This window comes from Trichoplax adhaerens, genomic scaffold (assembly GCF_000150275.1).
Source record: "Trichoplax adhaerens TRIADscaffold_5 genomic scaffold, whole genome shotgun sequence".
NCBI classification, from domain to species: domain Eukaryota; kingdom Metazoa; phylum Placozoa; class Uniplacotomia; order Trichoplacea; family Trichoplacidae; genus Trichoplax; species Trichoplax adhaerens.
The window spans coordinates 1,333,431-1,477,609 of record NW_002060947.1 but is presented as its reverse complement, the minus strand read 5'-3'; the positions used below and the strand labels follow the sequence as shown (position 1 = coordinate 1,477,609).

General features: G+C 34.7%; 20 protein-coding genes across 20 annotated transcripts; 5 read left to right on the top strand and 15 right to left on the bottom strand.

Moving 5' to 3' along the window:
* Positions 1–123: 123 nt before the first annotated feature.
* TRIADDRAFT_24800 (uncharacterized protein) lies at positions 124–2,550 on the bottom strand (the record flags this gene model as incomplete). Its single annotated transcript, XM_002112318.1, has 2 exons — positions 124–1,466; positions 2,193–2,550. 2 exons carry the CDS (start codon positions 2,548–2,550, stop codon positions 124–126), a joined length of 1,701 nt encoding a protein of 566 aa, XP_002112354.1.
* Positions 2,551–5,937: 3,387 nt separating this feature from the next.
* On the bottom strand, positions 5,938–11,602 carry TRIADDRAFT_25999 (uncharacterized protein; the record flags this gene model as incomplete). The annotated part of the gene is made up of 11 exons (XM_002112317.1): positions 5,938–6,126; positions 6,284–6,363; positions 6,472–6,537; positions 6,701–6,784; positions 6,877–6,933; positions 7,008–7,092; positions 7,190–7,263; positions 7,484–7,549; positions 8,296–8,361; positions 9,419–9,499; positions 11,500–11,602. 11 exons carry the CDS (start codon positions 11,600–11,602, stop codon positions 5,938–5,940), a joined length of 951 nt encoding a protein of 316 aa, XP_002112353.1.
* A 10,448-nt stretch (positions 11,603–22,050) lies between these two features.
* On the bottom strand, positions 22,051–24,092 carry TRIADDRAFT_13887 (uncharacterized protein; the record flags this gene model as incomplete). Its single annotated transcript, XM_002112316.1, has 8 exons — positions 22,051–22,470; positions 22,543–22,580; positions 22,675–22,834; positions 22,929–23,021; positions 23,125–23,276; positions 23,415–23,579; positions 23,734–23,886; positions 23,966–24,092. Coding segments are annotated over 8 exons (1,308 nt in total), but the record flags the coding sequence as incomplete, so codon positions are not given.
* A 7,827-nt stretch (positions 24,093–31,919) lies between these two features.
* TRIADDRAFT_56270 (uncharacterized protein) lies at positions 31,920–33,199 on the bottom strand (the record flags this gene model as incomplete). Its single annotated transcript, XM_002112315.1, has 2 exons — positions 31,920–31,934; positions 32,756–33,199. The coding sequence occupies 2 exons, from the start codon at positions 33,197–33,199 to the stop codon at positions 31,920–31,922; spliced, it is 459 nt and encodes a 152-aa protein (XP_002112351.1).
* Positions 33,200–37,198: 3,999 nt separating this feature from the next.
* On the bottom strand, positions 37,199–39,806 carry TRIADDRAFT_56269 (uncharacterized protein; the record flags this gene model as incomplete). The annotated part of the gene is made up of 5 exons (XM_002112314.1): positions 37,199–37,293; positions 38,732–38,818; positions 39,090–39,158; positions 39,469–39,601; positions 39,714–39,806. 5 exons carry the CDS (start codon positions 39,804–39,806, stop codon positions 37,199–37,201), a joined length of 477 nt encoding a protein of 158 aa, XP_002112350.1.
* A 2,957-nt stretch (positions 39,807–42,763) lies between these two features.
* On the top strand, positions 42,764–45,324 carry TRIADDRAFT_56268 (uncharacterized protein; the record flags this gene model as incomplete). Its single annotated transcript, XM_002112741.1, has 3 exons — positions 42,764–43,316; positions 44,715–44,878; positions 45,106–45,324. The coding sequence occupies 3 exons, from the start codon at positions 42,764–42,766 to the stop codon at positions 45,322–45,324; spliced, it is 936 nt and encodes a 311-aa protein (XP_002112777.1).
* Positions 45,325–47,279: 1,955 nt separating this feature from the next.
* TRIADDRAFT_24785 (uncharacterized protein) lies at positions 47,280–49,930 on the bottom strand (the record flags this gene model as incomplete). Its single annotated transcript, XM_002112313.1, has 14 exons — positions 47,280–47,342; positions 47,425–47,489; positions 47,602–47,646; positions 48,013–48,078; positions 48,155–48,212; positions 48,329–48,440; positions 48,534–48,599; positions 48,673–48,763; positions 48,858–48,943; positions 49,041–49,106; positions 49,248–49,299; positions 49,392–49,449; positions 49,594–49,686; positions 49,778–49,930. 14 exons carry the CDS (start codon positions 49,928–49,930, stop codon positions 47,280–47,282), a joined length of 1,074 nt encoding a protein of 357 aa, XP_002112349.1.
* A 4,022-nt stretch (positions 49,931–53,952) lies between these two features.
* Positions 53,953–54,927, bottom strand: TRIADDRAFT_56266 (uncharacterized protein; the record flags this gene model as incomplete). The annotated part of the gene is made up of 1 exon (XM_002112312.1): positions 53,953–54,927. The coding sequence occupies one exon, from the start codon at positions 54,925–54,927 to the stop codon at positions 53,953–53,955; it is 975 nt and encodes a 324-aa protein (XP_002112348.1).
* A 3,617-nt stretch (positions 54,928–58,544) lies between these two features.
* TRIADDRAFT_56265 (uncharacterized protein) lies at positions 58,545–65,128 on the top strand (the record flags this gene model as incomplete). Its single annotated transcript, XM_002112740.1, has 20 exons — positions 58,545–58,717; positions 60,188–60,306; positions 60,796–60,929; positions 61,178–61,352; positions 61,482–61,611; positions 61,699–61,745; positions 61,858–62,181; positions 62,342–62,458; positions 62,543–62,790; positions 63,051–63,197; positions 63,284–63,382; positions 63,472–63,543; positions 63,622–63,696; positions 63,783–63,842; positions 63,937–64,011; positions 64,090–64,194; positions 64,255–64,470; positions 64,582–64,665; positions 64,766–64,927; positions 65,015–65,128. 20 exons carry the CDS (start codon positions 58,545–58,547, stop codon positions 65,126–65,128), a joined length of 2,676 nt encoding a protein of 891 aa, XP_002112776.1.
* Positions 65,129–66,539: 1,411 nt separating this feature from the next.
* On the bottom strand, positions 66,540–69,453 carry TRIADDRAFT_25902 (uncharacterized protein; the record flags this gene model as incomplete). Its single annotated transcript, XM_002112311.1, has 11 exons — positions 66,540–66,709; positions 66,828–66,878; positions 67,143–67,315; positions 67,423–67,487; positions 67,707–67,790; positions 67,894–67,929; positions 68,087–68,125; positions 68,198–68,273; positions 68,386–68,522; positions 69,179–69,261; positions 69,348–69,453. The coding sequence occupies 11 exons, from the start codon at positions 69,451–69,453 to the stop codon at positions 66,540–66,542; spliced, it is 1,020 nt and encodes a 339-aa protein (XP_002112347.1).
* A 7,493-nt stretch (positions 69,454–76,946) lies between these two features.
* TRIADDRAFT_25104 (uncharacterized protein) lies at positions 76,947–77,252 on the bottom strand (the record flags this gene model as incomplete). The annotated part of the gene is made up of 1 exon (XM_002112310.1): positions 76,947–77,252. One exon carries the CDS (start codon positions 77,250–77,252, stop codon positions 76,947–76,949), a length of 306 nt encoding a protein of 101 aa, XP_002112346.1.
* A 1,114-nt stretch (positions 77,253–78,366) lies between these two features.
* On the bottom strand, positions 78,367–78,630 carry TRIADDRAFT_25473 (uncharacterized protein; the record flags this gene model as incomplete). The annotated part of the gene is made up of 1 exon (XM_002112309.1): positions 78,367–78,630. A coding segment is annotated over one exon (264 nt), but the record flags the coding sequence as incomplete, so codon positions are not given.
* Positions 78,631–86,347: 7,717 nt separating this feature from the next.
* On the bottom strand, positions 86,348–88,243 carry TRIADDRAFT_56262 (uncharacterized protein; the record flags this gene model as incomplete). The annotated part of the gene is made up of 6 exons (XM_002112308.1): positions 86,348–86,382; positions 86,901–86,994; positions 87,230–87,331; positions 87,644–87,704; positions 87,862–87,959; positions 88,241–88,243. 6 exons carry the CDS (start codon positions 88,241–88,243, stop codon positions 86,348–86,350), a joined length of 393 nt encoding a protein of 130 aa, XP_002112344.1.
* A 1,069-nt stretch (positions 88,244–89,312) lies between these two features.
* Positions 89,313–90,918, top strand: TRIADDRAFT_25500 (uncharacterized protein; the record flags this gene model as incomplete). The annotated part of the gene is made up of 6 exons (XM_002112739.1): positions 89,313–89,390; positions 89,666–89,784; positions 89,986–90,052; positions 90,216–90,314; positions 90,547–90,685; positions 90,833–90,918. 6 exons carry the CDS (start codon positions 89,313–89,315, stop codon positions 90,916–90,918), a joined length of 588 nt encoding a protein of 195 aa, XP_002112775.1.
* A 1,148-nt stretch (positions 90,919–92,066) lies between these two features.
* TRIADDRAFT_56260 (uncharacterized protein) lies at positions 92,067–94,527 on the bottom strand (the record flags this gene model as incomplete). Its single annotated transcript, XM_002112307.1, has 11 exons — positions 92,067–92,219; positions 92,318–92,429; positions 92,518–92,614; positions 92,679–92,756; positions 92,850–92,981; positions 93,066–93,166; positions 93,297–93,394; positions 93,497–93,543; positions 93,765–93,921; positions 94,051–94,123; positions 94,235–94,527. 11 exons carry the CDS (start codon positions 94,525–94,527, stop codon positions 92,067–92,069), a joined length of 1,341 nt encoding a protein of 446 aa, XP_002112343.1.
* A 2,043-nt stretch (positions 94,528–96,570) lies between these two features.
* Positions 96,571–101,131, bottom strand: TRIADDRAFT_56259 (uncharacterized protein; the record flags this gene model as incomplete). The annotated part of the gene is made up of 16 exons (XM_002112306.1): positions 96,571–96,759; positions 96,945–97,028; positions 97,115–97,198; positions 97,300–97,460; positions 97,697–97,748; positions 97,858–97,953; positions 98,084–98,206; positions 98,300–98,425; positions 98,539–98,680; positions 98,861–98,934; positions 99,019–99,081; positions 99,208–99,349; positions 100,382–100,470; positions 100,630–100,675; positions 100,825–100,892; positions 101,054–101,131. The coding sequence occupies 16 exons, from the start codon at positions 101,129–101,131 to the stop codon at positions 96,571–96,573; spliced, it is 1,617 nt and encodes a 538-aa protein (XP_002112342.1).
* A 7,406-nt stretch (positions 101,132–108,537) lies between these two features.
* On the top strand, positions 108,538–110,032 carry TRIADDRAFT_25965 (uncharacterized protein; the record flags this gene model as incomplete). Its single annotated transcript, XM_002112738.1, has 2 exons — positions 108,538–108,840; positions 109,883–110,032. The coding sequence occupies 2 exons, from the start codon at positions 108,538–108,540 to the stop codon at positions 110,030–110,032; spliced, it is 453 nt and encodes a 150-aa protein (XP_002112774.1).
* Positions 110,033–115,224: 5,192 nt separating this feature from the next.
* On the top strand, positions 115,225–116,648 carry TRIADDRAFT_25094 (uncharacterized protein; the record flags this gene model as incomplete). Its single annotated transcript, XM_002112737.1, has 6 exons — positions 115,225–115,304; positions 115,367–115,437; positions 115,516–115,664; positions 115,754–115,925; positions 116,029–116,208; positions 116,314–116,648. Coding segments are annotated over 6 exons (987 nt in total), but the record flags the coding sequence as incomplete, so codon positions are not given.
* Positions 116,649–117,379: 731 nt separating this feature from the next.
* Positions 117,380–123,792, bottom strand: TRIADDRAFT_56257 (uncharacterized protein; the record flags this gene model as incomplete). The annotated part of the gene is made up of 18 exons (XM_002112305.1): positions 117,380–117,553; positions 117,716–118,045; positions 118,169–118,243; positions 118,429–118,571; positions 118,905–119,234; positions 119,310–119,385; positions 120,051–120,251; positions 120,458–120,582; positions 120,703–120,861; positions 120,995–121,153; positions 121,327–121,417; positions 121,554–121,609; positions 121,761–121,851; positions 122,137–122,201; positions 122,529–122,591; positions 122,803–122,895; positions 123,216–123,341; positions 123,765–123,792. 18 exons carry the CDS (start codon positions 123,790–123,792, stop codon positions 117,380–117,382), a joined length of 2,385 nt encoding a protein of 794 aa, XP_002112341.1.
* Positions 123,793–129,197: 5,405 nt separating this feature from the next.
* TRIADDRAFT_25862 (uncharacterized protein) lies at positions 129,198–132,510 on the bottom strand (the record flags this gene model as incomplete). The annotated part of the gene is made up of 15 exons (XM_002112304.1): positions 129,198–129,290; positions 129,396–129,476; positions 129,569–129,680; positions 129,759–129,880; positions 130,070–130,120; positions 130,287–130,442; positions 130,624–130,774; positions 130,875–130,949; positions 131,113–131,261; positions 131,419–131,477; positions 131,597–131,652; positions 131,830–131,898; positions 132,038–132,130; positions 132,211–132,353; positions 132,439–132,510. Coding segments are annotated over 15 exons (1,482 nt in total), but the record flags the coding sequence as incomplete, so codon positions are not given.
* Positions 132,511–144,179: the final 11,669 nt, after the last annotated feature.

The window sequence follows — 144,179 nt, the reverse complement described above, 5'->3', positions numbered from 1 at the left end:
GGATTGTTTTAGTGTATCGGGATAGTTACAACTTCAAAGATGATAATGATGATAGAAATAAGTGCGGAATATAAGTTACTACAAGATAGTAAGTTTCATTAGCCGCAAAAATAATAACGATTTTCAACTTATGACCATTGCTTTCAGGTCACGTCGATAATTTAAAATGCTTAAAACATCTTTTTGTTTGATCACATCTGCCATGGATAGTCGATTTGGTATGCTATCTAAATCTATTCTACGATCAGTTTGCACATAATTTAGCATTTTAACTGCGAATTCAACAGAATCTCGATGTGACTTATATGATGGAAATAACTTAGCGTGCCACAAATCGATTTTGGTTCCATTCGTCCAGATATCTGCAGGATTTAAATTTAAAACATTACGAATAACATGACTTATCTTTCGTCCAGCATAATTCAATGTATCTAGTTGTGATATATTTGATGTATATTTCTTAATATTATCTCCAACAGAGTAGGCAACAGTTACAAAATATTTTTGTGTTCCTTGTTTCACTGCCACACTATGGAGAAAGGAATTTTCTGGAACTGTCAGATTGGATGATAAATGAATATTACTTAAGATGCAATTCGGCTGGATCGTTACGTCATTTTCGATTAAGCAATATTCGACGATGCTTTCACCATACAATTGAACATTTTTGCCAATTTTAGAGTGTATAATGCTACATCGTGAGCCAACTTCAGGACATGATGCATCAGTAAGAGCATTTTTGCCCACAGTCATTACCATCGGGTGACAGCTTAATTCATATTGGAAATCAGTATTATTGCAGTAATGATTGAGATATTCCAACGTTGTGCCAATATGATAAAAAACTGAATTTTTAAACAACAAAACATTCAGTTGAGTGCCTTTTAGCCACTGAAAAATTTCCTTTCTAGTCTGAACGATCGTCTCGGTTACGTCTGTGATATTGCTGGTGTTATGAGTATAGTCATCGTTGGCTTCAGATCCTAGAGCTTGTAAGAAATCACCATAAGCATCGATTTCGCATTGTAAAGGTCGATGATTGAGGTAGTACTTTAGTAGAAGTTTAGCAGTATTCCGGTCCATAAAGTAAGCACTATCAGTAAAGACGGTATCGGCATCAACCACAGCTCCTTCCCGATGCATTACTTCAATACTAGGCTTGTGTAGAAAACGACGACATTTAGCCGATTGAACGCTAAATTCGGAGTCACTTTTATTGTCTTCTGCATTTAACACAAAAACACCGTGAGTAGTACCAATTTTTAACGGAGAAGGATGGCCTAGAGCAGTAAATCCTGGTTGATAAAAATCCCAGTTTCCATCGATAGTAAATAATTCGATGTCATCGGCGCAAGTTACAAAAACTCCAGCTTTCATTCGTGAAGGAAAATCAATGTACATCATCAGTTTTGCTTCAATCATTTGATATAGAGGATTTCCAAATGGTAAAGCCGTAAATATTTTTCCTACAATCAGTTTGAAAAAATAAATTGATTGGTTACTTATACAATATAATTGATTGACTAATTGATCGTCAACTACTGATAGAGTAAACATTTTACTCTTTTCTTGGTTACTGCTGCCAAAGTGTACATCATGGAATATTGAAGAATATCAATTTGATACTCTAGTCAATTGAGCTACTATTTCATTATTAAAATCATGTCGATATCAATGATAACTTGATAACAATAGTGATTTAGGTTTATTTTCACGATGGTTGGCTATTGTTACTTCAGGGTTCATTTTATGATCTTTGGTGTAATGTGTTGTAGCTCTGTTGATTGCACTATTTAATTTTAGACCCTTGGCTGTAAAATACAGCCATTGTCGTTTTATTCAATTCATTTCTAGGCCATACAGTTGTAAGATATAGGAGATGAATTATTCTTCAAGACTTTCGTAAACTATTCAACTTTACTTTCAGTGACTGGCTCTTTAATCAAAAATTATGAAGCATTGCTTGAATGGATCTTGTCCTAGTATCCGGTCAAACAGTTTATTAATAACGATACCCTGTCATTCAATTGAGGTTGTTCATACACTATTTATACAGTATGATTGCAGTCCCTGTTGTTAAATGGCAAGTGATTCTGGTATCCATTGGACTGAAGGAAATTTGGGGGAGACATTGTGGATAAAAGAGAAAGTTTGACTACTATACATGATGCAACTGGTATTACAGTCCTTACCTAACACACTAGCGCTAGGCAATCTTTGACTATAGCCACCAGCATGGATCATCAAGACCTTATAATTATCCAATTCTTTGCCATATATCTGTTCTAGATTATCAAGAGCAGCCATAGTCGATCCACCATTGCCGATCTTTAAACCAACAGGATCAGGGAAGACATGATACTTGACTGATGCCGGTAGTTCACACCCCATTTTCGCCTGCAATTGAGCCATATAAGCCACTTCTTGTTCACTATCAGACGCGGTAATGACGACAATATCCCAGAATGGGATTTCAAGTTCATCATCTTGGCGTACACTTTGGAAAAGATTTCTTTTTCGTAATGTTTCTCTCCTCAGTAGCTCAGACATGGCGGCAAATTGATGATTTCCCTCGGCAGCAAAATTATCCAAAGGGAATGCACCTTGGCTTGGAACTACCCACAGTCAATACACGATTATTATACAGTACACAGTACAGCCAGAGTAGTGATACTCGATCTCGGATTGAGCTTTTCCAAGTCCAGGTACAGTACTATACACTGTACACTGTACACTGTACACTGTAGTACTGGACTACACTCAGGATTAGACCTGAGAAAGGTTCGGGTAGTCCATGATCCAAAGTGAGCGATTTCCTGACCCAATTTCCTGATTTAAACCAAAATAAAATCATAAAAAGGCTCAGAACTGGAACAAATTGCATATCAAACGATAGCAGACGAGTCCATTTACGCGAATCCGTCATTAGAGTTGACGTACGGTGTCCATTTCTTGCACAGATTGCGTTGAAAGTGAAAGCGTTATTCTCCAAATTCGTCGTACACAGAACAGTACATGTCGAAAAGTTCTACTGACTGGATTGCGGATCGACGGATTCGCGCATTTTGAGTTGAAGAAGAAAGCAACAGCTCGGATAGAATCCGCTAGATGATTCTATTCTTTTAATCCGGCTCGAGTTCAATCTGTGAAACACTAGTGCAAGACCTTATTTGTAGCCATGCCATCACTTTTTGATAGTACTGTACGCCATTTAATGCTTTCTTCTTCAACTCAAAATGCGCTAATCCGTCGAACCGCAATCCAGTCATTAGAACTTTTCGACATGCACTCTGTATTGGGTTGAAGAAGAAAGCAACAACTCGGATAGAATCCGCTAGATGATTCTATTCTTTTAATCCGGCTCGAGTTCAATCTGTGAAACACTAGTGCAAGACCTTATTTGTAGCCATGCCATCACTTTTTGATAGTACTGTACGCCATTTAATGCTTTCTTCTTCAACTCAAAATGCGCTAATCCGTCGAACCGCAATCCAGTCATTAGAACTTTTCGACATGCACTCTGTATTGGGTTGAAGAAGAAAGCAACAACTCGGATAGAATCCGCTAGATGATTCTATTCTTTTAATCCGGCTCGAGTTCAATCTGTGAAACACTAATGCAAGACCTTACTTGTAGCCATGCCATCACTTTTTGATGGTACTGTACGCCATTTAATGCTTTCTTCTTCAACTCAAAATGCGCTAATCCGTCGATCCGCAATTCGGTTAGTAGAACATTTCGACATGTACTCTGACGTATTGAGCTGAAGAAAGCAACAACTCGGATAGAATCCACTAGATAATTCTATTCTTTTAATCCGGCTCGAGTTCAATCTGTGAAACACTAGTGCAAGACCTTATTTGTAGCCATGCCATCACTTTTTGACAGTACTGTACGCCATGTTGATTCATTCTGCAGATTGAGAGATGGCAAAGCGTACAGAAATGAATGATTGCTATCTAGTGTAATGAATCAATTTGTAGCCAAGTGGAAACCCGCGCATTTCTCCACAAAACGTATCAATCGATGACTTTAGACATAAATATCGAAATGGCATTTGTACTGTATATACGAGTATGTCAAGGTTGGGGGAGGTTTAGGGTTTAGTTTTAGTCAAGATATGTTAGGGTAGTTTTGGCATTAGAAGTTATTTGCATTTTTCTACATTGCCCGTTTGGCATACATGGCCCCATATCAGATACATAACTGGCGCATTATCGCCCCAATTTGAATGTGGCTTTATAGAGTTTACAGGTTAAAACTTTTTTTATCAAAGATCTTTCACCATTTTAAAGTCGACGGGGACCATCTACGTTTAATGCTGATTCCCGGAGGTATACATACTTTTCCCCTCCTACTGTACTCTCCGCTTGGCCGTAATGATATTACCAAAAAATCGGCTTCTACTTTATCAATCTAGAGTATTGGGTAGAGTTCAGCAAATGGCTAACTGGCTGCGAGATTTTGTTTGCTAGTCAGTGAACTGATTGCATAGTAGATTAGTTGGCTAGTTAATGCATGCAGTACTTATCAAGATATGAAGGTTGTACTTCCACTTGAAAGTCCTAACCATAAAGCGTTTTGCCTATGGTCCTTGCATAGCTATTGGGTGCCTTCAAACTGCACTAATCTTAGCACTTTGGAAAAGGCAGTACCAGCTGTGGTATATGTCTAAAGTCTTGACCATAAAGATGCTTCCCTACGGTCCTAACATGACTATTCTACGTCATAAGTACTGCAGTAATCTTGGCACTTTGCAAATGTTAGTACAAATATCAGTAGAAGTAGTACAGTAGTATCAAACTGGTCGTGGATAAACTAATGGCGGTAGGTAAAAGTTTTTCTTTTACCTGTAAATAGGTACGATATTACTGCCCAAAGCAATCATGAATGCATCAACACAAATTCACTGGATTATAGCTTATGGCGTTGTTGCTCAATAACTGATTCTGTTGATTAGAAATGTCTCTAGTTCGTTGTTTTACGATATTATCACTCATCAATAAGTATAAAGCATTAATTAAAGCAATTTTTGACCATTCATTTTCATCATTGTTAACGTTGGGTACCAATGAAAACTAGGCTGTCTCATACATCGTACATAAACATAATATCAATATTTTGGAATGTGTTTCATGAAAGACACTATATATGTAGTGGAACAACATAAACCTGGCATTAGAAAAGCACTATAAAATAATGTCAGCAATTCAAGAACATAAAATCTGTTTCAGAGAAAATTTATCACAAATTTTTCAATGACATATTAGAAATCAACAGTAATCCTTAATAATAATGTATTAATAGTGAATGCAACCAAGGATAGCATCATTACGTTTGCAGTAGAATCTCACTTATGATGCAACAATAATTAAATTCAGTAAGCTTCAATAAGGTATCTAATATGTTAGACGTCCTTGATAATTGACGCAGTCTCCTTCATTCGAAATAGATTTAGGGCTAGTTACCAAGCCTTAAATAGAGCATTATCACATTTCTAGGTAAGAAAAAGCAATTTGTACTACATCAATTTTGTAAGAAAAAAAAAAAACATTAGCTTGCTTCCGTTCTTAATAAAATCTAATAATATTGCAATGCTAAATAATAAGCTATGTAGCCACATACAATTGTTATTACCTAATGACATGATATTACAGCATGTACATGTTAAACTCATCGGCAGTAGCTATAGAATTTTGACAGTATTTATGTATGCAATTGTAAACTTCATTACAGTGGCCTAATACGTATGATACAAAAATTGTCGATAGTTCATGCTAGCTGGTAACCATTAAATTAAATTAATGATGTTTTGATATTTTTTAAATGATAAATTGAAATTAGCAGTTAAGTGCTTAGTTAAGCCAAATTCAGCGGTCATATTCTTTCTTAGGCTAATACAGTGTCATATCTGTTTAGCAATATCTTTCCGATAAATTAGTTATCAGACGGTTTTACAACATTTTCATTACCGTTGGCTGCTCTTGAACTTCGACATCTTGCCGCTAATGCTTCGTAGGTACCACCATTCAAGAAACATACAATGATTACTGTCATATTATCGCACCCAAGTCCTCCCATAAAGCAATCAGGTGCCAAGCAACGACTTAACAATTCTTCACAAATCTTTAGGAACAAATGTTGAATATATGTTTTTATTTTATACAATATTTTTTACTAATAGCGTCAAAAATGAGTCTAACTCAAAGGCAGTTGTAACATTTAGCATGTAAACCTTAACAACATAGCATTATAGATAACAAGTATTAGTAGTGCCTCTTACTTGCTGCAATGGTTTCTGCTCTGATATCCTATGTCTAACAAAATCAAGAACTTCTTCACTACTCAATACATCCCAAATACCTAAAAGAAAGGAGATTCATATGAATACGATTGTACAAACGTAAGAGATAGAACAGATTTAAACAATTTTAAAATTTTCTACACCGATAAAATATTGTTACTCTTTACCATCACAGGCCAAAACTATAAATTCGTATTTATTGGTTACATCGTGATCAATTACATCGGGAAAAGCTATAGAAAATTTTTGATACAAATTTTATGGATTAAATGTAGAGCAACAAGTCAAAATAAAATATTCACAAATTTTAGAGTGAATACATCCAACAACTTGTATTATTGAGTAATTAAAGTACATTATTATAATATTGATGCAAACGCAGTTTCAAGTGCTTACCAGTAACCATTTGTTCTTTAGCATTCTTGGTCTTATTTCCTTTGAAACTAAAATCACCAAGAGCTCTGGACAGGGCTAAACTACCTATACATGTAACCAAATGTATCTATAATAAGTTAATAAACTACATTTTCATCATTGCCATCAATGTATTATACCATTGAAAAATATCTTACCGTTAACTCTATTAAATTCTATCCATCCTCCAGCGGCAATAATACGTCTTGACTCTCCTACATAGAAAATAAAGTGTTCAATTATTACAGATCAATTCTTGTAAAGAATAAATTATAAGTGAGTTAGTTACCTTCATTGTTTGGTTTATGATCGAAAGAGAGTGGTACCAATTTGCCATCGACACATGCTATAGCCCTGGAGTCACCTACATTTCCCTGCAGAATATACAGTTATTAGGGTGACGATTTAATTGGACTTGTGCCCAATGAATACCATGATCACAAGCATCAGATTTATCATGTCCCAACTTACGCAGTATAGTTTTTCATCTTTAATGAGTACTGTTACAGCAGTAGTGCCAGATACTTCGTCGGTAAAATTGTCATCTAAAATTATCATACATTATGATTATTATACGCTGTTAGTGAAGGTATTCCATATTCATTAGGAGTTGTATACTTTTGAAATGATAATCATGTTACGACCATTTTTTAATACGTTCAATTTTGACGAGGTACAAAGTTACACTAACGATATCATTGGCTTAATTACCCTACCAAGTAATATGCCATCCATATAAATAGACAAGTATTGCATTAATCGTACCTCTCTGCATTAATTCATCTACTTCCAAGAAACCCTTCTTGATAGCTTCAGTAACATTACCACGTCCTTGAAATATATCAATACACAGTCGATATTAATGATACCCTACAACAGCATTAAACTAACAAAGACAGTTCCATTGAGTGAATGTTTAAAGAACAAAAACAGTTAAGATTATGTCAAGTACTGTTGATTTTTAATATTTGTACTTGAATTGAGGCTGTAAGGCGTTGATTTAGGCAGTTGGGCGAATTACGTTCAATATTTACTTGACTACTATTACCAAAGTACTGATGTACGGTGTAATAATATTGTAGTCTAACGTACAAAGTTAATCGCTATTAATTAAGGTATGTGATTGATTGTAATTTTTCAAATTTCATTCTTATTCCTGTATCATTACAATTAATAATTATTACGTTATATAATCTTATTATAGCAATTCTAATATTAAAAACATATTATTGAATTATGATCGTTTCGTTATCCGCTACCTCAACCGTACGATAATTATCCCCTAGACATAGAGTAGTGCAAGGATAGCACATCATGCTACACTTAATGATACAGATAGCAGTAAATAATAGAAGGTAGAAGTAGTATAACATGGAATCAAAATTTGAACATCTACACTACTATGGCATTGAATTGCTTTCATTTTGCTCTAATAATGATTATCCTTCTATTTGTCACGAAACAGAAGCCAAGAATTTAAAAGGATGTATAGTGTTACTTCATGATTGTACAAAATTGAACGCATGAACATAATATTAGAAAAATAACACTATAATAACATTGTATTATTTTCTTACCAAACTCTGGTTGCTTAACAATAACTTTATGGACATGACTTTCTGCATATTTAGCGACACGAGCACCTACAAAGTGATATCAAGATGGAGGATTAATATATTAAAAGTTAAAATATGTTGTTATGACAATTTTTGTTATTACAAAATTCAAGATCGACAGATGATCACCATATGTCTGTTAAAAGAGGGTAATACTGATGGAAGAAGCATTAGGAACTCTACGCCTAGCAGTAAAATCGGATTTATACTTGTATATCTTATTTAATCAAGTGATTCTATTTACATTTTTCAATTCAGCATATGCAATTATTGTGCTCACTCAGCAAATCTACAAAGTTTGTGAAAAATCAATTTCACCTATTTATTGATAAAGGCAGTGCATTGATACTCTATTCTATGGTCAATATATTCTAGGCGGTAACAATAGATTAAGTTGGATAGGGATTATCCATTAGTCAATATCTGTTAATAGTGTTGATGGAAAGTAGGATTCCATTTCATTTATAGTCAATCCATCCATTGGAACTAGGACTACTTTCCACTCATTTTGCATTTGTCATCACCATCGAGATAGGCGGTTTTATATACTATGTAAAACCGATGTATAATTAATTATTACTATTTATCTGATTACACTACAGCGTCCTGCTTTTACTTTACTGTAGAATGAGTTGTTGATAAGAGGAAATTCAGCATCTTCTTTAGTTACTTGCACAGTATCTTTTCGTGGCTTAACGTTTGGAGTAAGAAGAGAACAGCTCAGGAAGGCGTTTCTGTTCTTAGCAATCGTTTAGCCAAAAGGCAATATTTTACATCTTGTAAGGAAGGACAACATTGACGTGGTCGACAAGCACTTTACGCAGACTATCATGGCGTGTATCATTGCTGATCATGAAGAAACTCTTCCATAGCTCAAGGGATCGATTCTATCTACATATCATGTCAGACTTTTGATATATCTAATGTCCTTTTAGACAGACGTGCTTGCTGTATAGAGTCAGTTCATCTCCAAAAGTGGATTCATAATGAAGTTGGAGATTGCTACAGTACTCTAATCGTATCGAATAGTGAAAGACTATCGCAAAATATATTGTTGATTCAATGGTAAACATTAATAACTTACCGCCATGGCCATCATAAACGCCAAAAAATACATCTTGTCCACCATTCAAATTCAGATCAATAGTATGGGCATCTTCCATGTCTATGATTGTTGCATTGAGTTAAGGAGAATTGGGCATTCCAAAACAAGGCAAGATCAAAAAATGCAATACACTAATGGATGTCGCGTAGATTTACTTGCAAATTTTGCTGCCTACGATAGTTGGTAGATGCTACGTAGTAGAAATGATCAGCTAGCGATGGCAAGCGACTTTACAGTCAATAGCAAACAACATTAACGACAGCACTATAAAGCAAGTTTGATGAAATAAAGCGGAAAGAAAAATGAATGCGTTTTTAGGAATAGCATGTCCGTTTTTGGGCTGCAGTCAATTGCAGTCAGCTTGATGGCTGCTATTCTTCAATTACTGTACACAATTGCAACTGGATCAATTCAGTTCAACGAGAAATAAGAAAATAAGCAGCTAGGAATAGCCTTTCCATTTTGGGGGGACTACCATCCATAGTAGCAACTTTGATATACACGTATTATGATGCAATGTTGGATAAAATTGGAGCTTGATAAAGCAAACAAGAAATCAATCAAGGGTCTATTAGGCATGACATATTTGGGCTACAGTAAACTTGATGATTGCATTCTAAGCTGCTATCATACAATTACAAGTTGATGGAGTAAAAGGAATAAGAAAATGATCAGTTCGGGGCGACATCTACATTGGACTATTGCAAATAGTAGAGTCATTTTGATGACCGTATTACAAGTATTAAGCCATATTTGATAAAATAGGGGCTTGATGAAGCAAAAAGAAACTAGTTCATCATGCTTTAGGGATAGCATCTATAGTAGCAACCTTGATGTATTATTAAGCTAGTTTAGCAAAATGAACACTTTATGAAAGCAATAGGAAATACAGTAGAATAAGCATTTATTGGGGATGGTATCGAGCTTGGACTACAGGGAGGTTTAGACTGCAACCCATTTGTAGTAAGGCTTGATGATGGCCGTCTTATGAAACGATCATTGATAGGGAATGGCTTGTACTTTACAACTTCGTAGGACTTGGATTCCATTTCACATGTATTCCATACCGTAATTTTCAAATCATTGCAAAGGTATTGATAGAGAATCGTTCTCTATCGATAGGAGGTATTTGAGCCAATTTTATTAATTTACCATCGACCAGTCGGCTGCATTAATATCTAGTATGGCAAGATGTTGGAGGGCTTGCTTTGCAAAATGGCCGTATGATGGCTACGTGGTAATGAAGGAAGGTGTAGTCTATTTTAATTTACTTTCTATTCATTTCAATCATCATCGTTATTCATTTTTACTCTATAATAGAAAAGTCTTTCCATGTGGAATTTATTCTACTGCAATGGCTTTACAGTATTGCTATTTCCCCATTGATTGAATTAAATTGAAAGTCGAGAATGGATCAGTATGTCAATAGGACTGATGGCTATCCTTCATCTTTGGCTGACTACGCGGATATTATTCTCGTATTAAGGTTCACAATTATTAATTCGAACTATCGCAAGGTACTAGACAAATTCAATGACGATTGAGTTGATGGATTATTCTGATAGAATAACAAGCCATAGCAATCGAAATGACACTGCAATCACGCTACAACGAGGCTATTTCCCCTCCAATTATTTCCTCCAAAGTAGAGCATTGGTCGGCGGTAATGGCACGGCAATAAAATGAATCACTCTCGTTCATCGATGGTCGACTACGTGGACAGTTATGAGCAATCATCAAGAAAAATTATCCATCCATAAGGTACTAGTATGGAATGAAATAACTATTGAACTGGTTCATTGGATAAGAGTTTTATCGTATCCTTGATAGAAATGAGAAAAAACATGATCCAATGCGTGGAGGTAATCACGCTGTTTGAACACATTTTCAACGCAATGCAATGAACTGTGGGTCAAGTAGGTTAGACCTTTTTTTTTTCAACCAACAACATAAATACGATGACTACGATCAGAACAAGGAGAATATATAATACAGGAATAAGGTTAAAAACTAAATTACTTGTATCATGCTGTTGTTGACTATTGGAAATGAAAGGATACGTACTCGCCATCCTTGCATACAAGATGATGCAACTTGGTAGTTTGCGTTATAGGATATCGTCGTTGTTTTTTCGGTTATTGGCTCGGATAATGTTTGACCCATTTTGTTCTTTCCAATAAAATGGCTGGCTTTCAACGCTGTAATACTGGACATAGAATGAAAATAAAAATAAATCAAAAAAATTCATTTTCTTGACTGTATGAAGGACGACGACTGTTCTATCAAGACAGAGCAAGACATGAAGTTATGGCCACTACAGTAAATCGGTTGCCGATGTAGACAGACAACATTGAATGAAAGTACGAGATTAGTCAAGATAGGCAGCGCATGGATTAACATGAGAAAGAAAGAAAAAAATTCATTTCTCATCCTGATGGTTAAGCTAAGGCGAAACGTTATCGTGATGGATAGCCATGTCCTCGCTACATGGCATGCATAGAAATCCATTTGAAATGCAATCCACAATTATGCTTATTATCCAATTATCATTTGTAAGCTTGTTGACACTTTACATCTTCGTTGTCATTGCTGCAGTGATTTTGATTGATGGTAGAAAGTGACTTTCAGTCCTTCATGATGGTTATCCTTGCCGCTACCGACGGCTATGTTATTTTATTTCAAGATGGAAATTGAAAACAAATACAACATCATGGCCGCAATGATGGATTATGAGTACTACGCCGCCCTGTGCAATGATTGCAAACTTATAACGAGTCTGATCAATGCCGTGATTGTCAAGGTTAGGAAAATAAATCACTTTCTCGGCCCTTTCTTCTTGATCTATCGTGACTGACAGCGATCTTTTGGCGATCAAGTGTGGAAATGGATTTGCAATACTCATGCTCATCTTCAACTGCTATGGTTGGTTCTTTCTACCCCGATTAGACTCGTCATCATTATTGGCTAGTCTAACATCCCATCGTATCGTTGTTAGGATAAGCAAGAAAAATAAATTTCAAGCTAGGGAATGGACTTTCTATCCAATCGAAAGTAATGTCATCGTCTGCTTACAGTCATTTCATCCAACGCCATGATCGACTACAAGATTAGTAGCGGTAAGAGAGAAAAATTCATTTCTCCTCTTGATGATTACTACTGTTAGGGACTTGTTGTAGTAGACAATTTCTCTTCCAAGTCCCTACTGGTGAATTATCCAAGGTAGGACTGAATGCAGTCGATGGCAGCGGAAAGAAAAAAAAAAAAATAATGTAAAATCGATTTCTCCTCTTGCTTGCTAGCATCGTTGCCGCCGTCGCTACCGACAACAATGTTGTTGGTGATGATGGCCTTGCAAGCTTGGCAATGGACTAATCCATTGCCAAAATCATGCCATCATCCAACTGAATGGATATACCATGTTGAATAATTAATGGTGGCATCGGTAAAATGCCAGTTGCGGGTAAACTGATTTGTCTTTGGTCAATGGTATCCAACTCGATTGGCTATGATAGCCATTCTCAATTCATCGTATGTCGTAGTCAGCGATAGGAAATCCAACTCTATTTCTCCTTTTGATGGAAATGGATTGTACTTGCAATTGGAATCCAATATTACGACATCGTCCAACCTGCTCCTGTGATGGCCATAAGTTGGCCCATCACAACAGATTCCTATCGTCTGTTCTTGTCAGCGTTAAGAAATCCCCCCCCCCCCAAAAAAAAAACTCCACCTCTCGATTATTGCCATCGCTGCCAACAACGATCTCATTTGCGATGGGCTTGCAAGCTTACCAGTGGATTGTCATGGCTATCCACTGGTAATAGGTAAAGTGCCGCCATCTTCATCCAAGCGCCACGGTGCCTTCTGCTTAGGGTACCGTGGCAAAAAGTAAATGGATGCGATCGATGGGGTAATGATCAGCGGTAAAGAAGGAGAAAACAAAAAAAAATGAATGCTTGTACATGATTGCATCTTAAGCATGGAAATACCTTGCACTCCATTGAAATACAACATGAATCAAAGCGCCATAACTGTACGATGCGAGACTAGACTACAATTTGTCGACATTATTACATTGTTGTTGGACAAACAGGAACAAAATGATGTAGCAAAAATCATCAAAAGATTGAATAATCATTCTATTGTTAGCAAAATGGGGGATAATGTTGTATTAATTAAATACAAGTTGTCATGTTAACTACTTTTGCTGCTGCTGCTGTACTTTGGATAACAATGCAGTTATTGTAGACAAGAAGAGATGAAAATACAATGTATTCTCCACCAGTTGATCCATTTGCGATGGCTATCGCCACTTGACATGGATGAGGATGGAGGAAACGACAACAACTACGACGATTGCTTTTGGTTTGGCATTTTTGAGTAGACTCGATTTGAGCAAGGTGCTTGATGGACTGTGCAATCGATGAAAATCCATCTTAGCAGGCGAGAGGAAAGTCCTTCTTGAGTAGCAATGTCCCAACGATTGCTTTTGGCTGTTTCAGCCATTTTTGAGTAGACGCTATTTGAGCAAGGTGATGGATGGACTGTGCAATCGATGAAAATCCATCTTAGCAGGCGAGAGGAAAGTCCTTCTTGAGTAGTAATGTCCAACGATTGCCGTACCCATCGCTCGACAACAGCGATGACGGAAAGGTACAATTATGCCTCCCCCCCACCCCAAAAAAAATATCAAGATAAAATACTATCCATGACATGACTGTGATTCAAATAGTGCAATATCTTGTCCCAATAATTCCACCACAAAGGGTAGACAAGGATTGAAATGGACTGAAATTGATTCCTACTCTATTTCAAAGGCTAGCGTATCTTGACGGGACAGTAAAACCATGTCGTCTTTGCTTAACGTTGGCATCCATTGTACCCATGGGTCATGAAAATGATTCCTACGCTATTTTCACAGGCTATCTTGACAGGATAGTAAAACTATTTCATCTTTGCTTAACGTTGGATTGTCATCGAATGGACCTGTAGGTCATGAAATGGCTATTTCAATCGCCGTGTTTGGATGAGATAGGCGACATGGTTGAGGAAACCCCTTCGGACTGGGTGTTAGAAACGATCAACCATTTCAATCAATCTTTAGGCAATGGCATGCAGAACTTTCTCTCACTTTATTGCAACCCATGTCTTGACGAGATGGGCAAGAATAGTTCAATCCAATCATGGTCATGTCATGCTACAGTAGTTTAGCAACTTCTTTTCTGACGTTGCTTATGGATGATTGAAAAAAAAAAAAAAAAAGGAAAAAAAATGAAATGGTAATCTTTGTACAAGAGGATCGATGCTTGCAATGACAAAACCTTCAACCAAGTCTGTTTTTCCACTTGCACTAATGACTCGTTGAATACCCATGATTAAGGCTATTAATTAGTCCCACTCTTGATCCGATAGAATAAGGAGGGAGGGAGGGAGGGAGAGAGAGTGGAAGAAGGATTTTTTTCCTTCAGCCAATGGTCAACATGATGATTATCCATCTTAACTTGCTAGAAATCAAGCTGTACATGCCTAAGCGATGCTGTCTACCGGGGGCCCTAGTCTACGCGTTGACTTTCTTTCCATCATGCCGATATTGTAACATCCACTATTTCAATGGAATGATAGCAAATCAAGATGGCATACCGTTTGTTAAGAAGAATTGATCAAGGCCATGCAAATAATCCCCCAATTGCAATGAGTACAACAGTATAGTCAATCAAGTTAGCTACAATATTGTCCTATTGACATACTAGAATATTGAAAAAGTGGGCACAGTTTGAATTAATCCCCAAGCAAAATGCTGATCCACACTTGGGAGCCGAGACTATACCATCGTCCAAAGATGCCATGGATATTTGTTCAAGGTGGCGATTTTGGGCTACAAACAAGTGGAGCAAGCCTCTTGTTATCCTCCATTGCCTTGGCGATGAGGGTTGGAGTGGAAATTGTGATTTACTACGCATAGGATTGCATAGACGAATGATTGATTGTTTCTCGTCTTGTTGATCTACCATGTTGCTGTAGCGGATCGGCAAAGAGTCTCGTCTACCTTTCAAGGCGATTGGGATTCTTTTTTTCCCCTACTCTATTCGAGTATCCAGCATGGCGTAGGATGATGATCCATCCTGCCTAGTTTTGTGTTGGCGTAGGCTATTCCATTTTTTTCTCTAGTTGAAGCCAGTTGTTTTCCTACCTCATTCAATCTGTCTCTATTTCATCCTACGCCAAAGTTGCGCTAATCTAGCTGGCAGCAACTTGATGATGACGATGAGTGTAGGTTGCAACGATGGGGTAAAATCGGACCTTTGGCCATCTTTTCTAATCTTGTATGAGTATAGGTGTACTTTACGTTAATTTGCGAGAGATTTTGCCTTCCATCGTCTACTCTATAGGCATGGATCGAAAGTGGCTTTCAGATGACAATGTTTGATCCACCAGTACGCCAGGGATTTGTCCAAATTTCCCCTTGAAAAGTCGCTGAGTATGGCGATACTAAACTAGCCACAACTTGTCATCGTCGATTCCACTCCATCACCACCATCAACGTATTAGCAATGGCATCCAAGAAGATTTTTGCAGTCATCCTTTGTAGTCTAGTATACGTATGTCCACTTGTATTTTGGGGAGAATTTTGCTTTCCATCGGCCAGTCCATCGCCATTGACCTAATTTCCCTTTTGGGGGCCGATTGTGGATGGAGTATATTGGATTGTCCATGACAACAACTTGTCACCATTGATTGTAAGCGATCAGGGTATTAACGATTGGCATCCAATAGGACCCTTTTAGTCTTGTAGTTGTGTCCAATTTGTGGTAAAGTATCCATGCGTTGATTATTGGCATGGTTTTGCCTTTTCATGATCCATTACCAAGCGCTACCATAGCCAATGATCTGCCATCGCTTTTGATCATCCAATATGGATACGTCAAATTGGCTAACAACAACTTGTTATCGTTGATTCAACTGGATCAGCCTATCCACGATGGTATCCACTAAGGACCCTTTAGCCATCCTTTTACCATGGTTTTTCCATGTGTTTGTGTATCTATTTTGGGGAAGGGGTTTTCTTTCGCTTTCCATCGTCCTCGATCTAATGTACCTTTCAAACTAGCTGACAACAACTTGCCATTCAACTGAACTCCATGATGGGATCGACGATGGCCATACAATAGGAACCCTTTGGTTATCCCTTTCTAGTTTTCTATATGTGTATGGGTATGTATATCGGAGGATTTTACCTTGCATTGCCTACCCTAGCCATGGATCGAATAGACCTTTCAAGGCGATTGTATGCGTCCATCATGGAGACGCTCCACTTGTTGACAACAACTTGCCATCATTGATTCAACATCAACGATAGCATGCAAGTGGACCCTTTACCCCCCCCGTCATCCTTTTCCTAGCCTTATCCGACTGTATGCGAGTGTATTTTTACTATTTTGATATTCTTTTTTCTATGTGCCTTTTATCGCCTACTCTAGCCATGGAAAGAACATGGAAGGCGATTCCTCTTGGTCTACTCCAATCCATCGCCATAGCATCCACCTCCAGCATGCGGAGGTGATAAACAAGTTGTCGGCACCCTCGATCAACGACGATTTCCTCCTGTTCACGATCAAATAACCAAATGCATGCAATCGACATTGACTTCTTACCTTAATGTCCGTAGTCGATGAAATGGAAACAACGACTTGAAGTTGTGGATAGCAGTGGAAACCGTTGTTGCTGATGGATACGATCAACAAGAAGACAAGAACAACGACAAGAGTGATTTTACTAGCGCTATTTTCCAACTTGTTATGCCTGAAAATCAACAGTATGGGGAAAGGAAGGAAAGAGGGCGATGCCGCAGAATGCTTAGCAGTCGGTGTCCAGACGTCCGAGGCCGCTGACCAGGCACATCTGCTTGGAGGGCAAGGCTAGCACCACCTTGCCTCGGCCTCCACTTGTTTGCAAATGATAGGCTTTAGTATACGCTAGCCAGTAGTGTTAAAGATAGTAGAGTGCTGGTCCTTTCCCCCCCCCCCCCCCCTGTCCAACACCGGTTAGATTGAGGGAATCTGGTGTCTTCCCACCATGCCCACTTGGATCTATAGTGAAAGGTAATGAATAGATTCATGTTTCCAACACAATACTACTATCACTATAGGGCAAAGTTGGATCGACGATTGCTTGTGGAACAGCCTTTGCCTTATGTGCAACAAGATGGCCTGTCCAATCTCATCAGGTTATTTTGAATGGCCATTTTGCCTTATTTTACAGCTAGCAATGGCCATTTCATGCTTGGTGAAGACAGTCGTAGTAGGAATGCATCATTCACAGATCAAAGTGTTGTTAGTCAGGTGTAGTTGTACAAGGGTAGAGAGAAAGAAGGGGCAAAAAAAAATTTCCCCTTGCAATGGTCGACAATTTCCCTGCAGCTTATGCCGGACACATTGGAATAGCATGGAGCATCTGTCAGTGGCAATCAACATCATTATGGATCGCTTAATGGATCAACAATGCTCCACGATACACGTAAGGGGGGAGGGGGGGAGAGACTGCTGTTGACCACCAGTAGCTCATATATAGGTATATGGATAGACATGGACATGCAACTCCATCTTCTACTGGACATTTTGCTCCGCTTTGCCAAGGACGACAGTATTCTCTCTCTCTCTCTCTCTTCTGGCTAGCAGCTCCTGGCCTGCAGCCTGGACTAGTCTTGATGCCATTTTACTGTGGAGGATAGAAATACAACAATAATGGAGAGTGCTATAAATCATTCATTGATTCCGTATTGACGCCAGCATAACTGAGCACAGTAGGAAAGACCATCTGCAATCGTAATCGAGCCATGTTTAGATAGGATGAGACATGATTCCATCCAATCCACAGACTACCAATAAAAGATCTCTTGCCAGGAGTAGTCTGAATGGACGGGTTGTAAGCAATGTCATCCATCCAATCATTTTATAGCATGACTATGACGGACAATATCCAACGATAGCCACAAGTTATGACCAACGATTTATCAAATTATGGTAGACCTACTGTAGTCAATAGACGACAGTAGGCATGCAACAACCAATCTTCCATAGTTGTCCTAATCGTGGCATGACAGTGCTAGGGTAAAAGGTAAAAAATCATGACACATATTGTAGCCTCCCCCCACACACACATCAGATCAACATTCGTAATCCACTATCATAGTGATAGTCCATGATGGAGAGCGCATTTCCCCAATGATGCTGCCTGATAGAGTGATTGGTTGCTAAATTGGAGACTTGGCCACCTAGCAATGGAGTTCCATTAGCTCACATCAAGCATAGAAAAACAGGCTGTACAGGCTAAACGAGTGGTCATCACAAACAACGATTATATCATTATGCAACAAAAATGGAAACAACGTGGATGCTCGATCCATCTATATTACACACTAGACTCCAAGTATGCTAATTTGACATCAATTTATTGTAGACAGTCATCCATTAAATTACTTGATACTTGATATTACAAAAAGGCTGATATCTTTCTACTTGCTCCACACAAATGTACCAAATGGACATCAATCTAGTAAACTACTTTACTTGATACCTGATATTACAAAAAGGGTGATATCTTTCTACTTGCTCCACACAAATGTACCAAATGGACATCAATCTAGTAAACTACTTTACTTGATACCTGATATTACAAAAAGGGTGATATCTTTCTACTTGCTCCACTCAAATATACCAAATGGGCATCAATCTAGTAAACTACTTTACTTGATACCTGATATTACAAAAAGGGTGATATCTTTCTACTTGCTCCACTCAAATATACCAAATGGGCATCAATCTAGTAAACTACTTTACTTGATACCTGATATTACAAAAAGGCTGATATCTTTCTACTTGCTCCACACAAATGTACCAAATGGACATCAATCTAGTAAACTACTTTACTTGATACTTGATATTACAAAAAGGGTGGTATCTTTCTACTTGCTCCACACAAATGTACCAAATGGACATCAATCTAGTAAACTACTTTACTTGATACTTGATATTACAAAAAGGGTGATATCTTTCTACTTGCTCCACTCAAGTATACCAAATGGACATCAATCTAGTAAACTACTTTACCACAGTGTTTGATATCTTCCTTCTTATTGACTCCAAAACACTGCTTCAAGAGTATACCTTATCCCCCAAAAATGGAATCTACCAGTAAATGTCACAAGAAAATGGCAAATATTTTTGACTATACTGTACAGTAGTGCACTCAAGTAGGCTAACAGAGCATCAATCCGTTGCACACCATCATCAATGCTATTACTTGATACCTGATTTACAAATAAATATAAATCTACGTACAAGATGGCAGCATTTTACGACTAGACTGTACTTGAGTCAAGTGCGCTCAATTTTTTGACAGCAATCCATGGCATACCATCTAGCATCGATTGTTGAATTATCTTATACCTGATATGACACAAGATGTGATGGATGAAGGAAAATGGCACTATTTTGAACTACATTGCACTCAAATAGGCTAATATGACATCAATCCATGATACGCTATCATCTATTGAATTATATTTTATGACTACACTGTACTCAAGATGCTAATTTAACATCAATCCATTGCACATCATCATTTATTAGTTATTGAAGTAATTTATAACTGATCTTAAACAGAGGCAATCTCCATACTGTATATATACCAGCAAGACAAAAAACGGCAATATGTTTGTCTACACTCTACTCCCGTCTGCTAATTGGGCATCAATCCATTGCACAACCATCATCTATTGAACTACTAACAAAAATGGTAAATGCTTTGACTACACTATGCTCAAGTATGCTAATATCATATTTATCCACTGTCCACCATCATCGATTCCATTACTTCATTAAAATAGCTGATATTAAAATAATGTAATCCATCTACAGTGTATACGAGTAGATACAAATGATGGCAGTGTATTTGACTAAATTATATTCAAGTACGAGCGTATACTAATTTTACGACATCAATAATGCACATCATCAATTAAATTACTTTCGAACTGATCGTAATCTATATATACGAGTATAGATAAAAAAAAAAATGGCAACTTTAATAACTACAGTGTGCTCAAGTGTGCTAATTTTTTCATCAGTCCATTGTACAATGTACAACATCATCAATTGAACTAATTGACGGGTATACCTGATATTAAAAATGGAATCTATAAACAAAAAATGGCAATACTTTTGACTACACTATACTCTAGTACTCTACGGGCATACTCATTTTACATCAGTCCATCGCACACCACCCTCTATTAAATTATGTTACACTTGATATTTAAAAAAAAAATGGAATCTACACGTATATATACAAAAACAGCAACGTTTTTAGATTACAGTGTCTTCAAGTACAGTAATTCAACATCAATCAATCAATTAATACCAGAAAAAAAAAATCTATGTACAAGACAAATAGGAGTACGACTATATTCAAACAATGGCGAAAGGCTTTTTGACTACATTGTACTCAAGCATGCTAACTTAACATCAATTTATTCCACACCATCAGTTTTGAACCACTTTACGCATATACTAGATATATGAAAAATAAATGTTGTCTATATAGAAACAAAATATAGTAATGCTTTCTTGCAACTTAGAACTCTCGTCATGTTGGATATTAAATTACATATTTATTGAAATTCATTTAAATAGTTATAAAGTAATCCATTTCGTGCACAAGTCCTATCAGCTGTATCATAATAATATAGAATAGAAAGCAATCATATCCTTACTGTTTCCATTCACAGCCAATTCGACGTAGGTACGAAAGTGCGACACTTTAACTAGTGCAATATACTGTACAACGTGTAGTAGTATATCTGCTAACAACATTTGACTTGGTGTAGACGTCTAACGTACAATATACGGTATAGCAAACTTTATACTCCTTTCTAAATTAATTATACTCTAATAACATCATCTTCTGTTTTAGAACAATACCATTATTACTAGAACTACAATATAATCCTATAATAAGCTACATCAGCTAGTAGTTCAAGTTCTACTCTCAACATATACGAATGTGTTCGACGATAAGTGCTGTGGAACAAATGATGTCATATGTCGTCATTATTGATCAATGATAAACATTCAAACTAACAATCGCTTTACAAAATTGCATATGGCACGATAACAACCTAACAACAAGGATAGGTCATTGGTACTTATTGATAACTACGGTAAAGTACTGGGTACTCGACCGTCAATGAATTAATCACTATAATAAACAGATTATTTGGTAATAATATCACAATAGAATGGCAAATGACCCAATAATTACTTGTTAATATAGTAACCAATTCGAAATTAGAATCATAGTCTGTGTCGTTTGCTTGCGGTCATTCATTAACAATACTTAAATTTTTTTTTCCTTTTATATTTGCAATAAATTTGACATCAAGATTATTCTATATCAATATCAACAACCTGATCATCATCATCATCATCTTTCGTACTTAATTCAAGCAATGAGTCTTGATTACTAATTTCACTACCATTGCTGTCGCGGCACATTTCATCGAGAGAATCTGTTGAGCCTTTACTATGAGCCATAAGTTGCTGTATAGCGCTGTCTCTCTCTTCTTGAAGTTCTTGGATTCTTGATATTAATTTAACTTCATTGACTTTCATCAGTTCTATCGTTTCATCGAATTTATTAATTTTACTACGCGCATTGGCTAATTTATCAACTAATTCAATATTTTGCCGCTTGAGATGTTGATTTAAACTCTCTAATTGTGAAATTCGGCTGTCAGCACTATCACTCGGAATTAATTCAGGAGCGCTTAGCATTTCTTCATGCAAAACGTGATACTCAATTTCAAATGACTTAAGCTGATTACTAATCTCCAATGATGCTGCTCCTTCAAGAATAGCATCAAGGTGGTCTTGCACCATTGACGGCAAATGTTGTTTTAGTACATCTATCGTGGATTCAAAGCTGCCAGCAGCTAAGATAGGTTTAGCAAAGTGCTTTATCAACATTAACGAGATCTATATCCATAGACAATTTATCATCAAGTTACTAAAAAAATATCATGCATTTCATTCTCAACTGAGTCATACCTTATAGATAGCTTCTATGCCATCCAAAAATAACAGATCTAAAATATTCATATCATCAAAAACAAAAATTAACTACGAGTAATAACTTCGATCACAAATTACGCCATTAAATAATTAATATAATGGGATAACCTAAAACCCGGACTACAAATCCTAATGGAAATTGCGATGCGAATAAAGTTAGAAACCAGGGAGCAGCATACAAGGAAGGGCCAATTTCATTTTGATCAAGATTTTGATAGACATCTCGCTGATAATCGTATATTAATCTGGATAGATTATACATTTGGATCTAAAAAATATTAAAATATTGATAAGATCTATAAATATTACTATTCGGAAATAAACTTTGTAACCATTGCTCTTCTTCCATCAATTATACTAACATGCAAAGCCGCCATATCCGGCTTGTATTGGTCACGTAAATGTAAATCATATAAAATATATTTGAAACATTCAAATGCATCGTTTTCATCCATCTAAAATGAAGTACCCAGAAAAAAATTCACATCTTCTATATCCTAGAATGATATTACTAATAACTCAACAAACAATAGAAATAGTAACATAAAAATTACTTACATGCATAATTAGTATCGCCGCTACAAAACTCAGTCCTTGACAGTATCCAACTTCAGAATCCAATAATGCATAGGCTTTCAAGACATTTCTTAACGCAACTTGGCCGTTACCAACTTGTGAAAGAAAATATTTGTGCGTAGGAAATGTCCGGCCTAGTTATAATAAAATTGTTGGTACAGTTTTAACTTTGATTTCATAAATTGATCGATACTATTGTACCGGGTTAGATATAGTATACGGTATGCATTACTAGTATGCTTTCATAAATAATGCTCTGATATTGTGAGTACCTAGATCTAGCGCAATAGCGTGGTGATGATTCGTAGTTTCCTTTTCTAATAATTTAGTTAAGGAATTTTCTTCACTATTTTCACATGTAGATTGCCTTTTGTCACGAGCGTAATATTGCCTGCGTAGAAAATTCCATATTTCTCCTCGTAATGTTTTTGGTATACCTAATATATTTTGCAAAATTACTTACGGTTATTATGCTATCGAACAGCCAAGAATAGAAATACTGACAGATTTTATTTCAGCAATTTCATGCATAATTGTTTTTTAAAGATTAATAGAAAGGTTGCGTAAGTAAGATAAATGCTTTACTTTTACCTGCTTTAACAGCTGCCACCAATGTATGATAAGGCAACGGTCCTTCACTCTCTTTAGCCATAATATCATTCCACATCTGATACATTTCTTGAGTGCAAATCGGGATTTCTTCGTAATCCAATTTACCATCATCATCATCATCACACGGATGGCCTAAAAAGTAAATTTTTATCAAGTGAAAATCATGAGTTAGGCGAATTATGCTATCTGACATTAATTGATCCAAGTATACCATTGTATTTATTCTTTTTTTGAATTCGTATAATTGCAATTTGTTGTTGAATAGCTTTGCGCCAAAGTAATCGTAGTTCTTCACGGTCTCTTGGTTTTCTTGGTCTAGTATCACTGTCACTGGGTAAAGATTCATCTAATTCGTAAAGTATAAATGTCGAATCGTTATATCCCTAAAGTTGCACAATACTGTACTGACATGCTGTAAGATAAATAAGGCTACTATCTAAATTTAGTATTAGATACATGTTCCGTTATACTAGTCACGTATGATACCTTCATTTCCTTCAATAGATGTCGCTATAGGAGTATTTGAATATACGCGTTTGAATAAGGCCTAAATACCATGAAAATATATCATGCTGTGAGTAGTCTTAACTCAGAATAGTTGATATTTTATGGCAAAAGTACAAATAAAATCAGAGCTACTGATAAATGCGTAGTGAACCTGTCGCCAAGATACTCGTCGCTGATAAGATGGTTTTGAATTAACAGACTTTGATTTGACAGAATTTGTGTCTTTTAACTGCGAAAAGAAACTGTCTACATTCTCAGATATAGCTGCCGGAGATACAGGCTTGCTACCTTCACTTGATGAAGTGACAGATGGTCTATTTGATTTCTGATTTATAAAAGAGATATTGAAGTAGTATTAATTTTACTCTAATTTGACGTTATTATACATTATTGATATCATTCTTTCTCTCAAGTTCTTCTACAGTTTCGATAGCATTTTAGGTTACCGTATTAATTTCATCTCCAAAGCTATTTCTTAGCCTATCTTTATGATACCTTGATGGCTAAAATTACAGCAATAGACAAATTTGATCAATTTTATAAATTAAAAAGTAGGATGAATATGATAATAATAGCCTGTAAGCTAGGTGGCCCTAAAGTTACCGATCCTATAGTATGGCTTCGTGGCCTGTACTCCTAAATAAAAATAGATATAATAGAAAAGTTACCTAATTAAATATAAAAACGATTAAGTACTTCAATAAAATTGCTGACAGAAATTGTTAAAAAAAACCAACTATACTATTAATGCAGGCACAAAGTTTACTATAACGCGCGTTGTTAGCGCTCATTTACTTCTGATTGGACTTCTAATCCTTTCGATTTCGGAACCGCTTCTTCTCCCTTTGATTTAGAACGACCCTATGATAACAAAATAGAGTATTTGCTTAACATGATTACTTTTACACTATAGATCAAAGCGATTTTAATTCTAATTATAAAAGTATCGTTAGTGCCGACAAAGTGTAGATTAGACTGATTGAAGTATAGAAAAATTGCTACATTATCCAAGTGTTTTAGTACTAGGGCCTACTCGGAGCAAATATTCGAACGATGCTGCAAGTGATTTGAAAGTCCCAAGCTTAGCAGGTTCTTTGGTATTGACATTTTCCGGTATTATTGCATTTAGATTTTTGGCTTCGTTACTAGTAGAATTGGGCGTACTAGTATAATGTGTATGAGTTTTTTGTTTCGTTTCTAAGACCGCTCGTACAGCAATCATCGATAATTCTACGCGATCTTGATCGTCCCGAATACTTGATTTTTGAGGTACTAAATCCTACCGAATCCAAATTTGAACAGAGTTATCATTACGCTTAGGAATTTTATCGTATACCCAATATGGTAGGATAGAAGAGACGACGTGAAAAGATGATGAAAAATGCATTCTTGCTACTTTTACACAGTAAAATTTTATTATGACCCATTTCTGACATATTACTCTATCGAATTGGCCTCTTCTGATAGATTTTCTACATCTTAACTCGAATAAACTACTTCAATACCTTAAATTTAGTGTGTACTTCTGCTCGGTCATCGTCATCTAGTGTTGATATAAATTTTTCTACCGTTACCAATGCTAGATAGCCGGATAAACCTAAAAATTAAATAGCACAGCGATACTAGATAAGATTGAATGGAATTTAAAAAGCTTACAGTCACAGTATATTCACTTTTTACAACATGATTTGGTATCATTCGAAAATGCATAATAAAAATTGCTAAAAATGGAAACTATAAGGTTATTGTATTTCGATAAATAATTAAAACAATCAAAAATCCAAACATTAAGCGGCTTTTATCATTGTCAATAATTACAATATCAGCTGCGGTAGACCGAATAAGGACAATGAAACAAGATAAAGACAAAAACGTTGACTATACCTTCTAATTGTAAACAAAGTCGGTGAAAATAATTTAGTGGACATGTTTCGCAAAATAAATTGGATGGTAGTTGTAATAACGCTTGAAATCCTTGTTTAAATGCATCCATAATAGAAGAAGTCTAATCGCATAGAGAAAATTGTTGAAATTGGTTTATTCCAAGACGGTATAACGGTGCAAAACATTTTAAAAATTTACAAGATTGAATATAAAATTTTTATCCTCCCAAATGTAAATAAGGACTAAATAAGGAGCATAATAATCTTCCTTTATAGTTATTAGGATAATACACTGACATTAAGGTATCTGTCTAGATACAAGGGCTAATAAATAATACGTTGCTTTTTCGAATATAATAATATGTCATCAGCCATCAGATAAGCTAACAGTATTGTATTACACGATATTCGCTATTTTTTTTTTCTCTTTTCATCTAGAGTCGCAACGCCTACATCCTATACTTTATTGTATGCCATTGATACAAGCTATATTAAGAATCGTAGGAAGTTGTCGCGATCTAATTTACGCATTTCAGTGGACTGTTACTTTTTCTTGAAGAGATTATTACGAAAGCAACATTATTATCGTATTATAGAGTACAATCACCGCTAGTAAAATAGTAAATAACGATGATACTATTTTGATGGTTACAGTAGTTGTCATCATGATTTCTTCTACTCTTACCTTTGTTGCTGATTCACATTCGAAGACGTATAACTGATAATTACCAGAGGCAGCTTCGCGACAAACGAAAGCAAAATAATTATCTTCTTTCTCGCCCTAGAAATTAATTGTATAACATTGTTATGTTGACATAACTAAGACAGATAGTTAGCCGCTAAGCTTCAATTAAAAGTTACAGATCCCCTTCCTAATTAATTATAATGAATGGTGATTAAGCAAACGATCATTTTATTTCTAATTTTGTACTTGCTACTGTAAAATAACATTCTTTACCTTACAACAATAGGAGATATCTTTCATTCTTCGTTCTAACATTTTCCCTCCGCTTTCACAATTTTTTAATACTACTGATGCATTTTTTAGATATAGATTCATTTTACGATTGGTCTCGGAAAATGGTCTAATGTCAAGCTTGCTATTATCGCAATCGGTTAGAACATGATCGTTAAGTGGATCACTAGACCGACCGATGGCGTAATCTTTCTTATTATCATCTGTTCCTTCGATAATTATCTCAGTTAATTGCGGAGATTTGCCTATTGATGGTGGTAATGAATCTAGCGATTTAATTAACGGAGGGCGCAAAAACTCAAGAACTTTTTCCTCTTCTACTTGCTCATGTGTACGATTGTCAGCCCATTTACTGTCGCCATCTGTATCATCATCAGGACCTGGTCCAATGGACGATGCACTACGATGTCGAACTCTCTTACCATGAGGTGGATCATTGGCAGCCTCACTGGACGAGGATAATGATGGGCGCGATGCTTCACGGGCTGAATGAGTTCTCCGGCGAGTTTTGTTCTTGTAATTTTCTAACCAATGCTTTCGAAACTTATCGATTGTGTCATCTAATAATTGTGGTGGGATTTGTCGATGGGATATAGCTACCTTACCAACGTATTTGAGTTGAAATGTAAAATTAGTAGTAGCGATATTACCATGGCTACTACTTCGACTTTTACGCCGTTCAGTTTTGGATTCGTCGACTGTTACAGCAGTATTGGTTCTTTTGGCTGCTTCTTGGAGGCATCTTAGCAGATGAGGAATCTATCACACAATCAACAAAGCACTTATCATTATGATCAAATTCGTCTATACCAATGTTATTGACGCTAATCCGTGAATTAAAGCAGTACGTTGGTAAGGGAAATGTTAGTCTTATTCAAAAATTTTGGGGGTTATCGTCAACTGATTAAGAACCAAGGTCGTTTTTAGTTGAAATGGTTTTCTTTTTGAATTTTCATTTTTACGTATATTATTTCAAAGATATTTTTGAGTAATAAAATAACTCTTCTCTCTCACGCTTCAACATAAAATTAAAAATGGCCACATCCATACTGTATTCAATGTTAATCAACAACAGTTGTTCAATTCACGACTACATCGTTACTATATCTGTATACCTACATGGGTCCATCATCGATTGGTCTCTCATTTTCATTAGGCCTATTTCCTATAATCTTATTGATACTTTTTCATATAGTATTTTACCCCTTCTGATTCTTACTATTGAATACTTTTACCAATTGTATAAATGATCTGTTTGCAATGAATTTCCTGCAATCAAATCTTGTCATGTTGTCTCACACTGTGGAAAAGCATCGCCAAATTCTGTAAGTCTATTTTTAAAGATTGAATAACAAGTGCTGCAGATGTATTTTATGCTATGTTCAATGATTACAATTTATGATGCATGTTGATTGAATGCGGTTCACGAGACTTTAAAAATGTCATGTATGCTGGCTATGATTTTAAAATATCTCTTTACTATTACTCATATCACGCAAACGTGATGACATCTTGTTTACATCCGATATACACTCATTCGCGCTTTCATATTATCTGCTATGTAAAAATTTGAAAAATTGAGCTTTCGCTTTGTGCAGTATAGACTATTTGCACATGTTACAACATACTAAACGACTACGACAGCATTATCTGATTCAAAGGCAAAAAAATAATACAGCCCTCAAGATGATATTACGATATCTAACATGACCGAGAACTACTGTATTGACTATTTCGCGTTATTTTGGCCATTCCTTATGGGTAATGTTATTGCCGTAAATACTGTAGAACAGAAAAAAGGATGAGGTAAATAGGATAGGATTTAAGATGTGTTTATTAGTTTTTCAGACATTAGGATGGCAAAGTATATAGCAATTATGACTATGCGCTTTGACAGTCGGGGTACAGTTTAGCAACTAATGTCCGTCAAGCTACAGTAGTCATGGGTTTCAAATGCCATTGCTATCCCATGAATGGAGAATATTAGAGAAAGTAAAGCGGCACTTCTTTATTATCGTTTATACCAAGTATAAAATACGTCATATCATCTTGAAATTGTGTTCCATTATTGTTTTAAACTACATGTTTTCAAGAGTAGAGAAATCAGGGAAACAGATGCAAAGTCTAAGCTATTCCTTTTAACGATAGAACTCAATAGTTTGGGGGAATAATAAGGGCTCCTATTGCTATACATCCTAAATGCGTATGGCCACATACAAACTCTTTTTCTTTTTAATGGATATCCTGGAATATAGGGTAAACATGGTTCAATATGTTGTATTAATTAATTAAACCTTCAAATAAAGATTAGAAACACCAGATATACAATTATATCAAACATGGTAGAAATAGGAAACATTGCCTTTTCATATTGTCTGCAAGATAGATTGATCATGTCTTTAACAGTAATTCGGTATGATTGGAACTAGACAGTAATAGATTCTCGTTTGTCATAACCTGCTAAACCCAATTTTAGCACGAGACAAAGACAGTATGACCCAATTCTTTCTTTTGCAGATAAATAAATAAGTTATTGTGAAAGGTTAGGCTTGCAATATCATGAAAGAAGAATAAAATAGAGGAATCTAATTTGATTAAAAGGGTTACAATAATTCTTTAAGCATGCTAATGCTTTGTTTTGTAAATTTGAGTCGGTATTGTTGCTGTATAATCAGTCTATTTGTGTGAGATCCTTAGTCCTGCCATGGATTTAAAATATTGATCATGGTGGTCATTATGCTCGCATGTATATTGAAGATTATTTGTGTCAGGATTTATGATTATAATTAATTAATTCATTAATTTGCACTCATTCTGCATGATGTTGAAATAATCATAAGCTATAAAGTGAAGTATTCTACAGCATTATAGAACTGTTGCCAGCAGGATTTACAAAAGAGTATCATTTCAGTTGCTATTTGCTCCGAAATGAGGACTTGGAAGGTGTATCAACATCTGCTAATGCCAGTAAATGTTAAAAACGTAAAATAAAGATAAACAGCAAGCTTGATCAGAGCATTGGAGATGATCGACGCTAACAACTTCTATTTTACTAACCAAATTCACTCCTGTATATGCAGCTTGTACTTGTTATGTTGGTTCAGTTTGTTGCAAAATAATTTGATTGCAATTGTAAAATTGCATTGCGACCGGCCATGGATAAAAATTAAACAGTATGACAACAATAATATCCAATTTCAAGACAAGTTTACTCATCATTCATCGATGTTCAGCATATTTTAGAGTCATACGATGTAAGATGTTATTGTTGAAATAAAATTCAACTCCTGGTTGGTATTTTTTGATCATCTTCTGACTGAAATATACAATCTACTAGTAGGATACTGGTACTGTAGTGATTGATTGCTGCTGTTCTATTCGGCTTTCCATATTCAAAATACGCGTCTTCATGGCCATGGCCTATAATCCTACTCATTAGCTTACTGTAATAATACATTTCAATATTTAATTATTTAATGATTAATTAATGACTACATGGGCGATCTATCAAGGATGAATGTAATAAATACACCGAGCAATGTGGACAACTAGGATTTCAAGCAAGCTGGAAGTGAGATGTTCAACTTTGATACTATGTGTTGGAGATTATTTTGTAGCCTTGTAGACAGAGTGTGTGTGTGTGTACAAAATAGGGCAACTGAGGGATAATGATGATCATCAGTCAGTCAGTCATTTAATCTACTAATAATTCCTTTGGCTGTCAAGTCTACAACTGACAGTTCTCGAATTGGATCAAATGATCCAATTCGAGAGTGTCATTACCATAGCATTCTCGCGGCACGCCGTCTATTTTCCTCTATTCTGTGGACATTTTTTTTGTCGGGTCGATGCCATGGCGAGTTCAAGACGGTTTCAATTAATCTGCATAATTGTATTATTTGAATTACTGCCCTATTTATGGTTTACAGTACGAGTAACTATTGGATTAATGACAAAGAGATTGTAAGGCAAATGAGAATGCAAATGATTGCGTAATATTAAGGTGTTTGCCAATAAAATGGCCAGCAGATTCAAGTCCGAAACAAGCACATCCATTGAAGGGAATCACCATGGCCTACTTACACTTAGTAATCAACCAACCCACTCAGAAAGTGCTCTCAAAGAAAGTAACAATAAATCATTCTCCAATAACTCACCAGGTAGTCCATATACTCGTATGTACTGCATTAAACGTGAAACTATATGCTATAGTGGAGAAGAAATTCATTTGAAGAATAATGATAACATTAAAAATAAATAAATAATAATAAAAACAATCTTGAACATGAAGTAAATTGATCATTTTTCATTCTAAAATCATGTAGTATTTGACAAATTCATTTCTACTGCTGTTGTGCTAAGCAGTGTATCATCGTGTGAAATAGTAAAGTTTTTTCCTGCTTTACTTAAGCTAACAGTTGGATCTTGCATTCACTGGATCATATTAAGGATTGTATCAAAAGAGTACAATCCTTTTGCTTGATGGAGGTCAACAAAAAGAAGGCTGCTGATGTCCACACTTGTATGTGTGGTCCAGTTATAGGAGTAATATTTCACAAGTTGACAATCCATCAATATGGCTAGTGATAATCGCTCAAGTAAGATGATGTTTACTGTCGATATCCCCTGACAGCACAAGGATGCTGTTGTGAGCAACTATTCTAGTTCTACAATATCATGTCGTTATAGTGTAAGTTCATCATACGTAGGAAAGGCGAAGTAAAAATTAGCCTTTGCTCATTTTCTTCAACTCCTTAACATAAGATTGGCTTCCAGTTTTATTTCTAACGTCATACGAATCAACTAACCATTTTCTAATCAAGAAAATAGATTCCTCGAATTTGTTACGATATTGAACTAACTGCGGCCATTTCCATTGCGCTGTGAAAACACGACTGCGGACAGCACTTTGGAAAGCGGGATGTTGTAGGGTTAGAGGTAGGATACATGCCACACAATGCTGGCCATTAATTCTAGTGGAGTATCGATTTAATGTTGAACATACAGTATCGTTAATTAGCGACTATTACTACTCAAAATGGCTCCACGACCATTTTAATGACATATTGGTATTTGACATTTACTCTTGCTATTGATGCTTCAAGTTTTTGCCATTTTGGAAATTGTAGGGGTAGCCATGCTAGCGACGGTGTTCAAGTCGCTGTACAGTAGTTAACGAATCCGTTCTAGTGTTGATTGGCGATGTTGCTTGGCCATTTTTGGTAAGCGTATAACAACAGCCGTCAACATGGAGCCCAACCCATGTACAAGTATGTATTAATGATCATTATGACAGCAGCAGCCAATCTTAATATTATGATGTTTACTGTTGATAAAAAAAAAATTAGGAACGTATCAAGTCCGTTATTCATTTTGCTACTTCTTGCGCGGAATGGCATCGCTCGTAAAGGGCTGCAATCTTAGTCTTTTGGATACATTGAATTATGTCTTGAAAATTGTCCAAACTTAATTTGAATGCATGCATAGTTTTAATGGATAAAATAATTACCTGTTCAAGTTGTCATTGTAAATGTATTCTTCAAGTAGAAAACTGACTTTTTGATCATTATTTTAAGCTAACGTTATGTTATGATGGTACGGCAAGTTAGCGAGGATAGATTAGATATTGACTTACATTGGTAAGATCAGAAGCTTCAAAAACATGACAATAACAGGGCAAATTTTCAGATGGGCTACGAGTAACGTAGGCGAAGCTAGTTTGATCTTTATTTCGTGCGAAACGAGTAATACCAGATATTTGATGCTCGAAGGCTAATTTCTCCGTTTCAATGTCTAAACCTTTCAAGGTACTCTTGGTCACCGTTAAGACAACTTCTTGGCGTATCCGTTTACGCTTTGTTTCAACAACAACCCAAAATAGGATTTGTTGTGTATAACGACGATCGATCGGTGTATAACCTAAATAGGTCAAATTAAAGCTATGTTCAATAAATTCTTCTTGATTATTACCACTGTGCTGTTGAGCTTGATTGTTGATGGTTTGGCTTGAAGATTGGCTGATGGCATGGGCCGTGGTGATGATTTTAGGGTTTGATTGGACCACGTTAGTTTGATTCATTCTTTTTCGATGTCTCTCTTTACTCGTTTAGCCAGTCTTGATGTCGACAATCATCGATCGAATGCAGTGAAGTAGATTGCAGTTGGTAGATCCAATGATGACCAACGATCGTCTACAACATGAGTAGCTAATAACAAGGCATTTTTCTCCTCGTTTTACTCTTCCTCATACGCAATACATGAAGACGATGACAAGTAGGAAAGGAGGATGAAATCAAGGAAAGAAAAAAAACAATAATCCACTTTTTTTTTCTTTTTTTTTCACCTTGTAATCGATCAGATCAATCCAACCGTGGAGTCAATACGTTCTGCCTTTGCAATGACACCAAAGTCTAATCCTTGTACTCCAAATCAACAGATGATGCAACGTATTGCCATGGATTTGTCATAATGAACGGTGTTCTCGATGAGGACTTGTATTGGAGCAAGAGACGAAAATGAAATTCGACTCGATCACTATCTACTACAAACTAGTTTCAATCAATCCAACTGGATATCCAGTGCAATATCAACTAGCATGGCAGTCGCCTTCCGCGTTCTTCACCTTGCAATCAATTATTCTATACGTTGTAAGAATAAGAATCAATCCTTTTACATAAGCAATGGATGTCCAAATACGTATTGTATCCTGCAAATTATTATTGACTAGAATACGTATTGCCAATCGATTCTTAATGCTTTTAGTACGTAAAATCTTGATTAATAAACAATAGATATGATAATATAATATGATTGTTTCTGCAATGTACACAAGGGCACAATGATATTGCATCTTTTCAAAAGCATTGTTAACTTTATTTTTTTTTTTTATTGGGGGGCATGATGGCGGCGGCATAGCAAGAATTACTTTCTTGCTGTCAATATGAGCCTGATGAGCAAAAGGAGGTAGAGATTGGCCATCATGAGAAGCATGATTTGTGTTGGATTAGGTTGAGCAGGCCATCATGGCTTGTTGCACTTGGTAGAGGATGTCATGTTGTCCTTGCATCTGTTGCAACGGTGGAGATTAGTGGATTATTGTCAAGATGGCTTGGTTTACCATAGACTCCACTGGGCAAGGATAGTCTTCCTTTCATCAGCGACTAGCTCAATATTGGATCAATTTTATACCATTTCTATTGTACTATGGCTCACACTATTCAATTCAAGTTAATTGAATTAATCACTTGGATAATATGAGTATTCCTCATTGATGCATCAGTTGATTATAGAATGATGGTAATAATTATTTTATCTGCATAATGAGAGAGGGAAGGTTTCCAGGCTTGGACCATACTGTACACTGGACACTCATTGATAAATTGACAATGCTTATTCTCCACTATTTCATACAAGACTATACGGTGTAGTTTTATATGCTATGAAATACTTGTCCATGAGAGATGTTGAAATCATTTCATCCAAGTTCAATTGCTCATGCAAGTATCGCTTTTTTCAACATGGTGCATGTATATACATTAATAATATACAGTATATTACTGTATCATAGGACTGAATATATATATACGTAGAAATACTGGTCGATATACAGTATATTTGAATACTACTGCATATCGCACAGCACACCAGTAAGGATTCCTCACACACAAAAAAAGTCCTTCATGTTAGTATCCAGTACTTTAAATTCGGACTCCATGAGATCAATAATGAACAGGAGGCAAGGTCCGAAAACATCAACAGACGACAGACCCTTCAACAGAACTGTCCACTCGTATCAAGGACAGGCAAAGTTGAAGGAAAGAAACAACAAATAGGTCATGCAACTTCTACAATATAGGCACTAAAACAAATAGAGCACATCATGATTACCACAATATGTCATTATGCATGCACCATCCTATTCTCCAGGTGCTCAAGGCCAGCAGTAGACCGATGAATCTTCCTCCATGGTTAGCAAGACAAAATGTGTAAAATAGATGTCGTAGCAATTTCTTTGTTGGACTCTTATGACTGACTTAGCTTACGACATCTATTTTACACAAGAGCTGTCAAATGTAGTTCTACTTCGCAATGGACTGACTGCCAATTGGATAGCAACCATAAATTTCGCAGGTTTTTAAATAGCAATAATAAGCAATCGATCAAGTGATGGACGATAGATATACACGAGCAGTATCTTTTCTACAATTGTACATTCAACGGTAAGACATCTATTTTACACAAGAGCTGTCAAATGTAGTTCTACTTCGCAATGGACTGACTGCCAATTGGATAGCAACCATGAATCTCCAAGGTTTTTAACGGTACGACATCTATTTTACACAAGAGCTGTCAAATGTAGTTCTACTGCGCAATGGACTGACTGCCAATTGGATAGCAACCATAAATTTCGCAGGTTTTAAATAGCAATAATAAGCAATCGATCAAGTGATGGACGATAGATATACACGAGCAGTATCTTTTCTACAATTGTATATTCAACGGTACGACATCTATTTGACACAAGAGCTGTCAAATGTAGTTCTACTGCGCAATGGACTGACTGCCAATTGGATAGCAACCATAAATCGCGCTGGTTTTTAAATAGCAATAATAAGCAATCGATCAAGTAAGAATGGTAAACTAGATGGATTAATTTAGAGCAATTTCAGCAGACGCCAATTTACTGTAATACATACTGTACTGTATACAAAATTGTCAGGATAATTGGACCTTTTTTAGAGTTAGCGTTTAACTGTCACGTTCCATACGAGTATTCAATATTGTTCATGTTGTCAGATCTATCTGCATACTTTCAATAAATAAAATCAACGACATGCAATATGATTGTGTGAGTTTTAGCTGTGGATTTCGATGAAATTGATAGTGTTACGTCTGTTATTTCGAGATCTTGACGGAACAATGATAAAGTCAACACAATCAATCCTAATTAAAGTACAGTAGTGCTGTAGTCTAAACTTGAACTTGTTTTCAAATAATAGACATAAAATCGCCAATAAATTCAAATGCGCTCAAACAGTGTCCATCGACGTTGAAAGTATATCTACGTACACTACAAGCTAGATAGCTTGTAGAGAGCAATAAGTGATGAATGACCGCACTATCATTTTGAAAGTCAATAATATAGGTAATATGGCTACTGTAATTTGCTATACCAATGCTCATATAGATAGTCGATTTCCTGCTTATTAATTTAATTTATCTTCTCTTCTTGTGTGATGCGTCAGTAGAGAGCGTAAAGAAAGTGTTAAAGTTAGAGAGAAAGCTTTACCTTATCATTGATGCCCTTGACTTTTACAATTTATCTTAATCATTCCTGGTGTTTACTTAAACGGGTTTATTTTTTGGTGGCCTTTATCCTTTTGCAAGACCGTATTTTATTAATTAATTATTAGTTGATTATAACAATTAATTAATTAAAATAATAATAAAAGTTCAGATGAAATAGGGCTGAACCCCAAGTTAATCGTATCCATTGCTCAGTGTACACTACAATAAATAAGAACTTGATTTCTTAATGATAGGTAGTTATTTCCAATTAATTATTAATCAATTAATTCATTACTAGCCGATGTCATATACCACTTAGCTGTGCATTGCTACCAAGACATGATGTTATTTAATATACGCGTATTCTGTTGAGTGATTAACTTCTTTCAATTCCATTCTCAGAGCATTAATACGGTAGCCGATATTTTAAAATGCCTGCCTACCCATCAATTTACTCCTCTCATAGATGATCTTGTAAAGAGGAATACCACAGATGTGCTTAGATACAAAGCAAAGCTTATAATTTACTGAAGTTAGTAACAGAGTAGAGGGTGCAGTAGGTTATCCATTGAAATTATTCTAGTTCACTAGCTAAAAATGGTTTCGGCAATACCGTCAAATCGAATAGATATACGACGTCGTATGACTGATAAATTTTTGGGGGGGGGCGTAGATATGAGCTGTTTCGCCAATTTATATTGTATCATTGGACAGTATATTCATGAAAAGTAATCAAATTCTAAAATCATTCCATTATTTTATTCACGTCGATGGGATGATTATTTCTCCATCAAATATTAAAAGCTTTCCAAGCATAATGAAAACAAAAATACTTGGCCATAAATACTAAAGGATTTGTTATCTGCTTCTCAATATTCATGAAACCTACAAGATATGAAAGTATACGACAAAAGGTAAGTAATATACTTACAATGCAAATATGACCTTTATTGAACAACGTGTGCTCTTCTGTTTATGTTGTTCAAGTACTGCGTCTATTTCGGATTATTTTGGTATGCTGTGGGGTGAATATGCTATAGAAATTACTGACTAGGCTATGTTATTCGTCTCCGTAAATTTAATTAAATTTTGATGACCTATAAATAGGTTTATATCGCCTTCATGACAACCTTTATTCATTTCTTTTATGCAAGGCGTAGTTTACCGAGCTAGAGGGAAATATTTTACTTGTTTCCAATGATAAATTGGTGCCGTAAGTATTGAATATTACAAAATTTGAACTCTGCTCAATTAATACCATGAGATCATGGATGTAGCGTAATGTTATAGGGCGACAGAGAAAAACAATCATTCCGCATCGCTACTTAGAGGCAAATCAGTAGAAAATAATAATTGCTATTGGAAATGATCTCTTGTGACATTGATGGATTGCTTAAAAGTTCGTAAACGGCATAGCAGCAATCGATCAACAACACACAGCATCTTGCAATGCTGCGTTATAGCATTGTACCGTGTACAGTATTATAAGGGCATTGGTATCTTATTAGCGTGGTGTTTCTATCTAAAATCCAAGTTGTACTTGAATTTTGATACTTTAAACTGGGTTTTTGGTCAATCACAACGTATATAATGCATAGGATTAAGCAAGATCCACGTTCCCACGTATGAATCTTGCAATCTTTATGAGACACAAGAGAAACAAATGTAAGCTGTAAATTGGGCCGCCAAGTCTCCCTCAAGGCTGCAAGCAAGAAGATTTTTGTTGCTTACATCGTATATGGAATTATCAGTTAACTAAGGATTAGCTTATAAGAATATCAATTTTAAAAATTGTTACCCATTTTTAGTCCATTATAGAGTACTTGAATGTCTTATGAAACGGACAACAGTATTTCAATTAGTAATTTATATATATATACACGTAAAAACATGAAATGAATAAATTGTTAAAAAAATTAATTGTAAAATATACTCCATAGAAATTCATCATAATATGCGTCCATACTTATATACAACGTGTATCATAATAAAATCATGCAGTCTATTGGTATTGTAATAGATTGCACACATTACTCAGATTGAATATAACAAACATTATATTCTCAAATATTACGATTTTCCATCACTAGAAATTCTTACAAGTTAGCAAGCTATATAACAGCTAATAATACAATAAAAGTGCATACAGAACATAATTAGGTTTGTAAGTCCAACTCGGGATAAATGCATACTTTACCAAATGCAATTCAACTGGGGTTTTACCCATTGCGATTCTTAGCAGATCTTTAAACTGGGCAATTGTCGCCGTCACTGTCGTTTATGACAGAATATAAAACTCTAACAGCTAAAGTACAAGTCGTACATGGAGCAATATCGATGCCAGCTTCCAAGTTATTTTCCGATATAATGTAACACCCTCCACATCTACAATCATAGGAATAATTGCCATCTGGGGTAAAGACATAACATTATCAACATACGATCAGTGAGTGTCAATAAGTTTTCAAGCCAATTACATGAACTACAATACTGAAAGCATTCATTACATCAAACTCATTTTAAAAAAGGTATTGGATAGACGATCACAGTAAATATGACATCACTATCAGTCAGTGGATGACGCTATCCGTTCTCGGAAATTGTTAGATAGCCAATGATTACAATAAAAGCTATTACAATCAATAGAATGATATTATTAGTGATTTTAATATGTTGATTACCTTCATGATATTCCATATCATCGATATCGATATCGTCATTAATGGGGTATTCCTGCCTTACTTTTACTTCTATCAACAAACAATCAAACAAACGCATGTGACTTGAGGATGGTAATTTATTTGGAATTAGCCGATGTCCTAATTACATGTTAGTTCATGTACTTTAAAATCCTAGACTGTATTTCTAAGCAGTTTGTAGTTTAGATAACGTCGAGTCATATAAAGATGACTCTCTATTATTCTAGTCAAAATTAAGCGCAAGTTAATTCCTTCATCAGATGTGCGGATTTTTTTTTTTCAGAAAGCGTTCCATGCGACAGTCTAGTTATTGGCATGAAAGCAAGCAGTCGAGTTTGATATAAGGATATAGAATGAATACCTCTCCTTTGTTGATCGTACTTTTTGCGTAATTCGTCCTTACTTAGAGTCTGCCATGCTTTATCGATTCTGTCATATATAGCGGAGGCTACATCATTCTCTGCTGAATTACAGTCGAGTTTATCAGGATGCCACTAATACCGTTGTGAACAAGAACGCATGTTTAGTTTGTCATGAAAGTGTCAAGTTGTCACAGTGTCATCGTTAGCAATAGCGTACTAAGTACAAATAGTATGACTTGCTTACTTGCTTGACTAAGGAATGGTAACTGCGCTTGATTTCTTCCAATGATGCCGTAGGATTGACTTTCAAGACTTCGTATAGGTCATATTCACTCATCGTTGCAGCATTCAACAGCTCAAATGAAGGCAGTTGGTGATTGAATAGGGTCCATTAGCCATTTAGCGACAATTGCATTTCCTACATAATAAGCCAAGCATTCATGTTGTTTAGCAGTGAATCAATGAATTGCTTTCTACTCTATTTGAATTGGCGCATGGAATAGCTGCATGTATGGCACGTCGTATGCATCTAGGATGGAGCTATCCTATTATCATGGCATAAACGTATACTGCAGTAGATACTGTAATGCTGGTTTTTGCCATCCATTGCTATCCATTTGAAAAAAAAACTCTAGTACAGAAGCCTGGCATTGATACAGTCTGTGAGTATGAGTATGCTAGTTGAATGGATAACAATTTGATAGACTATTGACTTTACGCAAGTGGCCAGTCATGCCAAGTGAGAGGAGAAGCAATGCACATTGCACGTTGCACAGCGAGACATAGAGTCATTGTAATGCTCATCTTCATGACTCCTTCCTTGACTTTGCAAGGACGTCCTACTACTTCTCAGTTATGCCAACTTTAAGGAAACATACTCTACCTGGAGAGAGCGAAGAGAGTCCGAGTTGAGTTGGGTGTGATGAATTTTAGACGACCATGGACAACATCGTCTAATTCATTCCGTCCTACCCTATGGGTCGATGGCTTCGGAAGGCTTCGGATGCCCTTTCGGATGGCCTTTGAGGGCCGTTGACAAATCAGCAATAGCTTGACCTGGAAATGAATGATTGTACAATGTACAGTACATTATACTGTACTGTAGTTGACAATCGGTGTACAGTACAGTACACTACAGTAGCCCCGTCACCTTACTAGTACTGTCAGCCGTCGGTGGGTTTTCACCGTTCGTACTGTCAGCCGTCGGTGGGTTTCACCGTTCGTATTGTCAGCCGTCGGTGGGTTTCACCGCTCGTACTGTCAGCCGTCGGTGGGCTTTCACCGTTCGTACTGTCAGCCGTCGGTGGGTTTTCACCGCTCGTACTGTCAGCCGTTGGTGGGTTTTCACTGCTCGTACTGTCAGCCGTCGGTGGGTTTCACCGCTCGTACTATCAGCCGTCCGTGGGTTTCACCGCTCGTACTGTCAGCCGTACGGTATGCAGTGCTCCATACAATCCTAGTGCACTCACACTGTCTAGCGTCCATCGGTCATGGGCTTGTTGAAGATAGTCTTCTTCTAGCAGTGGATGCAGTCATAGCGTACTGTCTTGTGTTGATTAGAACAACTTTACAGTTTATTCAACTCTTGTGACAGTGATAAGAGTACAGCAGTTTTCTTAGTCCTAGCTGATTGATCAAGTGATTCTACACGACGGTACCTTGATCATCAATCTGTTTGACATCAATAAGGAACAGACGAATTGGACTACTGTTCTCATCTTGTTGATCCTCCTGCAGTATCTTGAAGTGGATTTACTCGTTCATCTGGATGAAATCGCTTGATCATGCATGAGTGTACTGTGCGTCAGCCTGATTCGATTGACTCGACAGAATGAATCAACCATGGTTGAAACAAACCGCTTGATCGTACAAGACTCGACAGAATGAATCAACCATGGTTGAAACAAATCGCTTGATCGTGTATGAGTGTACGTCAGCCTGATTCGATTGACTCGACAGAATGAATCAACCATGGTTGAAACAAATCGCTTGATCGTGTATGAGTGTACGTCAGCCTGATTCGATTGACTCGACAGAATGAATCAACCATGGTTGAAACAAATCGCTTGATCGTGTATGAGTGTACGTCAGCCTGATTCGATTGACTCGACAGAATGAATCAACCATGGTTGAAACAAATCGCTTGATCTTGCATGAGTGTACGTCAGCCTGATTCGATTGACTCGACAGAATGAATCAACCATGGTTGAAACAAAGACCAGTTGATGCGTTGACGTCAATAATTGCATGAATCAACTGTGACGTACCACGGCCAAGAAAAAAACCAACCAATCATAGTACGATACTGTTGTGGACTAGTCGAAAGCACTTTGGAATTTCGACGAGTCGGTAGTACAGTACAGTACAGTACTGAGTACTGTACCAGTCGGTGGGCGGTGGACAAAAAAAAAATTGCATCAGAATTTTGAATGGGGCAAAAAGTTTCTCGTCAGATGTATAGTCTCGACTGGATCGACACTGTATACACTCCGAGAATAAAGCATCATTGTTGAAGCTATTGACGCTGAGTAGCTGATTAATGGGGGTTATGATGCCTGGCCCTACTGTACAGTGTACAGTGTACAGTACAGCACTACACAAGCAAAGTTCGACCCAAATGGCATTGCGTCGTGCCTACGTACCGTAGAGTACCACGATCTGATCAAGAGGTCAATGAAAGCGTTGTTGCTCCCGCGCTGGAATGAACCACTCGATCGAACGTGGTCCACTGTACTGCTGACTCTACAGTACAGTACACTGTTTAGAAGCCAATAAGCTGACCTGTAGCGAGTGACATCGCCTACGTTACACCTCTTCAAGCGTCAACCACTCCGGTCAAATCAACACAAAGCGATAGTGATACTGTCGTGGGCGCTGGCATCGGTCAGTATCATGTCCATCCGTCAGTACATCGGTTAGTATCCACTAGGCAGACTAGTATCAACATACTCGACGGCAGTGCAGTAACGTTGGGGTGGCTGTTTGCGCAAAGAAGGGGAAAAAAAAATGATGGCCAACCGACTTGGTTCAACGCATCCATCTAATTAATGAAATCGATGGTCGTCGTCTATTAGAGAGGAAAGCAATCTTGTTGAATAGAATCAAGATCTGTTGTAGTGGATAATCGATTGAGTCATTGGATGACAAGATGATGAAATTCTATTAGCGTAGTGTGATAGTTTTGGATGAAGATTTGTAAAATGGCAAAGTTACAATAAGACGAGTAGAGGAGTAGAAGTCGTTGGAAGGAAACGTCTTGATGATTGAAGCAATCTTGCCAAAAGTAGGACAATCATGCAGGATAATCGTCAATTTATTATCAATCTTGTGGCTGGCGGTCTTGGCGGTACTTTAGGCGCTGTAGCAACCATGCCTTTGGAAGTATTGAAAACACGCGGCCAATCGTCGACAGCCAGTATTCGTTCACTCCATCTGCCATCCAATATGGTGACCGCTACCGCGACATTACCAACATCGACTACTTTAGTTGGCTGGATACGGTATATNTTAGCCACAGAAGGACCTACTGCTTTTTTTAAAGGTTTAATACCTACGTTAGCTGGTGTTGCACCAACTCGTGCGTTATATTTAGCTTCCTATGATGCTTCCAAAAGTTTTTTCTCCAATGACTTGCCTAAAGATGCTTCCATAACCCATGGCTTATCCGCTGCCACTGGCACTTTCTTGACATGTACTATCATGAGTCCACTTTGGGTGGTCAAGACACGAATGCAATTGCATATCGATACTAAAAATCAAATTTTACCCGTCAAAACTTGCTGCCAACAAATTTATCAATCTGATGGATGGCGTGGCTTTTATCGTGGCCTGACTGCTTCTTATATAGGTAACAATCGCCATTTTACTTCAAAAGGGACAATTGTACGCTCCATATTCAACTGAGGTAGAGCAGTCTACGCGTAGTTACTGTAGCCACAACCACTTAGGGATTGCGACATACTACTAATCAATCGCTCTTGATTGAAATAGAATCCAAAGATCGCTCAACTTGATATAGTAATGATCGTTATGATGAGCTTTAAATAGGGTACACGTAAGATAGCGTCTAAAATTGACAAATGATTCAATTGAATCATTGATTTCCATGACTGAATTCCGCGATTATTTCTTGTTTACAACGAAAGTACACGTACAAACAGTTATCCCAAGTTGTACACAGGATTGGCTAAGGTGTAGTCAGTTGTAAAGTAGTTGCACCAGCGCCAAGTTATCCAGATGCACGCACCATAGCTAGTCAAACCATTCGTCTGTGTCAAAGATTATTCCAAAGAAATCTTGTAGTAGTCTATGCTTTGCATAAAGTGATATTATACTGCCAGTACAATCGCCTTATTCATCAAAAAATTCAATCAGGTAATGCTTTGAAAAGCTAAAGTGGATACTGTAAGATGAACGATGACCAGATTGCTATCAATCCTATCCTAACCATACTGAGATTGTCAAGAAAACACCGTGAAAGACAGCGCCTCATGGTGTCCAGAAATCGCTTACACTCCCTTTTAATGAACTCTATTGCAGTACACAAGGATAGTTTACATGATACCACGATGGTAAACTAGCTAAATCGACTTACTACAGTAGTAGCTATAGTAAGATTGAAGTTTTTCTAATTCACATTAACAGAAATTGCCGCTAGAGATTGGTGCGACTGTCACAAAACAGCTTTCGTGATCGAACCCAAAGGAAACTATCTACTCTGACGGTTCCCCGACTAACTCTGCTCATTCTCACCAAAGGAAAACTTACTTATTCCTATACTATAGAGATCGAGTCCAACCATAGGTTTAGGTTCATAAATAGAGTTATTACTAACTATTACAATTGACTACCAGTGTACTCTAGCGTAGCCTCAGTGGAACTGAGATTAAAAATGAATAATCAGACTTACGTAAATACAATCTCCAATGTCACACAAATACCCCGGTGCTAATCGATCACATTAAATTATATAGTACGCATTACCATTACCACTCTACTACTAGCCTCTTAACAAGGACCATCAAGCTCCGTAACAGCAATTTATTTGGATTAATAAATTATTTATTGACGTTTTGAAGGCTACAATACCCTATACTGTAGACAACATTCTACAAATAATATCGTTTCCATTATTTTTAATATTCTCCAACCTATTACTTTGTTAACAACAATAAATGATACAACATTATATCTATCAAGTATAGCGAATACATAATAATTTGGACATACTATCGTTAAATCATAGGCATATCAGAGAGTATGGTTTATTTTGTAATCTATGAATGGCTAAAAAAGATAATTTCTCGAAAACGCGGTGATCAATCCATTTCAGCAAGTACATTTGGTAATTACACCGTTGCCGCTGCAATAAGCAAGGCTGTAGCATCAATTTCGACCTATCCGTATGAGGTAATCATGTTATAGATCACATACAGTATTATACTCCGCTTCGTGCTTGATGCTTCATCAATTTTACAAGTTGGCTATGATACTTTTAATATTGTATATAGCAACTATACTGAGAGTATTTCTGTGTTGCTGAAGTCAGTCAATTAGTATGGATTCGTCTTTTGCTAGCTAGCAAAACCGATATGAATAAATTCTTATTTTTACAAACACTATCGATAATATTGTAGGTTGTCCGAACCAGACTACGAGAAAAAGGTAGTCGTGGTAGATATAACACATTCTATCAAACTTTAACAAAAATTGCTCGAGAAGAAGGTAGAATTGGACTATACGGTGGACTCTCACTGCAACTAATTCGTTCAGTGCCAAATACGGCTATTATATTTGCGACTTATGAATATGTCAAGTTCCACTTGGAGAAGAACCTTAAAATAGTTGCTAATTAAATGATATTAAATTAATATCGCCCATACTGATTCTTGTTATAAACTCTAAATTTTTAATATATACGAGTACCTGTTCTGTTGAGTAGCTTGAAAGTGAACTTAAGAATAACTTAATTGGACAACAGATATACACATGTAACAAACTTCAAATACAGTTCTTTAAAGTGGTGCATATTGTCTTATCTAAAACTTTGAAAAGATTTTTCTTGCCTTGACCTACAGTCATTTGCCAATTTTACGTTTGATCATGCTGATAAAATAGTTACTCCTCCTACGGTTTAAATGCTGGATTTGTTTTTGTTACGTATCTGTTATTTATGGAACGCCTGGGGTGTGAGTCTAATGTACTATATAGTTTATAGTATCATCCTAGGGTTCAAGTTAATAGTAATGAGGAAACCATCGAAATTATATTTATAACGATGTGGACACCAATGACTCCGCAATGTCCTATATAGGAAGTAGAGAAGATTGGGGTAAAAATAATTGCAATATCACTATTGCTGTAAGAATATTCTGAGATCATTGTACTATCTATGGGTGTAAAGCGATTACATTCTTTGCATACAAGTAATTCATTGATCTCAGGTAGCTGACTGTAAATTAAAATGTTACTTTTACGCAGTGACGTTATCTTCTGAAGAGTTTACGTGAACAGAAACTTATGACTAAAATGAATAGTGCACTGATTTGTTATCTGATATATTTTATTTCGTAAAGTTAAATTATCATTTAAAATATTATCTGTTCAATGTGTATTACAATATACCTTCATAAATGTGAAAAAATTAAAAATACAAATTATAGATAATTAATGATCGACTTTCAAGAAAATTTTTAAAATCTTCTACATCGGTTGTTGTATTATAATTATCGTCATGCAGATTAAAGTCAACCATAACTATTTCACGTTATCATTATTGATTTTGTGAGTATACAAGTGTTTCCTGCATGTCTGACCTCCTTACGTTGCAAGAGAATTAAAATAATCAATTTTAGTTATTTCATCGAAAAGAACCGCAGTTAGTAATTATGATCATTACGAATAGAAAAGTCTAGCAATGAGGCAATTGCTGAAATACGGGAAAATACTGTACAGTAGTAAATCACTCGTGTCAAATTTGTATTCCAGTCTACCGTACGAGACTACCAGTAATCCGCCGATGGAAATCGAAATCACAATATGCCAACAATTGGTAGCCTGTTGTGCTCAATCGTTCGTTATTAAGCCTAGGCGTTAGATCGATAAACAATTATCAAAATTTATTGCATAATCCAATTTAACTTTTAACAAATTAGTACTACAGCATGATATCACAATATGTCATACCAGTTATTACTACACAGTATCTTATTAAGCTAGCAAAAGGATGACGTATACATTAAAAATGAAGCTAAGGAATTTGCTTATGTGCTAAAGTAATTTACAATTGTACAAAGCTAACTCAAAGCTGTAATACCATAGTTTGAAATAAGCTTGCAGCTCAATTCCATGAACCACATTTTAATAGACGAAAATCGACAATCATTTCAAGTAATCACAGCTAGGCATCAGATAGGAAGGTTGGTACATTTAATTTTTCTTTCAAGCAGTCAGTATACTTTTGACATACTTATAAATATTTGACCAGCTATCGATCGTTTAGGTCATTATAAGTTACAAGTTCAACTAGATAGTTTTATAACTAGTGAAAATATTCTACGATAGACGAGAAAGAGGGTTGAGGTATTTTTCACTATATCATAGTTTTTTAGAATATTCCCGGCAATATCAGATAGTGTATCGTGTAATGGCTACAAACGTAATAGCATGCCATAAATAAAACAATCTGTAAATCATTGCATGACATTCCGACCACTTTGTTTACCACGGAAATTTTACATTTTCCCAAGGTACTCAATCTATTTATTTTCCAATGTGATCACACATTATTCATGTCTACGATTCTTTCTCTTCACTTATTGTTTGTGTTTATAATTCTATTTCTTATTAGGAAACTGTGAAGGGCATTCGCAACCTAGAAGAGCAGTTATTATAGACGTCAATAACTTATGCTAAACGTAGAATTTGAAAGAGCCGCTTTCAAGTCAATAATTTACCTTATCAGGAACATCTTCTTGCATTAAATGGCCACACTGTGATAATACTTGCATTTGAAATTTTCCTAAGTGATGCAATGGTCACGATAGTAAAGATGTTAAGAGTAATTATTAACCTATTAATACGGTATCAGAACCTTCGCACGCCAGTAAATGACAGTTTCTTTAACTACAAACCTTGCATTTGGGCTATAGTCAGATTTTTATCCAGTCTATCAACACCTACGCATGAAGACAAAATACATACTTTCACTTGTGGGTATAACACAATATGATAAATATCTAGGGTCCATCATGATTATTATATTTTATTTACATTATCGTCTCTTAAATTACATATCCAGATAAGTCTAGTGCAAAGCTAGGTAAAAATTTCATAAGTGGAACAGTTTTTATTAATCTCCTAATTCTTTGAATTTATGAAAGGATATTTTTCTCGCTAGTAGTCTATAGTTATAAACCATAAAGGTATTGTGGGCTACTGTATGGTATTCTTGAATAATTACTTCTTTACTGTATTATCTTATATTCATTTATGAAGAGTGTGTACACGCTTTTAATGTTGTTATTATGATATACGTTTCGTACCAGCTAATAGGAGAAGTTTGGGGCCTGGACAGGCAAGGAATTTAGAAGACAATTCTTCAAACCATTCTATGTAGGATTATTAGTTTGTTAACAAAAAATTTTCAGGCATAGACGAAGATAGTCTAACAGCATAATTACTTACCTCTCCAGTAGCATTCGGTTTTACATAAATCGATTACCCAAGTGTATTTTACAGTATTCTAAATACGTTAATTGATTAGTATGTAAGGAGTGTTTCGAGATTAACGGTACTATTAGCATTTTTAGTTTAAGTACAAAAACTCTGAAAATCTTAAATTAAAGGAGTTGGCATTACATCACTACGACTGCTGGTAGGTTGAGAAGCATCTTCTAGATCGGCATCTTCGTTCTCTTCTACGATGGTATTTGAATCTTTTACTTCCGTTGTGATATTACAATTGTCGCAGCTTTTCAATTTAATAAATCATTGATCAATCCACAACCGTGACATAGCCTCAGATCTATTATTCTAAGCAATTGTTATAGGTAAAATACAGTACATTTTCAATTGAGCTGGAACGGATACTCTGGCTGATTCCAAGTTATGTGTTTGCCCACTGCGGAAACTATAATATACCGATGTATTGAGTGAGATATTTAAATAGTCATTATGATTAGCAATATTAAGTCCAGACGTACTTCCATTCGATTGCGCTTTCTATAGAATTAAAATAAGACGGACGATTTCTGAGAACATTTTGCATAGCTGATAGGGCATCAAGAGCGGTACCTAGAGAATATGATTAGAATACAAATCATTCATGTATCTTCATGGTCCGATACTATTGATTGAATTGAAAGGCAGCTATTGGCACCTTATTTACCTTCAACAACATCAATAACAACTAAGCCAACTAATGATGGAATCAATCTTTTATATGCGGTATGGACTGCTAGAGCGCCACCCATACTAAGACAAAAATTATTGTGAGTGAAAATTGAATCGCTAGTTCGGTAGCTAACATCTAAAATTTTCATTTAGTCATCAAACTTATTAAGTCTCATACCTATGACCAACCAGCACAGTCGGAGGTTGATCATCAAATAATTCTTTATGCACGCCAGCTATGTCACTAATAATCGTTATAGCAAATAAGAGGGTATTTAGTTTTCATGGCATAGAAGTCAGATTGTGTAGTAAATTATTAAATGCCTCAAGGATATCTGAAAGTAATGATGATTTCAACTTTACAATAAGTATGTTTATCTTGTACCTTATTTGTGTTTCAGTTGATAAATTATAATCATCATCGGTCCTTGTCATACCTGAAAAATTAGCTAATTAGATCGGAATTGTATATGCATATGTGTAATGACAAAATGAATTACTAGCTATAAAAATTGTTACGAAATCAAACCGTGTCCTCTCAAGTCCACCGCGACAATTCTTACTTTACATTTTTGAACCAGTGCTTTCTAATGCGAAATGTATAGAATTATGCTATTAAATAACAACAGTTAAGAGCTATGATACATATAGCAAATCTATTCCTATGTTAGGGTTACTGTTATTGCGTACCGTATGTTTCAATAAATAAGCGATAGAATTAGCTAACTTACTGCTAGTAATGCCCAAGAAAGAGCTGAGTGGCCTCCTCCATGAAGGAAATATAAGACAGGCCCGCGAGTGCCCAACTTATAGACGCGAAATACCTGCAAGAAAATGCAATTAACATTAATAATGACTGCTTCTAGGATCATTTAGTATTAGGTAAGCTAAGGTGAAAGTATACGTTTACTTTACATTTTGTGAGTTATCTAAGGTTACGTCTTTGTATTGATCGAAGTAGTCACTCCATTGAAGAGGTGAATAATCGCGACGTCTTTTCTTTATAGCACCAGAGTTAGAACTAGGCGTATTTCTATCAACAGATTTATGATATGTCGTTGGTACCATCTGACTAAGAAATTATCATTTAAAATACCAATTTCGATGTTCTTTGAATTTAATCGTTCTATTTGGATAATGCTAAATTTATTGGTGACTGCCGGTAATCCCTCAGGGTGTGAAGAGAATTATACTGGAATGAGCAGTATTTATAATATCGCGGGCCATAGCTAACGTATTCCTACTGAGTAAAGTAATGCTATACTCTACTGACACGGCTACACGTATAAAGTGCCTTCAATGAAAATCAATCAATCGCAGGATATCATTGCATATTATAACAAATAAACTGGCAAGTTTTCATATTTAGAAATACAGATTCTAGACTTGGATTATGCACATACGAGTATATAGTGTTCTATATTGTGTAGTTGCGTAAATACTAATTTCCTTCATTCATTCATTGATTCTTTGAATACGATTAGTGCACTATTAATGTATTCTATATATACTTGTAATTGCATGTTATGTCTTTCCATGTTCAAAGCAGTAGTCGTATTGTCGATAAATTTAAATTAGTCTATTTACTGTATTGTATATCTCTACATGATTAATTATAAGATAGGCTGATACCGACAGTGCACGAGCAGAATATCATATCACAAACAGCCTCCCTCGTATTATGCTGTACTGTACATCGCAATATACACGTATGGCATCGATAGCGTCCATTTGGATCAGGATTAAGATTCAGATATTGGAGATTTATTTACTGTAGCATACACTATAATCTCGTATTTTAAGGACAAGTACTAAGTAACTTTCTAGTTCAATATAATCTATTTTATGGAGTTGACAAAATAAGATTACCTAGGCATCGGTCTAGGAGGCAATGCTCCTCCAGTCGCGGAATTGAAGACCTGTTTCCTGAGATCTTCCATTGATACCAACGACTCCAACTACTGTACAGTACTCGTGTATATTATTACTGATTAGCAGTACTATTTGAAAATAGACGATAAAGCCTATAAAGTTAATCTACCGTAAAGATCGAGTCAATAACCGCTGCTATAATCTATTTCTCAAAGTGATGGCCAGCCAGGTATCGATGCTCGCTGCGGTGATCTTCTTCGACTGCAGCAGTAGAAGATAAAGCGAGAGAAATACACAGTGTACAGTACAATGCTTACAGTATATATACTGTAAATTGAACTCGATGGATCGTAAAGCCTTTGCAATACACTACGTCATTCTCGGATGACGAGTGCAGCACTACCACAGTAATGCGCAGACGCACAGGACGGTGCAACCTGATTCATTATTTATTTATTTTCGACAGCACCCCTTGGTTAAAAAATGAAAGTTATATTCCGTTGAAATTCCTATGCAATATTGATATACCTGTAGAAGACTATCTCCACAGATAGATTATCATGATAGCGTGAATGTACTATGTCAATAAATAGTAAAAAACTCGTTTTAATGGCGGACCGTATATCGTCTATATCCTGCTTTTACAGCTACTCTACTGTACAGTCTGAGGTCCTGCAAGATCAGTCATTCGCTTTCGTTCATTCATTCATGATTCATGCAGATATTAGCAGTAGGAATATTAAACCCATTCCAGGTTTGACTGAGGTCTTCATATATTAGTAACTATCATTCCTTCATTCAGGACATAATTCATGCAGTAATCAGCAATACCAGACCTATTCAACAGATAGTAAAAAAACTCGTTTTAATAGCAGACCGTATATCGTATATATTGTGCTCTTACGGCTACTGTACTGTATTGTACTTGCTGGGGCCTTGCAAGATCAGTCATTCGCTTTCGTTCATTCATTCATGATTCATGCAGATATTAGCAGTAGACCCATTTCAAGGTTTTACTGAGGTCTTGACATATTAGCGACGATCATTCGTTCATTCAGGACATAGCTTATGCAGTAATCAGCAATACCAGACCTATGCAAGGTTTTACTGAGATCTTACCATACCAACAATTCGCTTTCGTTCATGATTCAAAGGATTTCGTACGATCTTACTATACTTGTGGTGGAAATTCCAATAATAGAAATGACACAGAGACTTCAATGGCAAAGCTTATTCTTACTTTTATCGATTTCGATGTTACGTGCAGTGACTACTGTTCATGGTTGATTGCTCTAGACAACCTGTATTAATGTGTACTTAATTAAGCCATTCATAGTTTGATGTTCATCCAAAGATTTAGAGTGTACTGGTACATTGTTTCATAGCCTTATGACCACCAGTTCGTACAGGACTTTGTTTGAAGGCATTGGGTTGAAGATGTCATTCGTTTTATTTATATATGTACGGCATACAGGCAGGCGAGAAAATTGTTGATGAATAATTAATGAATAAGCCATATACTTTCTAAATTTGAATTAAAATAATTACAAAGTACGGATAAAACATACGCCGAAACGCAATAGTAATGCTGACCAAATGTTGAAAGTCTTACAAAATGCGCAATATTTGATGTTACATACCTACTTGCAGTATATTGTCTACTAGTACTCGTATAATAGCGCACAGAACTGCATTTAATAGGTGTTAAATTGAAAATGACACTTAATATACAACGAGCACACCATTGTTAACGGCCTCAAAGATCTCTTCATAAACTATGATATCATTAGCGTCTACAGAACAAATTATCAAGCTAAACTTAGCAGCGTTTAATATTTAGAACATCGTAAACCTTCTCACGAGTGTTAACATCAATGACGGACTCAATATCCTAACGTGAGCACACAGCAAAGATGAATACGATCTCGAAGTCATGCTGGTACTGGATTGCTCAGGATCCGCTTAGATCAATTTATACGCATATATATGATATATTATGGTAACTGCTTTCATAGCTGTAAACCTACAATACGAATCGTCTTGATTAACATGCTATTACATCTACAAATTTTCACTCTATAAACTGAGTGACTCTATGAATTTAATTAATCTTGCGCTATATGTACCAAGTGATACTATAGTGTCATTTGTAAACATACAGATTGAATTTTTTTACCAATAAGTAAAACCAGCCTTCAAGGGACAGGCAGAAACAGAGAAAGACAGAAGAAAAGAATAATGAAGAAAATAGAATAACAATGATATCGGGATATCAGATACTGTAACAGTCTGCGATTTGATCAATTTTGAGAAGATGAATACTTTAGATTAAATCTGATATATTACAAGGACACTGAATTTGCGGGTGTTATCTAGCCAAGCGAATATCCATGTTATTTCGTGTATTTCCTTCTTGTTATCGCGATTTTAAATGATTATAGATTGCATATGTAATATAAGAATATACTCAGCCATAGCTTAAATGAATATGGATTGTATTATTGAGTAATGTATTCTGTACATCATTCGACTGATCTTGGGCCTTTAAGTAAGTACAATAAACTTTTAATATCCAGTTCGTTGCCTTTAATGCGTTCGGTAGATAGTAATCCTTGTAGCGATGATGTATCAGCCTTACAAAGGCAGGTAGGACATATGTGTAGGGAAATTACAGATCGGTCAAGTACAATTTCTTGTTATCTCACGACTAGTGCATTATATCAGTCAATGACTGACTGATCAATTATGATTAATTATAACTTATTAAATAGCTACTTAGCCATAAAGATAGACAGTTGAAGAAATAGTATTACATCTTGGCTATTTTACTGGAGATAATATTATCGGAAGCGAAAACATAAATAAACAAAATATACAAGCAGTCAATATTTTATAGTATTTAATAGTACAGAAATAAAATTTAAAATTTGAAACAAAATATTAAACGCCATCGATATCTACTGTATTCTGATTTATTATAAATAAAAGTTATCCTATGCAGCAACTGTAGTAGAATAGATTGTTGTCTGTTCTGCCATACAATATAATATCATTTAGCATATTGATAAAACAGCGCAGTTAACAAGACTGCACTTAAGTTCTGGTTTTAGCTTAGGAATTGAATGTCGGACTGGCCCCATCCAATTTTCTGTATTAAAGTTGTTTAAAATATCCTTGCATAATAATCGTTCAAATGATTACATACAATTTCTATTCTATCAACAGACGACAGAATTAGATAGCTTGGTAATTCTTTTATTGATCTTTAGGCGCACTGAATCTGATAATTCTGGATCCATGACTAACTTTTTAAACTCGTTACACTTTCTTGCGCCTTCCAGAAACTTGCTATGAACCGGGGTATGTTGCAACTTGTTTGCCATGTAGCCAATAAATATATCACTTTTTGCTTTTTTGGGTGTATGCCCAATTGTTAGAAACAACTGAACTATTTCACTAACAACGTCGCGCGATAGGATATAACCTAAATCGGTGCAATACTGGACTGTACTATAAGACGTCACAAGAGCTCCAACATCAATAGCACCTGCTTTAACGTTGCCAATATAAACGGAATCGATAATGTTACCTCCACTACCACCTTTATCTGCCATATTACGTACCTTTGAGGTTTTTGCTACTGTAACGGTATCAGTTGTCCGATGATCATGTTCAAGCTGTTTCAGTAATCTTACGGCGGCGTTAACATTAACGTAAGATATATCTGTAGTAACTAGCAAGTAATCGAATGTAGTATGATCTAATAGCCATTTCATCCCACTCACTAATTTAGCTGCGTCGATAGATTTACTTTCGACATCATCCAAGATAAGGCAGTCCTTCTTTTTTTCTGCTTCGTCAGTAATAATTCTATTAATAGTCGAATTTTTGTGCTTAGCATAAATAAAAAAGACATCCCATGCTTTTTTAGATGAAGTAGACTTTGAATTGCCCCACGAACGCCTAATTCCTGAACGGTATGCCACGTTCTGGGGTTTAGAATCGACTAAGATGGCCAGATGGAAGTTTTCACCACTCATAGGACGACTAATATCATCAGACCAAGAATCGATAATTTGATATCCGCCCGGTCCAGGATGCGGAGTATAACTTTTGATTAAAATATAGCAATCGACGATAACTCCAATTAAGAAAAATATATATACACATGGCATCAAAGTACGAATATTCATGTTTAAATCATTGAGATTTCCAATTGGACAACTTGTTTGCTACACGATACTAATACGTAGTTACTACGGTATTATTTTAATTGTAAGTAAACTTTAAATACGGTAATCGATTAAGATGTAATAATAAAATAGTTTATTCTGTTGGAGTGTAACGGTGAGTGCAATAGAAAGAGATGGTTAAAAGTTAAATTTTATTCAAATTCATACAGAACGCTAAAGATTATAATTTGACTGTCTGGCACAATTTTTATCGAAGGTGTAGTAATTTAACTGTAAATACTGGATGGCTATATCGAGTTGAATACGGTACGCGTTTAATGTTGAATTTAGTATGTCATGTTTTCGTCTAGTAATCCCTGTTTCCGTCTATTGATATATTAGCTGTAATCAGACCATTTAGAGCATACTAATTATAGAACGGAGGTGTAAGCAAAAGGTATTCAGTTTTTTTTGTTGTTATTACTACATTGCTGCTTCTGCAATTTAGTATTACTTTACGTATATTCATTACTTTATTATTAAGCAAACAGTACCATCCATCATACGCGCATTCGTATAGTAATGTAAAGAGAGCTTACACGTACGCGTATGTTAAAAACTAGTACATATTTTATCTGCCATATGTTCGACCTGAATAAATAGATATTATACGCGTAATATTAATTAGCCATAAACCAGTCATGGATCATCATTATCACCCCCTACTTACTGTATCTTGGTGTACGTACAGTATATGCGAATTGCATGCTGGAAAATAATGTACTCAATTATGTACGTACTCGTATGTAATTATGGCTAACGAATCATATTTGTGACTGCCATATCGATATTATTAGGCGCTGTACTCGTGCATAATCCGATAGCAAGCGGCCATAGGCACAAATGATTAAAATCAGTGCTAGCGTGCTAGCCAATACGCATCCTAGTACTGTACAATATTTCCCTGTGAGACATTTAGAAATACCGCTGAAACGGCTCTTTATACGTATACCTTCATTATACTTTGTCCAAGCAAATCTGCCAAGTTTTAACGAAATGAGCAAAGATTTTATCTTGATTGATTTTGCTAAGAAATGGCAGATATATTTTGGATAAATACATTGAAGATATATAGCCGCATTTCTGGATACATCATAGGGAAATGACTGGATCTACTGTACATTAATGGATAGTTATGGACGCTTTCTTTCATACTTTCCCTCTCAACAAATATGCACTCAATTTACAGTATCGACACAAAACTAGATATTTATTAAATGTCAGTGTTACAGTATTAATGATACAATGTAGAAAAATGTTAGGTTGTAAGTGTTATGCGAAGATATTCATACTTGTTGTATTATTATCTCTTAATTACTGTCTTTAACTTGATCGAAAATTCAAATTACAGTACTGCATATTGCGGTATGCTGAACGCGATTCTCGACGAGCTATTACATGCGTTTACTTTCAAATACAGTGCTGCTGCATCACTACAACATCTATCTAATGGTAGTCAGGTACCAGCAAGTAGTAAATCCCTAAAACGTGCATTGAGTATAACATTAATTAATTCATATTACAGTATCAAAACTCTCATTGGCACGCAATGGTGTGCGATTTCAGTTAGTGTAGTCAATTCCAGTAATCAATCCATGGTGCAAAAGTGCTATAAGCAGCAGAAAAGTAGTCGAGTACTACAGCTAATCTGGCTGGCACAATACACAATGCATTGTGGCAGTCTTCATTGTCTATGTCATTGTGCAATATTTTTACATATTTTATTAACTGTCAATCGAACTAAAATAGCATGAGTTCCAATTTTCTGCCAAACTAGCGATGATTTCATCCTTAGGCAGTAGTCCAGGCACGACATTATTTATTTTTAACGTTAAAAGCGATTGGTGTTGCTTGTTAGGATTCTATGAAATCCTCCAAACGACGAGAAATCCATTACCAATCCAATCAGATGAAAAAGTCAGTCAGTCGGAGTTGTAGGTTGTACGCATGTATTCACTATCCAGTCAGTAATCATTGCTCACATCCACTACATTATGGCCAGGCCAAGTGGTGTACAGACGTGCTACAGGAGCACGATTTCTCCACACCTAGTGCGACTTTTGTACGGGAGTATGATTTTCTCCATAGGAATGTGGTATTTGTATAGGAGAGCGCTCGTTTCTTGACAGAGAAATCCTTTTGGCCCTTTTGTGCCACCGTAAATACTGACATGGACCACTGCAACGGTTTTCTTGGTCCATCGGCACATTGGGCAGAGCAGGTCGCTCGCAAAATATTATGTCACCATGATTACTCTACTAACAGAGTATTGGGACATTACTGTAGTCTATACAGTAATCTGTGCCATCGCGTTCAAATACAGTCCTGCTAGGGACTACTAAACGTTTTCTCTCTTCAGTAGTCCCTGGTACTGTATAACAAGCTGGGTCTTGATGGTTGTATTTAGCTAAGTTAGTTTTAGTATTATTTATTGAATTCACCTGCATGATTTTAAAGGAAGGTTCGCAACTTCCCATTGCAAAGAAATTTCAGTACGGTCCAGTAGAGAAAGTTGAAGGGATCTAATTGGATGCACACTACAGTGTACAGTGTACAGTATGTACTGTAGACAAGAACTCCAAAGTACTGTACTAGTCTTTACCACAGTTTTGCAAAAGGATGACGCTACAGATAACTTGCATCAAAAATAATGACTTGACATCGGCTTGGCCCTAGTAAACGTATTGTCGGGTTGTGTACCAATAAAATCCTTGATGTGCAATTCAAATTTCACCCAAGGTTGATTTTTGGTTTGTGTGAGTGGAATTTTTCTATAAGACTCTCTGTTTTCTTTGCGTTTTTTGCTGAATATTGACGTTTTATGAGTGAGATTTTCCAGTTGGAGTTTGTCCAAAATGAAGACAGTGTCATATTGTACTACGTCATGGTACTGTACGTATAGTGTGTGCATTGTGCAAGCACTGTCAAAACATTGTCAGTCCTACAGTACACAGTACTGTACACTGTACAGTACTGTACTGTACAGCACGATAGAAACTAGAACAGTGAGGTGGTTAGAAGAAAATGCTCTACAGGGAAAAAGGTCTACAGTACAGTCTTCTCAATAGTAGATTATACTGTTGAGTGTACAGCTTGTCTCAGGCCATTTTGCCCAAAAACTTTGAAAATAAAATAATGAAATTTCAGTCGATTTTCAATAAAATACAAGTCAATCGATAGAGGAAGAGTTCAATTACAAGAATCTGTACACTACAGTCTGATACTCCAATGGTGTCGTCATTCTCTTGCCATACTGTACACTGTACATTACAGTACAGTATCGTAGTTGGTGGAGATGTAGACACTGTTCGTTCATTTTGCTGTCGTCTGTATGACGGTGCACTGTAGCATGGACTACTGTACTAGAAGAAAATATTTCTGCTGCTCCATGACTGTAGCGTACTGTAGCCAGAGAGAACTGCACCCAGACAGAAAAGCCGAGTCAGCTGTACTATACTGACCCTACGTAGCGCTACGCACCTCAAGGGTGAAATGCACGCGCAGCTGACCTACTTTACAGTGTACAGTACTGTACAGTAAGGCCAAACCGTCAATCCAAAAGCTTTGTACTGTACTGGATGCCACTAGTGCCTGCCTGGCTCATATCCACTGCCAGTGTATCATCGTTAGGTCGGACATCGTGTGCTTCTTCTTTTGGCAAAGAAGCAAGTCAACGAGACGTTGAGGAACAAATGCATATCGAAGATTTTGATGCGCTTAAAGTGTGGCTAACAAATCGTTTACAACCTATGTATGTATTGTAAATCTAGTTTATCTTTTTCAACGCTTGTGTATGTGGATTGTCATTGGCAATCTTGCACTTTTCTCTTTGACGACATGACTGTTCTCGTTGTACGCTACGCACTGTAGCCAAAGGGAAGGTACAGACAGTAGATTTGCTTTTGATACAGTATGTCCGCGTGGTCAAATCCTGGTTGGCTACTTGATGCAATCACTCACTATCCAACTTTTCAATCGTGGACAACACGTTAATGTTCTGTTAGCATTCTATTGACAGAGAAAGGTTAGATTGAGAGCTTGTTATCAAGCAGTCATACTGGAAGAAAGAACAAAATTAATTACTCATTGCACTATGTCAATCTCGACATCGTGACAGCTTCTACTACTGTACTCTTAGCTCGCCAAACCAAACAAAATCTCATCTTTAAACCATGATTACGATATCCCTCGTCGTATGGATCAATAGTTTAATGGCGTACGTGCCATGTCTGCATCATGATCCATAATTACTACAGTTTTTCTATTTTTTTCTTTTATCCAGGATGATAGTTCAAGTCCATGGACACATTTTTATTCCATTTAGACAGATAATTAGCGTTGAGCAATGGAGAGTACAACACTGACCCCGACGTAATTGCCTGACAAGGTAGCAATGTCAAGTCCGGTCTTGATGCATTATACAGTGTTTACGTAAGGTCGATAGGTCCTATCGTTTGCGTACAATGTTGAGGAGAGAGATTGACTAACCGGTGTAGAAATGATTACTAAACATTATCAAAATGGTTCTTCCGTGATAATACAGCTGAAAGAGTGTGTTATGTAATTGCCTTACATTAGAATTTCCCCTCGTTCAATGCACAACTGTTTCAAAATACTGATGCGCTTGATAGTATGATTTAGTATCGAAATGTTAACATACACGTAGCGGGTGATTTCCAAAATAGTCGGTGTTGATGGTAAGGGATAGAATGATTGATGATCACCATAGAGGACTTTCCAAAGACTAATGATCATCATACATTGAACGCAACAGCGATTGATCGTCTACCAAATACTTGTAGGCAATGCACCTTGTAAACGTCAATGAAAGCTAGTAATGGGTTGATGCATTTTTCCTGACATGATCAATCGTGATGGCTATTGCCATTGATTGTATGCAATGAACGCTTTTGGACGTATAATCATGCACTCCATGATAAGAGTATGCCTAGAATGCTACATTATGGACATACTGTATAAAGTAGTAAAATAGTAGGATGGAATGGTAAAGACTATTTATACCAACCGCTATCGATGACAAGTCTTCTTTTCCCTGCATACCAACGAATCGATACGTTGACGTACAGTATATTATTCTTGTTTATTCGATAAAGTTGGAAGCATAGATTAGACAATTGGCCATCTTCATGGCTACCGAGCAATTATCCCTATCTATTGACCGGGTGTATTTATTGTGTTGCTTTTTCTCTTCATTTTTTAGTTGCGATGCTGATCCTAACGCCTTGGCTAAGTATGTAATAGCTTTAGTTAAAAAAGAAAAACCAAATAACGAGGTCAAGAATATCTGTCTAAATCAGTTAGAAGTTTTTCTTGCTTCAGGTAAAAAATTAACTTTTCATCACAGTCGTATGAATTCTTAAACTAGAGTGTATATTGTGTCAAAATCAATACGTATTAGCTTATAAATACTGTCATTAATAAAATACTATCCTTAACAATGATATTGTCTTGCGATAACTGCTACAATGATACTGTACAATGTATATACGAGTAGATCATTGATACGATAACATTCTATTTAGTAACGGTAAAAATATCATCTTTTCATTTATCATTGACTCATTGGTTCAATACGAGTAGTATAAATGTTAGTTCTCCACGGTGTAGCGTAAAGATGGATGTTTCTACGGCTAATGTTCATTGTCTAAATAGGCTGTATTGCAATTGAGTACATGGAATAACGAATTAGCTACGATAATATTGATCTGCTATACGATAAATTATAAAATAAAAACAAAATTGTACAGATGCTTTGTCTACTATCCATGCCGGATACTATTAGTCTAATTTTAATTATTCAATTTGTAGAAACTACCAACTTCGTCAATGAATTATTTGATGCCTTGAAAAAGAAAGCATATTTATCAGTAGATGATACTACGACTGATGCTCCAGGCATCGACAATGCACCCAATGTTGATAGAAGAATATCACACTACGAGGTAGAAATGTTAATACTTTTGTTGTTGACTCAATCGGTATACTTATGTGTACAAATATTACAAGTGGTTTTATTCTTGCACATAGTAATATTCATTATTGGTAAAAATAATCATAATATCTCTTAGAGAATGTTGGCATGACAGTTACTTTTGTCTGTGTTACTTGTAGCGGCTATTTTAAGTGGAATATATATATTAATTTTCTATTGATTATTCTATTCTCCTCATTCTCTCTTATCTTTACCTAGACCCTTGATGATGATGAGAGAGATTTTAGGAGGGCACCACGGTCGCGTAACGACGAAGACAGAATCGAAGAGTCTGTCGAACATAATAATAATAATGAGCCAACTGGCATTCATGTTGTAGTCTCCACTAGCAATAGAAGATCTAAGCGTCGACCGGAAGATGATGGACGAATAGGTACGTATCCATGGCATGATTCTAATTATCCTATAAAGGATGCTTTAATCATTGAATATTATAGCTAGCACCTTTGATTAAATAGATTTTACTCGAAATGTATTGATATTTGGTAATTATTCTTAATAGGACAACATGATAGAATTAATCGCGGCAGACAGCGAACCGATAGACGGTCAGATCGTGGAAAAAATGAGATGAAAAATTTAGCGGATGTTGGTGATAGGGAAGCACCGGGCACGGTCAACGCTAATAATAGGTTAGATGTATGATCATAATGATTAGCTGTTAATACAAGTCGGTCATATTCTATTTTAATCAATAGATTTAATGGTTTAAATTTTAGGGTACGCTTCCCTCCGAAAATTCAACAACGATGCCGTGATTACGATGGTATATCATTAATAGCCATTCATTACTTAAGCAATAATTACTTACCACGAGTACGGATATGCTTATAAAAGTGGTATTTGTAGTAATTTGTACTATTCAACAATTTCAACAGAAAAGGGATTTTGTGTGCGCGGTGAAACTTGTCCGTATGACCATGGCAATGACGCGGTTGTAGTTGAAGACACACAACAATTAAGATTACCAGCATCTGATATACTTGTAGTTGATAATGGTAATAGACCTCCATTTCGCGTTGGACCTGGAAGGATGCAACATCATAACCCTCCGCCTAATATGATGCCCATTGTACGTCCAGTTCCACCTGGATTAAGATCTTCTATGCCTCCACCACCGCCAATGCAAGCATCAAGAATGTCTATGCCGCCACCTAGACAACCAGGAGGTCCTATTCGCGGTAAAAGATTACCCTTCTCGGGTATGCAAACACACTTACTATTATTGGTATTGTTGTCAATAAATCATCACCCTGTAGTTATGGATCTGCAGATTGAATCATGCCTTATAAAAATATTGTACTAGTTTTCCTAATTCTTGTACATTAATATATGGATATATATTATTTTCACTATTTAAAGGGAATGATGCCTATAACCCTGAACAGCCTTCGTTTGAAGGTAGAGCTATGATGCCGCCACCGGTATGGCCACTTAGAACGCCTACGTCAGAAATGAATTCCGGTAAACCTATGTCAGGTAAATATGAAATTTTTCCCTTACATGATAAAGTACTTTTTTTCCATGACATTGATAATATTTCTTGAATATAATTTTATACAGATTTACCCAGGTTTAAACCGCCCATGTCGGATGTTAATAATGAAATGAATAAAAAACGAGTTGCTGAAATGGATGATACTGGACCTCCCCAAAAACGTCGCTTCGATTATAATCGTCTTGGCTTTAAAAGCAAGGCCAGAATTAGAGATTCAGTTACTCTAGAAATTAGAAAAATTCCACAGGAATTAAACACTATAACGAAGTTGAACGAACATTTTGGAAAATTTGGTAATATTATGAATATTCAGGTATGTTGCCTTAACTTGCTATCCATTTTTCGGCACAGTTCACAGGGTAAAAAATCGCATATCCATGATTTTGTTACCAAAATATTGTGCAAAATTAATCTCTTTTTGCAACCCATGGCTAGTTAACTAAGCAACTAGTTGTGTTACTTAAAACTGAGGACATGAATAAAAATTGATCATTAACTGGCATTGATTATGCCTTTATAAATCTTAGTTGTCAGATTTAATTGTCTTATTGTGTTAATACTTACTTCCATTAGATTGGCGTCGAAGGGGATAAACAAGCTGCATTAATTCAGTTTTCAACTCACGCTGAAGCTAAAAGTGCTCATGATAGCCCAGAAGCTGTTCTAAATAATAGATTTATTAAAGTTTTTTGGAAAATTGACCCAATACCGGAAACTGAGGTAGTTATCAGTGTATTCTTATTTCTATTATCATGGAAATATTAACGTTATCAGAGCATAAATTTTTATTGTTGCATTATGCACAGCAAAAACCGGATGATGATAAAGATTCTCAGCCCAGTAATGCTACAGAGCTTGCGAATGTTGGTGATAATTCTTCAAAACCATCAGTTGTGCCAAACAAGGTGAGCTTACGGTTAATGAAACAAAATATAATTTATAGGACATACGAAAATAGAAATATGATGATGATTTTACACATTCTATGACATAGTTTCATAATCCTGAGGCGTTTAAGATGTCTCGTAGCGCAGCAGCAACGCCCACTGCTGGAAATAGTAGTAAGGTAAGCTTACGCTTATTACATTTGGCTAGTATAGCTCCTACTCATCCGTGTATATCTTATTATTGATAATTTTTTCAGGATATCGTACAAAAAAGATTAGAAATACAAAAACAGTCTCAAGATTTATATCAGAAATTAATTACGCAGTATAAGGTAACATATTAAGAAATGAATTTCTGAGAAGTTGTTACTATATACAAAAGTAGATTAGGATTTTGATTAGTTAATGTTCATTTCAGATTCTTGCTAAGAAATTGAATGATACAAAAAATCCGAAAGAACGTGATTTTATACTTCAGGTCATCATTATGTTACCATTTAATGAATGATCATATAATTAGTGTTACAATTATAGATCATTGGACTAATTGATAACTATACTTGTTCCTACAGTCACTTAAAAAATTAAACGAAGATATCGATTCGGTTAAAAATAGGCTAGTTTCAGTTCCAAAATCTCGAAAAGATGTAAGTGTAATACAAAAATGGTTCATAGAACATTATATTTCTTTGATTGTACGGATAAGATATTAATTCCGTTAATAGGCCCAAAAGGAGCTATTAGATAAAGAATTAGAGCTGCTGTCAAAGCAAAATAGCGGTGAAGACACTGCAGAGTTAGAAAAAAGGGTTGAACTATTAAAGAAAGAGGTATTGATCACTGACATTATTTGATTTATCCTGTATATTTATTGTTATATTTTTTGAAAGGCGACAGATCTTGGATTAATTGAAAGCCCGAACAAACCATTTCATGGAAGGATTCGCCGAAAGCAACTACGTGGTAGATGGAGCACGAGATTTAGAGGTCGTGGTAGAGGACACGCTGCTGTTTCAAGTAGATCTGTTTTAGATAAGAGGACATCACAATTAAGCGTCCAAGGCCTATCAATGGACGATAAAGACGACATTATTACACATTTTACTGTAAGGGATTTGTTAATTTCTCTTCCTTGTTCATAGCTACTTTGATTGAATGGCATTGATAATGATTTCATTGGTAAATAATTATAGTATAATTTTCTTTAAATATTGCAGCAATTTGGTAACGTTACTGGAGTTGACGTTGGCGAAAATGATCACGTAATCGTTAAATTCTCAACTAGGAAAGAGGCGGAAATTGTTAGTATAAGATTTTGTTGTTTAGTTTGAGTAACAATGTTATATTTATATAACATTAACATCACACTATATCCTTTTTTCTGCACTATGTGTTAATTAGGCCGCTGTAAAAGGAGTCATCTACAAAACGAAATCTTTAGTATTTTCATGGTATAATCCTAAGCCCCAATCGGAGCCACAAAAAATGGTAACAGAGGAGAAACAGGAACTAGACTTAGAATCTGCTCTATTAGCTGATGACATGACAGAAGATAGTAATAAGGTTGATAAACTTTCTTTCTTATATTGTTTACCGTAAAAAGATGATAAAGAAGAAGGTAAAAATTAAACAATTACTTTATCACATTAGGAACCGGAAGGTTCTATGAACGTATCAGATAATGAAGGTTTGTCGTCCAGTGAGGATAGTTTGTTACTGGATGAAGAGGATGAAGCTGATGAAGATAGGCCGTGGAGGCGATAGAGTTTAAATTTTTATTTTCTTATTGGACATTGCTTCAATGAATGAATTTCTTATTAGTATAATTTAATGTACTGTAAATTAAGCTATGCAACATGTACGAAAGAAAGATTTCTTGTTTATAACTATTTGTTACTTTTCGATGTCCTTTAATGTTCTTTGCTATATAGATCATTTGCAATTAAGTAAATTGTTATCAGGAGTTGTAATATCCAATCCAAATTATGGTTATGCGATTGTTCTGGCTATTGACTTTAGATGGCAAAATTCTATGGTGTATAGTACAGCCAGTTGTGTATAACAGAATCTATAGAAGATTCTTTTGTACAATTTTTATTGCTTAATATTCGTATATCTACCGTAATGTTATGTAGAATTTATATCCATCCTTAACCTTATCGATTGGTTAAAAATTCATATCAAATAATACTATTAATGGTCCACATTCGTTACCTTTTGCGATAAAATTGTTGTAAACTTAGTAATGGAAATGTACTTGCCTAAGCTAGAAAAACCGATTACATTTGTATAGAGCTAATGACTTATCTCGCAAACAAAAGTCGTTACAGATTATCATGAAAGTTTTTTTGTAATTGATTTGAATTGTAATGTGTTTACATAATTCATTAATTCGCACTTCCTAATCATTAACTACCTAAGAACCACTTTTAATAGTGAAAGTTTACTCTTTGTATAATATTATATTGACCATCATCTGATGAACTCGGCCGAAGTTCAGGAACTGTAACGTCAAATCAGTTATTCAAGTATCGCAAAAATGGTATTGATCTCAAGCATCTTGCCTAACGAAGTTGTAGCTACGAAAAGACTACGGTTGATATCATTATATTGTATTACAAATGAATGCTTTAAAACCATTTTAATTCAGATAACGATCTTTCCCAGTAAAGGTATTATGACTTCATTTGTCCGTTACTTATGAAGATAATACTTCCACATTTATGCATTCTCTTGTGATATAAACATTAGCGATGCACTAGTAAAACACGAACGAATTTACTTATATATGTATTCAATAACTGCTACTACAAATAAATGACCCAATTAATTTAGCTCATAATGTTATTATATCTCATGTACAAAAGGCGACAGATCTATTGGTTATTTATGCGAATAACAAAAATTTGCAGTAATAGATTTCGAGCGTAACTAACTGTTCATGGCTTGTAGCTGAATACATACGATAAATTTTCCACGAAAATTAGTCTTAAATTTAATGAAATATTGCAAGAAGTTTTATTAATAATTGATACACCATTTTAGTTTAACAGACTCTAGATAATATGTGTAAGTATACACTGAATATATACTTGCGAGTATATATGTAACATTTGGAAAAATTTTCAAAGTATGTACCGGACGATAGCCAATTTTATCTAGTATGCAGTATTAATTAAACCGACTCTAAATTTTCCGCATCCTGATGTTGCGATAACCATTTTTGAACGGTTGGAACTAATAAACCACCAAATAAGATTTGCAAAGGATGGTAGATCAAAAGAGGAATAGATAACAATGATAATTGGCTGTAGCCACCGAAGACAATTTTAAGTACTGGCATACCTAGTTTCGTAACCATAACCATACGTAAGATAGATGAAAGTTGTCGAAATGACGATCAATAAATCCAGTATTAGCATCAATTAATTAATTAAATTAAAATACAAGTAAGAGTTTTAACTACCTAGAGTCAGAGACTTATGAGTGCCACAAAAGACGGCCGCCACGACATCTTTCGATTTGAATCTCAGCCTACAGATAATACGAAAAGGACAGTACATCGTTAATTTGTCGTTAATTGATACTAAGGGAATACTTGGTGTTGAATTTAATTTATTTTAACCTCGTCGATGCTTGAAAGAGGAAAGCCATGAAGACTACCTGACATAAAAATACTTATAAAAGCAATAGCAAGATCGTAAAGATTATATTTGTAGAACATGAAATAACAATAATTAATTTTTCACGCTACCTAAAAGAACAATAGCCAAGAAACTGCCCATTGGAATACTACTTGCGGCATCACCTGCAACAACGGTAATCGTTTGCATGTTTGTGTTATTTATATTTGTAAATTGTGGGATTACAATGGATAGTGGAATGAAGATGTCATAGTTACCACTGAAGGTGTCACAGAATGTGGTATAAATTATGATTAGGAGGATACAACTATAAGCCAAAATATGGAAATGAATCATTTCTTAGTCTTATACGTATGAAAATAAGTACCATACGTATTCCTTTAATAATTAATTCTAATCCGAATCTGAATTAACCTTCCAATTGTCCCAATGGGCGGTTTAGTAGTCTCTAACCAGTTTTTAACATACATTCTAACAATCTAGTAAAACATATTGTATATCAATCAGATTTATTATTAATAATAAAGATTATAATTCTACTTTGACAACATAATCTAGGGCATCATAATCTATATTCACAGTATAATACAACACAGAAAGGAAGACTCTTTTGCTCTAGCATCAAGGTAATTGTAACAAGCTACATCAAATTTTGTAGTCACTACAGAATTGGGTTACTGCAGAAAGATAGGACTTACCTGGCCTAATACCAATGGTAAAACTACAGTTAATCCTAATTTAGTAAATACCGACAGAAATGGAACAGTAGCGGCAGATCCAAGCTGTTTTAAAAGTTACGATTAATTAATGATCGTAGGCAATATTAGTACTGCTGTATAGTGATTTAGGTGAAATTGGCGCAATCTTTCAAAATTAGTGACTTACAGTTGCAAGTAGCAATAACGGTGTTACAATGACACCCTATGACATAGAATAAAAACATTGATAATATTAATTGCTACAAGAATTGATGTAATCATGATATGATAAAGTTATCCTATGTCATAGAATAGAAATAAAATGTTAATCGCTATAAAAAATTAATCTAGACATGACATGATAACTTTGCTTATCTTACCAGAAAGCTACCAAATGCTGAATTAAAGATGGCACCAGCCTGGAAGTTGTATAAATTCAATAATGGAATAGATGATAAAGCCTATATCTAATAACTATAATCGATAGTTACCTCGTTACCACCAGATGCTTTAGTGAGTATTACAGCAGAAGAGACAGGAGGAGGCATACAGCTTACAACGATCAATCTGTGATTTATAGTCAATAAATAGAGGACAATGTAGTACACGAATCAATATAATTGTTGTACAGAGTCGACATGATGACAGCAATGTTTTTCAATTGTATTCTTTAGCTTACCCTTTCAATAACCATTCATCAATCGCTAAGTGCTTCAGCATTGCCACTAAAATATTAACAAATATTGGCACGACAATAAAGGTAAATCCTTGAATAAGCGCGTGCAGACGATAGTTGGTAAAGGATTTGAGTAATTCCTATTCGAAGCCAGAGAAATGTATAGAATTGATTGTAGCTTTTCAATGATGCTTACAACAGTACTGTACTGTAAATGAAGTTTTATATGGGAATAGTGACTGTAAAATGCAGGTATTTCAAAATGAAGAACATAAATACTAATTTACTACAGTATCTCTACTTTTATGGCATGATGCAGTAAAGAGGAAGCTTCTTATTAAGAATTAGTTTGCTACAATGTAATCCATGCTCGAAACTGAAAACCATCGCAGTAGAATCACTGTATAGTATGCGTATTACGCAAGATACTCGTTTGTTCTAACCATCATTATCATTGCTTTTACTGGAGCTTATTTATTGTCAACTTTGTGATTAGAAAAGAGTTTTATCTACGGTTATGTAATAGTTTATGTAATGCTATAGCAAGGAATAACTTCCGAAAATAAAAAAATAAAAAATCTACAGTGGAGCTCCAGCTAAAATTCTTCGATGATCGATGATCAATACTATGACTAGTAATAAATCAGATGATAAGACGAAATTGTAATACGTGGTGATACTCGTTGTTGGTCGCTTTGATAGTCATGACTGTGGCAATCAGACTCTAATCAAATAGTGTAATGGATTTCAAATAGGAGGCATAAATTTCAGCCTACCGACATCAAAATTGACTTACTTCACTGCGTAAAGATATACCGCTGTTAAAGAAGATGATGGAAACAGCAAAGTATTTAATAGTAATTTCAGGTTTGAGCAGACCTTGAGGTGAGGATTAATCAAGCGCAACAGTGTCAGCAAGTTTGTATAAGATGAACAAGATCTACTCAAGTTCATTTCCTTCTTACCTCCAGTCTTGCCAATAGTGGGTTGCAATTTAGCCAATAAGATGGATAATACAATTCCAAGTAAGAACCATTCTTTTCTTAATTTACTTGCAACACTAGCAATCATTTTGATTTACTGGATCACCTACGAAATACACACGACATTGATGAAAACGAGTAGGATATCATCGACTAGATCATGGCGTCTAAACACTAGTATATTGTGCAATCTTTAATCTGATTACTTGTAGATTAACAGCGAGCAAAGATATTCACGGTAAGTATGATGAAGATTTATTTAATCTTGTTGATAATTTCAATCAATAAATCAATGGAAGGACAATACAATGGTTGATCTTGTCCCATCACCACGTCAACGTGGCTATCTTTTACATCTCAATTCTCTAACTCACCTATCGTCTAACTTTCTCAACAAGATGCTTTAAAAACAGATTGACTATAACCCTATAATATCCTCAACTTAAATCAGTTGATTCGTATCAATGATGAAAGTGATCGCTAGCCATAGTGGAAGTTTGCAGCAGCAAGATTGCGATTACTTTCTAGCCAAATTGATTCACTTCCTTAAAAGTACGATTGCGCATGACCGTGTGGTAAGTCGCTTTTACTATGACATTAAGCTGGTGCGCTACAGAGGTGCCAGACCGCCGGACGTACCAATTAGAATCACTACAAATCATCAACTGAATGGCGATTGGATTGGACAATGGACGGTCGGACACATCGAGGCATCCTAAAACTCTATACTTGAAAGGCGAAATGGACATCCTTTTCTGTCCGTCCGTGATCTGGGATTTCTCTTTCTTCTATCCTGATACCTCGATCATAATGTCCTAAGCTAATCACTTTTAAAATAGCTAGCTTTAAAATAACTGCAGGAACTTATGGATAATAATTCTATTTCTCTTATTCTATCGAGAATTTCCCGCTCTATCATGGACTACTACAAATTTTAAGTAGGAATTTCAAGTATTCCACGCGCCTATGTAACAGTAATGTACAACGCGTTGCAACGATAGACGTCATTAACCGAGTTGTAGGACAGATTGTAGGGGAAGATTTCAATTTGCCCAATGTTATAACCAAATTGGTTGTAATACCCTCAAAAATAAGCTAGAGAAGTTCAAACTAGAGACATTCATTTCCTCAAAAATGCTACAATAAAAAAACCTAAAGTTGGTTTAAAATTCCAATTTACATTTTGCATCATAGCATATTTTATGTCCATATTTACTACTGTAGCAGGGTAAAATCTACCTTATGTGGTAGTATCTACACCCGGCATTTGCCAAGTAGCGTGCTTTAAAACTAGATATTATTAACTGATAGATATTGTTGTAATATTAAATGTTTATATTTTTTAGAAGTCAAAGCTAACTGCAGCTATCAAAACTGTCTGACTCGCTAGTACCGTATGTGCAAGCTAAGGTCGAGAGAAGAACGTGAATAAGGGCGTTCAGTACAAGAAAGGAAAAAAATTGCGCAAATTGATTCATTTTTCTGGTCTTTCTACTATACTCTATTACTCTATTGATCCGCATACTTCCTCTACCTGCCTCCTCACTCGACCACTAACGCTAAGCATATCGAAATGGTTTAAAATGACTGACCGATTTCAAAAAAATTAAAACCTGACCGTCCCATCCATAGACTTGTTCCCGAACTACTTAGATCAATCTGATTAAGCGCATTTAACTTCAACCTGTTTCTACATATGCAATAATATAGAAAATAAAGTGAGCAATTCTCTTCCTGAAACTTGTACCTGACTGACTTAGGGTAACAAAGTTCTCTTCTCTAAAACAGCTATCTCTCTCTCGTCTACAGTCTATAACAAGAAAGGCATATTATTACATGGACTACCGATGGACTACCCAATACCCAAGCCGTGATCGAGAATTGTGTTGTACTCCATTTTATCCCCTATCGTGCCATGGGATCGGATAGGTATGGAGTAGTCCATGATTAGACAATTGCATTATGACAGTGAGGTTGTACTAGAAACAGCTTCAATGAGGAATATTTTGGAGTCTCCAATTAACCCCACAAACTATGTGTCTGGTGAAAAATTGTATTTATTTTGAAGGGCATTTGTACTATTGTACATCGACCAACTGTTTCCAGTGGGCACGCGATTACTGTCTGCGTGCATATGATAGAGTCCGAATGACCATAGCCATGTAATTCATATTGTATACTGGCTGCAAACTAGTTTATTTCTTACTGACTTTAGTGTCTGATAACTATGTCTACAACGTGTAGCTTATTGGATATCACAGGTCTTGTCTTGACTTTGCATATATCTTTTAAACTCTTAGGTGACAGAAGCGATTAAGAAATGTTGACAAAACTAGCAATAGTCTATAGCATAGACTGGTACTAAATCAGCAGACGTACCGATCATATTAATTATTGCTGCTATCTAAAAAGAGATATGAAGAATAGCTTAATACCTGAACTTTATCCATTTTCACTATACTTTATTCAACTTGAAGGAATGCTTCCATATTGGAAGTTTCAATGCAAGAATAAGACGTTTTATATTTCATAACATTACAGTGAATATAAAGGCAATATTAACAATCATATTGAACAATTATATAATAAAATCTAAAGGTCAACAACCCATCAAACTATACGAAACTGCAGTAGATAAGTATTTTCTATTCTTGGATTTCTTAACGAAAATACTTGATTCAATCAAGACAAGAATAAATTTGTTACCAAAACAACCCCCCTCCCAATCCCTAGGCCAGAATCAGTAGTTTTCAGATATACAGTAGAAGAGTATAGAGTCAATGAGATTAAAGTAGAAATGCTTCTGTACAGTAGAACTACCATAATGGCCTAGTTGCAAAATAAAATTGTTAAAGCTATCATTTGTTCTAAGGAAAACTTGCTATATAATATAATATTTGCATAAAAAAGAAACAAATTAAAATAACTTTGAAGCGTGGATAAACATCCCTTCTTATGTGTCCATTAGCATATTGAAGCGTATGCAATTTTATAACTTAAAGTATGCAGTTTACATTTATACAGCATGAAATTGTTCCTATCATGACGAACGACTTGCATGTATTTCAATTTCTCTGACCGATTTATCGAGAGGTATTGAAATACCATTTTGAGCCAAAATAGGTACAATCATCAAGTTGATGCAGCCATGGACCACTAGAACAAGGCCTTATTCAATTGGCTTATTTTAGTCGTCCACACTACATCTTAGTAATACTAATTAAAAAATTCTACATAGATTAGCTATCCACCATAACAAATAAAACAAACTGCAAAAGATTAAACTTCCATTTCCCAGACTAATTTATAGGAATGTGCTAGCGCACCTTTGCAAGCTAGGATGGTCACTATCATCAAGTTGGTACACTTCAGCAACCTTAATTTCGCGTAATTTGGCTACAATTGCTTGAAATGTTATTCGTTCCGCTAGTTTTGATTTCCAACATGCCAACATGATATCATATCTATACAACATAGAGCCCAAACTGTCAATTTCCGCCGTCTCTTGGTCACAATAACAACAACTCAATTCGGCTATAAGCACTTACATTGAATCAGGGCAATGATTGGGTTGGCTAAGTCGATAGCCGCTACTAACATAATGCAATAATACATCGACATCGTCGGCAATGTTATAATAAGGCAATTCCCCTTGAAAAAAATAGAAATGACAAGATGAATTAATCCTAACAAAGTAAAATGCAACATCATACTGGACATGATCGCTACCAATCACCTTTATTATACTTACCTAATGTATATAATTCCCACAAAACAATGCCATAAGACCAACTAATGAAAAAATAAATTACAAATTATATTTTGCATAATCATCTCGTGCTATTAAACCTTCTAGTGACAATAATTTTAAAGCAATTTTATTGGCGTACACATCGTTTTCAACAGTTAAAATCCCATCGCTTAAAGTTTGCATAGACATCCATCGGATTGGAAGTTGAACCTAAATTATTCAAAATTGGACTGTGGTCAAGATTGGTACTTGCACAGATTCTACTGCTCTAGATGAACTTGGATACGATCATGCAAGAATTTCCTACTGTATTTCTCTCGCTACCTTATTTGCAGCGGTAGTCTCCGAATCTTCTTCTCCTTGCATCTCATTCGTATTAGTTTGGACTCCATAATCAGCTACTTTTAGTACCATGTTAGAGCAAACTAATACGGTCGCTGCTCGTAGGTTACCATGAATTGTCTAGAAAGAAATCATGTTGATCAATGCACGTATATAGATGTTGATTTCTCATTACTCTTTAATCTAATTTTCTACAGAATATTGGTCGATATAAACCAATGTTGATGCGTTCTAGTTCTCTACTGCTATTATTGCTTTTAGCCAAGTTTCTAAAAATCATGCTATCGAATAGAATCAAAGCCCAACCTCCATTCGTGATAAATGGTGCATTCCTTTCGCTATTTGGCATGCAAAATCTCCAAGAGTAGCAAGATTGAATCCTGCTTCATTATAATCAAAACTTGGTTCAAATTCTTCTCTCTTGTACCGTAGAAATGACTCTAAGTCTCCATAGCTGGCATATTCTAATATCAGTAGTAAACTCTCTAATGAAAACAGAGAAATGAAATAGCAAGTAAGGTAATACTCTATGTATCGTGTAAACGAGATAGAATACGGCTGATATATTCTAATAGCAGTAATAAACTCTCGAATTAAATAAGTATATGAAATTGCAAGGTAGTTTTATGGTCTACAAATTGTGTAAAATAAGGAAGAATGCTGTTGATAGATTCTAGTAATAGCGAAAAGCTCTTCTACTAAATTAGAGAAAAAAAAATTTTGAATTAATGCACTACATATTGCGTAGAATGAGATAGAATACTGTAGCGATACTTTCTTTACTTGAGAATCAATTTGAAATTACAGGCTTTAATCGTGTTAAAGTAATACTATTTTTTCCCCGGTAACTAGAGTAATTTCTATTTATCTTACAATTATATACCTATTGAAGGCCTAAAAAGTTTATAAGTTTTCTTTAAATTATTATAACCTAGAATTAGCTGTGTCAGTAGACTTAATCGATTAAATATTTAGTATAAAGTGATATAACACAAATTATTTGCAATAGTATCTTACGTAATCTCGCCTGTATTATGTTAAATTAGCATGCAAGTTCGACGAAATAATGCAATTTTCATGACATGAGAGATGACAACTGTTCTTATTTGTAAATATATGAAAAATAAATTTCAATCAATCGGCCAATATTACCTTTGCTATGTTTAGATTCAAAGCTGGCTCCAAGTAACGACAATAAATTTTTATGCGCTCCAATTTTCAATAGCATATTTAGTTCATCATAGAAAGCACTGTGTTGCTGAATTGTACAACCGTCTATAAAAAATGATTAGCATGAAGATCATTAACCAACTATATGACACTTTATGTTGGCTGTCTATTGCAGAGGCAAACTTTACGAATAGCAAAATACTCTAAATCTAATTCATTTTTAATGCAATTTTATATGTAACCTTAGAGCAATCTGTTTTTACCTGATAATTGCTTTACAAGAACGGTAGATTTCCATTCATGTGGTACAATTTTATATACGGATCCACGATGAATAGAACCATGCATCGTACTTTCAAACAATCTTTCACCAATTGCTATCCGACCTCTAGATACATGCATATGTTTAGGATAAGGTAAGTTAGAAGTAATGCTAGCATAAATGCTACTGGCTCTTTCTGATGGTCGACGAAAAGAGGATACGCTCGATGATTGATCAATATCTGTGAATTCTGTATGAGCTCGAATGCCTGCCATTTCATCATCGTTCCTTACACTACGAAAATGGGCCCCGTTTCGCTCTATTCGAACATTTTTGCGCAATAAAACACGATAGGCAAACACGAAACATGATATCGCAATAATTAGCAAGACCAATAAGGTAGTTATACCTAAAGACCGTGAAATAGGACAGAATGAGTTACAAATTAATCTCCTGTTATTTTATTAGGTGAATTATTAGAATTGTAAATATTTCTATATCCACCTATTCATAAAATAATATTAGGTCCTGATTAAAATAGTTCGATCAGAATGAAATTTAGTATTGACTTGTTATTTTAGACATGACTGATCGAAATCGAAATGTTATTTATTTATCTGGAAATGGTGCTAAAATATCTTACTTATAATAGTTGAATTAATGCAGTCAATAAATCACGAAACTAATTTATCATATTATTGATAGTATACCTAAAGGTAAAATGATGTTTATTATTGTATTATCCTCAGGATGAATAGTTTGAATATCTTGTGATGTTGCTGACGTTGTCATGGGCTTAGATGCTGGAATATAGGCAGAAGATATCAAGCTTTAGTAAATTCAATTTTAATATAATCATCATAGAATAACCTTTGCTTGACTGCATGAGTAATTCAATTAATTGTAACTTTTTCAAATTGTAAATATTGTCGATATCTGATTAAATTTCTATCTTATTCAGATTATAGATTACTTGGTTGATACTTTGGAATAACAACATCAATAGTAATTGAATCTCTTCCGGCCACATTTTGCGCTATACATCGTAGTTGCGCTTTCCCATCTTGAATTCGAGAATCCAATATGTAACAACCACGTTGAGTTGGCAGCATTAAGTTATTCTCACCACTATTTACTGTCCACCATGTTATGTTTGGTGTGGGTAATCCATCAGCTTGACAGCAGACACTCCAAGGTTTACTAGCGTTAGGCAATATTTCATTTTGTGATTTAGCCAATTCTCGATTAATTACGGGTGGAGCTGCGGGTTATAATAAAGTGCTGTTAACAAATAAATAATACTATCCTGACCTACATCGAATACTAAAATGTTCTTTATATCAAAAATAACATAGCACGAGGATTCTGATAGCAGTTATATTGATTATAGAGTACAATAATAGTCTTACAAAAATTAATATATGCTACGCTTACACGAAAATATATCCTTTGGTTCTGGAGAAAAACTTAGATTACGTATATCGAGTATCCAAATCGGACATACTTTAGCATTATAAACGTGATGATTTATACAGTATTGGGCAAGAAATCTATTTTGCTATTTTCATCAAAGATGCGCATATAGTGGAATTGAAAGAGCTGTATATTAATTAAGATTAAGGATGTCGGCGAATTGATGCTACCAATTTAAATCGAATGAAAGGATATGGAAAATGATAATATACCGTAGTGATTATGTAAGTGCATACCTATTTAGAGAAATGAAATATTGTAAGGTATGCATAAGATTCAAATCGTAGCAAATTGACGCTATAAACTTAAATTTGATAATGAGTATGAAAACGATGGTATACTGGTTATATATTATCAGGGTACATCCTAGGTTTAAGCGGAAGAGAATGCATTGGTCGCTCATTGAATGTACATGTAGTTAGATACTTCGAACGTAATAAGTCGATGTACATGCATTTATCTAAATAAGAGCTCATCAACTTGAAATATCAATTCCACTTATTCAGTTAGACTGTTGCATATCAAAATAGATGTAAGGTTGCATAAATCATGCAAGTTATGATATAGGAAATTATAGAACAATTTAAAAAATTAAGGTCTTACCACAACGGGGAACGCTACATGCTTCTGAACGTCTGCTAATTGATGAAGTAAAGCACCAAGGTCCATCATTTGAATTATCTGGATTACGGCAGTAATTATGATCACCAAGGCCAAATTCAGGATAAGCTGCTGGTGTAAATGAATGCCGATGTGGATATTGTGACAACCAGTTCTGACAAATTAGTCCTGATTTTGTACGATCTTGTCCGCCACGATAGGTTGTACCTTTACCTAGCATACATTCCCTAGTGATAGGATAGAATTGGATACTTTCCTCGGTAGGCATCGTGTTGATCGTTTTATTGACTAACAATATAATCACAACAGGTTTTAAATTAGTTTAGTTCAAATGCTTAACAATTTCCGTATTTCTATCATAAATTAATATTTTTTCCCAAAGAAATCGATCAAGTATCAACTTACTACAACTGCACTTATTATATATTTATAACATGTGGTCTTATGTTATAAGCAATAAAGCATTCTTAGCTAGACATTAATGTAACGATGTAATTTGCAAGCAGATACGAGATATCGAATACAAAAGTCTAAGCAGATTCGTCTACGCTAAAGTATGATCCCGCAGCATAGTATTTCGATATTTACCTAAGTTACTGATTTCTAAACAGATTATCTATGGTAATTTAAGGCTTGGCTTTGTAATATAATATCTGCCTATTGGCATTGGTTGCTATAATTTTGAATAGCTCCTTTTAGAGACAACCTCTAACGAATAGAATTGCCTTGATATCAGTGTTATCAAAATTATGAATTCCAATTCGTAAACGATATTTTATAGACTAGAATGCCTTTTAAATTTAAGTTTATTTTATGAAAGCAAAATTCAGCTTGTATGTATAGTTTGACAGCTTAGGGTGCTTACCAACTTTACAGTTGTCTACTCTGCAATATTCCCAGCGTTTTGATTCTTGAGATATATAGCAGTAAGGTTTTCTTTTAGTGCCACCGGGGTTACGGCAGTAATTATGCCTTGCATTGGGTGATTCGTCGGAACTTAATTGATTATCTTGCCATGCTTGACATTTTTGACCACTTTGTGTTATGGCTGCTGTGCCTTGATAATTAGCACCATCACCGATGTAACAATCCTCATCTAATCAAGAATGGGACATGTATCATATAGCAATCAAACAAGCGACAGTCTAATACATAAGTAAATCTAGTGATGCTGTAATTCTAATAATATTTCTATTGCAGTATTTCACATAGTTATTGCATGATAATCTAATGGGAAATACTAAAAGCGTAACAAGTGGTTTGCATTTTTAATATTTTAATGACAGAATATTAGTTTAGTAATTTACTTGAAAAAATAATTTAACTTCCGTAGCCGAACCGGTAGAACAGAGAATAGCTAAGTGATATATATCAATGTAATACTATAGTGTGGTAAACTTACTGCACTTTTCCACTTGGCAATAATCCCAAGAAATATTTTTAGACACTGTATAGCACCATGGTCTATTACGATCAGAACTGCTTGGATTACGGCAGTAATTGCTAATTAATCCGGCATTAGGGTTACTTTCAGGGCCATAAGGATGTGAATGAGGCATTTGAAGCTTCCAAGCTTGGCAAGGAATTCCATTTCTCGTTTTATTATGATATCCACGATAGGATTTGCCTTGGCGTATATAACATTCTAAATTCGATAATGTTTGTTGACTATAACCTACAATTACAGAAGAAGAGCCAAATTAGCTGCATTGTAGGATTAGCTGACAACTTTATTAGGATAAAGGTCATATATTAAAGCGTGATAACTTTTCAGCTGACTTTATAGTTGCCCGTATAATTTATTAATACATTGTGCAAAACTGATCGATATTGTAAAATGTGAGCCGAAACTAAGGAGCTTTACGTTACTTGTTAATTTTGAACATAATTTTAAATTCCTTTTTGATGTAAGTGTATTTTACTATAAATGTCGATAGAAAACTCTTAATACTTATGATTGATTCCGTGTTGCAAATTTTTAAAGATCAAATTAGATCAGCAGCTTTACATCAATAGTTAGTTTCGAACATGATTTTAATTCCTTTAGATATACGCGTATATTATTGTAAATATCAATAGAGAACTTTTATACTTATACCTAATTTCCTACTGTAAATTTTTAAACACCGAATTAGCTAAGCAGCTTTACATTACCATTTAGTTTCGAACGTAATTTTATATTCCTTTTTGATATACGGGTATATTATAGTCAATATCAGTTAAAAACTCTTTATACTTATACTTAATTTCCTCTTGTAAATTTTTAAACACCGAATTTTCTAGAAAAGTGTTGTCTAAATTAAGAAAACTGAATCGTGAAAATCTTACTGAAGGATATATTCTAAACTTTGAACTAAACACAGCATATATTTTTCAACTCTTGCCAAGTTAAAGGGAAGAAAGAATGATCTTTAGTTTGATGGGAAATAAATATTAAGATATCAAATGAAACATTTTAATTTTCAATATTAGTAGTTTGCCTTCCTATGATTATTTTCCTTTTCATGACCACTAAAACTTGCGATTATGTGCAAAATCGTAAATCCTTACTAGTTTCTGAAGCTTATATAGCATATATTGAAATGTCACCCACAAAATCAAGATTTTATTGCAGTAATTGTGCCGCTGTGCGGAATAAAATTGAATGGATCTGAAAAAATGGTTCGTATCACTAATTTAATTTACACATCTAACATGATCAAGTGGTGAATTAAGCATGATTTGAAGTAGTAAATTTCTTTTAGCTTAGAAGTCTGTTTATATTCGGTATATTACTTCTCCCCTTCAAGGAAGACAGCTCTGGCTTACGGTCAATAAGGGATATTAAATTACTACCTTTCCTGCTAATTAGGGCTTAAGATGGATAAAATGATACCCCTCAAGCCTCTTGCTGGGAAGAAGGCTTAGCTTCGAGAACTAGAAATAAAATGCCTTCACTGCTCAACACTTCTTTCTTCTATATATTCAATGATGGATTAAGCTAGTCGAATACAAGTATGCACTGTATCTTCGTATAATGTCTTAAATATTTCAAAAATGTCCATTGCAGGTACGGTTTACGCATAGATACATATAGAGCTGAAAAGCTGCTACTGGAATAATTTTAGCTCTCGTATGAACAATAAGAACCCATAATAGATCTGCAGATAGCAATCATTTAAGTAATTTAAATAAAAAAATCTACAACTATTTGAATATAACATCTCGCAACATCAAAGACATAGTCTGAATGTTCATTTTAAATAATCTAGTTATATTACCCGAAATACAAGGTCAAAGATTTGTGCTTACTTTACGCTCATAATTTTTGTTTACTTAATAGAGAAATTCATGGCATGATTCTCAGGTTGATGGCTATAATACCATAGTCTGGATTCGATATAATTAAATTTTATAGTATTTCATGTTACTCAGATGACTATTTACGTACTTAACGCCTTTAATTACTTATTTATATAAAAATTAAACTAAGGATAAAGGTCGCATTGCGTAGAGAATGATGAGAAAAATTTAAAAATCGATCAAACTGTTCCTAGATAATACGATAGAATTTCGATATCGTTAGTCTCACGATAAATTACTTGGTACTTTATGGAGTGAATTGTATATAAATTACTGCAGTATTATCTGCAAATGCTATCCATTAGGTCGATACGATTTTACGTACAAGAAATATTTTTTACTGAAAGGATTCAGAAATTAAATGAGTTATCTATCTTAAATTGCTAATAGTAGCAGATAATTGCACTCTATTTCACGAAAAATTCCTTTAATTCAATATTGCATCAAAATGTCTAGTTTAAAATCAAAATTATTTTGCCATATAAGCCTTAATTGTCTACAATGTGTATTACATAACTGGAAAATTTTGTTATTTTACATATGGAGGGGTATAAATCTATTGCCATGCTCGTAGACAGTACTGTTATCAATTCACATGAGTGCAAAATTTTTCTTTTCGCATCTTTTTAATAAATGCTCTTAAATTTGGATGTTATATTGTAAATAATTTTACAGTTTTACTATATTACGAAAGGAGTAGAAGGACTGTAAAAATAATTATCGGAAAAATGTAAAAAGAATTGATGAAGAAATGTAAGCAATGATAACATTCCATTAGAAATAGCTGACATTCAAAGAACACCATGAATAATATGTAATAGCAAATATCCGTAAATCTCTAACCTAAACTAGGTAGCAGCAATATCCATCCAAGATTGACTAGCAACTGCCATAGGCTTAATCTTGATAGCGCCATAGAGAAGCAGTCTAGATAAAAAAGTTTACAATATATTGGACCCTATTGAACTAATAGTGGTACTCGAATGAGAATGAAATGACGAAATTATTCAATTTTAATAAAATTAGAATGAGCCTCTTGATAAGAGAATACTTGCCTGGCTGTTGTACTGCAAGTGTAGAAAAATGGGACTGAAATTCTCATTAGCTATAAAGCAGTATAGTATAATTCTTTTCTTAAACATCGTCCTGTAGCGTTATTTTCTTTGAATTGTGATCAATAACCACCTGCCGAAGGATAAAATGATTTATTTATATTTTTATGTAAGATTTGACGATTTGGATTGGCTGTTGATTTTATTATCTCAGACCACTAGGGTCAAAATTTATTGAATGTTTATATATATATAATTCGATTTTAGTTCATAACGAGGTATGAAATACCTCTGACAACTAAGTAACAGGTATTCAGACAGGTCGGCGTATACGTGCATCTAGTAATAATATAAATATACAATTCTACTTTTTGATTTTGTTTGTAATGACTAAAACATCCAATGCTCAGTCGTCATAACAAGATGCAGTAAAAAACAATCAAAATAACGACACCACGCTGTTTTATAGCGTCGATGTCTTTGTCTGATGCTAGATTTGCATTAAAGGAAGGATATTGCTACGACAAATGATCATGCTGTTAGGACGAAAATATCGTAAAATATGTCGCAACTTTAATTGCCGTGTACTCTCATAATAATTACCTATACAAGATATTTGGACAACATGGATTAATAAAAAGGATAAAATCATGATCATTAGTATGATACAAGATAAATTGCCACTATAATCTATTATTTTTATAATAGATTCAAGTATTGAATAAATTATAATTAAACGTAAATGTTACACAAGTTATTTTTGAGGATTGATGTTGTCTAGTGGTTTCAACATCTATCCCAGTTGAGAAATTGTGCAATAATGGAAGAGTACGCCAAAGCCTAAATGAATTAATAATTTATGATTAATATATGACGTAAAATTACACAAGAACATCATATGGTTACGTATCGTAAATAAAGTAACCCCGTGAAAAATTAAGATGTTTGTAATATCATTCTTTGCTAAAGCAAGCAAATTTGCATGATATGCTAATGTGTAATATTTAGAGTCGCATTATATCCATGTCTATAACCCAAAAGCGTCTTTTGATTAAGTTAATAAATGCGATATGTGAAATCGCACTGCCTATTATAAAAATGGTCATTGAATATTTTAAGCATCAATAAAAATATGGTAAAGATTTAATGAAAATTAAGGATATCAATCATTTTAGTTTGTAGAAATGATGATAGAAATAGGATATTTTACCTAGCAGTAACCGGAACAAACGTATAGGGAATTAAGTAACATTAGTACAATGGCAATAGCAAACTGATTGCTCCCGAATGTTGTGCTATTCTGCGTTTACCTACATTACCACATTTATAACATACATATGCTAAGTTGCTGATCGAGTTAATTAATTTAACATTATCAGCCTGTTACTAGAGTATCCGTGAATGCTGACTAAATACATTAAATTAAATAGTAGAAATGATTGGAGGCATAAAATGTGCAAGTTATTTACAGAAGAATAACATAGGAATCGATGAAAAGTTTAATAATATTGGTATAGAAGATATGAATAAATTCATTGTTTCTTTATGCTAGTGAAAGCTGCTTATCGTCCTCTCATTTCATTATGAAATCGTTATCATACTTAATGGAGGTATTTTGTGCATTATTTATAATAACATATCTGATTGAATTGGAGAATTACACTTTGTGCAACACACGAATGAAAGAATTTAACAAAGTATTTATGCCTTAAACGAACTAGGATATATATAGCTCATAATCAGTACAAGCTCAATAAATAGCTTACTCAATTACATAAGTAGATGCTAGGAAAGGAGTTAAGGTAACATTGCTGTTCTGTTATGATAGAACAATCATTTGATCACATATATATATCTACCAATTGAAATTTAGGTTGGTGGTATAGGATTATTCAGAGTTGGAAATACACACAGCGTTATTTTCAAGTAGTAAACAGAAAATTATAATTACAGAAAAAGCATGTCATACACATAAACAAAGATGATGAAATAAAAAGAAGCTATTGTAACTAGAACGGCATTAAGAATGAACTGTTACAGCAGTAAGTTCTCAATTATGTGTCAATAGATATTAGAAGTTTCACAAATAATAATATTAAGTTTCAAAATTTTGGAATTATTTCTTTTATTCAGATACTGTCAGTAACAAGCAAAATAATTTATTATTCGTTACTACCAGTTATAGCACTCATGACAGAAATATTGATGATTTTTCGGAACTTTATATACCATTAATATCAGGTTTTCTTCTCTTTTGACATTGAAATGCTATGCTTTAGATTTGCACGCTAGCATTTATTTTATAGACGAAATTCGATATGGCATTAGCTTGTTAATCTAAACTTCTATTCTTAGCGTAACTATACAGCTTTGTCTAAATTTTTATTGATAAAACAAGCCCTTTTTGTGGCTGAATAAATAAATTAGCGGCTAATTTTTGGAATACAAGACATTCAACTCATTTTGGGGGTTAATTTAGTAGTCCAGTAATAAAACTTAGAAGGTAAGAATATCTTTATAACACTAGTACGAATAGCTGGATAATGTATGGATGATGTTGATTCATTCTCGCCATGTTTAGCAGAAGCATCACACATTCATGGCTAAGATACAGTTGTTATTATCATCTATCTAAATTAACTATTTGAGGCATAAGAGCGATCACCAGTAAGTTCTCATACGATTATTTGTAAAAGAGTGATGCGTTGTTGCTGTTGGCTTTATAGTGTTATTTCGCATTTTTTGAATAAAGGAAGAGGAAATATAAATTTAGTAAGCTTATAGTCACGATTATGTAATAATTGGTACGATTTCTTAATATTCGATCCAATGGAAAATAACAAGGCTACAAAAGACTGTCTTAAAATGGAAATAATATTCCAAATATTGTAGTAAAGATAGGAGACAATAGGGACATCTTGATGTTGAATTATCAGGGGTATCGATGTCAGAGAAAAGATTTTATTTATAAATAAACAAATTAAGAGCAGTATTTGATATAACTTAATTTTCAGTGAGTGGACTATAGGCGTATAATTATCAGATCCTAATAAAGTTTGATCGAATAAACAATGTATAGACGACAAAGACTTGTTTGTTAATAAAAAATTGCGGCTGGCGATTACGAAGGAGCTTTTCGTGTTTCATAACAGGAAATATGCATACGAGTATGTTAAGCCCTTACAACGATTGCACAATACACACCATCTATCAAATTTAATCTTGCTTAAAATTAGTTCCTGCTTCAGCCTTGGTTGGATGGTATTGATGAGATATTTATTTCTTTCGAAATAGGAGTTCTTCTGAATCTCTAAACTCCAATTTTTTTAAGTACTGTAACCAATAAAGAAAATTAAAACATTGCAGGCTACTCAGTATGGGGTCGTAGTAGAACACGATTTGAATATTTAGAGCTGTCTCGTCTTGTTTGAATACATTTCAGGGTTGATAATTAGTTTATACTCTTCTATACTTCTTTACTATAAAATATGCGACTCCCGATGATTTTAAATCATTTTATTTTATTCCGATTGAATAAAATTGAATATGGAGTGCTCATATGCATATGCTGATATTGGTGATGATAAAGCAAGCCATCGGTAGTAAATATTATTAATTACTTAATTTTAAACAAAATCTTGACTGGAAGTAATACCGGTTTGAAATTGTTCTTTAATTACATATTCTTTAAGGTAGCTTATTTAGAATAAGATTCTTTCTTGGTAGTCTCCCATATTTCTTTTTAATACTGTTAGCTGCAATTTAGGATGAGCAAGGTTTGACTTAATTGAAAATTTGACAGCAAGGCACGTATGGTATCAGCCATAGGAGATTATGATAAAAGGGAATAAAATCGTGTATACCCTCTATATTGCGAAATCAGGACAATTTCATCGATCAATAACGGTGTAAGAAACTGGAGTATTTTACTGAGAGTACTTGCAAGAAATATGGACAGACAATTAAGTGAATTAAGGTCATCGTGTAATTTTGGGTAATATTAGTTCTCTATTCTATTATCATTATATATTGGTGATTTAACGAATTTGCAAAGGTACAACCTGATAAATTTAACTTGATACTATGCTTTGGATTATAATTAGCCAGATAAAGATATCAGTCTGATTACTGTATAAATGTGTGATCTTCAGACATAGGATCACTTTATGTTCCATCGTAACGTGTAAGTAAGGTTTTAGTATGTAATAAATGGTAATACTTTGAGCTCATTTTGTAAAATTATAATCGATTTAATATATAAATACATTAATTATATATTATGCATAGCTATCGTACAGTATTTCAAGTCTGTGCAAATGAGTCCCAATACTTCAGTGTGAGAAGAAAGTAAAGGAATTTAACATAGGCATGGACTACTAAGTATATTTCTAATGGTCCATAACGTAGGTTACTAGGTACGGCTATCGATATGCTTGTATCACTTGTTCCAGCTAGAGAATCTTGTCTTGTAGCCTGCACTATATTACTTTTGTAATTTAAATCATTAATAAAAGTAGAAATTTTTAACCGAGAGAAGACAAATATTATTTGTATTACAGTAATTAATCTATAAAATTACTGATTCTTACCGGATGTCGTTAAGTACTGTATATGCTTTATTCATAATCGATCACTAATGAATTAAAAAATTCGCCTAGTTGACACTAGGAAGTGTGTTTAAGCTGTAAGGATATCCCTCGCGGGATACCTTTTACAATATTGGATACATGCATACTACAGCAAGTAAGTAGTAACAAATTAAATTTGATTACCATTGCTTCGTAACGACATACGAGTTAGGTGTATGTTTGTAACGCCGTAGAAAAGACTAATTAATCTTGAGAAATACTTAATGTAGTAGACACAAGTTGTCTTTAAAACGAGCAGGTTAGTATCTCAATAACGAATAAGAGAAACATTTATTGATGATAGCATGAGAATTAAGACTGCAGCATTGTGAAAATGACTCTTAGTAATGAGTTCTGATCATAGTTGCAAATCGTCCTACGTATTTGTATACAATACAGAATATCAAGCCAATATACACAGAGATTATAGTACGATAGTTTAGTTAACCACAAGAGTAAATTATTCTATGACGCATGAGAGTGGGAACATAATTATATAGAAGTTCTACACTGGCTATTAACGGTTAGTCAAAGTACCCTTCCGATATTGTAAAATAAGTATAATGTCCAATGTCCATATTAGCAATTGGCTGTATCCAGACAGAAAAATGGAACAGTTTCTTCAATGGTTAGACAGTCTTCCTTCAAGTCGTAGATTAATGATCATTTGAAAGCAGAAAGTAATGACCTAGATAGAATTTACACACGAAGCTAACTCAATCATTTAGTACTTCGCCTCCATGGTAGCATGGATGTCAACTTGTGTTTCGGAGTCTTTAGCATCTATGTACAATGAGATGTAATCAGCGTTACAATTATGGATGATTGGTAACAGAATAACTGCGTACGGTAGCATATACACGTCTAAATCGATCGATATATGTTGTAGCAGACCTCCTAGGAAATCTTCAAAATCGATGGTTTCATCTGTCCCCATTAAACAGTCTAAGGCAACCATGTGACTGTGCATACCGGGTAATCTATGCATCTACAAAGGTAAAGTGTGGGAACGATTAAGCATTTCATACTGAATAATTTGACGTATATTACTTTTCTACTTTGGATTTTTGATCTAATTATGGTATCATTCCAACGAAACCAAGTTGGTGGATTATAACTATTACTAGGAGAGATGTATCCTTTATTTTATATTCATTCAATGACGACTAGTGACTAGTTAACAATCGATATTACTATTGGTGTAATTACAGCACATTGCTTACTTTCGATGCTACAGAACGTTCCATGTGTAATTTGAAAGGACCGTGTGCGCCTTGTACACGTTTCATTAATGACAGATTCATTTCTTCCGCATTTTTGGCATGCTACGAGTATGAAGAGTTGAATTTAGATTGCGCTACAATTTGTTAAGCAATACCACTGCAAAATAGTTGGATCCTCAACCTATGTACGTTACAGTAGTCTCTTCGATTGATCAAACCGATGTCACATTTATCAATAAAGACTGACTGGCAAGATAGCCGAATGCGCTAGATTGATAGTATCATGTATTGAGAGTGCTACATTTCTATGGATAAGATTGCATCAATCTTCCTAAAATGATTACTAAACATGGTTGCTAAGGCATACAATAGGCATCTGCTGCCTAAGGATAAAACTACCTCATTCCTACATACCTGTAGCTCCGATTGATATAAGGGATGATTAGGTCCTGTTGTAGTTCTAACTTTAGCAGGTCTAAAAGATCATTGAGTATAATTACTTGGTTGCTGTAAGTTGGAGGACAATTAGTCATCAACAGACATAATTATCCAACAAGAAAGTCAAGTCGCTAAGTGAAAGTGAATCATGGTTATGCTAGCTTCACTACGTCTCATCCATCTTGATTACATACCCGAATCTCATGGCATCATGTACACCAAAGGCATTGGTATTGGGGTTGATGACCATATTTGTTTGTGGATTAGCATGTGTTGGGTCTATTCGGCTTTCCTAAGTGGATAGTACAATACAAGAAGAAGAATGAAGATGAAGAAGTAACCAACACAATTACAACTGATGAGTTGTCTAAGTCATCAGTGGAATCGACAATACTGAATTGAAATTTTCAAACAGTATTGACACGCGTTACTCGACTACAATCGTGTCCAAATCCACTGCAACAACATGATTCGTATTTAATTTGCAACTAATTCAACAGTAAGGCACTACTACTTGCTAAATAAGCAATTGTTGGAAGATTTTACGAGTTGCCATTGCCACTGCTTACTCACCATGATGGCGTCTTTTCCTTTGACAAATGGCGATTAGGCTCGAACTTGCAGCTACATCAGGCTTGCAGCGGAGTCCAGTACGGTACGGTACAGTCCAGTTGTGTCCACGACAGTCGACTAGCGCATGCGCAATGTACTGTACCCTACAGTATCAGGGAATTGTTAGACTACAGTACTGTAATACAGTATTACAGTACTGTACAGTGTACAGTACAGTGCAAATTGGTACAGTACATACAGTACAGTACAGTATACTGTACAGTACTGTAGGTACAGTTACAGTACAGTCCACTTCTGTCCACGACAGGAAATTAGCGCATGCGCAACGTACTGTACCCTACAGTATCAGGGAATTGTAAGACTACTGTACACTGTGTACAGTACAGTAATATTACAGTACTGTACAGTGCAAATTGGTACAGTACTGTACTGTAGCCAAAGCGGTCCGGTTACTGTAGACTTAGACCACTAAAGACCAGCTAGATAGAAGCGAGAAATTGAGCAATGACGGTATAAATTTCGAAAGAATTTTTCTTCTTAGTATAGTCAGCGACTATTAAAGACTGTAGAGTGTTAGTTTGACAAGTCCCTGACGGAATCATACAGGTATAAGCTTGCCTGTATGGGACTATCCGTGATGGAACAACGTTGCTGTACAGAAGAGTAATTCTATAATGATTTTCTATCTTGTACAAGTCTGTCTGATGTTCCACAACACGAATGAGTCCAAAACAGCGTCGTCCATCGCTCGCAGTCGACTACTATCATGCTTGAATCACCCTTGATACACCATACTGTACAGTATCAACTTTGAGCTGGTGTAACCTTAACTATCATGCACTACGGTACTAGTAGTGGACTGGACCACAAGGTCCGGGTAGTCCAACTGGTGCACCGTGCTACAGTACGCACGCGCAACCGAAGGCAGCCGATTGTACAGTGACTGAAAGCACAGTACAGACTACATGCTTGTGTATTACGTAGTCTATGATTGGAGTGAGTTGTTTTCTGACTGACGGATAGTGGATTCCGCCATACTATAGCCAGTGTGCAACTTCAGTCTGACTCCAACATGGCCGCCGCTGCTACTGCAGAGTCTTCTGTTCAACCTGAAAATAAACATTATGGCATACCGAAAGCTACTTTCATGGTAAGCTGATACACTTATAGTGGAATGGAATAGGGTAACAGTCTACAGTAATGTTAGAAATGACGAGAGAGTAATAGGGAATCATGATCATGCTGTTAGAAATCCCAACATTGCTTAGAATTAGATAGGATAGAGTTGGATTTTCCAACCAACCTATTCTGCAGCAATGGATTGATTTTTAGGCATGAAGATACAATGGATAAGTTTGAAGTGATGTCCTTGTTCATAGACAATCATTGATGGCTAAAAATAATGGATGTTATAACAATTTGTAGGAGGATGTCGATGAATACATGTCTGGTGATAGAACCGCAGAGTCTGTTTTGAAGGATTTGGACGAACAGCATCAAAAATATAAATTTATGGAATTGAACTTGTTGCAGAAAAAGAAAAAGTATGATTTGATCAGTTCGAAATGAAGGATGTTGTATGTTATTCGATATCTTACTATACAATTCGATACCTAGTCAATCATGGGTGCACGATACTTTACCAATCTGTACTCAAGCGTTGAATGGAGGCGTTACAGAATACCTTGTAGATACAGTATTGCCTTTCTAGACTGAAAGATGTGATATTTACTTGAATCAACTAGGCTACGCGAGCAAGCTCCTGATATTAAAAAGACATTGGATACAGTGAAATTTTTGAAAACTAGAAAGGTAACATCGACAATCGATGCTTTCAAAGGCATTTTTATCCCTTTACCATTTTCATTTAATCCATTTTAAAAGGGATTAATTGAACTATGATTGAACAGACGTACAGTAACAGGACTGACTGGAAAATTCGTTTTTTATCGCAATTCTATATTTTATATATCAGGAGTCTGATAGTACCATTGAATCGAAATTTTTACTATCGGATCAAGTCTATGCCAAAGCTACTGTTCCTCCAACGGATAATGTTTATTTGTGGCTTGGGGTAAGATAGGACTAATGTCGGATTAATAAACAATTACTTGTGCATTTATAGAGAAGATAAATGACTGTTGCAACTGAGCCATTGGATCAATCCCCTTATTAGCTTTCGTTGATACTCTTGATCGATATAAAAATGCGTTACATTATCCCTAGCTTTTATCTATCATCCAAGTATAATAAAATAATGCATTGAACATATCCACTCTATTAAGCTCTCTGCTACATTGTTACAGGCTAATGTCATGCTTGAATATGAGATCGACGATGCTATAGAATTGCTCGCCAAAAATTTAACTTCAGCTGAACAAAGTTTAGCCAAGATGGAAGAGGACTTAAATTTTCTAAGAAATCAGTATACGACTGTGGAAGTCAGTATCTTTTCATTCGTTATTGCTACGATTAATTTGAGGATTCTGTAGGTTATATTCTTGCTTACTTGAAATGATGCTTGCATATTTTTTGCTGATAGTTGCATCTATCTTGATTACGATAAATATGGAACTTAACAGATTATTTTAGATATGGCTAGGATATATAACTGGGATGTTAGACAACGTATGGATACCGGTAAAGCGTCAGAAAAGAAGGTCGCCACGTCTAGTTAGACTTCCTTTAACAATCATTCTTCTACCTATTACTTAAACACTGCAAGTTGCAATCGTATCGTTGATTAGCAAATTATTGAATGTGGACTTTTATTCACTGAAGACAGAAACAAGTATTGTAGTGTATAATATAAGTTATAACTCAATATACCACTAGTAGCATACGCATGGTAGGCGCTATACCCATCGTTTTAATGTAAGGTTTTTTTTCTACAAAACTGAGAATGATGCTTATATTGTAGCATCAATGTAACGATATCCTACATCACATGCGGGAGCAATTCCATCATTGCCATCATCCATTATGTTAAAAATATTTGATAACTTTCTTATACATGTTTTATTATCGAAATTGTTTGAAATTGACCATAAACAGATTCAATTGCATGGGCATTTTGCACTTTGTGTTGGCAATTTGATTTCTCAATGAAAATGTAGCATGAACTTATTACTAAATGTCGCTTTATTAGAATAATTCAATTTGATCGTGATTTTCTTCCATTTCCAAGCTACAAAAAATCGCGGAAGCTGGAATTGCATTAGAATCTGCTAGATGATTGTCGGGTCGAATTTCTTGTACCCTTGATGAAGTAATATGCGTTATACTGGATAAAGCAATTAAATTATGTTTACAATGATGTTTATTAGCATTACCTTGTACTGCTTTCAGCTATGCTTGTGTTAGTGTAATCGTCTGATAGATCATGATAATTACTATAGAGACATAACATTGAATATATCATACATCACAATACTTCTTCATTTTAAGAGTAGTGTTCATTTTCCCAATACTTACGTTTCAGCGCGTCGGTCATCCATCTCATCATCTGGGGTACCTGCAATGCATGAATTAGGGAGAGAAATATATTGAAAAATGTAATACTCTTGGCGATGGGCATTCAATTCTGGCTTTATAATTTCTTGCATGGAATAGAATATTGTACAGTACGATACCTTCCGTGACAGTTGCATCAGATAAGAGTTCCGATTCATGAAGAATAGTTCCAATAGGCATTAGACTCCATCTGAGGTTACTTTCTGATTTGAATATAAATTATAAAAATTAGTAACTATATTAAAACACAGCAAGGAAGTAAATAAATGCATAAAGGTCATATCTCGTATTGATGACAATTATAATCGATTCGTCAATTTGAACTAAGTTGAGGTGACGTATAATTGCCTTCGCATCGTTTCCATGAACGAAAATGAGAACATTCGTTATTCAATAACTTGTTTGTATTAGTCTTCCATATATCCGTTAATTGGTTTGGAGTGTACTCCTCTTTATCCGTATGAATCTTATATGTATTCAAAATCACAGTTTACAGTGAGTTAGCTACAATAATGGCACAAGTTAAATTTTTTGTACAGTATCTAAGTTGGATAGAATGAAAACCTGATTATCTTCAGTTGTATCAGTTTGTCGAGTTCTTAGGTAAATGCTAATTAAATTGACAATTTGCTGCTTAAATTTTTCGTTCGGTTCTGGATTTAACAGTTGGAATAATCTAGGAAATACATTTAGTATAAAATTAGGGCAATAATCGTCTTCAACGGTATCTGCAACGAAGACTATAACTCAAAGGTAATGCTTACCTTTTAGTAATCTCTAAAGACAAAAGGTCTGGAAATCGTAAGATTGTTTTTAAAACTGTCCACCAAATTGGGAGACTGCCATTGATAATGAATTTACCTATGCAAATTATTGCCATTTTGTCACATTTACTGTCAGCATAATGATGCCAAGAATGTTATACCTTCAGATATTTGATTAAAAATATAACGTATCCATGCAGTGATGATAAAAGCTCTTGATGGATTGCCATCCTCATTTTCTAAAACAAATTACAGAAATTTTAATCACTAGCTATCACTTTTTACGTTGAGTTTCGATTGTATATGTACGCGAATGGTGATTCATTGCTAACCTTCATCAAGTTGAGTTAAGATTTCTGTTATTAAATGAGGCAAAAACATTTGAAAAGCGGTTTGCAGTTCAAGTAGCATGGGTTCCCAAACATAAATAAGTTCATCTGGTAACGTGGACTCCTTATGGGTAGCTGGAATATATGCATTGTGCAAGTTAGTATAATGACATCATTCTTATATAGCGTAATGTGAGAATAGTTGCAAGTAATGCAAACCTTTGCAATTCAATCTTGTGTGATCCAGATTCAGTCGCTTAAGATTAGCAAGCGTCGGTATGAAAAAATCCGATTTCGTAAGCATGGGTATCATCGTTTCACTACAGTTACACGGATTATTGAAATTATAATCTTAAACATTGGTAAGATGTATATTACTGTAGGCAAAGTCGACTTCCCTTGCAATCAAAGTTCACAATAGAATATGTAAACAACACTTAATTCACTTACATAATGTCATCACATGTTACACGCTTTTTAATTTTGTTAATAAGCGATATTGCAGTAGGAGATGTACGCTTCTTTTTTTTGCTTTTACTTATTACAACCTTATGATATCCAATAAGACATATAAGTACAGAAGAGAGAGAGAGATCCTTCGAGGAAGTCTGTGTCACAATAATATAATTTAGCATTACTATAGTGCTTACTTCGACTTGTTCCAGCCAATACTTTTCTAGGGATTGTGCTATAAAATCTGTAAAACAAAGATAGTTGTCCACAAACGGTATTTAAGAGATACAAATTAAATATTTTTGTGCTATTGGCAGGCTAAATTGAGCAAACCGAATTGTACGCGAATCTTAATAGATCTACTACCCACTGAAATGATTTAAGACTAAACCAAACCAGTTGACATATCATTATAAACGAAAGTCGATTGCTTATGCTGAGAGATTGTCCTATTCATCAAAATACCTTCAGTTTCTTGAAATGATACTAACTGACTCTCCCAGTACTGAGTACGGAGCCAATCTAATGCAACATTGCATGCAGTTCTCAAAACGTCGAGTGATGGTAGACCAGCGTGAGTCGCTTCATGTCGTACATCTACTAACCAGTCTGGTAAACCAATCTGTAAAAGAAATATTGAAAAAGGAGAACATAGTGCAATAAATTACTGCAATTATTATTCAGGTAAAGATAGAGAGAAATAGTGGATGTTATACAAAGTTAAAATAGCACTGAGGTATCAACCACTAACCGTGTTTGCCAGATAACTAATAGGTCTTGCGTATAATTTATTTTGCATGAGGTCAGTCATGGAATTAATAAATCTGTTCATATATACGAAGTATATACAATTTGTATCATATTAGTACAGTAGATGGATATTTCATGACATCTATAATATTTCTTAGGTAATATTCCTGTACAAGTAAAATTACCGAACTAAGGACATGGAATAGGTTAATCTTGCTGACAATGGATCAACCAGTTGGTAAACATCATTAAGATAAGCTCGAATTAACATTATTGTGCATTCAATTGCAAGAGGTAATTTTTCATTGCGTTTGCTTTTCCAAGCTGCGACACGTTCAATGCCTCTCTCTTGCAACGACCATTCATTGCTGAATAACCAGTTAAACACTTGTAACCATTCTTGTTTATCCCTCCAGCCAACTAAACGGTCATTTGGAAATGTTAGGCGGACTGTCGCTGCCGTCTGCTGGGCCTCCATATCGTCTTCTACACAGTTTGACGTTAAGATTCACTGCAACAGAGAGGACTATATGGCTTATGCTTCAAAAATGCCCAGAGTACAGTATTTGAGGATATTGGATAATAACAGCGGTAACCAAACGTGATAAAAGGGATCCTAGCGAAGTACAAGTAGACGCGTAGTACAGTATATCCACTTCCTGTATACTTTTTGTCGTTGTTGGATTGCAGCTTTAGCAGAATTTCAAGCGATCCCTAGGCTACGTATATATGTCACGGTATATGCAGTATATTAGTGCACTCAAGCCAGTAAGTACTAAGTAGCACTAAACTACAAATCAAACTTTACGATCTGTATCTACAACGACGTAGTTTCAACTTTGTAATTTCCATCCAAGGGAAATATAATCCTTTAGCAACGATTATACTATAAGCCTTGCTCTTATTTGACGATTTCAGCGTTTGATGGTGGACTAATATAAAGTACTTGATCGTGGAGAAGGTGGATATCACTGTTAACATACAGTAGAGCAACTTTTCTGACTACTATCCGTATCAGTATAGCATTAGGACCTGACCAAAGGGTTTATATAGAAAGCTGTACGGAAGTACGGAACGCAAGAGATGCTGGAGGGGCCGGTTGAAAGTGTTAAGTAGAATAGTTCTATTTACGAGAAATGCATGAAATACTACTAAATGCTACTGATACATTTAAAGAAATTCTCGTTTCTCAAGCACTAGGTCAGATCAACAATTGGATCATTTCATTAAGAAATAATATTACTTAAAGGGAGCCGAATAGACTTGTAATCCGTACCTCCCGACGTCCAAATAAGCCGGGCTGGAATGGCGTTATTGCTTGTGATCATTTCCTCGGAATGAGAAGATCCGCTGTACATTAATTATTAACAAAGTATTTAATAGAGGGCATGCAAGGGCATGCTAGCTTATATTATTTGTTATAGAACTTGGAAATTCTACAGTAAATGAATGATTAAATATACAGTAGTACAGCTGGTTGCAATTTAACTGTAGTTTGATTGCCAAAAAAATGAAACCAAATTTTCGACTGCATATCCACTCAACCAAGTTTAAATATGCAATATAAATTGTAGCAGTTTAAATTTGATCATAGTATTTAGGAAGATTAATTGTGTTGAAATTAATTTCTTTATCTAGGGGTATGACATTTTGACGAAATTTTATTTCATAGAAATAGTGCTATAAAGGATATTACTAAATACAGTTCAGTATTATTCAATTAAGTAGATAACATTGGCTGATATTAGCTAGCATAACATGAACTTTCGAAGAGATAGATGGTAGAGGATGTCAATTAACATGAAATTATAAAATATCTGATTTAAGTAAGTTGCAATCTAGCTGCTTAATTATCGAGATTTTCTGTCACATCGATAATGATAATGATCGGATTTAAAATAAGCGATTAACAACATTGTACTTTACGAGCAACATAAGTAAGGACTATCAAGAAATCGTTAGGTACATATAAATGCGAAAGAAGGGTATGATCCAATAAAGACAAAATATATCAATTTATTATAGGAATAGGAAAAGCCATTTTTTCTTCGCGTAGTCAACTCATCCTATAAAGCATTAAGCTGCAAGTAGTTCATAAACTTGTAAAGGTCACTGCGATATTTATAATTTGTTAATTGATGAGAATGATCACTTTCCAACTTTATAAGTCACGTTGCAGCCCCGTTCCGAAGCGAAATAGATGCATAGTAAGGGAATAGAGTACATATACACAGTAAATTATGAGCAAAACTGATAATGATTTAAGTTGACGGCCTTAAAACCTACTCTGACACTGTGAAAAACTGAATTTCTAACGCAAACACAACCAAAAACAATCTTATTGCTGCAGTACTAATAATACTACAAAACTTAACTTAATTACGATGGCAGCACAAGGGGTTATTTTACTTTCTTTAACTTTGAAAGAATGATAGAGACAATATCGAATTGTGATTCCCAATTAGAAAGCATTATCGACAAGCGCCATCTTCGAGGCGATGAATTTATTGATTGTTTTAAATCAATGTTTGCGAGGAAGCTGTAAAGTCAAGCTTGTATTGGCTGATTGTGCTCTATTTCTATATGTTCCTTGTTTCTTGGGTCTTAAACTATCATAGGCCCCTAAGGAAGAACGACGGTAGTCTGTTTCCGTATTAACAGCAGTTAGTAACGACGATGACCAAGCAGTTGGCATCAAATCGCGTGTATCCTAATTGAGATAATTGCGTTAGTTTGTATAAATTTTTAGACGATACCAAATAAAATATTCCTGTATCATAAGTTTAAGTATAAGAGCAATATAAAATACGAGTATGCATGAGAAGGACGTATATCTGAGTTTGCAGATACTTGCGATGTGAACATTTTAAAGCGGGTATACATCAGCTTCTATACCTTGGCATCGGATTTCGCCGTCTCAAGATCCCATGATAGATACTGCTCTGGTACAAATCCGATTTGACCTTGTTTGGATTCAACCTAAATCGTGTATTTGAAATTACTACAGATTGCAATGATGAAATTACACTAACAGAAATAGTTATTTATCAAAGCATATAAGATACCTTACACCAGCCATTCTCATTTCCTTCCATAAATACATCAACATACTCTCCAGTCTTGACCGTTAATTCACCTTTACCTTGAGCCTGCAAAATTTTATGTTGTTAACCATACAGATGCTGTATTATAATGATATTAGTTATCCAAATTTAAGCAATGTTTCCATACTATTTACTGCTCTAATTACCTCATGATCATATAACACCTTAGCTTGCATGACCGATGGTGTCGAGAATGTTTCACTTACAGATGTGTCCATGCTGTCACGTCGATCTTCATCACTAAAGCTGTCTTCTCCCGAATCGCGACTACAATCGCGAACTGTAGGATAGCCTTTGGCGTCAAGATCTGATTGGAATGATTGAGTAATAATTAGCAAGGTTAATAAAACATTAATATATTGTTAAACGATATTAAATCATCCACATTGATGGCAATACGTCAATTCTGATTGCATTATCGACAATAATTTTCAGAATTTGTTGTTCTGTATTCGTCCGATGCTTATGATACAGCTACTAATAGTAAATAGTTTTATTTTTATTATATACTCTATCAATTCCCCATGAAGGACACTAGCTTACCGCCGTTCTCTTTCTCGAATTCTTCAAATGTTACATTTCCAAACTTATTTTTCTATAACGATATTATAGTAATTGATATATAAAAGTACATATTTACAATGAAGAGTCTATGATTTAATAAACAAATTTTAGAAATGGACCGGATTATAATCAACATATACTTCTGGTTGGTATTCTATAGCACTTGATGTAATAGGCTCTGTGTAAAGTGTACCAGTCTCGCACAAGAACAAGTCTAAATTTCGTTCTTGTGTGACCTAATATTTTCAAAGGCAAATGTTACACTTTGACTTAAAATGGAAAATAACTTATTTATACCAGCTAGAATAAACCATAGAATCTCCAAAACTGGAATTGCAACCCAATCTGTTATGTATGTTAACATACCATTTCTGAAAATTCGACTAGTTTCTTCATTCTATTTTCTGAATCTTGTAAAGTCTTGATCTGTTCATTGGCTACTGTATTAAAATTTACTGGCATATCTGAGTACAGACCTTGATCTATGCTCTTTCAGATAAATTTTTTATTTATTAATAATCATCCACTTTTCTATTGCGAATTATGTTTAAAATAAATTAAGCTTCGTTTAATCAAAAAAACCTTGAATAATTCCGGTAGCTTGTTTTGATATTTCACGAAATATTCATTGAGCTCGTTTACTTTTCGTTGATATTCTTTAAGAGCTGCTTCAGATTGTTTTTCGGCTTCAGTAGTGCCACTGTTAAACTATTTAATGAGAGAGGTTATTATTTAGTTGTACCGAGGATAAATTTGCTAATGCAAATATTACCATATCCGTACATAGGGGTATTATAGTATTGTATACTACATGTATTTACCTTAAATTTGGGTAGTGATACAGTCTTTTGCATGCTAGGAAATGTGAATCGGCTTGTTTGATTAGCTCTAGACATGGTGTTACAAATTGAAATTAATTCTACTTTGGTCGATTGATCATTATCATCGATGCAAACAGTCAATCTATTTTATCAACATATCAAGATTGTTAAAAATTAATTTCAGAAAAGTTAAGCGATCCCCATGTTAAAAAATTAGCCGCATAACGCTATAGGTAGTATTGAAATCGTTCATATTGGTCTACTATAACTTCTTAATGTCACAGCTGAGTAAAAAAGGGCAACATTTTCTGTATTTAAATACTTCTCTCCCGCTTTAGAAGCCTTTTTCTTTTTAGAAACTAGCTTTTTCTGGCAAGAAATGTAAATGCGTTGAGCCTGCAAAAGGACATAAAAGGTAAAAAGAGATAAACATAGTACTAACAGCATAACATATGTTTTCGAAATGTTATACCGTCTTACTTTTATCATTTTGCTATGTAGGTTACGAATTTCTCCATGTGAAGTTGTCATCGTAGCGATAGCCTACAATATCAGAAGCAATTGATTTAGTAATAGGAGAAGAAGACAAATGTTGCCAATTATAATAATTATGCATAAATAGACATCAACTCCTACAGAATTGAACTGCGAGAAACTCATTAATCTTACGTTTCGCAATTGAGTTTCTTCTGACGTTCTGGCAGCATTAATGGTATCTGCATATTCATCTAAGGATGTTGCCCAATTATTGTGTAGCTTACCTTCTTCGTTGAAGTAAGTCAGAAATTTTATCCATAGCGATTTTATGGTACTGTAAAGAAATTTAAGAATATCTAATGATTCAACTTACAATAATTTAATAGTTTATCTGCACAGTATAGATCTTCTATTTAGTAGATGGATATGAAAGTTGAAATTTTTTAACAGAGTTTATGATCTGTCTCAGTACTTTAGCTATGTAGATATTTACGGAGTTAATTGATGGTAAAACATTGGAGCAGCAAAATTGATTTTCATTCACTTTAGAGTTTGTAATTTGAAACAATCGAAGCTACAATTACTCATTAATTCTCAAGTGTTCTTGGTGATGGTGTTATTAGAAAGTCCCTGGGCAGAGGTATACGTTTCTTAAGGTATAAGAGCTTGGCAAATGGTATTGATGTATTACTGCTGGTATTTGTTTGCATTTGTATTTTATTACTGTTGAGGGTAGTTGCAATATTGAGTAATAAAAATGAGTGTAAATCCAACAATCAGGTCATTGATGAAGAAAATTTGATATGGAGAGATTAAGTAAAAGCACCGTAGATTTAAGATTGAGTAACGATCATCATGAGTGTACTCCAGTCTATAATGGTATATTAATTATTTCATCAAAAATGCTAAAGATAGAAAATCGCCCTATCTTTCTATAGGAAAGGTTAATATAAATTACGCTCTTATTCGTTCTTCTCCAATTCTAATTTGCAGTTTTATAAATATGTTAATACTGAATTTTAAAACTTATAATCTACACGAGCAGTTTCAAATTAGTGGAACTGAAGAAATATAAACAGTGTCATCGTGTTGAAATAAGGCCGATAATCAGTTCGAAATATAATAATGAATGATAAAAGAAAACTACGCTAGAAGTTATTTAAATTTAAAATCACATTGCTTGAGATTGCCTATTTGGTCTATTGGGAATAGAAAACAAGTTGAAATTATGATGATAAAAAACGATCTATTCTTGAATAAGGCTAGCAATACCGCGGTGGGTACGATTTTTATATTAAAGACAGGTTTTGTTATATGAAAAATACGTACAAAATGGACACATAAGATGGTTTTAGAGTTCACTTACTATTCTTCTAGGTCATCATGATTTTCCAGGTCATCTGTAGATTGCGATTCGCAATTCTTCAAATACTGATTTGCTAATTTTGTTAGTCTCTAATTGTTTAAAGAAATTAGATAGCTAAGCAAAAGAATTTAACGTAGGGAATAAGATTAAAGTATTGAAATAAGATTGACTACTTTTAGCTATTAGACTGTAAAATCGTTTTTCTTGACTCTGAATGATTTGTTTGTGATGATAAAATACATGCATACCTCAGCATATTTTTTTTCGGCCGATGCTATTTTATTGATAAATGTCCTGTAAGATAAAAAATTTTAAGTAAAAAGTTCGAAAGAGAACACGTAGTGAAATATTATACCATGTTATGCTGAGCATTACAACTAGAGGTATATTATAAAGTGATCATCAAACTATGCTAGTAAAGTAGAATTGTTGTAAGAGAGAACCTCATATCATTCAAGATGTTGGTATCATCGTATGCTTTATTCTTGATTTTCCTAACTTGTTCATTCAACTACAAACGTATATGGCCAATTGGTCATGATCATGTTTTCAGATTAATGGAGGGTACAAGTTAAAATTATAGGTATTGACATTTAATTAAAGATAAATTTTATCATTGTATGAAAGTGATGAATAAGAAAAATTTATTTGAAAATTACTCTTTATTTTTACTTTTGGCTCATAATCCAGTGAAAATGACTGCTTTTTGCCTAGCTCATCTTTGGTATCAGTTGGTGTATAATTATTCATTATTATTCTATTGAAAAGATAGTCTTGAATGAAATCGAAGCAAAGATTGTCCTTGAGTTATTGCAATTGGCCAGAAAGTGGTCGTTGGTAGATTGGATTGTTGATGAAGAGTTACAGTCACGAAATGGAATGGATAATCTACTGTATTTTATTTGTTGTACAGTATATGGAAAGAAAGGTATTGCTATAGCTATTCCTGAAAATAGGAGAGAATAAGTTGATAAGATGTTACAAAACGCCGTGAAAGTAGGGAAAACGTCGCAGAATGCAATTTCTTGCCAAGTTATGCGAAAGTTCTCAAGGATTATTGCGTGTCCATAACAAGGATCTTCTAGCGTTACTTACCAGGTATGGATAGCTATGACTGTAAGTGCAGTGGAAAATATTTTAACCTTGTGATATATCTCATTATCTTAACTTCTATTGGGTAAACATAGAACCTGATTAAATATGGTGAATAAAATTTCAAAATTAGGACATGATACAGTCACGAGTTATCAACAGGAAAAATGTACGAATTTTACATTAGATTTCTAAGCTCAGTAAAGTACCTTCCTTGTTATCATTACATAATAATAAAATAGAAGGCTTTAGCAATCATCCTTTTTTCAGTGCTATTTATTTGGTATAATTTATTATAAGAAAATGGTTTGGTCCGTAATATTGTATAGTATATTTCTTCCTATGGATAAATCAATCTTGAATGTTTAAACGCGATTTAAGTGCAAAAATATAAATGTACCTTGTAGAGGTGATTTTGTTTCTTTGCAAGGAATTTGATATTTCTAGATTAATTGGGTTGCCGCCCTGCGATGTGGCGTTGCAATCTAACTTAGTAATATTGGGTTGCTTGATAAGATTGATATCATTGCTTGACTACGCGAATGTCAAATGCAGAAAGACGCTTAATATGCGTAAACGTGATATCCTCAATTTAAGCGATATTAAAAAGTGGAATTTCATTTCGAATTTTTTTAATTGAAGTCGTCGAAACTGGAAAACTATGAAAGTGTAGTTGCACGATAGGAATGTCAATACCTATAGTAATTAAATATTTTGCTAAGCAAATTTAAAAAGTTATTCCGGCCTTAAGTATCCTGTTGTCAGAGCGTATAATTTCGCCATTTATTTTTTTGCTGGGAACTTACTACTTCAATCTTACTCTTCATTTATCATTCATTCTACATATATCAATACTCTCTAATCGACTATCATCATGATTATAGATATAAGTGTATTGTTATTTGATATTAGCACGGAAACTGGTCTAATATACATACTAGGATATCGTATGACTTAAGTCTAATCAACATATTGCATAACGTTCGTATTTGCTTTCATTTCCTTTTTCTTATAACTTATATGCATACTTAATTTAGCCCTTGTTGATCGTTAATTCACAATCGTTAATTCACGTACTCTGTGGTTACCTATTCATCATGGCTGTAGGATACGGTAGCCGATTGATATTCGCCTAGACATAGGCTTTGTTGTTTATTACTACTGCTATAACCTTTCCTCTTTAATATTCTGTAATTTGTTCATCATATCAATTAATCACCCAACTCAACATATAACTTGCGATAATTGCTTTCATTTCATTTCTTTCAAAAATTTTAGCGAACTCGATTGACATATCGCCTGCATATTTCATGTTTACCGTTAATAGAGTATTTTTAATAAATAGAAAGATATTTGCAATTTGCTGCAAAATAGTGGATGGAATAGGTCAATTTCTAGTTACTGAACTGCGCTATTTTAGTGGAACTTGGTACATGACTACGAAAGATCAACTGATTTTGACAATTATATATAGTAAATTAATTGTCGGCTTTAAAGGATATACTGCATCGTCGCCATTTCTACAATTACAGTTAGTATTAATAAGCTCGTACTTTCTTACTGGCGATATGATTCTAATCTGTCTTAAGATTAGCTTAATGCCTTCAACTAGCTGTTCCATCTCAAATTGCCTCGATTCTAATCAAGAATTCGCCTTGTGAAGCAATGTGATTATCATTGCCAATTTATTAGATGAGTACTATGTCAGCGCAGTTTACGAATAGGAAAGAATAATGTTGATAGGTATTAAGCATTATATTGCTTATTACTGATGACTAATTCTCAACTTTAAGCATATTTGGTGTGAAAAATCGCATGAGATTAAAAGGAGGTAAAACTCCTCATACAGCACGCGTATAACTAGAGCAGTAAACTGTTATCAATATTTTAGGAATACGGTAACTTTTAATTTATCCAATTGAATGAACTCTTTTTACTAGTTTACGCATATTATCTCTGTACGCGCTGAAAAGCTCACTGTTCAAATTTTGGGCAGATCACCTGTATAATAATTTGTTTATTTTAAAATCGTATCGTTTTGTAGGCTATTTGTAGCAAAATCGGCCGTTTTATCGTATTTGAAGGCGTAAATAGATGGGGTTTATTTGGAATTCAGAGAGACTTGACGAAGTTCATTACGAACATATCTTTATTTACTTTATGGCTTGTATTTACTTCCAAGTCTGTGAAATTAAGTCAACTGTATTACAAAATAGAGATTGTTTCATTGGTGCACAATTTTGCCATGCATTCTATTCTGTTATACAATCAAGCTGTTATAAAAGGGTCATTTCAAAGCGAATATCTTTAGCGAGTGATTTTAGCCATCTTTTCATTAAAGAGGGGCGATTGTATTTACAGTCTGGCCTGCAGATAGGCCCAATCTAAGGTTCACAATAGCGATAATACAGTGGATCGTTACTGTCCGTATGGATTCTTCAGTAGAGTAGGATTAAGCCCTTGTGAGTTTTGTAGAAGGGTTGAAGAATTTAAGGGGAAAGAATGGGATGCCAAGTCTCGATTGATCTTCCACTCTGTAATATGCGTATTTGCATAGTAGGCGTAGCGGTCTTTGGATTAGTAAATGATCAAGCATTGTTAGATTCGATAGTGCATAAGCAATTCAAGCTTCATCTCCATGCTACTGTGCTGTTGTAGTTTGTGTTATGCGAATGATCCATTTTCATCCAATACGTGTACGCAATCATGCTATAAGGTGGCAGTATCTTCTGTGGTTCTACTATTTTCCTTGACATTATTTTCTTTCATGATCACGGATAATGGTCCTACTCACTGTTTACTCATGCTACGAGTCCTCGCTTTACTATCACACTCGTTGACGATTATTGATTTATTTATTTTCAGATCGAACAAAAGAGGATCCACTCGATTCTACGGTGGAATTGATTTGAGAAAGAGTATTATTGAAGCTTTTATTCTGCTTGTTGAGATTTCCTGAGAATAAAAATACATAATACAGGCGTGAGAAAATAATATTCATATTATTGATTATTGCTTTCGTCCATTTGTGGGCTGCCTGCAACAGTGTGTAATGACTTCAAGTCAGTAGTAAGTTAAGCTTCAAACAAACGACTTCATGGCTGCTGCAGCCATTCAATGAATACCTATAGTTTGCAATAGTGTCCTGCTGTTCCTCTAAAGCTACCCTATTGACCAAGTCCGTATTGCTCATTTTGCCAATGGGCATTTTGAAGGTTAACCGTAGTCGTTGAGCCCAATAAGAAACTATAGTAAAGTGTTTGCAAATTGCAATAGTGTCCTGCTGCCCCTCTAAGCTACCCTATTGACCAAGTCCACATTGCTCATTTTACCAATGGGCATTTTGAAGGTTAACCGTAGTCGTTGAGCCCAATAAGAAACTATAGTAAAATGTTTGCAAATTGCAATAGTGTCCTGCTGCCCCTCTATAAGCTACCCTATTGACCAAGTCCATATTGCTCATTTTACCAGTGGCCATTTTGAAGGTTAACCGTAGTCGTTGAGGTTGTTGAGTCCAATAAGAAACTATAGTAAAGTGTTTGCAAGTTGCAATAGTGTCCTGCTGCCCCTCTATAAGCTACCCTATTGACCAAGTCCATATTGCTCATTTTACCAGTGGCCATTTTGAAGGTTAACCGTAGTCGTTGAGGCTGTTAAGCCCAATAAGAAACTAGAGTAAAGTGTTTGCAATAGTGTCCTGCTGCCCCTCTAAGCTACCCTATTGACCAAGTCCACATTGCTCATTTTACCAATGGGTATTTTGAAGGTTAACCGTAGTCGTTGAGGCTGTTAAGCTTAATAAGAAACTAGAGTAAAGTGTTTGCAATAGTGTCCTGCTGCCCCTCTAAGCAACCCTATTGACCAAGTCCGCATTGCTCATTTTACCAATGGCCATTTTGAAGGTTAACCGTAGTCGTTGAGGCCAATAAGAAACTACAGTAGAGTATTTCACTGTCCTATTCACTACTGTACTGTACAGTACTGTACTGTACAGTAAGATAGAAGCAAGCTTGGATCCATTCTCGAAGCCTCAACGGACCAACCACGTTGAAGCGTTTCAGTTTAAAATTTGCGCAAGTGCAGAAAGCGCTAGCAGTGTCATTAGTACTAAAATCGAATATCGGTCAGGTGGACTGTAACCTGTCAATCACAGGATGATTGAGGGTAATCAGGGTCACCCGCAACAAAGACAGCCCAGTTGTACTATGCTCCACTGGGCAGTCAGACAAGCATACTGTAGCGTATTGTTGAGTTGACCATGGTGTCCCAGGTAGGGTACCGTATCGAGTGGAGTAGGCGTTCACGACTTTGCAACGATACTATACCGGATAATAGACTGATTATTGTCTTTCAATTGTACAGTATTGACACAGTGGAGAGGGTGAAAGACACTAGAGTGACATCTTTCCACTAAATTAGCTTGCCACCAAATTGTTGGATTGCATCTGTTCTCTGCCAATTAATTCTACCATCGACCAACGCTTGGAAAAGGAAGAAAAAGGAGGAGAAAAAAAAAATACGACAACCAAGGCTCAGCAGGTATCGATGTTGATATATTGGTTATGAAGCATTTGATCTTGTTAGTTTGGATGGTTGTTGACGTTTGAAAGGGGAAAGGATGATCATCGGCAACTACTGTAGAATGGACAAGGTAATATTATCCACTGGAAAGGATAGTAGAGGAGATGAAATATGTCGGTGGCCAAGTGTATTCTTGAGTGGAATAGTTTTTCAAAGTATCGTAGTTCGTTCAGAAACGGGTGGGGAAGAATTACTAATCGATTCCAGCTGAAAGAGCGTAATGGAATCGTTGTGATGAGTCGATTTTCTTTTTTGGCCCATCATTCGACATTGAGTAACATAATCAAAGTCTTGTTACCCATTGCTCTAGTCTACCTTGTAAACTAAGGATAGTACGGTAGGTGTGTGTCTGTCAATGGAGAGTGTGTTATGGATCATCATCATCATTAGCTACGATCGATGCAAGATGCTCCTGCTTAATGATGTCTATCTTGACCACTCCATGATGGATAAGATTGCATCATAACAAGATGAGTAATTGATGACAATATGCTCTATCCGATCAATTGAAGAAATAGCTTCAATCCATGCCTAATGTTATCCCCATCCATGATCAAGGACAACCACATTCGATCTTACTCAATAATCCACATCCTGTTAAGATACAGTATAACAACCAACATTCATGTTGGCATCGCAACAACCATGCTATTGGTTACAGTGACTACTTCAATGTTACAACAGCCATACTCATAGCCATACGTACATCATTCATCGCATGTTAGCAAGTATTGCCCAAGGTGAATTGATTTAGACAATTTTATCGCGATCGCATTCAATTTTTAAAATTATCTTAATATACGTCAATGTTATCAGTGTTGGATGCTTTCGTCTTATTCTTCAATTCTACCAAAGTCCTTTCTTTACTAGCAGTAAATCGTAGTGGATAGGATAATGCCGTTGAATATCCAATCGATAGAATAGATCGACGCGTATATCGATCATCATTCATCGCATGTTAGCAAGTATTGCCCAAGGTGAATTGATTTAGACAATTTTATCGCGATCGCATTCAATTTTTAAAATTATCTTAATATGCGTCAATGTTATCAGTGTTGCGATGCTTTCGTCTTATCCTTCAATTCTACCAAAGTCCTTTCTTTAGTAGCAGTAAATCGTAGTGGATAGGATAATGGCGTTGAATATCCAATCGATAGAATAGATCGACGGGTATATCGATCATTTCTACATACAATCCATGTCGATGGTATCCATCGAGTTTTAACTGTATTTACCTTCTCAACATTATATTATCGTCATGTTTTCTATTCTTGCCTTTACCTTGATTAACGATGATCCATCAGTCATACCTTTATAAACTCCAATTGATATATTACCCTCATACTACAGTATATCGCTATCGATCCAGATTTTTTTCCTCTACATTTTTGTATTACTCCAAGAGTACACACATTTCTATCGACTGCACAATATGAACATGGACCCAAACATATCTTTGTAGATGAAGAGACGATATCAGTAGCACAATCGTATAGTCCTCATCACTGCTATCGACTGAATACTTGGTCATCAAGTCTACATAAATAAATTCTATCCAATAACAAACTCGAATTAGACGCGTATTGACTACGTTCTTAATATCAATCGTTTTCATTTTTATCGTTAGAATACATCATCTTTGGTCTAGCGATCATGCAATGACGACATATTACCTACAGTGTTGTAGATCGACGAGTCATACTATAATTGGAGTGGATTTGTTGTCATCTTCTAAAGTAAGGTTATCTACTGTAGACTGTAGTTCCTACATATCAAAATTGATATACTGTATGTTATTGATGAATACTATAAATTCATCATCTTGGTACAAAGTAGATAAATATATTTGTTAAGTATTGTCTATAATAAATCGCCTATAGTCATGATCATCTTCGATCAACATTTACCTATACACTACAGTAGACGACAATGAACCCTATTGAGTCAATTTAGATCGCATTCTTGCTATCTGCCATATCTTTCTTTTTACTATGTTGACGATTTTACCGTCAACTTAAGGGATTCTATCTGTAATCAGGCTCTGTACTGATGTTTTTAAAATAACTGCTTAAGGTACAGACAGTATTTAATTCCATGTCTTGCTTATTCTACACATTCTTTAAGGCTTATTTTAGTACGAAAATACTGCATCATGTTCAACTAAACTAAAACGAGCACTCTCAATGGTGCAGAAAATCCGAAATAAAATAACGTACAACAACGCACTGTTGATAAAATAAGCATAAACTTATACAAATTTTTTTCTGATTCTTTTATAAACAGTAAATATTTTTACGGAAAGATAACCAATTGTAACAGTAAGCATAAAGCAACTGAAATAAGAACTGGACTATTGGTCGCTCAATACCCAAAACGAGTGATTTTTAAAAGATTCAAGATTGCTTTAATTGAGATTTCTTTGCATCGGCAGTGATCAATCATTGCCATTAAATTGCTTATCAAACTACTTCGAAGACGACGATATGCTATCGGAGACCGTATATAGCTCTGACGTTAGCGATGATCCGCGAAGTGCAGGCTTATCGCCTAGGGTTGCCGCCTTAGCTACTAATTTTTTCGACGAATTACAAGTGTTGATCAACGCATACGGCAATGAAGCTGTTGATCGTTTAACGCCAATGATCGTATCAGTATTAGAGAATCTTGATAACGCTTTTAGTGAAAGTCATGATTATTTGATTAAGTTGGAAGAAGTAGATGAAGATAAACAGCAATTGTTAGCCCAATATGAGCGTGAAAAACAACTCCGTAAAATTGCTGAAGAGGTAAGGCCATGGTCCTTAATTAGAATTAGTTAATGTTGTTTTGCTATAAAGATTGCTTTATAAAGGACTTCTTATGAGATTCTTGATTTTACTTTGACAATATGAATCCATCGTCAAAAAGTTCATTAAGAATTATAATAGTTCACTGTCCAAGAAGATATAATGAATGCAAAGCGATTGTTAGATTACATTGTGTGAAATTACGCGTAGTACTGCAATATTGTACAAAGGTTATCCTACCCGTAAAGGGAAATGTTATCGTAGATGATTAGATAATAACAATTATTATTTACCGGCAAATAAATACGTGAGCTGTAGTCTTAGTATAAGCGAGCGAATATTGGAAATAGAACTTAAAATCTCATAGTTTACGATAGTGTTGTATCGTGACCCTGATCAGTTTTTAACTTAAAAAATGGAAAAAAAATAGTCATTACACAGAGTTTATAGTTTGCAAAAGTGTTGTCTAAAAACGTAAATAAATGCGCAATAGTTTCAAATTAAGATTTTTCATCTCAACTTATTTACAGAATCTTTTCATTCTTTAAACATCAATAGTGCAGGGATCAAATTTAACAGACTAATGAATTATATTAAATCTCTTTTTTTTTGGATGAACTTTTTATATCCAAAAGTTAAAAACCACAATAAGAATATAATAACATCATCCGAAATAGAATTCAAGTTGCAGTTCTTATTGAACTTTAGTTAGCTGTAAAAGAGATGCCATGCTATCATTTATTCCTAGAATGAAGTTTAGTAATCATGATGTATATGAAGCTTTTATGGAACTAGATAGATTTTCTGTGTTATACCGTAAATATTATCTACAATGTCATCTCGTACGTCTGTGCACCTAGAGTTAAAACGAATTATCTTTTGCGTGCATCATGGCTTTAAATGCTTTATCTTAAATACCCATAAAATAACCTATACTATGATTATTTCAGTGAAGTGATCAGTAATACCTTAGATAGGATCGTATTTAGATCTACATTAGATTGTAAGTATTGATTAGCATGAATTTCATTTCTTTTTTTAGAAATATTTAGCCGTTGAAGATAACTTGGAAGAAGATAAAAGAGAGTTAGAAAATCAGCTAGAAAGCAATAATAAACAAAGTCGGCAGTTGGATGGTAAATGCAAAGCTTTAATACAGCAAGGTAATTCACTCATCGAAATATCTCTTTAATATTACTTTTGTACTTACAGTAAAGCCTACTTAGATTTTGTAAGTGTCGTAATATTTTAATTTGTTCCATGTTACTATTAATTTAGTATCGCTATATGTTATACGTGTCTTGTAAGTTATTATGTTGTACAACACGAGGAAATAAATCTTGATTCCATGTTACTTCTGTCAGGCAACATTAATTAGTATTAAAAATATAAATATTTATTTTCATGTTACCATTTTGGGGATAAAATAAAAGCCAAGTAGATTTGTAGAGTTCCCATGTTCGTTTTAAGCTAGTATTACTTGAAGTTATGCATGTATTGTACCTATATCAGGTAATATAAATTGCAATGGCAATTTTATCTCGATAAAAATTTAAAAATTCTTTTTAGTTGAACGATTAGAGGAAAGATTATCAGAATTAAGAAAAGAAAATTTAACTCTGAAGAAACACAATGTAAGTTTAACTGATTATGCTATTATCTCGGTTATACCATATATTCTACCAAGTGTAAATTTCTTATTATCGTCACGCCGGAAGTGTTTGCATTTGGCTAGCAAAACGTTATTTCTCGTTCAGCGATTCATAAATGAATGGAATGTTATAGGTCCTAATTTTTAAATAAAGATGAGATTAGCGGCAATACTATCAAGTTATAGTTTGAGCGTTTGTACAGTATCCTAGATCTTCGTGGCCTTAGTAGTTTGCTATTACTTAGGGTAATTTAATATAGCGACTGTTATTAATACTATTATTAGTACGATATACTATAAAGCAGTACTTCTATTGAAGTAGCTGTTTTTTGGGATTAGTTAAATTTTAAGTAAATTTTTATCTCCTAAGAATTGTGTATTAATTACATTATATCTTTAGTATGCAATAATTATATCCTTGTCTACAGCATCAAGTTATATACAAACTATCAACAAAATGTAGTTATGACTTGCTTGTTTAGTCAGCGTGTAGTATTACACTCAAGTTTAAATCATACTGTACTTCTTCTTCAACTATATTTAATATGTTGGTTGATGTCAAGATTAAAATTAGTACTGATTCAGGTGCTCCATAATAATACGAGTACGTATTTAGAGACTCTTTAATTTCAAATATGTTGATATTGTTTTAGCTAGTAATACATTTACTTTACATTATATGTAGGAATGACTTAGTAAACACATAGATCGCTAACTACAAAGCATGATATTTGTACCCTTTGTTATAAATCAATATATAGTAATTTACGCATCAGCTACTAAGGTAACCGTAACATATTACATAACTTGAGATCGTTATATAACTCGTTTAAATAGCTCGTACATGACTTCCTGGGAAAAACCCGCAAAACTGGAGCTAGTAATAGGTGAGTTAAGCAGTTTATTCTATATTTATGATGCTATCGACTATAAGATTAGTAGGAATTGATAGGCAACTGTAAGCTTTCTGCCGAAGGGATACAGTGAAAGAAATAGAAAGTTAATACATCAGTAATATCAATTAACGTAGTATTATCGATGGGAAGTCTACATTTTTATATCGTATTTAATGTTGTCTAACATGACATAAAAAAACCTATGGATTAATTACTTACGAAATCAACTTAATGATGTAAGTGTACTTAGTCTAGACATTCTTATATTTGCTTGATAGGCCGAGAGTCCATTCATTAGATAGAGCAAGTGGAAGTCCGTCACCAATGCGGTCAACATCACCGCCGCCTTCAGTAAAATCACTTGGCTCTGATAAACCAAATCAAAGTAGTTTAGTTGCAACTCCACAGAAAGGAAATTCTGATGAAGAGTACGATGATTTTTCTGATTTGGACCAAGAAACTGAACATGACGATAGTCAAATAGTTGTCCCGGATATTTCATCTCAAAATTCAAGACAATTGAGCGTTGATGAAGATACGAGCTCTCAAAGCCCGCGAGATCTACCACAATCGCCCATCAATGATGTATCCTTAGCTGATGAATTGGCGCAACACCAACGGCGACGGCAAAGCGATATCTCTGAAGATGATGAAGAAGAGCAGGAGGGAGATAATGATAAGGAAACCGAAAACGAACAAAGGTGTGTTAAGTTAGTTGTTAATATTTATCATTGACAATACTCTACGCGCGATTAATTTGCATAATTTTTTCCTATTCTATAATTCACTAGCGAGGCTAATATTAGTGATTTAGCTAACTCTCAACAGACGCAAGATGCTAGCGCAAATGATGCAGAAAATGATGGCAATTTAAGTAGTAATGATCCTTCTGACAGGGACTTGGTTGTCTCTTATGAATTAGAAATTAATGTTGAACCAATACGACGAAGGGCGAGATCCAATAATCGCACACCTCACAAAGGAGTTGGCAGGCGACCCAACCTGCTTGATGTACCTCGAAAGTCTATGACAGTTGATATCGATAATGATTCTGAAATTTCGGACAGCCACTCCGATAATAATACAGATTCAATTGTGCTTTCTGATGGTGGTATAAAACAATCGATAAGCCTAGGAAGTGTTAAAAAGGATTCTCTTCCCAATAGTATGTGCTGTCTAATTATTGGAATTACATCATGAAGCAGTAGTTTATTTAGTTGTAAATGCATTGAAATTTTAAATTTTTATCATTTCTGTTATGATGCTAATTGCACGTTTATGGCTTAATTGATTTTGTATATTTTTGCAATAATAGGCTTGCGTAATCAAATTGAACATTTAGTAGTAGAGAATAGGAGTCTAGTAGAAGAAAAGCATGATTTACAGGCTAGTAAGGATGATTTATCCTCTCGGGTTAAAGAATTGCAAAGGCAAGTCTATAAGATTTTCTTAGCTTGAAACGATATGTATATATTGATCAAGATGCTAAGATTATTTCAATTGAATGGAATTTAGCGAAAAGGAACAGTTACAGGAAGATATGCAGCGTGTTAGTGCTACCAAGTCTAAACTCTCTGTAAGGATTAACGAAATGAAACAAGAATTACGAAGGTACAGTATATGCTCTTTGATTACCTGCAATGAAGGAGCCAAGATGACACTTTCACGTGATATTATATGGTCTAGGAACTATATTAGTAAATTGTGAGGTTTTTTATACATTTGGTATTAAATACTATTTGCTATTTTATAGAATTAAGGAGGAATCTGTCCGTAGTGGAACATTTGAGATTGATGAAGAATTCGAAGTAGGCATTACTGTATACGCTATAAGTAATTGCTCGTAGTTTTCAGATACATAAGTCTTTTACTTCTAATATAACAGGAATTTGGTGTAACAACTATGAAGAAAAAAATCGTTACTCGGGAAGAAATAGCTCGAGTTATATCAGAACGTAACCAATACAAAGAAAAAGTTATTGAATTGCAAGAGATATTACGTTGGACAGAAATGATTCGGTAACATAGCATCCTTGTTGCATTGGATGTGCTACTGCTTGTACTAATTAATATCATGTGAATGTATCAAATTATGTAATATAGGGCGACCAAAGAGTCGGCGATCGCTGCGACACCGAAAAAGAAATCTCAAGGCGTATGGAAAATGTACGTAATGTTGCTATAAATTTATGCTAGGACTTTTTAGAGTAAGAAAAGTATTTATTAGTACAGCCATTACGTACAAATGTAAACATAAAATATTATCTATAATCTCTTACATATTTTCAAATCATATATGTAATATTTAATGTGGAAATAAAGTAAATGTTTTTGAAATTTTGGCAATTTCCTACAGATTTAGTGGCTTATTTACATCCAAAAAGGCTACTAGTCAAACTGTTCGGAAACCTGAACCTGCGGTAATTGTTGAAGCAACGCAAGATCACGTTTTGCCTGCCAGAAAAAGTAGTCATCATCATCGTCCACACAAGCTACAAATACCAGATGTTCGATTGAGCAGGTAAGTTTTGCCAAGATAACAATTCTTAGTATTTATTCTATGCATCACAATTCTTCATAACATTACTATCTGTTATTATTTCATTTTTTCAATTTCTGTAATATATAGTAGCGACGATGGTGACTCTTCGTCACCCCCACCACTCACTCCTGAAGATAGTTTACGTTTGCAGAAGAGATTATGTAAGTATATGTCTTTTATCTAACAGTCACTTTAAGAGTTTAATTATACTCTGTAATTGCAATTTGCTACCTTAGAGTATCTATTGTCTGTTATACTGTCTATAACTTTCATAATAATTATTTCATAGCTGATATATCATTATCATGCGGATGGAGTCGTCCAGCGCATATGTATGTTGGTAAAAGCAGTGAAAATATTGATCTCGCTAAAGATCAAACTGATTCTCCGCGTAACTTGAAGGTGCCTATACCTATTTGTTGCCATCCGTTAACTGTAGCTGAAAGCAGATTGAAGGTATGTAAATACGATTATTGTCAGTAGTTATATAATTATGATTATCAGTAAAATATAAAATTATTTTTTTATCGTCCTCAAATAATATTTTTATAATAGGTATGGTGTGGTACAGTGGTGAATTTATCTGGCTACGATCAACAGTAAGTCCAAGTTGAAGATTAACTTATAATTAAAAATTCAGTTACAGAGTTTTAACAACATTAATCTTTTTTTCTTCAAACCCCAGTGTAAAGGCTAGTGGTCTCTCGTCACTAGCTTGGATTTGTGCTGCATCTCATGCCATGAGTCAAGTTGTTATCATTGATGCTAATTCTCCATCAGATATGTTGGATACTTTCACTGTTTGTGCTTCTCATGTATTCGGTATTGTTTCTGTGCCGTCGTCAAGTTCCGACGACTATCATGCAGATATAGGTTCGCAAATGGACTTAACTGAAGGTTAGGATGCTATCTGTTGCATTCAATGTTGAATAGTTTGTGGTATAATTTCTGTTTACTGTCTTAATCCATTCTTGCATTTTTCAGGGAGTAGTAGCGGTGAGAATGAACAAAGTTCGTTGTCTGGCGATTCTGTCAGTCAATCTCGTGCTTCACTTAATGGCTTTGAATTTGATACTACTAAATTAAAATTACGTACCATTCATACTGATGGTGGTAACGGTAATGCAACACCTGATAATGATGAAGAAGCTGACCGAAAATGCAGTGTTATGCCAACAATATGGATGGGCGATCAGGCTGGCTAGTAAGTTTTATGAAATAGTTGATATCGAAGATCACTCTATTATTTTATTTATTATGGTTAAAAGCATAACTGATCATTTCTTCTTTCAAGCATTTATGTCCACTCTGCAGTTGCTTCATGGAAAAAATGTCTGCATTCCGTTAAATTACCTGATTCTATCTTGAGTATGGTGTAAGTATCTAGTAAGTTCTTATGCTTAAATAAAAATAGATAATGTACTGCTTTTATTGTAGACATATCAGAGGAAGAGTGGTGATTGCATTGTCAAATGGTAATCTCGCTATTTTTCATCGAAATCGAAGAGGTATGGATTAGTGCAAATGTCATCGATTGTTAAATTTGTAGACGGCCAAATAACTGAGTGAATCTGTAATCCTTGCAGGTGGTTATTGGGAAACGGGCGAGTATCACTTATTGCGAGTATCTAGATCTAATCATTCCGTTCGTTGTATGACGATTGTTGATGAAACGCTATGGTGCGGCTACCAAAATCAAGTTCTCATTTTCGATCCAAGAAATATGCAGTTACTGGTAATTTTTAGGAATTTTATTTAATTTCGGGTAATACACTGTACAATGAGGATTACTGTATAGCTCCAACTAAGTTATACGTATTGCAGACTGGAATTACTGTCCATCCAAGGAAAGAAAGTCAAGTTCGTCAAATGTCTTGCTATCGAGATGGTGTCTGGCTTTCAATTAGACTTGATAGCAAATTGCGGTTATATCATTCGCGAACTCATGAATGCCTGCAGGAAATTAATATTGAACCCTTTGTAACGCAAATGCTTGGTGTGTTGAATATATATTTTACATAAGTGAAGTTATAGCCGCGTATTAATTTTAATAATTTTAACACAACTTTATGTTAATAACTGTTATTTAATTATTACAGGCTCCAGTAATCGCAACTTCAATATAGTTCGGATTACTTCAATCCTTGCTACTAGTGATAGGCTGTGGGTTGGTACTGGCAGTGGGGTAATTTTAATAGTCCCGCGATCAACGCATTATAATGATATCAATACACCAGATGACGAGAAAGGCGTTCCGATTGGATCTAGCACTCCAACTGGTATAATAGTATCTTAGAGTCACAGTTTGATTGTAAATAAATATAATTGAGGGATGTAATAACTATTTGCTAATCGTTATAAAATACGAATCTTTTTTGTTATAGCTGAAAATATTTTATATTGTTCCTTGGCTCATGCCCAATTATCTTTTCATGGACACCGTGACTCTGTCAAGTTTATATTGCCTTTATCCACTTCTATTTTGCATACTACTAACGATGACTCGACAAAATCAGGAGCTATTGCAAAGGCAAAAAGAATTACCGAAGAAGATACGAAGGCTTTAGTTGTTACAGGAGGTGAAGGCTATATAGATTTTCGATTAAGTGCAGCGGAATTATCAAAATCCAATGCCAAGAATAGGACTCCTACATTACTTATTAGGAAGTCTGCCAGTGCTTCAAGTGATCGTAATCATTTATTGATGTGGCAGATTTAAAAGTATACCTATTGTTATAACGATTCTAAAGTTTATATCCATACTACCGTAATATGGAATTAATTTATATTATAATATTAGACTTTTTTCATTTTTGTGACGCATTTTAACTCCGTCGTTTTTAGCGGTATTTCCAATTCTTTCATGTACAAAATTGATAATTATGTCTCAGCTTTCACAATAGTTGTTTGTTACATTTTATAAAAGAAAGTGTGTTGAGACGCTTTGCTTAGTCGTAAGATTTGAAATTTTAAGGCTAAAAAATTTTACTTTGCTGAAATAATCATAATAGCTAGGATGCTTCAATAATGAACTATCGATTATGAACTTTAATAGTATTCTATGTAATCGATAATGGAACGTCAATCAAATGCTTACTAGGAAATTAATTCAAATAGAAAAGCATATGCAATAATATTAAAGCTTTAGGATAATAGTAAGACTTCAGCTTTATTTTATATGGAGAGAATTTTTATTTAGTGTAGCAAAATTTTTCGCCCTGTTTGTATTTTTTAACGCTTTAATGAAAAAACTTATATGATTTTACACAAATTATATCCTTGTAACAGCTGATGATTATACTGTACATGCCAATTTTTTGGATTCTTATTATTTACTCTATCTTCTGAATGAGAATCGATTTAAGAAAAAGTAATAGTTGATAAATAGTTAATTTACCACAAAATTCTTTGTTATGTCCGGCAGTATCTACAAATTTCTATTAGTGTAATCTATAATAAAGTGCATACACCAGATTTAGCCTGTGTTGGTTGTTGAGGCATTGCTTCGGCTGATGGTTGCGCTTGGGCTTCAGTAGATTGATCCTCTATTTCCTTAGCTGTAATTGGAGCGGTAGTTTTATGTGCATCCGCTGCATTACGACGTTTAAGGAAGCTAAAGAAACCCTGTTGTACAAATGTTGTAAAATCAGTATTGGTTCAATGTTGCATGAACTAAAGCTGTAATCAGATGATGTTGAAATGACTAAATCAGACTGTAGTTGAATCATTCCTCATCCAAAGATGAGGATATCTAAAAGTGAAGATATTTGTAAGAAAATGTAAAACCTTTTTCGCTGGTGCGGGTGCAGGTTGCACGGGTTGTGGTGGCGCTTGTTCAGCATTTTCATTTTGCTGACTTTTATTCACTTCATCGTCCTCATCGTCGTCTGTTGTATCCCTCCTCTTTTTCTTACCCTTTTTCCTTTTAGATTTGCTATCTTCTTCTGAATTTCGAGAGGTTGATTTCTTGCCTTTCTTTCCTTGACCTTTTTTTCTCGATGGTTCGGAGTCACTTTCAGTGGCGTTGACATTTTCTTCCTCAGATCTCTTCTTGTAATCGTCTTCGTCCTCATCATCATCACTTCTGCTTCTTTGCTTACGATTTTTCTTTTTTCTCTGTATTGTAGAATTCAAATTAGTATAGTATAGCCATTTAACATTATAATTATCTAGTATAAAAATTAGCCTATATAACGATCTAGTTATCCTACTAAAGTAATTCTTAGTGATATATGTTACATTTGAAGTTAATTCTTCTTCAGAGTCTGATGGCATTACTCTGGCTTTCTTTTCCGGTTTCTTTTTCTTTGCCCTCTGAGATAGGTACAACGAAAGCAACAACATAATAAATTTTTACTGAATTAGCTATTATATTGTACAGTAGAAGGTTAAAAAGCTTTTAATTTGCTAATTGCCATTGATTATTGACTTTAGCGGAATTAAAGTTTTTCGTATTTTGGCCAACATTCAATATCAGTATTAGTGTGAAAACTACTTACAATATCACTTTCAGACTCTTCTTCTGAATCATCCCTTAATTCTTTTTTCTTGACTACTTTCTTGCTATTCTTGGGCTTTTCATCCTCATCTTCGCTATCTTCTTCGTCGTCATTGTCTTCATCATCTTCATCTTTACGCTTCCCTTTAACATTTTTTGCTTTCTTTGTATTTTTCCTTGATGTATCATCGCTATCATCATCGTCATCATCATCGTCGTTGTCATCATCATCATCGTCATCTTTACGGATTTTACGCTTTTCCAGTTCTTTTTTAGATTTTAACTTAGATTTTGGCTTGTTGTCATCATCCTCGTCGTCATCATCATCGTCATCATCGTCATCATCGTCATCATCGTCGTCTTTACGGTTTTTACGCTTTTCCAGTTCTTTTTTAGATTTTGGCTTGTTGTCATCATCCTCGTCGTCATCATCATCGTCATCATCATCGTCATCATCGTCATCATCGTCATCATCACTGCTCGCTCTTTTATTTACTTTCTTAGATTGTATTCTTTTTCTATTAGATCGTTCATCTTCAGACTGATCCTCTTCTTCCTCTTCATCTGATGATTCTTCTTTTCGCAGCTGCTTACTTCTCTTGAAGTCTTTACTAGCAAGCATTTTCTTATCTTTTTTACGGCTAAATCTACTTTCTTCTTCATCTTCACTTTCATTGTCTTCATCCTTCCTGCTTTTGCTAATGTGCTTCTTCGAAGCCTTTTTGTTGCGATAGTCATCTTCTTCGCTATCACTGTCTTGCAGTTTTAATTTTCCTAATCGTTTTTGTGCACTAAATAATCCGTCTTCTATATATAACAATGGTTTTATAACAATGAATATTGTAACTGGCACAATTATCGAATAAAATATAATTTTCTTACCCTCATTTTGTAGTCCTTTGCCTCTCAACGGTGCTAATTGTCGCTTTCCAATTTGTGGTAGAGTTTTATTTAGTGGCTACGAATAGGATTAATTTAATTATTAAATTTAACACAAATTTTGTACAATAAAACGATATACTATATCCTGTTCTATTCAATAAATCAGATTCAGACAGAAAATGTTCGTTTGGATCGCAATTGTCATTAATATGGTCTAATTCTATCCGATACTAATTAGTAATCCGCCGCTAATGTATAAGTATAAAGATAGTTTATAATTTTCCCCATAAGGATAAAGTAAATCATTTATTCAAAATTAGGTGTCAAGGATTATTAATTTATTTCCGTACAGTAGTACAGTATTTATTTTGGACTCTAAATTACGTTGATAATTAAATATTTATTTACTATTTTTGTTCGCACTTTATATGCATGCAGCAAAGGCGATTAACTATTATAATTCAATTTATAAATATATTTTTCATAGTTCCATCACTTGGTTGTAACTTGGTAAAACTCATATAATTCCCATCTCACTTACGTAGTATTTACCTATCATACTATATTGTAAAATACCGGTAATAATACACTGTCATACTAGGGATATTTACTAAGACATATGCCTTATAACTCTATAGTTTCTCAAATAATAATGATGCTATATGCGAAAGTTTAGCATTATAGCATCATTATTATTTATAGCGTATTTTTAATGCGGTTTTATTAGGTAAATGTTCTTACCGAATTATCTTTCTTTCGATGACGATCTCTGGCTGATAAAGGGATATCATCAGTTCGATTCAATTCATCGCTTGATAACATGAGCTTAGTTTTGCCAAAATCGACTTCATCATTACTAGATGATTCATTATCGTCATCGCCGTTAGCTAATTTATCGATTTTATTGCATGCAACAATAGTATGGCATCCACCACAAGCGATCTAAATCAGAAAAGGGCATAAAAGTTACTAGATGTCATTGAAAGCTACCGGTAAGGATAGATGATCATTTCGGCATTGAACAGAAAATATGGTGATATATTTTAAAGAATTGTTTACTTGTCTACTTTTAAGATATTCTGTTTTAGGTACCGGTACAGAACAAAGTAGATACGGTTTGAAGTTCGACATATTACTATATTACGTACATGAAGGACGATAAATTCCTTTAAACGTTGGACTTTAACAGGCTTGAATAAATTAGAAAAGCTTTCGTCTCCTTGTCCCAATTTCCCGTGACGGCCATCGCCAAAAGTAAATAATTCTCCTTTATCTAATATTAAGAGTCCAATTTTGTGAAAGCATTAGATTATCTTCCACGTACTAGCTTACTAAATGTCGAAATTTTAAGTTACTAAAAATCAACGATGCTATGGTGCAGTTTGATGCAGACCTGATACAACAGCTGTATGACTTTCACCACAAGCTATATGTTTAATTTTACGTTTAGATAATGCTTCAACTAATTTTGGAATGTTAGAATCCATTATTTTTGAGCCTAGCCCTAATTGGCCATTTTGTCCTGATCCAAATGTATAAACTTGGCCAGAAGCTATATAATAATCATCAATTAAATAGAAAATTTTAATAACTATCAGCCTTCAAGGACGTCATAATCTTGATAGAATTGAATTATAATCGAGTCTTATGATTTCAACATCACAAAATGATATGGTGGAGCATACCTGTTAAAGCGACAGTGTGATTTCCACCACAAGCAACTTTAACAACTTTACCGGATATTCCTTTAACAACCTTTGGCTTTGTTACTTTGTGCGCTTCTATATCTCCTAAACCTAATTTACCACCTTCTGTTTCACCAAATGTATAAAGTTTGCCATCAGCTGTAAACGAGTGTAGGTATTGTATTTAATATAAATTGGATACTTCAATTAATTGAACTGTTCAATATGTGATTCTTAGTATGATATAAGTGATTATACAACCTAAATAATACATGCTACCAACGTAACAGAAATGGACGAAAAAAGTACGATATGTCTTGCTAGAAACAAACCTGTCACTACGGCTGTATGATAATAACCGCAAGCAACTGAAATCACCGATTTACCCAGATCCAGCATTGTCGGATATGATATTGTATCATTCTATAGACATTAAAAGTAAGTAAGTTATGGTTTAAAAAAAATGCTCAATATGATAACCAAATGTATGATGATAGATTGAAGTGTACGGTATCCTTCAGACAGATATTACGTATATATGCTGCTGAGGTTAGAATACCTTTAAGCCAAGTTGACCTTCACTATTACTACCCCAAATATATAGCTCTCCATTTTCTAGAAGTCAATGAAAAAGAAATGAAATAACTTGTAGCCATTTTTAAAATGGATTGAAATAAAGTAGATACCATCTCCAGGTATAGGAATTGGTAGTATCTTAGTAAAGGAGATATTATCGTGATTGTACATGTTGAATGCTACTACTCACTTGTTATGGCAGCAGAATGGTAACCGCCGCAAGCAATGATGTTTACGTCTTTATCTTCTAAACTTTCAATTGATGTTGGCATATTAAGATCCTATAGATACAGTATCATTAAATGATGACCAATTAAATGGATATATATATATATATATATATATAAGTGTGAAGGTTAAGAAAAGAACATGGACAATAGTCTATTAATTTGCTCATGTTTACATATTTGTGCATATTTAGAGCATTTAAGGCTGATGCTAATATACTTAAAACTTGAAGCGATACAATTCATTCTGTGCTACAGAATAGTCCATCGAAATAGATAGATTACGTATACTTCAATTAGTTTATCAATTACAGATCAAGAGATCAGTAAGTTATTTACCGTTTCATCGCCATGTCCTAATGCACCTTCACTACCTTGACCAAAGCTATATAATTTATTGGAATCTGGTCAAAAGACAAAGATTAGCATATAAGCTATTCGAAAGTATTGTTAGTTTGCTTGCTCGTTATAATCGAGAAAACAATAGGTTTAAATTTAAAGTGACGAATGATAAGTTTATTATAATAATTGTCATTACAAATTAATAAAGAAAATGTTTTCAATCTCTAAGTCGGTTATGATTTTTCGTCTACATTAATACTGACATAGGCATTACAATCTTAATCATCCTTCTATCAGATTGTTATAATAGTATATTATTGATGATGATGTGGAATATGGGTAATAATTTAGAGTCCAATTAAAAATAAGAGATTGTTCAACCTCATTACCTGTAACAGCTAACGTATGGAATCTTCCTGCGGCCACATGAGTTATTTTTTCTGGTTTCAAAGCTATTTTACAAGTATCAAAATAAATTAAATACTGGCCATTACTCATTTTTAGTATATGTTCAATTTCATAACCTATTCTAGTGTAGTGCATTAACGCTGTCATGATGGTATCACTAAGATAATACTTAAATAATCGATAACATTTGCTAATGGATCACATTTACTATTGCTTTTAATCCTTATGAATATTATATTCATTTTTTGAGCACACCTTTGACAGTGGTTGGTTTATTTCTAGTTTTATTACTACCAATTCCTAGTTGTCCCCATTCATTATTACCGAATGTGAAAAGTCGTCCATTTTCTATTGAACAATATGAACAAGTTATTTCATTTACACCTCAAAATGTTACAACGCTATCTTTGCTTTCATAAAAGTAAATGAGTGGTATTATCCCCAAATTTTGGTATGACTATTCATCATCCTCTCACTATTTTAATCAATTAGTCAAGATTGGTATAGATAGGATGAAGACGAAAATCAAAGATAGTTGTAATTTTTAAAGACTGCAATTCAAATGGCCATGATTGATTATCGTTCATCGCCGATTCTAAATACGGATATTCCATGCCTATTTAGCAAATAGTGTGTTTATCGATTTCAAATAGGTTGGGCTAACATACCTGTAACTACTACCGTGTGTTCGTCACCACAAGCAATATCGGTTACTTTATCGCTACGGATCCAAAATTTATTGGTTCGGTTATCACCAAATCGACTCTTACCAAAAGTAAAAACCGCTCCAGTTTCTAGTCATCATTCAATAAGGAGAAGAAGCAAAATAAGCAAGAAAGAAGAGTAGGCATAGTATATTAAATCAAATGTAACTTTGAATATGGAAGACAGTATTAATTGCTTTCAAAGATGCGATCGTTGCCATCTTAGAATAGTAATAAATTAAACAAGCGGTTGGTAACACTGATTCTTCTCTAGCTAAGAGTTGAGCTATAACTGAACAATTTGTTAACCTAGTAACTGCCCATAGTAACATTTGCATACGTTGTCTACGTGTCTATTTAATAAGTAATTCTCCTATCGGATAAAAGTAAGAGTAGTATAATCATCTCGATTGTATATAGAGAAAATGATGGTATCTTTTAAGATACCATTTTGCCTGTTGGACGGGTTGGGTTGGATTTGATCCGATTATTCGTATTATTATTGTTCATTACCTGGGATATCGTTATCGTCGACTTCCATGATTTCAATCTCTTGTTGCTGCTTTTAATATTATATTAGTTTTCTTTACTTGGAAGTAGTTTAATAACGATTTTCACTCTATAGTATCTATGCTATAGAGGAATATTTTGATCTGGCTAAAGGACTTGAAGAATTTTGATGCGTTTGCGTATTTCGTTCTCCGTTGTTGTTAGCGGTTGCTAGGAAACGAAAGAATCAAAAAAATACTAGCTTGAGCGTTGTTGTCTTTTGGCCACTTTCTCTCCATAGTGACCGGATAGGATATGGAAAGAACGATCATTTGATACTGTTATGGAGGTTGTTATGCTGCAATAGTTAGTCAATCCAGTGTTAACTAACGGTGACTTGAATATAGGCAGTTACAACACAGTGCAAGACCGTAAATAGCCCATTGGCGATGTTTATAACGAATATAATATTGATGAAGTGGTGTGATGATTTTGCACATTTATTGAGGCTATTATGGTACAGTAGTTAGTCAATCAAGTATTTACCAACGATGTTTTGAATATTGGACAGCTATAACACTATACAAGACTGTAAACAGTTAATTGGCGATGTTAACGAGCACAATATTGATGCAGTTGCTGAATGATTTTGTAAACATGTTGAAAGTATTACGCTGTAGAAGTCAGTCCATCAAGTGTTTACCAACGATGATTTGAATATTGGACTATTACAACATAGTGCAAGACTGTGAACAGTTTGTTGGCTGTTAGTGAGTGCATTTTAATGCAGTTGTTCATGATTTTGTACACTTGCTGAGGCTATTATGGTGTTGTATTCAGTCAATCAAGGGCTTACCAACGGTGTCTTAAATATGGACAGTTACAAGATAGAGCAAGAATGTAAACAATCCATTGGCGATGTTAATGAGCTCGATGGTAATATAGATGTAGTTGTGCTGCAGTAGTTAGTCACTCAAGTAATTCAAGTGTTCACAAATAGTGTCTTGGAAATGGACAGTGACAAAATAGTACGAGACGGTAAATAATCCATAGTCAAGGAGCGCAATGGTGATGTGGATGCTGTTTTGCCACAAAAGTCAAACAAGCATTAATCAATAATGTCTTAATTATAAACAAATACAAGTTGTAACTTACAATACACTGCAAGACTATAAACACTTTATGGACAATATTAACGAGCAGAATATTGATGTAGTTATGTAAAATTCTTTGCAGTTGTTGGTGTTGTAGCGCTGCAGTAGTCATCGATTAATTGATTACCAAGGGTGTCTTCAATATAGACTTTTACAAGACAGTGCAAGACTGTAAATAATCCATAGGCGAAGTTAACGAGCACAATGGTGATTCTGATGCAGTTATACTACAGCAGTCAGTAAATCAAGTGCTTACCGATAGTATTCTTAAATATAGACAGTGCAAGACTGTAAATAATCCATAGGCAATGTTAACGAGCATAATGATGATAATGATGAAGCTGTGTCAAAGCTCATTAATAATTATATAATACTGGTCGTCGAGCTCGCTCTGAAGAGAAACGATGCGGGTATCTAATGTACACTGTACAGCAAGGCTTCTTTATGAATTGTAGTCGGTTATTATTGCAAGGCGCCTGTGAGGTTGATAGATCAAGAATCTTCAAAAACTTTAGTAAATTAAGATTTATTGAACAAAACCTCCTTTACGAAGATACAACGTAATCAATTAGCTGAGGACTTCTAAAGAGAAAGAACTAACTTACTATACTAAACTACTCGCTTATATACCTTTCCGCGTTTACAGTCTTAGCACCTTACTTACTACACACTTCAGTATTAGCATCTCAAATACAGGCTAGTTTACACCTTTCATGTGAAGCTCTAGTGTGAGCACTGTAGCGCTCCTCTTCAAAAGGATTACAGCTACTAAGCTAGCTATATTTAATACTTAAGCTTCTAACGAGTATATCTATCACATGTTGAACACAACACCTACGGTAGACATTACTAAATATATCATCAACTTAGAATACAATATTACACTGTCTTACAGCGCCCAAACTCTCCGTTAGTCCTTTTGAATACTTTATTTATTGATAGTAATAAAGTATTTTACGGTAGATTGAGAATAGGTCCTGCATAGTACTCAGATGGGCTATCAGTTAATATCTGGGTAATTATAGAATGCTTTCCAGGAGCGCACCAAAGTAATAAAGCACACAAATTAACGCTATCCACGAACCTTGTCTCTATGCCAGCAGTATACAACATCAGCAACTTGGTAAAGTGAAGTTTTGCGATATGCACAGTAAATCTACTATGCAATGTCTACTCTCTATAATTCTATATAGAAGTACAGGATATCGAGCAATGAACAGCCAAAAGTATACACCACCGCTAGGTGATTCTTGTAAACTGCAGATGTTGACTAATAAACAATTTATTTTATCTGTCTGAGCTACCGTGCCAATAGAGCTAGGAAGAAAATCTTTTCGCCATTATTATGTTAAGGGTATACTCATATGATGACGTAGGACTACAGTAGCAGTATTATCGGTCTCTTTTAGATACCATTTATTATTATTTACTCATAGTAGTACTGAAGGCTATTGTAGGAAGGAATTTTATCCATGTCTGGTCTACCGTATTTATACTATAAATTTTATAGTATGTATGTCACCGCAGCAGATTGCCGTGACAAGGATATGAATCATAAATTATTTTCCTATTTCAGTGGATAGAATATCATGTCTTCGGCCAATAATTATATTAGATCTTAGCGGTACTGACGATCTCTTTAATTAACTGTAACCTTGGTGTGATGGCAGTTACGTAGTCTCTAAATTAGCTTAAGATAGTAATGGTAAGATTTATGAAAACAGTACAAGTTAAACGATTGATTGTAAGATTGTGTTTACTAGTCTTTATTTTTGGATGATATTGACGGAAATAGAAATCGTAGATAGATAATTGAAGGTAGAAAGTCTTTGGTATTGCCAGATGAATTAAGGTCGATGTCATTAACAAAGTTGAACAAGAAATACGAGTTCTTGTTTGAATGTATTGAAAGCACACTGTCATACGGGTATGAGTAGTTAGAATAACAAAGCTGTGAATTGAATGGATTAGACTGTATTTAAAATGAAAACGAATAGAGTTTGGATGCACTATTATCACTGAATTGGTAAAGTTGGAATGACTGATATAGCTAAACTGATTTAGACTTTCAAAATCCGTTGAACCCGTCATCTAAAAGTTCATTCATTATATTTGAATTTTCTGGTAAACTAAGGGCTTTTGAATGAACTTTACATTAGTCTAAAAAATTGATTCATCATTGCAGTGTTATTTCAAATTTTTCAATCAGTATAATAGGAGGTTATGCTAGGCTTGACACAGCAGTTATGATTTATCTATGTAGTGTTTCTCCATAGCAATTAACTGCCTATTAAAGAGTCCAATATTTTTGGAGCTTAGCGGCATAATTGAGATTTAATATTGGAAATTTATTTTATTTCGAACCGCCTGACTAATGTTTATATAATTAATCAGCTGGAAGGACTGACCTAGAGTAGCATGTATACAATGAAATAGTTACTAATCGAATAAACATAATGTATAATTTAATCACTGGATTAATAAAGTTAAAGTTAACTAATGTTGAAATTAAACGATAGTGATAATTCGATTACGCTTGTTATTTTAATAAGCTCACTACTTGATGGAGATCATGACATGAGCGGCATATCATTAACCAAAATGATTCGAGTCAAAGCAAATTGAATTTTGTGCTTTATTTATATATATTAATATATTGCAAATGGAGCAGACTAAGTGGACTGCTTGTCAGTTAATCGAAAAATGAAATACTAATCTTGTATCATGACGATACCTATTGATAATCATTATTTGATGCACAACGTTCACCGAACGTTGGCGATAAATTTGATTATATACTTGACGGTTTAATCAATTAATTAAGTCCTAGATTTTAATCTTATGGAATAATAGAATAATCAAACTTTCATCTGTTATGAAAAATCTAATACAAGTCAACTTCATGGTAATTCTAACATTTCTTTCTTGAAATAAAAAATGCAATGTAATATCCAAGGAATATGTAAACAAATAAGCGCAAAAACAATCCAAGTTGAAAATTTGCTCAACAAAAGCTAACGCGATTAATGCATAAAACGTATAAAATCAAATCATAACATACATTGCCTACAATTTCAACTATTCAAATAAGTAATGAATGAATGAATTAATGATATAATAGTAAAATTGAAATAGGTTATGTTCCATATTAAAGATATGTAATGAACTAAATGCTTTCATTTTCTTACAATTAAAATTCTTGCAAGTGAAAATTGTTGAGTTAGCAATGCAAATGGAAAATGAAATGATAAATAATAATCTTTCTTATTATCCTCCATAAAATAACGATTATTGCAACTTGAAGTGACCGATTGTCAAGATGATATCGATTTTATAGTCGTTCCCACGTAATTTATCATCTCATTCAATTTATGCTATAATTTTCACTTAATTTACCTTGGAATACTTGTAACGTTAATAAAAGTTGTTGAGGATTTGTAAATTAAATTGGCAAATAATAGGTTGAAATAAATTAACTAGCAATAAAATCCATGGCATCTTACGGAAAATAAAAGATAAAATTAAACTGCCACGTCAATGAATCGCTTCAATAAAGATGAATTAATAACAAATTACTTAATAACTCGTGTTTTAGCTTAAGATTTCTGCACGTGATAACGCTCTACGTCTCTCTTTATAACATTTTATCCGACCAATAAAATGTAATATAAATAATAAATTTACCGTATTTGAATTCACTCTAACGCTATTTTAGTATCATTTTAGCTATTCTTTTATACACTACTACATTATCTTCGTAATAAAATGAATAAATGCAATGAATGACTTAAGTTATTAGATATACCTGTGATTTTATCGCACAGGAAATAATTAACTTATACGAAATTTCATTTAAATATATTTTGTTAAAAAGGAAATTAGAAACAAGAACATTGCAAGCAAATTTTGTTACCAAATGAATTGGTAAAGTTGTCAAAAGTTTCATATAAAATGTATGGCATGCAATTACGTTAATAACGTATGGTATCACTTTACCATAATCTATGCATTTATAGCATGATTATTGTATATTCAAATGTTTATTCGCATGCTTGCATTTGCTTGCTGTTTGTTTGTCCCCAACCATCAATTGATATAGGATAGGCAATTTCATTTTATCTTATAATGAAATTCTGTTAATTGGATAAATTCACTACTTTAGCGTCCTTTCCAATTTGATCTTGCTCGTCAGATAGACGTTGCCATTGCTGGAGATTGATCCTTTAAAAATCAAGAAATTATTAATCGTCATTCTACACATGATGACAAGATTCAATCTGTCGATGACCATAAAATATAGTACTTACATAATATTATCTACCATTGCCTGAGTGTTGGGTAGTAGGTATGCTAACAACTCGTAGCATGGTAAACAGATTCCATTTATAAAGCCGACCTAATTATTAAATTTCAGTATCATAAAAAAGTCGCGATGATTGAGATTAAAAAGTAGCTTTAAAAAATAAGATATTTCATTACTATCACATTAAAGTTAAGTTACCTGATTAGCTGGTAATTCCGATTCCTTATCTCTATCCATCATAGGAACTGGTGCTATACCTAATCTCTTTTCTACATCACCCTATTTGGCGTAATTGAAAGCCATTAATAATATCCAAGTTTAGATTTTATGTTGATTGTTATTAAAGCAAAGACATGCATAAGAATCAATACCTGATCGTAAAATTCGGCAAAAATTTGCTTGACAGTTTCAAATTGGTATTTCCATGGCTTTGCAACGGCAATAAGATCGCATGCAGTCATTGCTAATCCTCGAACTCGGGATCTAAGATCATATTAATTTATAACTTTACTAAAGTTGTAGAATTTAGAAAATATAGATACTGTATTAAGATTGTCTAACCTATGGCGTTGGATGTTCCAGTCGAACTCTTTGTTGTCTACAAGCTTTTGTAAAGTTGATCGATTGCCAAAGTAGAGAGCTAAATCGGTAGCGATAATTGCGTCATGGATATAATTCATAACCTAGAAAATAAGTTGAAGTTGGTAATAAGTTTTTGGCCTGATCTATTCAAATTCAATTCTATTTATAACAGTATGATCAACTTGGAAGCGATAAGTAATTTTTTTTATCGATATTATATTTATAGAATTGTAATCTTAGAATAATATATGAGTATGTGGGTCAAAGTATTATTTTGTATATGAACTTACTATTTCGTGATCTTCTTTTGATAAGCTCGATAAGATGGTGTGTCCATCACGCTAGTATATGCGAAGAAGCAATGATAGTTAATAATTGATAGAAATGAAATTTTTTATCATGATCATTTTTGTTGCAAATTTTGAAACATACATTTTTACTAATAATCAGAGTAAAGATTCAAATATAATATTATGCTATTGTATGAACCAGGACAACTATTTTTACCTGCAGTATCATCACTGTCATATTGAAATGGTGTTGTTCCAGTACTGAGGTTGAATACAAATCAGCTAAGGGGTTTTCTGACTTGACCTGGAAAGCATTATTTGTTCCCCGATGGTCTAAATCGTGACATAAACACCCAATAAACATTGCCAAACACTAATAAAAGGAATAAGAAATTATTTTTTCTTTTAGTAATTACAAAATAATCAATATTAACCAAAATAAGCAGTAAAAAAGTTGCATAATATCTAGTCAATGTTGGATTTATTCATGCTATCATCCGGGCATTACAAAAAAACTTTGTGATAATTTTGAAGCTTATGGAAATGGATCCTACCTCTAGACGATCAAACATGCCAGGGCTGTTCTTGATTATGTAATACATGCTATGCGTTACATTGAAGGCATGATACCAGTTATGGTATGGTACTCGGCGATAATTTTTACGACAGGTCAAGGTGAATCGACATAAATCGAACACATCGAATCTAAAGGAAATGAAGTGGATATTTAACGAATTAATAAAAAATTTTTTAAATTTGTATATCAAAACAAATTATTATTCGATCTTTTTGATATTTGGTATACCCAGTTGTTCCAAATAATTCCCTAAACATATGCAAGAAGAGTCGGGGCAATATATTCGGATCTGTATATTCGGCACTTGCATCGTCAGCAGTAAAATTGATGCTGTTCATGAAAGATCAAATTTATTCATGCTTAAGTGCTCGATGTCGATATGCCAACAATAATTTATCACATCTCTCTATTAGACTTTACGTTATTAGAATAATTGCTATTGTACTAAAATTGAATTTTAACTTACGATTCTATGCGAGTAGGTATTAATTCTGACTGTAAATATGGGGAAGCAATAACATCTTCCATTTCTTCATTTGTACAACTGCTATGATAAAAGTAGGAATCGAGGGCAACTTTCCTTTTGCTCTCTGATTTGCGCAGTTGTACATAGATCTGAAATTACAATAGTAGAATAATTTTAGCGCATATGTAAAGGCATCATATTGCGTATCTGCTATCTATTCATAAATTTGGATTAATTATTTAAGAAATAGCCCAGTGGTTAAAAGAAATGTTATTTTTTATTTATATTATGAGTATTTCAAGTTACCTCGGATGTATGGAGTGCCAAGTTGCAATAAACTGTAAATATCCTAAATGCGTCTTCATCTAGAAAGGGTATAATGTCATCATTGTTATTTTACATCAATAAGTGAAGTAAAATTATTGTCAGAGAAGAAAGGGGAAAATTGAACTCTAAATCAATAGTAATACGAAAACTTAATCACCTTCTTTCGTAAAATCCCCATTGATTTTATTCAACATTTGAATAGCACCTATACAGCTAAAGAGATAAATGAAATTGGGTTTTTATTAAAATCTTACATCAAGAATATTAGTTTTTATAAGCGCACGATCAATAATTATAGTTAGATTAGATTAGGCAGTTTCTACAGCAGATATTTCACTTGTCTTAACAATGCAGAGACAATAATAATTGCATTAAAATTAATAGACGAACCGGCCTTTATTCATGATTGGCATGCACAAAATGGATCGAGTTGTATAGCCAGTCTTTATATCAATATCTCTGAATATTGAGAGTATAAATTAAAGGTCATTTTTATTTTTATTGCGAGAGCAATGGAAAAATTTGACGTAATAATAATAAATCCTAAATTAATTGTTTTTTGTTTTTTTTCATTAATTTATATTTGTATACTGTATACCGATTGAATCTTGAATCTTTATAAGCATCTGATACATTAAGCATCTGTCCATGTGTTACAACATGTCCTGCAATGCCTTTTTTGACTGAAAATCTATTGTGACGATATTGAATAATGAAATTGATTAGCTGAAATCATTGCGAAAAAAATAAACATGATTTTAAGAAGTGTACCTGATATCCTTTTCCTTGGGCACTATCTTAATATCGCCAAATGGTTCACTTTCATCGAATAAATCAGCGTAGAGTTCTTGATTTTCGTTATCAACCAAAAACAGAGCACATCGATCAGCATTTAGTAATTTTTTGGCGGAGACCTACAGGTATAGATTTTAGTGTTATCAATTTATCAGCATAACATCAGAATTGAAATAATAATCTATATCTGAAATGATATCATACCATAATAATCTCGAGAAGGGTGTTTCTTTTTGTAACTTCATTGAAGATTGATCTAGTAAAATTAAAGCGAAATCATAAGTAAAATTGAAACATAACATCTTATTTAATTTAAGCATAAATATTTCATCTAATTTAAATTACTATTTCAATAACATACACTCCAGAGTATAATACATCCTAATATTAGAGGATAGCTTATTATCAGAAAGTAATTCTTAGTTACTATCGGCCATTGACATACTGAGAAACGGAAAACAAAACATTTTGTAGTTGTCGTTGGCGATCAACGGCTTTCATCATCTGTAGGAGCAGCAATTGGAAATAAAAGTATTTATTGTCAAAAAATGAATAATACATATGGTATATTTGTGTATAAGGATTAGGTAATTGATTTACAAATGCAAAGTAACTATTTTTTTTAGTAATCTGTGAGTATAGTTAAAAATTTGGCATTAAATACTTGCAGTTGTTTGTTACCTTTGTAGAGCATAGCGCTAGAGATCCCCATTGTAAGAAAGTTCCAACAATCTAATTGAAAATGTAATGTGTGAAGATTTTGAATTGCATGGCTTAATTGTATTTTATCAAGAGCTCGTTACTAAAATAAGTTCGTAAAGAAACCAATTTTTGTATTGTATGATCTAGATACTAATGATATATTATAGTTAGTTAGTACCTCTTCATCGTTGCTGCTAAATCGAGATTTACTACCCACAGTCTTAATAAGTACTAAAACGCCTAAAAATAAAATGAGAGAGTGATTATATTAATTTAATGCTGATAAATCAATGTGTTTATGTCCTAACTAGATTCAAGATAGAGTTTGTCCTTCATTTTAGGAGATCAGGATGAAAAATTGTTTATCGATGGAAGAAGAAATAGGTAATAAATTGATGTGAATATCTATCTTACCAACTAGAGCAGTGTCAGGAAGTACGATTGGCTGACATATTATTGAATCCACTGAAACAGCTATATCAAATAGAAATTGAGATAGAGAATTTTGAATAAATAGTATCGATATAGTGATGCAGTATCATTATAGTTATTATGATTGGCTATCATGGCATGATTGTCGATTAAAAATTTGGTCGATAAGCTAAACAAACATTTTATGAATCTATTATTCTTTATTACCTTCATAGCTGATTCCTTTTGGGAAACGATCGTCCTGTTAAAATGATAAATGAAGCAATTTATGATACCTATGTCTATACTATCATTATTACTAATCATGATCGTTATGATGATATAATTTATTACCAAGAGAATTTGCTCAGGGCGCAAATTCAAGCAAGTTTTTGTTTTAGCTACATAAGCGACCATAGTTGATCCAATTTCGATGGGTATACTAGTGATAGCGGCATTACTAGTAAAATATAAATTGAGATGATGATGGGTATATATTTATTAGTCAATAGATACTATAGTAAGTAGTTGTATTGGGTTGGGTTGAAAATGCAGTTATTGGAAATTGTTTCAATTTATTCTTGAAATGTCGAGGTATTTTTTATTTAACACGTTTGATCATTTTTAAAATAGTCACGTTTTATATATTACTTACTCTTTACGGTCCGGCTGATATAAAGAAATGGACTAAATTGATCCACATTTTGATATTCAAATATTAATAACAATGTCATTTTGTTCAATATTAGTATTGGCGTTGAAGATAATAATAATTAATTCTTGTAATTGATGTAATAAAGATAGACTCTATGTTGATTTAAGAAATCTGTTCATCATTGGCTTAACGATTTGTTTAAGTAGTGCACTTTTTAACCCGTATCATAATGTACGAGTTTATCTACTACCGTAGAAAGTAAGGTGGGTATAAAGTGGAGAAGCGCCTTGACTATCAATCAATGTATATGCAATAATGGCTGATTCAATATTATTATTTCTTACCTTGCCATTTTCGTTGACGGTGTAGAGTGAATAATGGTCAGCAGAAACAGCTATAGGAAATAAACAAAGAAAAAGTTCAATTCTTTGGATTCATTCTATTTGAAATGGACTTAAAATGTTATGATTGAATTGAACAAGTGCTTACTGGCAGCAATGTGCTTAGCCATATCATAGAGAATCCTACTTTGATCAGCATCAGAGCTTATACTGTTATTTAAAACTTTCATCAGTTGAAAATTGTTTAAGTGGCTTCCTTTATTATTGGATGCTTCTTTCTTTTCGTGTAAATGATGATCATATTTAGCAACAAGCACTCTACTAGTAGTGTTGCTACTACTACTACTACTACTACTGTTGCCGATATTGTTATTGGTTAAATAGGATTCATTATTGTGGAGAAGGCCATCTGCTGTACCAGGTAGTCTTTTTAGATTATTTCTTGTCACCTATCATTGATACAAAGTCAACATTAATGATCAAAAATCAATGCAATCCTTATTTTCTTTCAATTGGATGAGGAAGAACAAGTCAGATTAGTGTCACATAGGCATGATGGATTCTTTGCCATATATTTTAACTAAGTCATTTTTCGATTATTCTTGTCCTAGTCTAATAATGGCTACTACTCCTACAAGACTTACCATATCATTATCATTGCTGGTTAGTTTGTCGAATGTTGCTAAAAAGGAATCAAGAATCCATTGATTAGTGACGTAAATATCAAGATGGAGAAAGAAAAAAAGAAAGATGGGCAATCATTGCCATGGCAACTTGGTGATTTTGTTCAATATGGATGCAATTTATAGTTTTAGTTGCCTTTCAATGAGCAAGTTTGACGTCAAACTAAGATCGAATGTAATAGGCATAGCAATTAAAGAATGTGCCATATGTTTCTGTTTGAATTCATCTTGTTGAGATAATTAATTCGATATGGCGATCGATTGATGTAATTATACAACTATTATCATGCCTACTTCCTCCTTCTCTCTGTTCCACTTAATTACTTCATTTTTACATCTGTTCCATACAAAGAAAAAGAAAAAATGGCTACCATGATGGATAACATGGACGAAAAGCGATCATCTCTTTCTGATGTGGACATTTTTGTTTTTCTTTTTCCCCCTCGTATCCTCAAAAACTAGTCTCTGTACTAGTATATGCAGCAATGGGGGGGGGGAAAAGGGAAAATAAAAATTAATCTTATTTGTTGTAGGCTATCGAGCTTGATGACCATTGAATCAATTAAAAGGATCAATCAAAAAGGAAAAGAAAAAAAATAATAATCAATACTTTGCTTGATGATGGAGAGTATCATAAGCAATGTAGGAGAGTGATCCGGCGATTAAAAAACATAAAAAAAAAACACATACACTAAGTGATTAACAAATGTCATGAAAGATTATGCCTTTCCACCAGAGGGTAGATTATCCTTACATGCAATTAATCAAAAAACCAATTATTTTTATATTATTGTGTGTTGATCCATCATTGATGCATTAGCTTGCACTTTGATTAAGATGGTGATTTGAATTGAAAATGATTGGATGATAAAAAAACAGGAAACGAAAGGATTCTATTAGGATGATAAAGCAGAAAACGAAAGGATTCTATTTGGATGATAAAGCAGAAAACGAAAGGATTCTATTTGGAAGATAAAAAAGCAGAAAACGAAAGGATTCTATTTAGATCTGGTGGTGGTCTTGAAAGGAATTATTGCAAAGTTTCATGTGCCGTATCTGCAATTGCTATTGGGAGTGCTGTGGAAAGAAATTCCATGCCGCTAGAGTAGTCTTTTCATTCTTTTTATTTTACAGATTAATCCAATCGCTCGCTCTTGAACTACTTCTTGGAGAATACGTATCAACAGAGAGGGTGCTACTATAGTACAGAATGAAAATGAAATTGGACTAGTAAACTACAACTTGCAGTTACAACTGTTTTGCTATTATCGAGACTGCTATTGGCAAAGTTGAGATAGCAAACAAGTTGCAATCATCTACTGTAGTCTGTAGTGTTCCATCTTGGACGCTATGATCGAGTCTGTAGTGGGGTAAAAAAATGTTGAAAATCATCGACTGTAGTGGCAGATCTTTAACGCAATGACATGGACTACTGGAAATCTTCTGGGGGAAGATTTACAGTAATCCTAGTCCAAGGCTATGATCGAGTCTGCAGTGGGGTAAAAAAAGGTTGAAAATCATCGACTGTAGCGGCAGATCTTTGACGCAATGACATGGACTACTTTAAATCTTCCCCGGCAAGATTTGCAGTAATCCTAGTCCAAGGCTATGATCGAGTCTGCAGTGGGGTAAAAAAAGATTGAAAATCATCGACTGTAGTGGCAGATCTTTAACGCAATGACATGGACTACTGGAAATGTTCTGGGGGAAGATTTACAGTAGTCCTAGTCCAAGGCTATGATCGAGTCTGTAGTGGGGTAGAAAAAGGTTGAAAATCATCGACTGTAGCGGCAGATCTTTGACGTTACGACATGGACTACTTACTGGAAATCTTCTCGGGGAAAATTTGCAGAGAAGATTTACAGTAATCCTAGTCCAAGGCTATGATCGAGTCTGCAGTGGGGTAGAAAAAGGTTGAAAATCATCGACTGTAGTGGCAGATCTTTGACGCAATGACATGGACTACTGGAAATCTTCTCGGGGAAGATTTCCAGTAGTCCTAGTCCAAGGCTATGATCGAGTCTGCAGTGGGGTAGAAAAAGGTTGAAAATCATCGACTGTAGTGGCAGATCTTTAACGCAATGACATGGACTACTGGAAATCTTCTGGGGGAAGATTTCCAGTAGTCCTAGTCCAAGGCTATGATCGAGTCTGCAGTGAGGTAGAAAAAGGTTAAAAATCATCAACTGTAGCGGCAGATCTTTAACGCAATGACATGGACTACTTTAAATCTTCCCCGGCAAGATTTGCAGTAGTCCATGGCGATGATCGAGTACGCAGTAGGGCAGAAAGATGGTCAAGATTAGGTAGAAAAAAACGATCCGACTAAGCTAAAGTAGAAATCAATCAAAACGTGTCGAAAATGGCGTAACCGCGTCTACAATAATGGAGTCAGAATTGAAAAATATGGAAGAAAATGATCCACTGCAGAGAAAGTCAATTTGCTATTTTCTATACGATGATTGCTTGTAAAAGCGCCTAAAATTGTTGCAAAAATGATGCACTACAGTGTAAGATATTCTACTTTGAACATGGTTGAGCTTGAAAGAAATTAACAGTAGAAGGATTTTAGTTGAGGTATTCTACTTTGAACGTGATTGAGCTTGAAAGAAATTAACAGTAGAAGGATTTTAGTTGAGGTATTCTACTTTGAACGTGATTGAGCTTGAAAGAAAATGGCAGTAAAAGAATTTCAGTCTAGGTAGAATAGTGATTGCATTTTTTCCACACTGGTGGTCGGAGCAAGGTTATTTAGCTAGTTGATGAATTGATGATGGCAATGGATGAAAACTTACCTGATTTGGTTACTGTTTTCCCTTTCCTTTTCAACCAATTTTCCAGTTGTTGAGGGCTAGCCAATTCCAAGACTAATTCTTCAAAGGTTTCAGGATTATTGGTTAGGTATGATTTCACTATACAAAGTAAAGATGTTTCATTAATCCAATGGTTAGTAATCCTATTCATTGACTCGTAGTAATCCACAGGATAGCAAGTTTGAATAAAGAGTACAAAAAAATGAAGAGTGTCGAGACTCAAAAGGGCTATCTTCCTTGTCGTATGGAGAATGGATTGAATTGAACTACTTTTCTCTTTGGCTCATGATGGGCACAACAATCAATGGCAGGCGTTTTTCAATGGTTGATATTAGACTATTAATGATGGCAATTTGAAAAGTGAAAAGGCTTGCAAATTGCTGCTCCGACTGTCTAAGCCAGGGGTAAAATTGTCTTTCTTGTAAGATAGAAATGGATCAATCGATTTGAGCACATAGTCAAGAATGCAATAGGAATAGTGTCAAATCAAGGATCAAATCCATTTTCTTCTTGTTAATTGATTGCAAGGCATTACAAGTGATTCAATAAATGATGCTGTTGTGAACAAGACTCTCTGAAATGGAGTGGCAATTGGTTGATGCAAGCGGAGAAATTGCCCCTACTACCAATGGATGTTAGCACATTGGCAAGGATGAAAGATTGCAATAGCGTCAAGGAGATGATTTAAAATGGCGCATCCAATCACTTAAATGATGATGAAGAAGAGCGTAGGCAAAAGGACTAGGTCGCTATTCAATTTCAGGTGATGGTGTCAACAAGATCGTAGGAAATGCAATTGGCTGTCAACGATTGAATATAATTGTTGCCAACAAGGCCTTAGGAAATGCAATTGGCAACTATGGAATAATAACAAGATGAATAATGTTGTCAACAAGATTGTCGGCAATGGCGTTGGCGGCGTTAAAATGATGATGTTTCAAGATATTTTCAACAAGACTGTTGGCAACGTTTCAATGATGATGTGGTCTTGTAAACAAGACTGATGGCAATGAATTTCTTGAAAAAGAAAATGTCGGAAAATCAAGACTCAAGATAGCCAGTGGTCTTTTCAACAAGACTGTTGGCAATGGATGATATAGGACAATATCGTGAGACGAATTTCTTAAAAAGAAAATATCGGAAAATCAAGACTCAAGATCGCCAGTGGTCTTTTCAACAAGACTGTTGGCAATATTGGATGATATAGGACAATATCGTGAGATGAATTTCTTGAAAAGAAAATGTCGGCTCAAGATAGCCAGTGGTCTTTTCAACAAGACTGATGGTAATCAATGATAGAAGACAATATCGGCAGATGAATTTCTTGAAAAGAAAATGTCGGAAAATCAAGGCTCAAAAGAAAGTGGCCAGTGGTCTCGTAAGCAAGACTGATGGCAATCAATGATAGGAGACAATATCGGGAGATGAATTTCTTGAAGAAGAAAATGTCGGAAAATCAAGATTCAAAAGAACCAGTACAAGTAGAGGAAAAATTGTTCAACATCAATGGATCAATCGTCCATTGATGCAAGCCATCAACAAGGATAGAATAGCAACAAGACTCTGATTATATCTATCCATTCTATTGCAAAATCAATCCTTGGCTTAGAGTCGATTGATTTGTTTCTGCCCTTGTTATTATTTTTTGTTCAATCTCTCTTCCCCCCCATTGCCCTATAATCATTCCATCATTCTCCTATATAATAAGCCAAATGTTGTGTACAACATGGAGAACAAAAAAATTCAATTGCAACTGGACAACAGCAAATGCAAGACAAATGATCCTTTGAAAGGTAGAGGTAAAAGGAGAAGGAAATAATCCCATAGAAAACAATGCTGCCTATAGAAAAAGATTGCATTTCTACCCCTGAAAATGGCGACAAAAGATGCAATCAAGACGATGGCAGGCAATGGATTGTAGCCATGGGACAACAAGTATTGCATGCAGGGAATGGATGCAGCCCATCATCATGGTGGATGATTGCCATCATCGTTTTGCCTTCCTTGGCTGCCAATGGCTAACCAACTGGATGGAGCTCAAGCGATTGATTGCATTGCAGTTGTTTTCTGTTTAATCGACAACAAGATACAACAAGGGCAAATCAATTAGGGTACAAGGGCATTGCGATCATGTCTAGGCCATTTATTCTCTCCATGCCTTATCCAAGCGTTGGACGAAGACAGTCTTGTCGGCCATTGCTATTAACCATTGGTCCATTAGTCCATGGGTTAGGATGGAGGAGAGACATTTACAATTTATTCTCTCCATGCCTTATCCAAGCGTTGGACGAAGACAGTCTTGTCGGCCATTGCTATGAACCATTGGTCCATTAGTCCATGGGTTAGGATGGAGGAGAGACATTTAGAATGGATCAACGCAAGGTTGAAAAGGTCGACCATGTAGATTGGTTTTCAAGCTTGAAAATCAACCTTGTCCCTACTCTCTACTTGACCATTTTCTCTTCATGTTGGTTGTATTAGTAAGGCCAATGACTGTCTCTCTCTCTTCCATTAAGGTTGATCATCGTTGACATGAAGAGAAGCAACGTTGAAAACGGACAAGTGCTTTCCTTTGCCAATCGAGCTTATACGATATTCAAAGGGAAGAGGACGCCATAAACAGCAAGCCATCGTTGCTGCAAAAGACAGTAAGCAAAGCTGTGGAGATGGATGGATATCTATCAAAGCAAGGTGTTCAACTTGTCCACAGACAGGAAAGGATATCAACCAGGTTGGAAATAAAATGATGCCACCTATCATGCAATAACTCAAGATTCTGCTGTATACCCTTTCAAAGTGAGCCAAGTGGATGTTATTCGCCACCTATTCTGCTTGCCATCTTCAAGATGTATTTTTGGCTTTTCCTCATGGACACTGGATCAAAGCACTATCCTCAAGATGGATCCCATGGGCAAATGGCTGCCATATTGCCAATGGCATGGATCCCTGGACTGTTGGCAGTTATTCAATATTAGATGGATACTATCTTCCATCACCTTGTCATGAGTAGTCTATCCGTTTTGCTGTCGCCATTTTCTTCTTTTGCCCCACACATGGATGGCTTCCTGTATCCATGACTCTGATGATTTTCCTTTGCAATCCATGGATGAATGGACTGTTGGCAAAAGATTTCAATCACTGATTGCCACTCTATCGGTTGGATCGAGTTTGAATTGCAGCTGCCCCAGTTTTGGGCTTTTCAAAGTTGATTTGTCCCCTTTCAATGGACACATTCCTTACATGTGTTTTATTGATAGTTTTGCATTGGCAAAATTCATGTGTAGCTTGTTGTTGAGTCATTTTTCAATCTCCTAGTGGTAGTTGCATTTCTTTTAGTGGTAATTTTACCTTTGCAAGGTTATTCGGACCTTTGCAAAGTTCATGGGTAGCTTGTTGTTCAATCATTTTTCAATCTCCTCGTGGTAGTTTACCATTGCCAAGTTCATTGGTAGCTTATTCAATCTCCTAGTGGTAGTTGCATCTCTTTTAGTGGTAGTTTTACCTTTGCCAAGTTCATTGGTAGCTTGTTCAATCTCCTAGCGGTAGTCGCATCTCTTTTACAGGTAGTTTTACCTTTGCAAAGTTATTCGCTAGCTTGTTGTTCAATCTCCTAGTGGTAGTCGCATCTCTTTTACTGGTAGTTTTACCTTTGCAAAGTTATTCGCTAGCTTGTTGTTCAATCTCCTAGTGGTAGTCGCATCTCTTTTACTGGTAGTTTTACCTTTGCAAAGTTATTCGCTAGCTTGTTGTTCAATCTCCTAGTGGTAGTCGCATCTCTTTTACTGGTAGTTTTACCTTTGCAAAGTTATTCGGACCTTTGCAAAGTTATTCGGACCTTTGCAAAGTTATGCGGTAGCTTGTTGTTCAATCATTTTTCAATCTCGTAGTGGTAGCAAGTTTGGCCATTTTTTCTCAACGTTAAAGGACAAATTGTCAAGAGAGAGAGAGATTGATTCATTTTTTCAAGTCCAAGCAGTACCTCGACTTTGCACTCCATTTAAACTCTCCTTGTTCTTTCTCAACACAAATTCAATATTGTGTTGGACGGTAGTGACGAGAGAGATGGAATCTTTTCTACTAGTATAAATACAATCCAGTCTATACCGAGCTAGACTGGATACTCCATTTTAGTTCTCATTGAAACACAAACCAATATCGTGTAGCGACAAGATGGAATCCTTTCTTCTACCATAAATACAATCGAGTCTATGCCTAATATACTCCATTTTCGTTCTAATTCAACATAAACTCAAAGGGAACCCTTTCTACTACTATACATACAATCGAGTCTATGCCTAGCTCGACTTTCTACTCCATTTTCGCTCCAACATAAAATCAATATCATGTTGATGTTGGTCATAAGACAGATGCAATCATTCATTCCATCCAAAATCAATTTGCACTTTTTCCTCTCTGGGTACAACAATAATCAATGTCATGTAGACTACAGGAGACAGATAGATTCAAAGTCTAGCCAGTACCTTTGATTTGCCAACTTTGGACTGTGTATTTTACCTCCTTCCCTCTCTCAACAGAGAGGGAAATCTCGATCGCCTTGGACGATAAGTCATCATTCATGGCAGAAAAATAACAACAACCATCAATTTATTTCTTCCAGCCCAAAGTGGACACACTGCATTGGTTCGCCATTTTCTCAATGCTAAAATTCATGTCTTGTTCTTAATGCTAATTCAATTCATGTCCTATTCTCAATGCTAAATTTATGTCCTGTGCTCATGCTAAACCAATGTCCTGTTCTCAATGCTAAACCAATGTCCTGTGCTCATGCTAAATTCATGTACTGTGCTCAGTGGCAAATGGATGCCCAACAGGGATAATCATGGAAATGGAAGGAGTAATACCAACACTTTGCTCATTCGTAAAACTGCATTTGGACTCTGTCAACACAAAATCAATGTCTTGTGGAATGATTGTCATGACAGCAAGATTGTTGGTTAATGGCATCCTTTAACCAACAATCTCCTTCATTAACTTGCAATGCCATTGACAATATGCAGACTTTACCAATGCCAAGTGGATGTTTGATAGCAATCAGGGCTAGCCTGATAGTTCAAATAAACTATTGCATCAGTCGTTTGTGGATATTTGCCAAGTGTCGTCTTGTTCTCCCTCCACGCCCAATTCCTTTAGTGTCTACAACAGATTTCTTCATATTCACAAGGCAATTGACTTTCTTGTCAACCCTAGTTCAATAGCGCTGATGGCAAAGTAAACTATCGACAATACTACAATCGTTAAGGCAATGCATTAATCCTCGATAGGCATCATATTTCAACAGGAAAAGTCATGGCAAACAACATCATGTTGAATAGACTGAATCCTTCTTTATCCACAACCATGGGCACCATGTGGATTTTGGACATGAGTAAATCAAAGGTGTTGACAAATGTCCTTCTCCAAGGTCCTTCTTGGGTCATGGCAGTAATCCATGATAGCGTAGTAAATGAAGGGATATCCAACCAGGACTACAAGTTCAACATACGATTGGCCATGATGGAGGCTAACTTAGTACATGACCAACGCAATCGACTATTATACAAGAAAGGCAATGGAAAGAATCGACAAACTATCTTCAATCAGCTTGAAAGTAATTCAACATGGCGTCTACAAAACCCATGCCATAGATGAACTGGAAATCAAGATGGAAACAACGCCAGGCTATTCCTTCATTTCCCCCTACCATCCAATAATAATGATGATGCAAGTAATGGAACCAAAAATGGGGAGAAAGAACGACAAGATGGCATCACTTTCGATCTCATTCAAGGTACAAAAAGGATACAAACTACATTAGCCATCGTCCTAACTAGCACAAAATCCCCATGGAAAATGACTCCACAAAACCCCATCCAACTCTTTCCATCAATCATGCCGTAAGCCATCAGACACACACAGCCAAGGGTAAACATCTTATTTTGGGCCATGCAAAGTATGCAAACAAATATGGCTGGCTATTCAAAGTTTCTATTCCACTTTTGTTGTTGCAAGTCAAAATGGCTTTGGCCTTGTTTCCTTTTCCCCTCCTCCCCCCCAAAAAAGAATCGAAAAAGAAACAACCTCAAAGCCTTGTTCTGTCCCCGATTGATCTTGACGATCACAAGACTCGACATCAAAATGTGACAAGGCTCAAGTGGAAATAGAATTAGGGGATGATCGAGAAAGATGAATAAAAGAAGAAAAAAAGAAAGGAAAGATGAGGCCATCAAGAAAAAAAAAACAACGACAATACATCGGATAGGATAGGAATGGAGAGTAAAATAACTTGTACTTTACCCTTGACTTGGTTGAAAGCTTTCTTCCTCCTCGTACGCGAGCGTTG